Genomic DNA, 116,274 nt, shown 5'->3' on the forward strand with positions numbered 1-116,274 from the left:
GTGAATACCCATCAATCCTCTTATTATTGAGAAGAAAAAAATTACTTCATGAATATTACTAGTAACTTAGGGATCAAATTCAGATATCGATAATTTCCATGTTTTAGTCCTCTTATAAGATTATGTGAATATAATAGAAAATCAAGAAAACACTGTATTGAAAAGGACCAATAAATTTGATAAATAAATAGAGACAAAAACGATTTCTTGTTGGTCTGACTTGTTTATTAATTGACAAATATTATCATTGTGTTTGAACTTCGTCCTTGATAAGATAGAATGAACACGCTCGTAAACCATGCTATCGTAGAATAGGCGGCACGTGTAGTACCGGATGTTCATTTTCCGTAGGTTTGTAAGTCCAGAGGTTTGTAATCTGTAAAAAAAAAAAAAAAAATTGAACCCGGCCCAATCTCATTTGTTGTTTTTGATGATAATAATAGTGAGAATGATGATAGTCATGATGGTGATGATGATGATGATGATGATAATGATGATAATGATGAAGATGATGATGATGATGATGAAGATGATGATGACGATGATGATGACGATGATAATGACGGTGTTGTTGGTGATTGTAATAATGATGATGATGATGATGATGATGATGATGATAATGATAATGATGATTATGATAACGATGTTGCTGTTGGTACTTGTAATATGATGATGATGATGATGGTGGTGATAACTTTGATAATGATGATGATATTTCACTAGACAAGGACCGAGATTAAATGGTAAAATAACACCCATAGCATGCACTTCCATGCAGTATGTACATTTATCATTCATCCTTCAGATGGCAAGCATGGCCGGACCTGTTTCACGGCATAAAACTTGATATAACAATTACCAGAATAATATATGACAAAATAGCTATAAAACAATTACATGCTGCGATTTCAGGAGCTTATAATAATGATTGGCATGTTCCATGGCACGGCTTGCTAGTCTGTTATAGGAGCACGTAACGCTATTTCCTCCTTGAGAAACAAACACTGGTTTTCCCCACTTGTTTAAAGGAACATTACATACGTGATAACGAGCGATAATTCTATTGAGAATGAACATTACTAGTTTACAGTGAATTCGGGCTAGTGATTCTGGTCCAAATCTACAATGTTAAGTAAAACTTAATGTCTGACACCTTCTTAAATTTTGCGAACAGTTCTCCGCATACTTCTTCATGTATCGTTCCCATTTTATGCGTCATATCCTTTCTATCTAAGAGTTTTAAAACCCTCTTTCTCTAGGTCATGTCAAAACAAAAATCCTCCACATGAAATATTTGTCAATAACGATGTAAAAGATGAAATGGTCTCAGTGTCTTGGAAAATAAAAATGCATAAATGCAGGGGATGGTCCAGCATTGTCTGAGAGAGGGACAGATTTTGTTTTCAGACATTATTAACACGATCGCAACTACTTTCGAGAAAAAAAATCAGCTTAAGCAATCTCAATAGCCTTGTGCGTAACCTATTGAAACGTGCGAACATGAAGATGACATATTACGTAGTCGGAACCTGATTTCTATAGGACGTACAGTTGGGTATCAAAATTGCCCTTGTGATGATTTTTCGAAAATAGTTGCGATCTTTTTTTCTTTTTTTTTCTTTTTTGCACATGAAGAATAATTTAGAAATCCCATCGGACCTCTAATAAGGTTGGAGAGGGGTGGTAGAAACAAAACAAAATCTGAAAAATTTTCCCCAAACTGTTTTTTTAAACAGTTAAGACAGCAACAACCAACAACCTAGTATGGTTTAAATTCTTCACACTATTATTCTATTGTACCTAACCATAAATATGGGACAAAGTAATGACAGATAAACAATTCTCCTGAACACAATCACGTATGATCCGATCATAATTTGTGTAATTTCTTGCTTGTTGTTGTTGCTGGTGTTGTTGTTGTTTTTGTTGTTGTTGTTGATGTTATTCTTCATCTACTTGATGACACTCCATGTCCCTTTCAACTATATTTTAATTTTAAAACTGTATAATAGTCGGATCAAAATTAGTTCTTTAATTGTAAGTTGTATATGGATGCCCAAATCATATTTCATCGTGTGCATGATTTGTCAGTAGCATACCTTTAACCACGATTAATTATTGCATGCCCTGGATATGAGGAGCCTAAATATTCTTTGTTCTTGCACAATACATACATTTTCACGCGATCCGAGGTTATGGTGGTTTCGCAATACCGTTACAGACCAATTGTATCACTGTTTAAATGTCGAAAGAATTTGAGTAGACCTCTAGAATTCCCCAGTCACGTCGATAACCGATAACACATTGTCCTTAATGCGGGGGTTGTAATTGTTTGTTTGCTCTGATATCGGTCTGACATGTCTGATGTCGGCCTCATCAGTATGACTGGGGTGGGTACAAAAGAAAACTGGGGAATCCCACAGACTCTTCCATTATAACACGAGGGGATACGTCTAGCATTCTCTGAATGAGGGGTCTCTGCTAACCAAAATTACTAATGATTTGACAAAATTAATGATTTAATGGAATAAAGAAAATTTAGACAACACCTTACATTTTTCTTCTCTCTTTCTCTTTTTCACGATGAACGAGAAGGTTGTTCTTAAATTGATAATTCATAATTATATACATGAATTTAGCATTGTAAAATAAAATAAATTACCCCCAGGATTATTCAATATGAAGTTATCGATACGGCATGTGCACTCGACTAAAATTTCACCGGCAAGGCTAACGCCTCGTTCATGGATTATAAATAATGCCAGATAGTGTGAAGTTCCTCATTTCGTTACTCCTACTTCATCTGATTTGATCACTGGGCACGGAACATGCAGAAAGGGGGTCGACTTTCCACTCTCTTTTGCAAACGTGGATGCTCTGATCACAAGATGGACTCAGTATTTCCTTAGTGACCACGTGAGTTTTTTCTAGGATATCATACATGTATCTATCTCTTAATGCGTTTTCTACTTATACAAGTTAACACAAGTCCATTTTTGTTTATTAAACTTCTTTTATCACATCCAAAAGGAAAATTTAGCTACGCTTGACTAGACCAATTTGATTTTTCAAAATGACGTCATTAGATCTTTGAATTTGTTTTATCTGTCGTCTAAGCTAAGACAAGTGCTAACGTATTTAGAGTACGGCTAAGACAACTTTCTTAAAGGTAAAGACCAGTTATGGTCATGCGATTGCATTGTGAAAGAAACGTTGTGGAATCGATCAGAAAAGGTTGATCATCTAGCATCTAGCATCTGCAAGGTTCTGGAATCATCAAAATGATAAGAAATTTGGCCCATTCTTCGTAAAGTTACAGGCACTATACACAGAAAGATGTATATGGGACTACCCTATATCTCTCACAGAACATGAGAGAAATAAATTTACCAAATATATGAATTAGTAGGCGGTTTCCCGGCAAATTTTTTATCATCATGTATTAGTCAAAACATATTCTTTCACATGATTGGTAATGAGAGCTTCCATTTCATTTTTTGAAATTGGGGCGTTTCCAATACTGGTCTTTACCTTTAAACTAGACAAAATGCTGTGATATTTCTCTTAGACTAAAGAAAATGTTAGTTTATTGAATACGTGCCTAGACATCGAAAATTTTACAGGTAAATTTTCCTTTTGGATGTGATAAAAAAATCATCATCACAACCATCCTGATGAAACTCTTTCCTAAAAAGTCTATTTTCTTATTCATTTATCTTTCTTTCTCTTTCTCCGCCTCCCCCCCCCCCCCTCTCTCTCTCTCTCTCTCTCTCTCGCTCACACACACTCTTCTCTTGATCCCTCTCTCGCTCCCTCGCTCCCTTTATCTCTCTCTCTCTCTCCCTCTCTCTACATTTCCCTCTATCCCCTATCCACTCTACGTTTCTCTAAACCCTTTATCTTTCTTCAGTTGTAAATTTGGACAGCTTTTCCTCTTATTCCACTTCTTCTTGCTTTCTTACATGTCATTCTATATAGTTTTATCTCCGTTTTACGGTTTTGTTTATTCCAAACAAAGACGAGATCTTTACAACGTTGAGATTTTAGCAGGTGCTGTTACTATTTAGTAATCAGTAGATTGTATTATATCTATTTATGTTTATATTTTCTCAGTTGTTTTATAGTTAGTTTAGTTTGTAAGCATTATTCTTATCCGACGAGTTTGTACTTTTAAGACATACTTATAAGCTGCTCACGGGGGACCCTAAATCCACAAGCCTTGCTTTCTACCAAGGTCACCTCATCGTTCTATTGTAACGCCATATTCTGTTAAATTGTTATATTCATGTCAAATTTGTAATGTGTCTTTATGAAAGAAAGATAAATAAAACTTGAACTTGAACTTGATGCTGATAATGATGATTCACAGCATTTACATAGCGTCATATTTATGTTTGAAAAAAAAATCGATTGAAGGTACACATTATAAGAAATAAAGGTACAATTCTGCTACAATAGCACTCCCCTCTGCCAATAGGCCACTCTCGTAATGTAACCAAATTTATTGCATAAGTCTTTTTAAAGTGCCTCAATACAAATTATGTTATTCACCTGATAAGAATAATAGTATTTCAATAGACATAATCCGAACTGCATAAATCAGTTGTTGCCAGGTTGGACAAACATTATGGCTTGACCTACCTAGCAACACGTCATGTATGCAGTTGCATTCTGACTACTGAAATGCTATTATTCTTAACGTGTGTATGAAATAATATGTATTGAGGCACTTCACAAACACTTATGCATTAAATTTGGTTACATTACGAAAATGGCATATTATGCGTAGGAGGATGCGAATCTGCACCCCTATTGCATTCTTATTTCTTAGTGTATACAGACATGTTGAGAAAATATAAAGATATATATTAGATAAACGTAGCAGCACTTATTCATTTTGATTTTATCCCATTCATAACTAGGGTGTATAAAATAATGATGGATTTCTATTTCTTTTCCTTTTTTCACAGATCAAACCAGTCAAGAGGATATGGCGGGGAGACGAGCAGATAACAGTAAGTGTATCATTTCATTATCGACCGGCTTTTACCTTTTTATACGGGGCGTATCAATTTCTCATTCTGGTCCGTCCCTTTGGAATAAGCTGCCACTTAGTATTCGTAATTTAACTACCCTTCATGCCTTCAAAGTTGCTCTAAAAACCCATCTCTTTCTAAACAGTGTTATTTAATCATGCCAATGTAGCGTAATAATTTGTGTTGTTTTAGTTTACTTTATTTTAGTTAAGAAAGTTATATTTTTGTGATAGTAATACATGTATGTACAGCGCCATGAGCGTCAATTTTACCCAACTTTGGTAGCTCCTAATTGAACAGTCATAACCAATATGACTTTGGAATTGCTTTCATGATGAAGAGTAACTTATTTACTGTCCAATTAATAATATTTCTGCCACGGGTGAATAAGCAGCACGGTCTTTAAAAGGTTTTTTCTCAAAATCGCCTTGTTCCAAGTTTGGGCTTAAGGAATCAATGTGGATCAAGCCATATACATGTGCTTCTTAAAGGCCGTCTGTACTAGTTTGGCTTGGAGGGATTAGACCACCCAATGGTCACCGATTAGGCATTATTTTCTATATAGAGGGAGCAAGTAGCTACAAGTAGTACTGTGGTGCATTAAGTCTTAAATCCTTTTAAAAGTTCAATTGTGCCCTGTGCTTCAGTGCTTCATATTTTTTAAATGATGCAATGTATCTAGGCTTTCTCAGAACCTTGTTTCAATCGACGGGATAAACTTTAATTATTTAAGACAGCCTACTAACTTCTTTTCTCATGATATCTAAGTTCTCTCTGCTCACTTGTCCACTACAACATTTTACACACGTAAGGAGCATAAGGTGTTTATCTCGAAGGTTACTTAAACAAAATGCAAGAAAGAACATTTATAATAATAAATATCAAATAAATTGACAGAAGACTTTTATCTTAAAGAGATCATCCCAGATAAACGTTGTCCATTGTGTATCACTCAATGAGAAGGTGACCTTAAACAAGGGGTGCGAAGGAATATCATAAATTTTGCTTGCAATAAACATTTCTTTGAGTTTGAGTTGATGTTAACATTTTTTCCCCAACTGCCTAATAGTCAATGTAAATAGAAGAGCAATTGTCTCGTAATGAGAAAACACAGACATGGTGGCAGTTGAGTGTTGACCCACAGCACAAACTTGGTATACAAACGGATTTTTTGACAATACTTTTTCGAAAATCCTGCAATTCACTCATCCTTGGCAGCACAATATTGAAAATGGTATCATTAGACAGGGTATTAGTTCTCCTTTACAATAACAAAAGATTCAAGGTCACACAGGATATAACTTTTTAATTCGAAGCTACCAAAGTTGGGTAGATTTTTTTGTGATACGGACTCTATACCACATAATCTCACCTTGCGACATTGTGTCTATTATTATATTATATGGGATAAATATGTACCAAGGCTTCAAGATTATTCCATTTTTTCAATACCATATTAATATATACCAATGTTAGACTTGTAGTAATGAAGCTTGTCAAACCCGGAAATGGGTAAATGTTGCAGTTGGTAAGGAAAGCGTAATACAATGTTAGAGTTCACGTGGTTTCGAATCTCAGTATTTATTCAGTTTTGTTTGTTTTTCCTTTATACATAGTGAGGCAAAGCAATCAAAAATGAAAGTCTAATTGTTTGAGACCTCTTTCTAAGCTGCTAATGACGTGAAAGATATCAGCCAAGGTCCGGAACTCTCGTAGGGAAAAATTAACGCCGCCCACCCGCCCCCTCCCCCCCCCCCCCCCCCCTCCTCCACGAAACTCGACTGGACTTGCGATGTATTGGTTAATGATGACAACAAGTCTATGGTGAAGGTGACAATGGTGACGATGATGAATATGAAGAAGAAAAAATGATGATGATGATGATGATGATGATGATGATGATGATGATGATGATGGGTTATTACGACAGAAATATTTATACTATTTACCTTAGACAGCCGTGGATTTTATTGGCTAAAAAGATTATTATTTTTAATCTGAAATTCAATACTAGTTAATTACACTTAAGTTCTTTGCTTTGAAAGAAAAGAAATATGTGCGTGTCCGTCCCTACATGTCATTTATTTGACAATAGAGACTTCTCCAGGTAGTTTTTCTTTGGTATCATGTCAAAAACATCCATCCTTCAAGTTGAAATACGATTTCGATAGATAGGGGCGAAATGTATCAAAACTAAGATTGAAGATCCTATAGAAACTTTTTAAATTAAACGAGGGGCCAAGTATGTAGATACGCTCAAATGCATATACATTAAAGCCAGTAGACGAGAAATAGTTGTCACACACCCACGCGTTTGAGCTCAAAGGTCAATCCATGGAGCTCCAAATGTTCCCTCCAACATACGCAATGGCTTTCAACGAACACTCACGTTCACGTATCACGTGATCACGTATCACGTATCACGTATTGCGCCCTTTCGTGAAACAGGTCACCCAAATCTACGAAGTGTTGGGTTACGTGACCCAACAAATAGTTAACTTGCTATATGCAATCTACGAAAGCTCACGTAAATTGACGCTGGCGTCAATTTACGTGAGCTCTTGCCCCCCGCAAGCTCTTGCCCCCCGCCCCCCAAAAATGGGGGAAGGAAAAGAAAAGGGTGAAAAGAGGGGGAGAACAGTTGCGATTAATCCCGCCAACAACCTGTGGATCGGGGGCCGAAAGGGCCTTGCCTCCCCCTTGCAAACCTGAAACAGAGAGAAGGAAGGGAAAGGAAAGGAAAAAAAGAGAGAAATGAAAGGAAAATGGAAGATAAAGGGAAGGAAAAAAAGAGAAAGAAGAGAACAAAATAAGGGGGATATCAGTAACAAGTTTCCCGCCAACAAGTTGTAGTTCGGTGGGGGTGGGGAGGCTCTTGACTTGGGGGGGGGAGGATCCAGAGGCGGATCCAGGGGGGCCGGGGGCCCGCCAGGCCCCCCCCCCCCCGGAAAAAAAAAGAAGGGAAAAAAAGAAGGGGAAAAAAGAAAAAAGAGGGGGGGAAAAAGAAGGAAAAAAAAAGGAAGGAAAAAAGAGAGAGAGAAGGAAAGGGAAAGAGGAGAGAAAGGGAAAAGAAAAGGAGGAAGAAGAGATCGGGGGGCGTCCTAGGCTGTTGCCTCCCCCCCCCCCCCCCAAAAAAAAAAAAATAAGAGAGAAGGAAGGAAATGGAAAGAAAAAAGGAAAAGAGGAGATAAAGGGAAGGAAATCGGAGAAGAGGAAAAGAAAAGAAGGGGAAAAAGATCATTTGCGGTTAATCCCGCCAACAATGTGTGTAAAAGGTTGGGGGCCGAAAGGACCTTGCCCCCCCCCCCCTCCCCCCCCCCCTCCCCAGCAAACTTAAAAGAAAAAAGAGAAAGAAGAAAGGTAGGGAAGATCAGTTGCAATTTTCCCGCCAACAAGTTGTGGATCGGGGTGGGGTGGGGCAAAAGGACCTTGCCTCCTCCCCCTCCCCCCTCCCCACTAAACTTAAAAGAAAGAAAAGGAAAAAAATAAGAAAGAAGGAAAGAAATGGAAAGAAAAAAGGAAAAGAGGAGATAAAGGGAAGGAAATTGGAGAAGAAGAAAAAAAAGAAGGGGAAAAAGATCATTTGCGGTTAATCCCGCCAACAATGTGTGTAAAAGGTTGGGGGCCGAAAGGACCTTGCCCCCCCCCTCCCCCCTCCCCAGCAAACTTTAAAAAAAAAAGAGAAAGAAGAAAGGTAGGGAAGATCAGTTGCGATTTTTCCGCCAACAAGAGGGGGGGGGGGCTCCCCAATAAACAAAACACTAAAAAGTAACCTCTTTTGGGAGTGTATTTTAAGTGATTTCAAGGTATGGTGCCTTTTTAACTAGATTTAAACGTTATCGACACGTGCCTTCATTTAAACAAAAAAGGTACTCCTGTTCACGTTTTCATCTAACCTAAAACCACCAATTTATCACGCGACTGGAGTAACGTGATTCCACCTACCTCTGTAAATTACGTGTTTATGACCAAATAAATACTTAACCAAGCAACCAGTTTTTTGTCCGTTAACCGATGGTTGTGATAAATAAGTAATTCTGAGGTGTCTTACACACCTCTTTAAATGGTTTCAAAGTTACCATAACTTTCTTGGTTATGATCACGTAGCTAAAACTGATTACTAATCTAAGCTGTGAATCCGTGATATTTAGGTGTGAAAAATAAGTAATTATTAGGTGTCTTAAAACACCTATTTAAATGGTAGTCAAAGTTGCCAGTAGTTCCGCGGCGATGATCTCGTGACCCAAACGGATTATTAATCTAAGCTGGGCATATGTCACTCTTAGGTGTGCAAAAATTAGTAATTATTAGGTGTCTTAAAACACCTATTTAAATGGTAGTCAAAGTTGCCAGCAGTTCCGCGGTGATGATCGCGTGACTCAAACGGATTATTAATATAAGCTGGGTATTCCGTGTTTTCCATGTGTGAAAATGAGTTATTCTTGGGTGTCTTGATGGTTTCACAGTTACCATTTAAGTTCCGTGGTGATAATCCCGTGACTGTTGGCATATTTCTATGTTCACCAGTTGATAACTGACTGTTGGCATATTTTCATTGCACCAGTTAATAACTGGAGTGTGCATATTTCCAGTTGCACCAGTTGATGACTGAGCGTTGGCATATTTCGAGTTGACCCAGCTGACACCAATTCATTTGCATATTGAATATGGGGTGCGTGCAGATCTATGTTTTTTAAACAATTTATCTGAATTTACGGCATATTTCTTAATTACTGATGATTTAGTTATTTTCAATTCATTTCGAAAATACTACAAATATAAATTACCAGTTATTAGGACATTTCGCTACTTCGTATAAATTACATTTAGTTAAACATGAATAAGGGAAACATTAACTGTGAACTAAAATAATTTCAATAAAGTACAAGTAGACGAAATTGTTTCGATTAATTTAATTATGTAAGTCTACTTATTACCAATGCCCTTACATTGGAAATACAGACGTACCAGTATTGAAGTATTGTTGCTGTTCAACTGGTTGGAAGTTCTACCAAATGGTTCTAATGGCTCAGCTAGACCAGTTGAATTATAACTGGCCTGGATCAACTGGATCATTTAGCCCATTTCAATTTCCAGGGTTACCAGTTGGCATTAAATGGTTCATCAACTGGACCAGTTGCAACTAGCTTTCTTTTCTGGGATGTTAGCACCCACCCCCCCCCCCCCCCCCCCACCAACCCCTCTAATCCCAAACTGCTTCCGGCGCGCCTGGACGTAATTATGGAAGATCCAAGACACGATGTTCAGAAACGGGATGAGAAAGTCATTATTTTGGTTCATTTATTGTGTAACATTTGCGTAATTATTGGGTTGAACGCGGGTTACAGTAACATCCTTCCTCGTCGACGTAAATTTCACGTGAATGAAGAACATGATTCATCTCAAGTCAGCCTCGTAATATTCACGTGAATTTCACGCAAATATTTTGACTAAAACTATCACTAACGCTTCACGTGTTTCTGTGACGCGATAATTTCGTGTATGAAGATGTAATTTCACAACCAAACAAACACGGGAGTATTAGGTTTACAAACCATGGTCTCCAAGGTAGGGATAATCACGTTATCATAATGGTGATATTGCAGTGACAATTGCGTGATTTAGTGTACGTGTGTTTTAAGTTACCTAATGCAATAAACGTATTAACACATTTACGTAAATGTCCGGTGTTTGAAGAACGTAACTCTCCTCAAGTCGATACCTTGATATTGACGAGATTTTCACGTGATTTTGTTTATTGGGTCGGGGGAAATAAAATTTAATCGTGGTTTATTTCTAATTCCATAACGGTGGTTTACACATAATGCTGAAATGTCATAATTTTCGGAGATTTTTTCTCATTCTTTAGTAAATTATACTTTTTTATGCGTTTGTTGTAAAATGACAAATTCCTAAATTTACAGCCAGGCAAGAAATATGCCTCTTGAGATGCCTACATGTCAGGGCCCGCGGAACGGCGGGGATCGGGAGCTTCCAGCTTCCTCCCCCACCCCCGAATTTTTTGAAAAAGCATATTAAAGAGAAATAGAAAGAAAGAGAGCAAGAAAGACAGAGTAGTTAAAGTAATTAAACGCCTAAAACGGGGGCTTTGCCCCCGGGACCCAACTAAGGGCCCTAAGGTGGGCCCCTTGATACTCATCCGACCGTAATTTAGTGCCTAAAACCCTTGAGCTTGTGGGGACTCCGCCCGCTGGACCTCACGCAAATCAGTGTCTTGCCAGTGTCACAAATAAGGTATACAAATATGTTCATCTGACCGTAATCAAATGCCTAAAACCTCAGAGTTTCCGGGGTTTCCACACCCTCGACCCCACCACCGGAAATTCCAAAATTGCGCAGACCGTTTTTTCAAGGTCATATTAGAAGCACCATACCGGTACAATTATGGACATTTTCATCGGGGGGGGGGGGGGCTATAGCCTCTTGCCCGAAAAAGTAATTTTCTGGTTTCACAATTCGGCTAGTGAGCGAGCAACAAATTGACCATAATATTGTGAAAGTGTTATTTATCACCAAAATAAACGAGAAAGATATCAAAAAACTCATATTCGGGCAGCTCGCTGTCACCCCCCCTCCCAATTACGCGCGAAGCGCGGAAGCTTTGACCTTTTATTCATTATTAGAGAAAGAAGACGATTTGTTTTACCGTTCTCGACTCCTATTCCTTGTCTGAATTCAATTTTCCCCTCCCGCGCGAAGAAAGCTTTGACATTTCAATAAATTATTAGAGAAAGAAGACGATTCGTTGTACCGTTCTCGACTCTTAACCCTTGTCTGAATTGAGTTCCCCCCCCCCCTCACGCGCAAAGCGCGAAAGCTTTGACGTTTCATTAAATTATGAGGGAAAGGAGACGATTCTTTGTACCATTCTCGACTCCTTGTCTAATTCAGTTTTCCCCTGCCCGCGCATAGCGCGTAAGCTTTGACGGTTCATTAAATTATTAGAGGAAGAAGACGAATCGTTGTACCATTCACGTCTCTTAATCCTTGTTTGAATTCAGTTTTCCCCCTCCCGCGCGCGGAAACTTTGACGTTTCATTAAACTATCAGACAAAGAAGACGATTCGTTTTACCATTCTCGACTCCCAATCCTTTTCTGAATTCAGTTGCCCCCTCCCGAGCGATGCGCGGAAGCTTTGACATTTCATTAGATTATTAGAGAAAGAAGACGATTCGTTGTACCGTTCTCGACTTGTCAGAATTTTCAAAAATATTTCTTTGTCTGCTCCTTTTTCGTCCTATGTCATCTTAAAGCGAAAATGAAACAATCATGATTGTGATGGCACACAATTAGGTTAGTAGAAATGAAATGGAAAAAAGATCTATTACACCAACCATGGATAAATCACGGCCGGGAGCGTCATAGTTTTGTGTTATCGGGTGAGGGCCGCGGCCGGCCGGGGCGTAGCGACCGAGCGAGATTTTTTCAATGTTGAATGCTGAAATTATGCATTCTAGAAAATCCCTGAGCCCAATATGTACGTTCTTTTCGCTATATTTCTTTCTAGCTATATTTCTAAATTTCCTGGGGGACGTGTCCCCCTATCGGGCCCAGGATTGCCGCCCCTGTCCATGATTACTACCAACATGAGTTCAAATACAAGCACAAGCGAGTTGGTATGAGCTGAATCCAAATGAAGGGCAAAATAAGAGTTGTGAAGCGGCCCTACCGTTAATTTAGAATTTGACTGTCGAGTATAAAACTTCTATTTAAAAGACACCCAAAATATTGTGCCCTTTCAAATTTCTCACTTCAGAGTGATGACCTTTGTAGCGCAGGGGCTGTTCTTAACGTTTAACTTTGAATCCGCGGCTCGAGATTTTATGCGGCCGGCCCGGCCCCCCCCCCCCCCCCCCCCTCTATTCAATAATTTCGTTATCTTTTCTCTTTTCTTTTCTCTTCTCTTTTCTCTTCTCTTTTCTCTTCTCTTTTCTTTTTTTCTCTTCTTTTCTTCCTCTTTTTTTTCTTCCTTTTTTTTTGCGCCGCCAATAGGGGGGGGGGGGCGCGGCCATTTCGCCCCCCCCCCTCCCTGGATCCGCCACTGATATGCTGTGAAGAAATTATTTCATCTGGATTATATGTTTGTCACGAGCTGACAAAAAAAATGAGGAGGGGGGGGGACTCGATGATAATTCATCATTTGAAGGTTTACAAAAATGTCCATGGGTTATATGCACCCACTGAAGAAAATCCATGTATAGGGTTGCTTCAGGAACCCCAGCACCCACAGATCCCACGCATGATGAGACAAACTCGAGATAAAAACACATTCTTTCACATAGGCCTACTTATTAAACGCCCCCTCACCACCTGCGTTAATTACTCCCTATTCAAATCTGACAGATGCCCCTTTTACCTTTTATAAGTGCCACTGTTCCCTTTTCATAAGTGCCTCTTGTGATATCTGATAAAAGCCTTTTTTATTCTTTACTTTGTCACGCGTCCCCTTATAATTTTTAATAAGTGCCCTTTTACCTTTTGATATGTGCCCTTTTACCTTTTTAATAAGAGCCCCTTTCCTTTCTCATCAATGTCCTTATGACACATGCCTCCTTTTCCTTTCTTGTAAGTACCCTTTTCCTACTGATAGGTGCCCCTTTTCCTTTTTTAATGATTCCCCTTTTCTCTCTTTCTCTCCGAAAATTATCTTCTGCAAGGTTTGTTCCATGGACTGAACAACCTCTTGCAATTCCTTTCTGTCTCACTTTTAGTCGTACTTGTTACCACTCATTTGCATTCCCTCGTTATCAACTACGATCAACCATTCCATATTCACTCCATTACTGTCCACATTTCAATTGGATTCTCTTCACTCTACCTTTTGCAGCCTTTGCAGAAGCTTTGCTAGAAGTAGAACATTTTTAATTTAGGGTTAGAATTTTATTCAAGTTTTCTAACTTGAAAAAAGGAAAGTGAACCATTGTTTAATTTCAATATCTTGACATAATTTTTTTAAAGACAATTGAATTTAACACTAGAATTTTTAATTGGTTTGCCCCCCCCCCCCTAAAAAAACACACAACAACACCACCGAAGTGGTACCAGGGTTTTTGTTAGGAGGCCATGTCCTGTATAAATTTTATTTTTAAGAATAGTTTTCTCTTGTTTTAATTAACTTTACATTGGTATACCGTTAATTTCACTGGGAAACAACCCCCCCCCCCCCTCCCATTAACAATCAACACTGCCGTTACTTCTACCAACACTAATGCTATAATTCAAAACTGTTCACTTTCTAAGTCCTTCTAATATAAACATATAATCATATGTGTACACTATTGCAACCCGTTACATGGGCCATGTACTAACAGCACCAGGAAGAGGATAGCAAGCTCCCCCCCCCCCCCCCCCCCCCCCCGTCCATAGAGGTAAATGAATTTCAACAAGTATAATTATAATTAAAATATCATTAATTAATTCAATCTTTGATATGGACTGATAGATCTTTATCACTCAAATTTCAAAGAGAATCTTTCTGCCCAGTCCTCAGTTTCATCTTATAAGATGGTAGTTTACATTGTTAGAATTTTAATGTTTATTCATTGAGGATTAGTTATCTTTAATTATTTCTACGTTGACAAGATAATAAACTTCATTGGCTTTATTGAATGTGGTATTCTACAAACATATAATACAAATAATAAATAAATATCATGTAAATATTCCAGTTTAAACCCATCTCTATTGTACTCTTTCATAATATGAGGGTGGCATCTTTAAGACGTAGTCCCGTGTAGATGTCTTCTGCATTCATCACTAAAGTTGTAGCCTAGTTTTCAGAAGAAAGGGCTGTAGTGATAACCCAAGTCTGTTGAATGGAAAATGAAATAAGATATAATAAAATCAATGACGACTAATAACACACACCCTGATACCTGCTCAGAAAAAGGAAGGATTGAAATTCACTTGGGGTTCTATTGGGCAAACCGAAACTATTTTTCGTACAAGACTAGTTTCTGACCACATTTTAGATTATTTCTGATGATCCCATTGAGACGATAGGACTGCTGGAGTTTGGTTCAGACAAGGTATGAAATAAGTAATACAATGTACTTGTGATGTAAACTCGTGCTCATTATTGAATAATACTCGGTTAAAGATAATACAAAGTTTGACGAAATTTTGAAAATTGGGTGGATAGTGATTCTTTACAATTTTGATATATTTGAATGCCCCTGTGGATGTATTATAAGCACTAGAAAACTTAGCCTCTAAAACACTTCTGCTTTCGAGAAAAATTGAATATAAATATTTACTGGTGCTCCCGGTAAATTTTGATAAATTTCAGATGGTAGCTGCGACCATGAAAATCTCAGAATATGTAGATGTGATATATAACTTCCAAACGAGAATAGCAAATTGGTCGATTTTAGTCAAGAAAAATTTATATCTTGACCTTGAGAGGGAGCTTTACAACATAAAGAGTTTATTATTTACAATTTCATAATTTTAGACTCGATTACAACCGCAACAACGATCACTGAATATTGTAGGATCTGATATGCGTCCAATATGTTCATTTGAACCAAATTTATGACCCCATACTACAACTGTGTATTACCTTTAAGTATGGGACATAAAATGACCAAACAACTTGGACCAGAGAATATACTGGAAATAATGCTACTAAAACACACGTAACGTAGACTTATATTTCATCTATATTGACATTTAATTTTTAATCTAAATCACAATTGTGATATTCAGTCAATTATTCTTTTACAAGTCAACTGACAATGAAAAATATCTTCGTCAGATCTATAATTTTTTTCTTATGGGACATAAAATGACCAAACAACTTGGACCAGAGAATATACTGGAAATAATGCTACTAAAACACACGTAACGTAGACTTATATTTCATCTATATTGACATTTAATTTTTAATCTAAATCACAATTGTGATATTCAGTCAATTATTCTTTTACAAGTCAACTGACAATGAAAAATATCTTCGTCAGATCTATAATTTTCTGCATGACATGTGTTCCACAAAAGTTTATTGGGGTACCTGTATGTATATTAGCACACTTGCTCGTATGAAGTGTAGTAGGCCCGCATCTCTAGATATGATCCCGTCAATATCTCTTCTTTGTTCCTCTCCTGAGTTTGTAAACCAGCATGCCTTCATCACCCACTGTAGAGAAGCATCATCCTACATGACAGAAAACAAAGTAGGTACTTCAATTTAAAACTGATACTAATGGATACATATCAACCATAATACATCCTATAAACAGACTTTCATCTTATTTTGTGTTCTTCTTCATCTTCATTGCTCAAGAAGTGAAAGGAGCCCTTACAAAAAAGTAATGAGGGGTCCTGTGTATACCCTACATGTAGTGCTTTGGATGTGGATTAGATATGGCTCTTCTACACACAGGCCCGCCCCCCCCCCCCAACTCAAGTGTCGGCAGGACCGCATGCGTATTCCCAAAATGTCCAGTAAAGGGGTAGTTTTCACGAAGTCTGGCTCATAGTACACAAAAATCCGGCCCGTATCGACTTTACACACCAGACTTAGGGGGGGGGGTGTTTTCAAAAGGAGGGAACACGCATACGCATACCCCAAATAACACTGAGTGGGGGGGGGCGGGCACACAGGACCTCCTTTAAATAAGGACACATTTTCCTTTGTAAACCAAAAAAATTAAAGCAACAATATTTCTCTTTCCTTATCTTCTTCTCAACCCCACATGCAGCTCATCATTTAGTATTTTTTTCTGTACCCTCGATCTCTCACTTCTTTTTGTCATTGTCTACTCTTTGTATAATTATGTCCATGTTCTTCTATCTTTGTCGTGTAAAGTATTGTCTTGTCCCTTTCTCGTCTCTGTTGGCATCCCCATTTTTCTTTCCCCTATTTTGTAGTTCTTTTTGTCATTACAGAATAGTAAATTTAATTACTCATTATTCCTAAGTTTCATTTGAGGTGTTCACACTTGTACAAGCATTGCTTTTTAGTGGACCCCTCTGTTTCCAACATGTATTTCTTAAATTTGTTTTAAATGCTTATAATTATTTGTAATGTTTTGTTGGAAATGTGAATAAATTTGAAATTGAAATTGAAATTGTATGCTAGGTGCAGAACTAGAATAAAATATACCCTCCACTATATACGCTAATAATAATAATAATGATAAAAATGTTACTTATAAAGCGCTCACCACCGAAGTCTCTAAGCGCTATAATTGCAACGTCAACTTAGTTCCATTTATTTTTTTAGTGAATTAATACATGTAGGTGATCGTTTAATATTTGTGTGCTAAATAACCTGGTAATTTTACCTGCATGGGACTTTCTGCTTCATGTTGTTAACTTCTTTCAGCTCTTTAGTTTTAATCTGTTGGAACAAAAAGAAGGAAAACACCAATACAATAATCAAGGCATCCCTTTCTCCTTAACAATAAAATAGATCAAGCATAATAGCTATTTTTTATGTCATGGTTGGCCTTAAATTTAACATGGTGTGGAAATCAACATTCCTATTTAATGAACCACAGTACAAAGTAAAACTAATGGAATATTTAACTTGTACCTCACACAGTGCTTTCTATGGCCTATGAGCACGAAGAAGTACTAAGTAGAATTAGTTTATCATAACAAGAAGAGGTGGACTACAGATAAGGAAACATAATTGTGGACTAGGGGTCATTTCTTATACAACGTCCAACAAAAATATATTTATCAACATGAACTGCACAATTTGGAAACAAATCTTTAATGTAGACTCCTTATGAATATGAGTTATGACAACTAGACAAGCATGCTGGACCCACACAAAATCTAAACATTAAATAAACAAATCCTAGTTGTTGTTTTTTGAATATTTTTATTAATAAGTTCCAGGTTTACATCTATATCTAGGGGTCTAGGGGTAGTGAGTACCTCAACAGAGTCCACGTCTAGAAGAAGGGTCTACTAAAGATTTTAACAAGAATTAACCCACTTGGATTATTAAAGAAATCATACTTCATAGATTATTTCAAGGTGTACGTTAAATCTAGATTTAAATTCAATCAATGATTGGTGAATTAGATTCATGATGACGATCAAATTTGCAGATGAGCACCGCAATTCCACGGGGTGGGCCTGCCGGAACCCCGGGCCCTAACAGGGTGACATGACGGCAAACCGCAGTCAAACTACTTCACGACGATGAAAATCAAAGTGCAATTTGAAGAGAAATATTTCCCTAGCCTTTTCGCCAAATATCTGTTGAGAACAGTCTCAAAATGAAAAGAAATTACCGAAGATCACGAAAACTATTACAAATTTTTCAAAATTAATCACTACATTCACTAAATCTACTCATATTGCAATCAATTACTCACCCATTCTCCGACTTTGTTGTCAGCTACAACTGTAGCTAGGCGCAGGCGATACGTATACTCGTACACACAAATCATACATATTACGGTGACGTCATGACCAGTCTTAGTAACAAGCGCTTGCAATTATAAAAATATTGATTAAACACTCACGTCACGTTTTGGAAGACGTGATCATTCGTGTTTTACCGGCGTGGAAAACAACGAATGGTAGACCCTACACTTCGTAAATTAGAGTCACCTATTTTACGAAACAGTGCAAAACGTGATACGTGATACGTGATACGTGAACGTGAGTGTTCGTTGCAAGCCATGTACGCAATGGATCTATTCGAGGCTCCATGAAATTGACCTGTGAACGAGTGCGCGTGTCAGAACTATCTCTACACTTTTAGCTATGACCAACATCCTCACACCAGGCGCGGATCCAGGATTTCTTAGGGGGGGGGGGGCCCAAATTTGAAATTTTGCTAGCCAAATATTGGTACGTAATGGTGACCAACAGTGACGTAATGCGGGGGGGGGGGTCGGTGCAGGGAGGGGCGATTTTTCCCCTCCCTCCGCGAAATGCGGAAGCTTTGACGTTTCATTAAATTATTAGAGAAAAAAGACGATTCGTTGTACCGTTTTCGAAAATAATTCTCGTCTGAATTTAGTTTTCCCCCTCCCGCGCGAAGCGCGGAAAATTTTACGATTTATTAAATTATTAGAGAAAGAAGACGATTCGTTGTCGAGTTCTCGACTCTTTATCCTCGTCTGAATTTAGGTTCCCCCCTCCCGTGCGCGCGTTTCCGTTTTACACCCTGCCCTAGGCTTTTCTCCAATAAAATTTTACAAACCGACTGGTATTCGGAGTCTAGTCGTCCACATCTTGCCTCGGCGCTCTGCACACCACCAGAACTCTGAAAACGTCACGTAGCGCTAGCTAACTCTCTATACTAACTAGTTGATCTTCCTAGTCGTATCATTTATTTTTATCCATTAATACGCAATACTCTAAGAGCGTGAGGATGCGTGATCAGCTCGCAAAATTTAGCCCAGCGATAACAAAACAATAATATATCGGGAAAACCGTCTTGAACAAGAAGACCCTCGCATCCCCAATTGAAATTGTACATAAGCTTTGGCTTCGCTATTCTTGACGTCGATATAAACAAACTTAGACTTCGGATACAGCATGTTTCGTGTAATTTCTTGCCGAAAAGCCTAGGGCAGGGTGTAAAACGGAAACGCGCCTCCCGTGCGAAGCGCGGAAGCTTTTACGATTCATTAAATCATTAGAGAAAGAAGACGATTCGTTGTACCGTTTTCGACTTTTAATCCTTGTCTAAATTCAGTCTCCCCCTCCCCCTCCCGCGCAAAGCGCGGAAGCTTTTAAGTTTCACAAGATTATGAGAGAAAGAAGACGATTGGCTGTACAGTTCTCGACTCTTAATCCTCGTCTGGATTCAGGTTCCCCCTCTCGCGCGAAGCGCGGAAGCTTTTAATGTTCTTTAAATCATTAGAGAAAGAAGACGATTCGTTGTACCGTTCTTGAAAATAATCCTCATCGGAATTTAGTTTTCCCCCTCCCGCGCGAAGCGCGGAAAATTTTACGATTTATTAAATTATTAGAGAAAGGAGACGATTCGTTGTCGAGTTCTCGACTCTTAATCCTCGTCTGAATTTAGGTTCCCCCCTCCCGTGCGAAGCGCGGAAGCTTTTAAATTTCCTTAAATCATTAGAGAAAGAAGACGATTCGTTGTACCGTTTTCGAAAATAATCCTCGTCTGAATTTAGATGCTCCCCCAACCCCCTCCTCCCGCGCGAAGCGCGGACGCTTTTACGTTTCATTAAAGATTCGTATTACCGTTCTCGCCTCTGAATCCTCGTCTGAATTCAGGTTCCCCCCCCTCCCGCGCGAAGCGCGGAAGCTTTGACGTTTCATAAGATTATGAGAGAAAGAAGACGATTCGTTGTACCGTCCTCGATTCTTAATCCTTGTCTGAATTCAGTCCCCCCCCCCCCTCCCCTCCTGCGCGAAGCTTTGACGTTTCATTATATTATTAGAAAAAGAAGACGATGCGTTGTATCGTTCTCTATACTCTTAATCCTTGTCTCAATCAGGGGCCGTCTTAGGGCCCCTGGGGGGGGGGGTCAGGCGGTGGAGCCGGCCCCGGAAGCTCAGGGGTTTTAGGCGTTTAATTAAGGTCAGATGAGCATTTTTTTGTATACCTTATTATTTTGTGAGACTGGCACGTCACTATTTGGCGTGGGGTCCAGGGGGCGGAGCCCCAAAAAATCAGGGGTTTTAGGCATTAAATTACCGTCAGATGAGCATCTAAGGGCCCGCCGTAGGGCCCTAGGTGAAATCCAGGGGGCAGAGTCCCCGGAAGCTTAGGGGTTTTAGGCATTAATCACGGTCAGATGAGCATATTTTGATGCCTCATTATTTTTAAACACTGGCAGTTCTTTCTTTCAGTTTCTTTGCAGTTTCTATTCTTTCTTTCTTGCTCTCATTCTATTTTATTTCTCTTTAATATACTTTTTCAAAAAAGTAGAGGGGCTCGGGACTCCCGATCCCCGCCGTACCTCGGGCCCTGACGTGTAGGAATCTACTAAAAAGTGAGGAAAAATCTCGGAAATTATGTCATTTCAGCATTATTTGTAATCCACCGTTGTGGAATTAGAAATAAACCACGTTTGAATTTGATTTCCCCCAAGCCCCCCCCCCCCCTCCCCCTATCAGTACGCCAGTATCTCCTCTTTTCCTTTTTTCTTTCCCTTTCCTTCCTTCTCTCTTATTTTTTTGATTGGGGGGGGGGTCAACAGCCCCTTTTCTTTTCTTCTTCCTCTTCTTTCTTTCCCTTCTTTTCCTTTCTTCTCTCTTTTTTTTTTTTTTTTTTTTTTTTGCGGGGGGGGGGGCCAAGGCCCGCTCGGCCCCCCCCCCCCTGGATCCGCGCCTGCCTCACACACCCATCATAAATCCTATTACGCAGGATATATAAACGCTCTAGTACTGAATAAATACTTCAAAATGAATAAACTGTTTTATAGCTGCTTATTCCTGTAATAAACAATTGACATTACAAAATACATGTAGATAGATCTCAATATTAATAGAAATTTCCTTTATGCAATCCATGTTAGAGTCAACAAGTAATATTATTTATATTTACATGAATATATAATAGAGAATCAGTTATACATAGATATAAATCGGTTGCAATATTTGTCACTGTTTGCTCACACAACGAACCATACACTTAATACATATATTTTGTTGTGCACGGACTTGCAATGGTATGGAACATGATATTTCATTTGATGACAAAGGGAATTTACAGACTGCATAGTGTTTATCACATCACGAATTACTACTACATATTAATATTATCATTAAATTCTTCGCGTATCTCACTTCCAATATCATTATCACGTATGTGTGCACGAAAATAAACTTTATATATATAGCGACAGGTCATTAGATAAATCCGAGTAGAAAATAAGGCAATAATGCACTTTAGAAAGTAAGCATCATTTAACCATTGGGCGGGTTAAAGTGGCATATTGTTGCAGCATATCATTTGGGAAATACAAATTTGCCCTAGTGTCAGTGGCTCCACGAATAAACAACCGACAATATCGGTCTCGGACGCTGTCTAAAAAGTTAAGTAGGTTCTCGCAAGGACCTACTATCTTCGTGGTCTCTTGGACTGTCGGTCTCGTGGGCTGTCGGGTCTGTTGGGCTGTCGGTTTTCTTGGGTCAGTGTCCCGTTCGAATGATATGATATAATGATATAATCACAATTAAGTCCTATCCTTCAACTGACGTTACCAGTGATATTTCCTGGTTAATATGGGTTTTTATTCCAAGTAAACATTTTTTCATTCATACAATAAAAAAATATATCAGGAAAGCATTCTGAACTAGATGGAATTTTGACTGCGCACAGTCGAAAATGATGCCTCCGCCATAGAGCAATTTAAACAAGTTTGGAGTTTAAATCTCCAGTGGTTCTTGAGATATCATGATAACAATCTCAATGTATGGAATTTCATAAGTTGACCTCTGTGACCCTTGACCTTTGACCTACGTGCTCCAAAATCTAATCAGATTGTCTTCCTATGGTGATACACATATCATTAAGTTTGAAGTTTAAATCTCCAGTGGTTCTTGAGATATTATGATAACAATCTCAATGTATGAAATTTCATAAGTTGACCTCTGTGACCCTTGACCTTTGACCTACGTGCTCCAAAATCTAATCAGATTGTCTTCCTATGGTGATACACATATCATTAAGTTTGAAGTTTAAATCTCCAGTGGTTCTTGAGATATTATGATAACAATCTCAATGTATGGAATTTCATAAGTTGACCTCTGTGACCCTTGACCTTTGACCTACGTGTTCCAAAATATAATCAGATCGTCTTGCTATGGTGATACATACTATCCTTAAGTTTGAAGTTTTTACATCTCATGTGGTTCTTGAGATATCATGATAACAATCTCAATGTATTGAATTTCATAAGTTGACCTCTATGACCCTTGACCTTTGACCTACGTGCTCCAAAATGTAATCAGATTGTTTTCCTATAGTGATACACACTATCACTAAGTTTGAAGTTTAAATCTCCAGTGGTTCTTGAGATATCATGATAACAATCTCAATGTATGGAATTTCATAAGTTGACCTCTGTGACCCTTGACCTTTGACATACGTGCTCCAAAATCTAATCAGATCGTCTTCCTATGGTGATACATACTATCCTTAAGTTTGAAGTTCAAATCTCAAATGGTTCTTGAGATATCGCGCTAACAAACTCAATACAAGGAATTTCATAAGTTGACCTCTGTGACCTGTGACCTTTGACCTACATACTCCAAAATCTAATCAGATCGTCTTCCTATGGTGATAAATACTATTCCCGAGTCTTAAGTTTAAATCTTAAATGGTTCTTGAGATATTGTGATAACGGTCAAACGGGACGGACGTACGGACGTACAGACGGACGTACGGACGTACGGACGTACGGACGGACAACCCGAAAACATGATGCCTCCGGCACCACCTTCGGTGGCGGAGGCATAAAAATGGCAGGTGAACTTAGAATTCGTATAACAAGTAGAAAACGTTTGATGTCACAGAATAAAAATCCTACTTTACCTTTCATTTCTCTTTGACCTCCAAATTCTTTTCGGCGGTCGGTTTAGCACCAGGCGGGCTTTACAGTGAGAAACAGTACATCAGCAAACATTCATACTATGTTAAACATTTTTTGATGTAGAAAAAGTTTCTACAAAATTTCATAATAAATTCGACAATTTTGTTCGACATAACGTAAACACATATTGCCATGTGACTCTGCCACATATAGGATTCTGTTAGAAATTTCTTTACGGGAATGCAAACATCTGTACAAAGCTACATGTAATTATTGACTACAATTATGTGTAGGAGGGTTCAAGAAATACTAGTCCTAATAAAGTCATGTTTTCGCTATCAGCTCCCCCTGTGGTTTTACACATGGGCAACTCTTATGAATGTTCCATAGTCGTAATACCATCTTAGGAATGTCAGCTAACAATCATGAGAGACTTTTAAAAATCGTTATGTGATAGTTAACGCAAGGGACAATATAGCATGAACTTGTTAACTTCTCTATAATTTCAAGCCTAAATCCCTGTCAAAGCATGACATTAAGAATTGAACATGGGATACAGGGGTTACATAATCATTTCTTACACATCAGATATTCGGCAGTCCGGAAAGAAAAATTATCAACGTACTGAACTTAAATAAAGTTATTTTATATATTGCAAGCGACATATCATCTTCAAGGACATAATTGGAAGGTTGTAACTGGTAAACTGCTTTAAACGAAACCCTTATTACATCATTATCATTGTTATCATTATTATTATTATAATCATTATTATAAAACCAAAGAGTGATTATGTGGTTACGAATAGAAGGTGATTTCATGTATCTTTCCGTCGTTGGAAGCTTCTTCTCCTTCTTACCCAATGCACAATTATCTTACACTAGAATGAAACCATATTTCCCCCCTTTCGCTTGCCTTTCTTCCACAAATGAAATCTAATAAAGATTACATCTATTTCTATCATCTTAAAGTTTTTATGGCTTAGGCGTTAAGGTGCAAAGGGAAAAAATCATGAATTGCATTATTTTTGACACTCCATGAATTAAAATTGTACAATTTGTACAGTCATTTCGTGATATAATAGTCATAAACCAATTTAATTTAGCCTGTAACAGCTGAAATATTTTCTGATACAATTAGTGGGATGTCCTTTCCGTAAAATGAATGTACTTAACGGGAATCGATGAAGTGCACAAGTGTGAAAAACATTGTTTGCCAAAGCCATATAGCTTCATGCGCTTTACAATGACTCCCTCAGCAGTGATCATGCACTCATATCCACGAGAATACTTATCATAGAACGTGATCCATTAAACCATCTCTTCATAGGATTGCAGCTAGGGCCCAGGAATAATTGTATTAACACTCATGAAGCTGTCCTGGGTAAACAAGGCATAATTATTATCATTATTATTAATCGTCTTCTCACTCTCATGCATCCTTGGAGTGAGCAGCAACAGAAGATCGAATCATAAATTGTTAGAATCCATCTTCTTCTGTTATGGTAGAAAAGCTTCGAGGAACCTCTCTTCGAATACGCGATACATACACGTTCATTGTCTCACACACCCTCTGGACATACACCTTTGAATTGAAGTGCTCTTGTGAGAGGGCACGGGCTCACGAAGAGAAGGAAGATGAAGACGATGATGATGACGGCTCCGATGATGAGTGCGATAGTAGCCCAGTTCCGAGCAGACGACGAAGCCTTCCGCGCACCTTCGTAATCTCCCGCGTCAAATTTGGCGGGAACCTAAGCAAAATAATGTAAAGAGGAAAAAGAGAATAAGTTGGAGGAAGTGAAGCAATACTGAAATTTAATCTGAGCAACATGGTTTTATTTTAAGTGCCGATGGCATGACATAAATCTGGAACGAAAACAAAACTTGATGGTTGTGCCAACATACATAATGTTTTGTATCCTTTAGGATGTTAGTATAGGCTCAAATTCACAAATGTACATGAAGCGAGTTTCGTCTAAAGAAGGACCGGAACAACGTACTTTTGATCTCGATCAAACGGCAAATACCCAAACCATGAAGATGACTGGTAATACACAGGGAATGATATCATATCAAGTACATGTAGAACTGTTATCATTTCATGAAAAATGTAAAGTTGGTTAATAAGTATTAACTTTAGGGCCTATCTGCGTAGCCAAACTGTCATTTGGATACTTACAACTCAGAAATTATAGGATTTTGCATACAGAATTGTATTTCGTGGAAGGCTAGTTTTTTATTCTTTACGCTGTTTTCAAACATCACCTAATTTTATCAGAAACCTAATGTTGCCTCTGGATTTTAATATTCAGAATAATCGTTTATTCAAAAGGAACGTAGGTAACAATATATTGTCTCAATACCATCAAGAGTATTCAAGAGCATCAATAAGGCCCTCTCTCTTACCCAGTTCCAACAGTATGAAATACTTGATTTCCCACTAATTCCCAATCCATCAGTTAGAAGAGGAAATAAATAGCGCTTTTGGTTTCACTTACCTCTCTTGATCGCATCAAAGAGAAAATTCCAAAGAAGAAACAAAAGGCCATTCCCACGAAAGAATACCACAAGTAGTTATCGGGTCGAGTTGGTTTCCCGATCACCTTCTGTGTGTTTCGCGTTTCATGCTCGTCATGCTTGTATTCAATAATTCAAAGAGAGAGAAAGAGAAAGAAAAAGAAAGCTGACATTTTTATATGATCAAAGGTTGTATTAAAGATGTGTACAAAATAATAAAAGAGCATGGACCATGGCTGGCGGGCCCACTGTAAAGTTTATGATTAAAGCACAAAGTTTATTTCCATAGAAGCCTGGGCGCAAACAAATTATGAATACATATATAAATGATTATATGAACCTACATATTTTTGGTAGCATATCTTGTATAAAAATTCTTTCTACAACAATTATCATGGGTTTCTGTCGATCATTTCCTTGTATATCACCATCTTCCCGGTGACATCAAATCATTAATTGATTTAATTAATGATTTATATCAGAGAGAAGAATCAATTCCACAAAGCAAAGGGATATTTGCCCTATTTTGAAAAGTCAACATTATTCACAAAGGAGGTTTGTGGACAAACCAGGTTTGATCAGAACTAGGTTTGTACTCAAACCTGGTTTGTGAATTCGGGTCGTGTATATATCACCAAATTTAGGGTTTGGATGATATTTTTATCATTACTGTACAGTTTCATATCAGTTTGTTTGTCCTTTAGGAAATATAACATTTTCAAAAGTGGTCCTTAAAACCAACACTCAAATGCACATGTAGAAGATTATTGAGAGACAGCAATGAGCAGTTTATTTCCATAGAAGCCTGGGCGCAAACAAATCATGAATAAAAATGATTGTATGAACTTACATTTTCCTACCACATTTTGTATAAAAACTCTTCTTATAACAATTATATAAATGTAATGATTCCTATTTCAATAGTCTAAACATAGTTGTGGCTTACACCCAGTAAATAAGATCGATTGATCGATCTGTAATTGAAGAGAAAAAAAATCTTTTTTTTTCTGACTTGTTTTTCAATCTTATTTACTGGCTGTAAGCCACAAATATGTTTAAACAATTATATGTGTGTGTGTTTGTGAATGTGTAGTGCATTTACCAAGAAATGTTACATACACAAAGAATGCGAGCAGCTAATATTATTTGTAGCTAGAGTTGTGCTTGACCTCCACTTGACCCAACACGAAATGTCGATCAAGGTTAATCGGTTAAGCATAGAAGTGGCAATCCCTACCTGTACAACAACTATACTGGTGTCTCGTAAGTACGTCCTTCCGTCTGGTCCTACTCGCGTTACCATCGGTCGCATGAGGATCGGTTCGATATTAGGATCAATCGTAACAGGCTCTACAGACGCCCAGTAGTCCACGCTCTGTTGATTTTCGTACGCGTAAGTGTTTGGATCACGTTTGGACGACGATGTTGATCGGGAGGTTGATCTGGAGGTTGATTTCTTGAAGCGGTTTTTCTTCGGGGAGCCTTTCGAAGGTTCAGTTGATGGTGACGTAGGACTTTGAGGCAAGAGGGTGGTCTCGGGTTGAAGGTACTTGGGTTGTACCGTGGTGTGTGAGATGGTAGCGGGTTTGGCCGACTGGTATTCCGAGGTCGTCCCTGCATCATCGTAACCGACTTCGTCGTCGTCGGTTCTTTTCGTGTACACAATGGCCGACTGGTATTCCGAGGTCGTCCCTTCATCATCGTAACCGACTTCATCGTCGTCGGTTCTCTTCGTGTACACAATGGCCGACTGGTATTCCGAGGTCGTCCCTGCATTATCGTAACCGACTTCGTCGTCGTCGGTTCTTTTCGTGTACACAATGGCCGACTGGTATTCCGAGGTCGTCCCTTCATCATCGTAACCGACTTCGTCGTCGTCGGCTCTTTTCGTGTACACAATGGCCGACTGGTATTCCGAGGTCGTCCCTGCATCATCGTGACCGACTTCGTCGTCGTCGGTTCTTTTCCTGTACACACCCTGTCCGGGCGATGTCGGGTCGTGCTTGGGGTTTTGACCACGCTCTCTGCGAGCTAACTCTTCCATCGTCTCTTCATACGATGGTGGTACTGTAAATAGTAAAAAAAAAAAAAAAAAGCGATTTAAAAGGAAATCATGACCACTTTTTATCAGGAAAAATCTTGATAGCCCAAAATGATATACAATAGCGTATTTAGAGGTTTTTTTATGAAAAGGGGGGCGAATGGCATTATATGGGGGATATGGGCGATACAAAAATAAATACCAGACATTATCATTATGATTATCTTTTCTATTATTAATATCTAACTTCTATCATATTTCGATAATAATTCAGAAGAATGTGGAATTAAATACTCCCATGACTCTACAATGTCTAGAAAAAAGGTACCATTTAATGAGTCATGCGTTAAGAAAACGGAAGAGAATGAGGAAGAAAGGAAGGAAGGACACTTCATTGAAAACAAATATAAATTCACTGGACAGACCTTATTAAAGAGAATATAAAAACAAAGTCTTCCGCAGTGCTCTCCAAACTCGGCTATGATAAGTGCAACAATGTTGTTCAAATTATAGTAAATGGGTTGCACAATTCCATATTGCGAAATTGTTAAATTGCACAATAACTTGCGGGTACATATTAATCAATGTCAAGTGTTCATGAACACGAAGCAAATAAAGTTCGCATTCATTTAATCTTCGTAGGGATTGATGATTATAATGATGACAAGTGTAACGGTATCATAATTAATGATGGTAATGATGGTAATGATATTAATGGCGATGGTGATAATAATAATATAATGATAATATTCCAAATAGAAATACTAAAGATAATTGTACTTCTACTACCAACGATAATAATAATGATAATAATAAATATTAGTAGTAATAGTATAATTAATAGTAGAAATATTAGTAGTAGTAGTAATTGAAGTAGGATTAGTAGTAGTAACATTAGTAGTATCAGTAGTACTACTAGTATTCTTCTTCCAGTGTAAGTGCTGATTCAAGGGGATGAAGATAAATGCGATATTATATATTAGTAGTAGGAGTAGTAATAGCAATAATAATAGTAGTAGTAGACTAGTAGCAGAAGTAGTAGTAGTAGAAGTGATAGTAGTAGTAGTAGTAGTAGTAGTAGTAGTATAGTAGTAATAGTAGTAGTAGTAGACATTAATAGTATCAAGTACCAATGACGAAATACGATTACTTTAACCATGTAGGCTTAGCTAGTACTGGCTCTGGTTGCAATACAAATTACATCATCACTTCTCGGGGTCAAGTGAATCAGAACCCAACACCAACTGACCTTTTTAAAATCAAAGTTAAGATACATAGGAACCATACCCTACGACTTATTGTTACTACTACTATACTGACACCATTACTGCAATTTCATGCGCAGCAGCCAACGAAAGGTGTTTTGGGTTCTCTCCCGCTTGTTTGTTGTTTAAAGACAGTACAACATGAATAGGCTATAATACTTACATTTTTATACTAAAATCCAACAAGCTAGTTAAAATACAGTGGCACCAAGCAGCTTCAAAATGTGTGTCTTAATCAATGCAATTGCATATACCACGCTCCACTGTCACAGACCGTAGATAGAGAGCAAAATGCTTGGTATTCCCTGCCTTGTCTATATATATCTACGAATATCAATTTCGTTGGTTGGCTGCACACAGTAAATTCCAGCATTTTTAATACAATATAACTTGGCACATCAGCAAGGCCATATTATTGAGCTAGATCAAAGTGGTTTGTTTGCACAATAACAATGCAAGCAACTGAAGCATGTCGTATTATATCAATGTAATATCTGATTGAAAGTACTGGATTATCCCGTCTGAACGTCTGGCATGCATGAGGCAGAGTATGTTTAAGAGGATGAGTAAAAACAAAAACACAATTTCTGCTGCAAAGCGGATGCAAACATAACGCAACAACCGCATACGTGTTATAAATACAGGGTGACTAAGACCAGCTAAGCTATCAGAACAGTCGTGTCAAGGTTACGTTTTAATTAGTTAATGTATGCTATCATGCGCAGTATAAGGCCTAACAAAAAAGATGTTGTATTGCCAGTGTAAATGCCTAAGCATGGGTCTGTCGGTCGGAAATCTTTTCTTCTTTTTCCCCTTCTTTTTTCTTCTTTTTTGCTCCCTCTTTGGGCTGATATTTTTCATTTTTTTCTCTAAAAAAGGGGGGAAAAATAATTAAAAAGCCGACCGTAGATTTCTAGATTTTTGTATCGGTCGCAAAGGGTAATATAACATCCTTTTTAAAAGGCCTAATAACCATTGTAGTAGGGTCCACCAGAAAATATGATACCCGAACTCATACATGCTTTTGTTTTGCCCCCCCCCCCCCCCCCGTACACAAGTCTCAATTGGGGTGAGTGATATCACATTTTCTTCTTCTTCTTCTTCCTCCGCTCTATCGGAGATCAGCAGCTACCAGGGTACTGCAGTTTGTCATAGAAAGTATGATCATGGTCATAGCATTCTTTATCTCTTTATATTTGAGAGGTCATGGGGCATGGGTCATCATCACCCATCACCCAGTCCCAGCCCCCCCCCCCCCCCCCCCCGTTGAAAAAAAGATTAATGATTACATAACTGTGATAACCAATGCTCGTGGCAGTAGTTGGGGAAGGAATACCGTAGGTAATGTCGTAATGATATATAGTACAGGAGAAGTATTGTAATATCTTAGGCCATTGGTCGCCCCACACGTTATCATATGGTATGATATGTTTATATGTTTTATGATAACTATGAATATAACTCTCACAGAATTACAAGTACATTTAAAAAACTCATTGGAAATGGTGAAAACCATCAGTCATAATTTGCTATACTATTTTCCACCAATGTAATGCTGTATAGAGAACCTTTGGGCAAGAGTTCCATAAATTATTTACCTCCCACTAAAATTGAAGAAAAATATATCGATATGTTTCAGAGTGATATACCTAATAATAATATAATATATAAAAACATGGGATACTAGGGTTAAGGTTAGGGTTAGGATTTATAGGGTTAGACAATATGAGAGATAGGAACAAAGTGTAATATTATTTAGGGGGTGTACATCTGGAACTCTTGCCAAACTTTGTGCTAGAGCCCACACTAACATTTCTACGTTTGCCCAACATGCCAATTTTAATCAAATTAAAATACATACCTCTCTTTCCTGTGCCATTGGATGATGCCATACTTCAATAGGTGGCGTCCAAGATAATATGAATTATAATAAGCTTATGGATGATGATTCCAATCGGTCTGACATGCTTCCCAGTCAAATATACATCCGTTGCATGGCGGGGAGTTCATAATAGTATTATTACAGAGCTGTGTACACAGGTCCGTTGATTTTAGCTCCAGCAATCGTCTGTCACTAGCATGAAGGATTGACAGCACATAAAGTCTGTTCCTTCAGTGTTCATGAGCGTTCATAGCAACTGTCTTCAAACGGAGGTCTTTTAAATTATCATGAGGCCGGAGATACTCTTTCTAAGGAGTCAATATCATTTCTTTCTAAAGAAGCCCTTGGATATAATTAGCTTGCCAAGTAAATAAACCACCAGAATACGTACAACCGAGGGTAAAATTCTGGTCGTGAGGTAACCCACTCCTACACAATAATGTTGTACCCAAGCGCTTAACCGAATAACACGCTCACATGATGACCGTGTAAAATATCGCTAAATGCAGTAATTCATTGACGAATATATCATCAATACACTGCCAACTCTACACTGATGATCATGCGTTGCCGACTTCCCGTCTGTAGAAAGCATATCATTCCTGTTGTACAAAAAATCTCCTTGGTACAAAAGGGGTCAACAATAATAATTTAAATCTCAACAGCTCGGCACGACTACTACTATTGCTACAGCCCTGTAAAACACAATGTACACAGCACTAGGCGAGAGGGGCCAGTCAATACAATAGGTGACGCATCGTCACTCCTGACTGGAGTTTGTCAATAAAAGTGAAACGTTGACCCCGCCCACCTTTCGACGTGATCGACTCTCGTCTATTAAACATCAGGCTTGCTTGCATGAAAAGGTTTCGGTTTAGCGAGGCTCACTGAACGCGACATAGTGTTGAGGTACATGCGATATAATAGGAGTAATGTTTGTGTTTGATGTAAATATTATGAGGGAGTTATTACAATAACTATGTTGTCGCTTTTATCTGCATATCTTTTAAGCTGTCTTGACACGCACCCTTTACAAAATTAAGACATGCATAGAGTTCATGTAAGATTTCACTTTTAAATTTCTATCAAAATTTATTTTTGGAGTCACTAAATTTAGCCTAGCTTCATAATTCTGTAAGCAGAATCTATCACGTATTTACTACTAAAGACATTTGCAGCAATGGGGGAGGGGGGTACTTTAAGTAACAGCAACTGTGTTTGTTAGTCTCTTTCTTTTTGCGAAGATGAGACGATAGAAGAAAATAATCATAAGGTTTACCGGTATCTTTCTCTTACCGGTCTCTATTGAGTTATAGCAATTATTTAAACAAAATTAATCTGATATGATTAACATGTCGACTTGGAAAAAAAAATATGCTATTATGCCAATATATGTATATGCAGAATATGGGATCCTTTACAGAGGGTCATCCCCTCCCCTTCCTAAAAAAATGCGAAATTCAAGTCATTTGATATCTGCCACATGTAAACTTATCCTCATATTGACGATGTAGAGGACCTGTAGGGTAATCTTATTTTATATGAAACAGTATATAACTTTATGTTTATGGTAACTTTTGTATTGATTGAAAACATACTTATCACATGATTATTACCAAGAGAACTTTGAAATTACAATATTTCATTTTTTTCCCTTCATTTGATTGCATATAGTTCCCAGCGATTTACAACTTTGTTATCCATAAATCATTAATGATTTTTTTTTTTTCATTGCAATTTATGGATCTACAACTACCATTCTCTCATATGTCAAAGTTGTACTTCGTACCTTATTTTCAATATGTCCGTTATGCACTCTCATCCTCAGCATTGTCTAATATCTCTCTCTCTCTCTCTCTCTCTCCATTTATCTCTGTTTCTCTCTCCCTCACTCCTTCGTCTCCCTCTATCATTCTCTCTCTCGCATATATTTCGTGGATCTCCTGAGCTGTATGTATTTTCCCTCCATACCTCACTTCTTTACTTTCCTCCAGCCCTTTAATTTTGTTCTCTCTTCTCTCTTATTTCGAACGATCTTTTCATGTATGATTGTGGAATAGATTTAAACAATTCTTATTTGTTTAGCGAACTTTATTAATGTATATGTAGGTTTATAACTGATTTATTTTGAAATTTCAATCATTGTGTGTTATAAATATCTTAAAACTGAAGTTTCTTTATGTCTGTATGATAATTTATGATTTTTAAGCAATGTACACAATTTTGCAATTCAGCCATCTGTCTGAATCAATTTTCAATAAAACTATTACCATTACCATATCTCAGCTTACTCACACCCCCCCCCCCCCCGATCTGAGAAAGGGTTGAATCTCCACTTGCTAAGTGATAAATTTTTCCTGTCGATTTTTGCTGCTACTGTTGTGGTTACTGTTAGTGGTGGTGCTACTACTGTTATTGCTGCTGCTGTTAGTATCATTGTTGACTGGTGCTGATGCCGTTGTTGTTCTCGTTACTTCTGTTTTCAAAATAATTTGGTGACCACTTTGGTGACCACTCTTTAGCAAGCTCAAAAAGAAACATACCAAATAAGACACTGATAATGAAAACAAAATGATGATGTGGTGAATAATTTGGGAACCACAATACTGAGCTTGGTTAAAAGAGCATTTAATGGCAGACCTGCAGGTCCATGAGATTTCCCCTTTAGCCGTTTGTAGTATAGTGGATACGGCACTAATGTCCTATTCCACTCTCCACCCAGGTGTAGTAAATGAGTACCTGGTAGGAATGTATTCCTTTGATAATTTAGCACCTTAGTAATGATACTACTTTGTAGGCGCCTTGAGCATCCCCTGGGATGGATACGTGCAAGCGCAATATAAATATTTAGCTATTATTATTATTATCATTATTATGATTATTATTGTTTTTACTATTAAACCAACATTCTATCATGTTTTTAGAACGCCGCTTCGGCCCAACTCCACCGTCTCTCCTGGACTTCTTGAAGAAAGTCCTTAGAGAATACACAGATGGACAAATAATGAAGGTAAGCATCCAAAACAATTACGTATATTCTAACTTCCGTCCTACCTTTGGTCATTTATATTTTAGTATTAAACCGATACAGTTACAATTATAAACAACCAAAATAACATTGCGCTTAATCATATAATGTTATATTGAATATGTTGTTAGGATCGTCTCTCAATTATCCTCTTCATGATTAAAACTCTTTTCGTAATTTTAATTGTTTCAGATCAGTTACACCAAGGTGCTTATCAAACCGTTAGTCGAATGTGGCCAGGGACATGGCATGTCCCTCAGCGTAATCATTGGCTGACACTTTTCCATGTTCTTGATTAAGAAGTTACATCCATTACTATCCAATTAATTTACTTTAATGATTATACTTGTACAATATACGGTATTAATGGTATTTTTTTAGAACTATGATAGCAACATGTTATCTAGGTTTCAATTTACTATTCTTACCAAATATGTTTTCTTTCAGAGATTATTACCCAATCTTCCTAGAGCAGAAAGCACACAGTCATCAATATTGTTAAATTAATGACATCAGCTATAGACCTTTAACAAAACATTCATACAACAAATGACAGAATTGTATGACGATTTATATGAAATCATATTTAATATAAATTTAATTTTAATCACTATCATAATTGTTTTCAATAATGATATATTCTTTAAAAATAGGAAATTGTCCAGAATGCCGAGGACGCTGGTGCCAAGACGGTTCGATTTTTGTACGACTGCCGCGAACACGGAACAAGTTGCCTCCATTGGCCATCTCTCGCCCCTTATCAAGGCAGAGCTCTGTACGCTTATAACGACGCCCTCTTCAAGGAGCGAGACTGGGCTGGGATCCAGTCACCAGCCCGAAGCAACAAGGAAGATAACCCACTGAAAGTTGGACGATTCGGCATCGGATTCAGCTCCGTCTACCATCTCACCGGTAGGATATTCATTGTCTTTTTTTAGGAGGGGAGGGGCAATTATTACCCGAGTCTATTATCCAGTCGACATTCTCACCTTCGAATGAAAACAGTTTTTCACCATTCAAAATGGTTTTTGATAACCAACGATCTTGCGATGTTCATCTGGAGTCACATCACATTTGAAAAGGAATTGACATCCACTTTAGAATATCAAAATATATTGAAAATTTATGTCAGAAAAGTGGTAACATCATAGCAGGAGTCGCAATTTGTTAGAAGCGTAACGGCGAACCGAAATTATATTTGATTCGATTTGGTTTGTTTCTGTTTCATGTTGCCAAATATACACCTTCGGGAATGTGGATGTGACATTATTAAACCTTTTGACACAATAGAATATGTCAATCACATATTGAATGCATAATGAGAGTGAACGTGAGATGGTCCTGAAGCCAATTACCAATTACCATTTAGACAAACGACATGATTCGGCATTTCCAAGTTTTACAAGAAGACAATTGTGAAACAAGAAAAGATAAAAACGGCTGTAAATTAAGTCCATATTGTTGAATGGTGACGGTTCTATGATGACAGTACAATTTACTCAGCAAAAGAAAAACTAGCAATAGATTTTTAACGAATTCTTCTTTCGTTCTATCATAGATATGTAATCAACATGCATTCAGCTTCTTCCAAATAAAACCTACGAAATGTAGAAGGCGTTTAATAAATATGTAATCTTTACCATTACAAAATTATAGTGATCGACAGTATCATGATCTAATCTCTATCCATACCAACCGCGTTCTTATCACATTGAATATTCAGTGTCAATGATATATAAGAATTAAGTACCACCTACCACGTATTCCTGCCGATGATTCGTAGTGTCCTTTACATGGAAGCTCAACGCTGTCACACTTAAATCCTCTAACCAACCACACAAACTCTACAATCTTAACAATTCTGACCACAAAAGGCCTAATATGTTGTTTAGCTAGAAAATGCACTTTAGCAGTCGTTCCAGACTCAAGATTAATTCACAATCCGTAACAATGTCCTTATTTCTTACATCAATGTTCTTTCCTTTCCCCTAGATTTGCCAAGCATCCTCAGCGGAGAAACGCTTGCTTTCATTGATCCACATGAGCGTCATTTCGGACGTGGAGAAACAGGAACCCAACTGCAAGTGATCGAGGATGCCGACATCTTAAATTCACCAGAATTCGTGGATCAATTTACCCCGTACAACAACCTGTTCCCTGAAACGACTTACGCCATCGGTGATGGGCAACCCTTTGATGGAACTGTGTTTCGATTCCCTATACGGCAACAGGGCAGCGAACTCTGTGAAAATGAGTACGATGACGCCGCTATGGCACGGCTCCTGGAATCCTTCGTCGACGATGCTGACGTCGTACTGCTTTTTCTTCGATCACTGGAGACAATCGACATCAGCAGGAGGATAGATCAGGCTCAAACTCAGATCAGATCCAGAGTAGAGATATGCCCCAAATCTCTTGCGTTGATGAAGTCAGAACGAGAGAGCTTCTCCCATGCATTAGAAGAAAACAGTAAGATGAGAATCGGAGAAAGAACTCGAGCCTGTTTGACTCATCAGCTCACGTTGACTTTGCAGATCGCAGAGTCCAAACGTCGTATGGATTGGATCGTGAGTCAGATTGTGGGAGGCAGTGAGATGAACGACGATGTATTGAGTGTGGCTGACAAACACGGATACATACCTTGGGTCGGTGTTGCCATGCCTTACAAAATGCCGCGTAAAAGACGAAATGATTTCAGCGGTCGAGTGTTTTGTTTCCTCCCTTTGCCTCCCGGTGATGAGAGCTTGACAGGACTTCCAGTTCATATCCACGGTTTCTTCGGTGTTAACAGCGACAGAAGATCAATCAAGTGGCCTGGTGCTGATCGGGTGCAAGGGGATATCGATGCAAAATGGAACTTCTTACTGGTGACAAAACTCCTACCAGATTCATACATGAGCATGCTGAATTTTGCCATCAATGAGCAGAAGCTGCCTCCCGATGAAATCTACAGAGCTTGGCCAGACCCAGGTCAGGTCAGACCACAGTGGAAACTGCTTCTTAAACCAATATACCATTTGCTGAGCAAATATACAGTCATCTACACAAAGAAGGGCAATGAGATGGGTTCGTGGGTGAAGATCCAGGATGCTGTCTTCAACTTCTTGACTGATGTAGACGAGAACACAGAACGGATCATCTTGACTGTCCTCAAAGCGGCTAATGTCCCTGTAGCTGAAGTACCTCAACACATCAAGAAAATCATCCAAAGCAAAGACTACATCAACTTCAACGCCAAAGTGATCTCACCTGAAGTCATCATTGATTGCATTCACAAGAGCCAACACGGAGTCCTGGAGACCCTGAGCAGCGATGACAAACTGGTGTTACTAGAGTACATCATGACCAGGACGAAGACCCCTCGACTGATTGGTTTAAGGCTTCTGCCTTTAGCCAACGGCGACTTTGTGCCATTCGCCACAAGATCTGCCTCAACGCGGACTGTCTACATACCCACCAGGGAACTTGACCAGAGCATGTGCTACAATATGGGTAACAGTCTCATCCTGCCAAACCTCAACGCGGACTTGCTTAAACTCCTGGAAAAAGCTGGTGAGAAATTTGTGCTTATATGACTTTATTTTCATATTTCATGAGTTATGTCTCGGAATAGTCGTGCGTGAAACTCATTCAGCAGTCCATTAGCATATGTGTAATTATGCATTTGTTTACAAATACGAGGCAATGTAGATTTTCCTTTGACAGACAGAAGCATTTTTTTTTTAATAAGACAGCATTTGTTCAATAGGCTTTTTTCTTGTGAAATGATATGGACCTATAAAGTCGACTAGCAGTCTTACAAACATTCATCTGAATGCCTATTATTCGCTTTTCATAATCTTAGTTTGTAGTTTTTCTCACAACTATGTTTCTTTATCTTTTCCACTACTTTCTTTTTCTTTAAAGCTGGACATGGATCTGTCCAGTTGCAAAAGATGTCGGATAAAAATCTAGCACGGTTAATTCGGGAGACTCTTCCTAAAGAATGGTTCGCGACGGACCACGGACGTACTGTACTCTGGCATCCTGGCAAAGACAACCAGCCTCCACGAGAATGGCTAAAAGGTATTTGGAAGCTACTGAATGCATGTCAGCGTAACTCAATTGAGAAATACATAGACCTTCCTCTAATACAGGTTGAAGAGCGGCAATCTGGTGAAGTAGTCCTTGCTTTCCTTAAACGGAATTCAACATGCATCAGTCAGAGTTATGGCTCAGACAAGTTTGATCGTCAAGAAGAGGTGGTTCTTACCAAGATTGGCCTTGTCATCTGTTCTTGTCCTACATTCATAGACACTGCTCTGCTCATCGGTGGCAGTTACCTCAGAAGTCCATCGAAGAAGGGTGTAATTGGAGCACTGGCAGCAGTACCAAATCCAAAAGCGCTACAGAAGACTATCAAGGGTCTTTCCAAGAAGGAGAGACAGGTATTGGTAAGATTCTTCACCAGCTGTTCTCTCACCGATGTAGAAAGGAATTTCCTTCGTCAAATTCCCCTCTTCGATACCATTCCAAGAACTCCATCAGGCCGAGGTAGAGTTGTGTCTGCAAGTGATGTCAGTCTTGCTTTTTGTCGGACTTCTACAGACCAATTGCCGCAACATCACCTTCCGGAGTATGATATGATTTGCTGCAATGACGACGCCATTCTGAAACTCTTTTCAGATTTAGAGGTGATTGAGAAACAAAGGAAGGAGTTGTTAACAGACATTGTCAATGCTATTTGCTGTGACGTCAGTGACAAGACCGTTCTTGAGGATGTAGGAATGTGGATATTGCGTGATTTGAAATCTATCAAACGAGATATTGGCAACCATCTGTTGAAGCTGAAGACACAAGGATTCATCCTTACCGGTGCAGGTGAGCTCAAGTCCCCCGACAGTCTCTTTGACCCAGAAGACCGGTACATGCCTGCGCTCTTCAGCAAAGGTTCCTTTCCATCTGCGAGATATGCAGATGAAGGGCTCTTGGGATCATTACGAGAGCTTGGTTTGCGTCACCAAAGTGATGTCACAGCAATTGAATTAGCCAGGTTAGTTGAAGAAATAACCAGCGAGAACAACATCAAGAAAGCAGATGTCTTAATGTCATTCTTGGGAGAATATCCAAACAAGCTAAAGGAACCTTTGACCGGAGAAAGTGATCAAACCTTACAGCAGTTCTTGGCAGACAAAAGATGCATCCCATGTCTTATGAAGAGCCCGGAATTCTACCCTCAAGGCATTCCATGGCACAGGTCAGAGAGACAAATGATCAGTCCAACCGAAACTGTGAACCCTACCAAGGTTAACATACTAGCTTCTGGTGCAACCATACCCTTTCCCAAGAAAACCGTTCCACACACCCTCCTGCGTAGTTTAGGAGTTAAAGAACATCCCAACATCAAAAATACCCTTGAACAGATGGCTGTAGTTTCAAGATGTCATGGCATAGCCGGAACCTCTGATAGTTCAAGGAAACTAGAGAAGATGGTTCATGGTGTGTACAGCTTGCTTTCAGCTGCAAGAAAGGAAGATGAAGTGATACTAAAGCTGACAACACGGTTACCTGCATGTATTTGGACTGGAACAGGATTTGTGGAAATTCATCGGGCAATCCTGTCAAGCCGTGAAAATGCTTTTCACCCTTACATTTCTTCAATACCTCAAGAATTCAGTACCAAGTATGAAGACCTTTTCCTAGCTCTTGGAGTCAAGAAATGTATATCAAAAACGCAGATTCATGAGATCATCATACAGATTCAGAAGAGCGAGCCAAAGTTGGGTTCTGTGGAAAAGCGGATGGAATTCTGCAGAGAAAACAAACGTGTAGTGCAAAAGGCACTGATACTCTTAGACGAGATATGCAAAGGTGACCTTTCCCAGGAGTCCCAAAACATTCTTGTACCAACCAACGAGAGGAACTTCCTGGAATTGGTTGACCCTAAGTGCTGCGTTTTTGAAGACGTAAAGGGTCGCGGGGATTCCGATGAAGTTCAAGAGAAGCTGAAGGAAGACAACACCTTCATCGTTGATGGGACACTGCCTATTGGCATTGTTCGCGCTTTGGGGATTCTACCCCTTGGCCGGAAGATTCTTGCTGCCGAAGATTTGACTTGGATAGAACAAGCAGGTCAGTATGAACCACTTACCACAAGACTTAAGAACATCATTAAAGATAGCTACCTGGAGAGTTCAATCCCGAAAGAAATGATCCAAAATGCGGAAGACGCGGGAGCAACAAAGGTATACTTCATGTTGGACCTTCGGGAAAATTCTGAAGCACGTTCAAGCTTGTTTGACAAGGGCATGGTTGATTGTCAAGGGGCAACTCTGTGGGTGTACAATGATGCATCTTTTACACCCGAGGATTTTCAAAACATCACAAAGCTTGGCGGTGCAACGAAAGAACTTGACACGTCTAAGATTGGGCGCTTTGGGCTTGGCTTCAACTCTGTTTACCATCTGACAGATGTACCCAGCTTCCTGAGTAGAGAGTACTTGCAGGTGTTTGATCCACATGCAACTCATCTTGGATCCATGCTTAAAAGCAAAGAAAGTCCCGGTATCAGGATAAATCTGCAAGGGAAAAACAACGCCATTTCCATGTACAAAGACCAATTTTCACCATACGAAGGTGTTTTCAATTGTAGTCTGCAAGAAAGTAATGGGAATGTTGACTACGATGGCACACTATTCCGGTTGCCTCTTCGCTCTAGACATGCGGCATTGAGAGGTGAGATCTCTGACGAATATTACGATGAAGATAAGTGCAAATCACTACTCACTGATCTGTGGCGCTCTTCCGAAGATTTATTGGTATTTACCAAAAATATTCAAGAAGTCAAGGCTTTTGTGCTACTACCTAATGCCAGTCATCCATCAGAATCCAGTCAACTATTCGCAATTGAAAAGGAGTCTGAGGGCGGTCGTGATATCATGGCAGAATTCAAGCAGAGTACAGGAGATGTCAGAAAACAGAATCAAATCACGCCTTTGATCAAAAAGGAATGTGTAGTGCGAAACATAACTCCATATGGAAAGAAATATCTGAAGACTCAAGAGGAGCCGAGAAAACACGAGCTGATGTCAGTTACAAGCGTAGGAACAACGTCAGCACACAAGATGTGGCAAACTTCACAAGGACAAAAGTCGGGACTGGATCCTGTAGGCGGCGTGGCAGTAAAGTTACCGTTGTCTGGGAAAGTAGACGGTAAACTCTACAATGGGTTGCCTCTCTCAGTTCCACAAAGTCACCTACCTTGTCATTGTAATGGCTTCTTTGCCATTTCCGCAGACCGTCGACATCTCTGGAAACCCTCGAGCGACTCAGATTCAAACTACTTTACGAGATGGAATGATGCTGTTTTCGAAGATATCATATCAAAGGCCTACGTGACTCTGCTGGCAAATAAGGAATTTCAGTGTCAGGTAGCACAAATGCCGAGCGAAGTACGGATTTCTGGAGTAAATAGTTCCTCAGATAACTTCTACAGGTTGTGGCCTAATGGATCTAACATTATCCAAGGCAGTGATGGCTATGCTATGCTAAAGGGATTCTACAACATATTGGTAGCCTCTGATTCACATGATGCAAAGATATTCTGGGAAGGAGACAGGACGTGGTCATTCAAAGAGGCCATCTTTATTGACCCACTACTACTGGAATCACCACACGTTGCTTCATCAGTAAAGAAGGTCCTTCAGATGCAACACACGAAGCGAATAGTTACCGAGATGCCAAAGGAGATACGATCTACTCTAGAAATGCTGGGACTTGGGGAGCAAATGAAGAGACATACGTGTTCGAGGCATGACTTCTTTCAGAAATTTTTTCTGCCACAGATATCTGTCTTTCCATCCGAGGTACGAGATCATCTGACTCACTACTGTTTGTCGAACGTTGACCTACGGGAGACACTGAGAACCATCGCATGTATTCCAACTTCACCAGATGGTAAGAACTTGAAGAGGCCAGCGGAATTGATACACCCGACTGGAAAAGCAAAAATCCTTTTCGCAGAGGAAGATGGACGGTTTCCTTACGGCAGCTTTGCCAATTGGGACTGCTTGCATTTTCTGGTGCATTTGGGAATGGTACAAGATGACATATCTGGCACCGATTTCATCAAATGTGTACAGAAATTACAGGGTAAACTTACTGACTGTGGGCATGATCGCGTACTAGTCGAGTACCTCACTTACAGACTAAAGAAAGAGAAATCTTCATGGGCTAAGGACGAAAGCCTTCGGAATCAACTGAACAACATAGCCTTCATTCCTGTCACCTACAGGAATTCCTCTGTGAGAAAAGCTTCACGTGATACCATATATGTGTCCGAAAAACTGTCACTGGTCAGCGAGGTTGCCCCGGTTCTAGACGAAAGTAAAATGTGGATTCCCCATCAGGTTAAGAGATTTCTTGGGATTGTCCAAGATCCAGCAGTGGATGTTGTATTGCAGCAACTTCAATCCATCAGCAGTAGACCAGAAAATGTTGAAAACCTTCCACGTGTTTGCCAAGATATCTATAGATTCCTTGACTTGCGACTGAAGAAAGGTGATGGCATAGCCCAGATTCAAGAATTCTTCCACTCACCTTCAACAAAGAAGTGTCTATTGGTTGGCAAAATGTTCAGGACTGCTGATAAGCTGGCATTGGAATTTGAGGAAGAGTGTGTTGGATCTCACCTCTTTCGTGTCCCCCACAATCTCCGCGGCTTTGATGCTCTTCTATCAACCATCCACATGAAAAAACGATTTTCAACAGACGACTTCTTGTCAACTCTGAAGTGCATCCATGACTCAACTTCTGGAAAGCTGGAACAAAGTGGGTTTGAAGAAGTTATGAAACTCCTGAAATGTCTGATCAATGCTGCATCGGCAAATCCGTCGGTAATGCACGATGTGCCTCCTACCGATATCTATGTTCCCGATAGCAACAGCTACCTGAGAACCGCTAATGAGCTCTCTTTCTGCGACGTGGACTGGATTTCAGTTCCAGATGATGTCATAACAGCTCACGGTGATATCCCTCTTACTTGGGCGAAGATACTTGGTGTGCGGGATATTCGACAACACATCCTCGAAAGCTACTCCGTACCTGTCCCTGGCCTACACACACTCGAAGCACAGAATCTATTGCCTTTCGGACAGCGTGAACCCCTGACAGAGAGAATAAAAAACATACTCAAGGGCTACCCCTGCGATGATACAATACTAAAAGAACTTGTGCAGAATGCGGATGATTCCTGTGCCACGGAAGTGCACTTAGTTCTTGATGTCCGTACCCATCCAAAAGACCGCCTCTTTAAAGATGAAATGTCTCATTTGCAAGGGCCTGCTCTCTGTGTATACAACAACAAATCATTTACTGATGCTGACATAGAGGGTATCCAACGACTTGGAGTGGGTAGCAAAAGGAACTTGTCCTCAAAGGTTGGAAGATTTGGTGTAGGCTTCAACGCGGTTTATCACTTAACCGACTGCCCAAGCTTCTACACAAACGGCGATACGCTGGGAATGTTAGATCCAAATGTCAAGTATGTACCTAACGCTACTTTAGCGTGTCCAGGCTTCATGGCCAAACCAACTGGCAAATTTGAGGACGATTTCCCGAACGTTTTCAACTGCTATCTGCCTGAATTCTTCGAAGGACAGGGTTCAACTATGTTCCGATTGCCCTTACGCACAAAATCCATGGCAAAGGTATCTCACATATCTTCGGAGGCACATGATGTTAAAAGCGTAAAGGGACTGCTGCGGAAATTCAAGGAAGGTCTACCTGACCTGCTCCTTTTCTTGAACCACGTTAAAAAGGTCAGCATATCCACCATTGATGAACAGGGAAACATGAAGGATACCTCAAGCGTCCAGGCAAGCATCTCAGAATCCAACCAACTAGATTTAGATGCATTTCTTTCTTCAATATCGGCTGAAGAAACTGATCCAGTGACTGGATTCTCAAAGTTCCTTGAAGACATTCCAGTAACAGAAGTACATTACGATATGAGAGTCACTGTAACAGAACGACAAGCGAGGGGCGTGAAGACGCAATCAGACGACTGGCTTATTTATCAGCAGCATGGTTTTGCCAAACCAAACGAAGTCCCTGATACTGTGTTAGATGCATATAATAGAGGAGATCTGCATGTCTTGCCACAGGGCGGAGTCGCGCTACCTTTGGGTAAACGACTAATTTCATCAAAGGCATACAGTTTCCTTCCCCTTCCTATAGACACTGGTCTCCCTGTCCATGTCAATGGCTCTATTGAGTTAGATGAACGAAGGCGGGACATTTGGAGAGATAAAGGAGACGCCCGGGCACAGTGGAATCGTCAAATAATGAAGCAGATCGTTTCACCTGCATATGTTAAGGCGCTTTGTTGTCTTCAGGCTAAAATCATGACTCGCATCGACAAATCAAAGGACGAATCTGAATTACATGACATTGTATGGTCATATACGGCGTTTCTTCCTGTTACAGCAGAGAACACTTTCTGGAAAGAACTCATAGAAGACATCTACAGAACCATTGCCGACTCCGCCAAGCCAATGTTCCCTTCGATTAGGCGAAGTGTATCGTACAACAGAGATGGTGATGACACCAATGGGGTCAACAACATAAGAACTCTAGAATGGAGGACACCACTTGCAGAATCACAAATGCAAGGCTTCTTCGACTCTCCAATCGGAACGGATCGGAGCCTTAGGTCGGTTGTGTCAGATCTTGGATTTCCTCTGATTGAATGCTCTCAGAATGTGCAAACAATATTTTCAGACAGCTTGCAGGATTGCAGAAAGGGGGATATTCTTGAAATCACCCCTGCTCGCTTGATCAGTCATCTCTCAAGCAATGCAGTAGAAGATGTAGGATTGGCTCCAATGGAACTGCCGAAGCAACTTTCTGACACGGTCATACAGGATACAGCCACTTTGGGAGTCATTTTGAACTACTGCTCACAATGTGATATCTTCAAAGACAATGTTGAGGCTCTTCCTCTTCTAGCAACATCAGATGGAATTCTAAGAACGTTCTCAACTGAAACTCCGGTATACATTACCGAGTTTGACTACCTCTTTCCATCCAGTAGAAGCAAATTCCTGGAAACATCGATAAGGAAGTACTTCAATGAGGATTTTGATGTGATCTGCCATTTTGACATTCCATGTGTTGCTTCTTTGATGAGGGAGGAACTATGTCCTATCAAATTCGAATGCGACCAATATGTTCAGTGGGACAAGTCTGAACCGACAGAGGAGTGGATCACCGGACTATGGGAATGTCTTGCTGCATGCGGAAATTCTGATGATGAGTTATCATGTCTTTCGGAGTGGAGCATTCTTCCATGCCGCAAGAATGGAGATGTGGGTATGACCCATCACCTGGTACCATTGTCAAAATCTACTTGTGTGATGTATAAGCTAAGTGGTATGTCTCATATACTTGGGGCTTTGAGTTCACTCGGGGTTTCTGAAGTTGATCGGAGTCTAGACTTTGAGGAAGCAGAACAACTTATCACTAAGATTGTCGCCCACGAGGATCGACCTGATGCAGTGCTTGCAGTGTTCGATCACGTCATTCAAACAGACGCCGGCTTGTTCGATAGGTTGACAACCGCCCAGCGTGACCATATCCTGCAATACTTGACAACCCATATGCCAGAGAGACTGGTGGAAAATGTCGACAACAGAAGGATTATTATGAATCTCCCTTGCTATGAACAGATAGACGGGACATACGTTTCACTTTCACACACGTCCACTGTCTATGTGGTAAGAGCAGATCTACCTATCGAAGAGATGACAAAGTGGATGGCTGAATACGACTATATTTTCCTACGTGAAAATGTCGGCTTGAAAGAGCTTTTCAAGGCAATTGGGTGTGTTTTCGTATCTGAGTGCGACACCATGTCCAAGTTCATCTTTCCCAAATTTCACTTGTTGTCCTCAGAGGTACGGCTCAAACATCTTGAAACCCTCTCGAGACACAGATGCCAAATAGAAGGAGGGGTGGAGAAGTGTATGAAAGTCGGAGACTTTCCTTTACTGGAAGGCAATGACGGTGTATTGAGATTTGGCAGAGAATTCTTCGACCGAGGAAACAAAGTGTTTGCAAAATTGCTCGCAGAGAGTAAATTTCCCTCGGAAAAAATCATCAAGAAATTTCTACCTTCCTTCTTGCATAAATTTGGTGTTCAAGCAGAAGTTACAGCAGAAACGTTTCTTGAATACGCAAAAGAACTGTCGACAAATCTGACGAAGGAAAGAAAAGAAAGAAAAAAGCTAGCTGAGCAATCAAAAACACTCGTGAAAGAGCTGTTTCGGAACTGCACCCTTCACAAGAATGACTCATTTCTTAACAGTGTCAAGTCCATTGACTTCATCATCCCCGATGCCCCAGAAATCAGTCTAAAGAAACTACATCCCTATCATATGGACGTGAATATGGGAATAAGATTCGACTCATCAAGTTTGCATGTGAATGCTCATCTTGTGTGGTGTTCAATGAGGCTCCTACCGGAATACTTTTCCAGGTTGACCCGCTGCTCCCTCCATACGAAGGATACCATCCTTGTAAAGCTTGGTGTGGTGAAAAAACCAACCACTGAAAGCGTCATTGAGAATACGAGCAAGATGTGTTGCAGGGTTCATGATCAAGGGAACCAAACTGAATTTCAGGTATTGGCCAAAGTCATGGGCGCGACCTACATATTCTTGGATTCAGCCTGTGAAAGTCATAAGGTTCAGCGTTGCAGTGATCGCACGGATAGATGCAGATGTTGTCAATTGATAAGCGAAAAGCTTTCAGACGTACCTTGCGTGGTCATTCAAAGTGTTCCTCCTCTGGTCAGACCTACCCTAGTATGCCGACAGTTATGCGGGGATCTCTTCCAACCTCATCTTTACCAGCTGCCTGACGGTTTGATCCCTTTCAGCAAGTTGCTGTACAGTCTAGGATCCACTCCGACTCCATCATTTCTTCAGTTAGCCACAGTACTAAATGGACTTGCAAGTCACAGTGTGAAAGAAATGAAGAATCCCAACATGCTCAAGGCCATTACAGCTGCATCTCAGTTGTTCCTTCAGCAAATTGAGTCCTTGACATCAGCCAAACTAAATAAAGCGTCCTTGCAAGCTGATTTGGAAGGTATTCAGGTTGTGCATCTTCCTGGTTCATCAAAGGGGAAACTGTTGCCCTCGACAGATATCTTCATCAAAGATGAAACTGATCATACCAAACGCCTTGTAGAATCCAATGTACCGTTTCTGCCAGATGAAGTTACAAAGCATCTCACAAATGTCAATGCATTGGTGGACTCCATGCCAAAACATCTCAAGCCAAGATCTGTCAAGGCTTGTGTGACCGAGAGAGTCGACTCATCAGCAAGGCCGTGTCTGTATCAGCAGGTTGGTCAGTGTAAATTCGATACCAGACTAAATGGTCTTATAACTTCAAAGGAATTTGATGAAGCAATACAGCGTTTGCTTGAAGTAGGGAGTGATACTGACGTCAATGCTGATCGCCAACGTATTGATAAGCTTAAGAACCTAAGGCTACAGTGCATGGCTGAGTTACCCACCTCCTTGTTCATTGATGGTGAGAGGATTGAAGGTAGTGAAGCAAAATCCCCTTCCTGCATGAGTTATGACGACGATGATGCAGAAGAGGCATGTATAAGAGTTGTGCATACCGGGGACAATGAGCGTTCAGCATACATGGAAGTCGTAAAGGGTGTTGCCCAAGCCATATTACGACACATAGGTGGCATTGGTCAGGAGCATCTTCCTTTCCTAGTGGACATGTTGTCGGCGGATTCCTCACGTGAGATTCTCAAACTCCTGCGTAGTTACAAGCTGATGAAAACAGACGGACGAGCTGCCGCGCATGATGAAGGAATGGCTCCACCAAAGCTAGGTTCCAGAATTCCAAGTGATATCTTGCATCTGCTGGAGCAAGATCCCTACCTTGGTTTCTTCAAAGGGGAATACGTGGCGTACCAGATCAACACTGACATTGAAATACACGTTATCCCCATCCATGTCTACGCTCAAGTACTAGATGTTCCTGAAAATCTCCTTTCTCCTCTCCGCAACAAATACCTCATCGACATAGGAGAGGAAGATCCTGTGTGGGTTAGTGGATTGGACCTATTCAAATTCTTGATGCCGGAAGAGTCTGTAGATACTGGTATGGAAATAATGGTGTATTGTCATTCAGCTGATGGACAAGGACCAGAGGGCCCAGATACACCAGAGACTCCGCCTACAAGAGAAGTTCCTCCTCGAACAGAGGCGCCACCTAGACCACAGCCTTATCCCGAAAACATTGAAGAAGCCAAAGAACAGGTTACTGTTCAATTGGAAGAAATATGGGAACTTGATGAAGAGGAACGAAAGAAAGCAGTCAGACGAATGTACTTGAGATGGCACCCAGACAAACATCCTCAAGAAAGAAAACACCTTGCTACTGAAGTCTTCAAGCATTTGCAAAATGAAATTGCTCGCCTAAAAGCAGGAAGAAAACGCACTGGGCAGGCTGGAAAGAGTCAGGGATCTTCAAGTGGTCCAAGAGGTGGTGGCGATTTCTTCGACGATGATTTTGACGAATTTATGAGGAACTGGGCTAGGCAGGAAGGAAGGTGGAGAGAATCTTACCACAGGAGCTACAGAGATCGGGGATATTTTGGGAATGCAAGATCAAGGCATTGTCCTCCTTCATTTGACGATACACCCGAACCCGATATGCCAAGAGCCTCAACTTGGTTTAAACAAGCTAAATCAGACCTGTCAGCATCCTCTAATGATCTTGGAAAAGAAGCAAACGAATGGGTGTGCTTCAAGAGTTACCATGCAGCGGAGAAGGCCTTGAAAGCAGCTCAGTTTGCCTCGCGTGGGACTTCTAACCCCTCGCACAACCTGGACGTCCTCGTGACTGATTTGATGGGTCACTTCCGTGACAAGACCGTCACTGACCGCGCTCGTCAACTGAACATACTGGTCGATGTGAACGACTGTATGTATCCAGGGGCAAGTATATTTCGACACAGAGTCCCATGTGAACGGTTCTCCCAGTCCGATGCAGAGAGAGCCAGGCAATGTGCTAGTGACATCGTAGAAGAAATCCGAAAGCATTTCAAATTCTAGATCTTCAGCGACAGTGGTATTAGTCAGCGTTTATCTTATTAAATATGTTGGTGCTTGCGTTGTAGACAAAATGTGTGTACTAAACATATTCTTGGTAAGCAGAATACGATCTCGATATTCTGAGATTCCGAAGCACTTTTTGGTCATGAAGGTAATGGTCCCAATCTCAAGCACCAATTCTCATGAGAATAATGATGCATGATAAAAAGCAACTTATTGACTAATTTAGAGTACCAGAAAGGTTATTGTAAGCAAATGGTACTTGATTAAAGAGAACGAGAAAATATGGCAAATAAATGAGAGGCTCCTTTGATTATATTTGCACGATCTTTCGATATATTGCAACGATGTAGGCCTGTCTATAATAATAACGTGTGTAATTGAAATTACTCCACAAACGGGAATATTTCTTATTATATCCCACTACGTTACCTGCATTTTATATTCATTAGCTGTTCATAATCATTTACAGATCCATTGCATTGTAATAAAACAATTTTCATCAGATTACAACTCTTAGCGCATGGATACGATGTACATTTATGTAATATTCCACGGAATATTACCAATATTACTATATCTTCGAAAGTCATCAATATAATTGTTTTATCCTGCTTCAACTTGAGATCTTAAGAATATGACCTCGCTTCAATAGACTTAAATTAACCGAAATAGGATAATTGCACAACTGGTTTCTTTTATCCTCCTGATGCATACTCCCAGAAGAAGAATTCTCAAATAATGATATGATCGACCCCTGAACAAGATTGGCAGTTATTGTGATTACTATTCTTATTTGTTTTGATTTACTAATCAATGATAAACACATTGGAACCATATGTATATTTAGTCATGTTATATTTTTCAGCGCGTGTTGAAATAGTTGTGATCAACTGATAAATCAATACTTAATTTTTAATCATGTTCATTGTATTAGATGTGCTTGTTAAGAAGGTAAATTTATACGTGTATATATCAAAAACTTTGTCAATACTTCAGTTTCTTCAGTTTATACATCATAAATGGTTACAAAGCAAGTGCTTTTTCATTCATTTGAATAAATAATTATCCAGATGAATTCTATGTTCGAAGCACTATATCGTCCTACAATGAATTTATGCTTCTTAATATTTTTTAATTGTTGTATTTAGATTTCGCCTTTAATTTCATGTTGTTGTACAGCCTTTTAGTAATCCAGCCAAGTAGATGGACGGGATTTATATTTAATGTGTTTTATATAAATGAATGGATCAATTGATTAAAGAGCGAAAACGATAATGGCTTTCGTTCTAAATCTACGGATCATATAATGTTATACAATGTCATAATGTGTAATGCCAATAATATTTCGATTTCTAATTTCAAGCTTTTATTGTGACATATATTATGTTTATTGTACATTCAAAGAAATTTTTACCATGCGTTTGTTTGTAGAGGTCGCTGTGTAAATAATGAATTCCACGTGTTGAATGGCATTTATAACATTTACATAATCCACTTCATGTGGTTATGAGTAAATATGATATTACTATTCAGAATTTGCATACAATTTTCACTTATTATACCTTTCTCTTGTATCATATCCTTACAAAACTCTGAAGTAGGCTATACAATGATACAATGCCATTTCCTTGAATTCTTGTCTTTATTGTATAAAATGATGTAATCAATCTTTATTGATACATCGATGGACGTACTTTATACTGTATATAATTGAATCGTTCAGGATTCAGATTGGGGATTCTTTGTTACGTGCATTTCTTGAAAGCTTTAATTAGTCAGAATAGTTATATCAGCAAGATTTTCCACACACACACGAAAAAAAATTATATACAGATATATGTATATATACACTATTGTACTTTTCTGTCATCATGCTCTGGCAGATATGAAGAGATCACTTATACTGTGATATTGAAGTTGGAAATATTGTCAATGTAGCGCGTGCTTAAATTCTTCTTGAACTATAACGCCGTCAATAAGAACCTGATGGGTAATACTGATCGGCTTTTTTTTGTAAATATTTTCTCGGATGGCATTATGAATAAATGATTTAATGATATTATGCATTATTGACTTTCTATATTATTGACATTGGGTATGCACTGGAAGATGTAGAGATAGTTTATTATAACGTCAAACTGTAGTTAATGGAATAGTAATCTTTTTCTTGCGCTGTATTGTTCATGGTATGGTATTTTTATGTATATGTGAAAGAGACATACTAGTTTGTATGTGTATTATTAACTACTTTACAAGCCGTTCATAAAGGAAATGTTTGTAATACACATTCTAATGAAGTTTTCATTTGCAAAATAAAACTTAGACAAGAGAATACTATTCAAAACAGCATTCGATGAAACTGATCCGTATGTTTATGAGCAATACAACGGACTACAAGCTCGAGTTATATTTCCCAGTGTCGATGAATCATGATAATTACATTTGTATAAAGCTCAATTACATAGGCCAATCAAATTGATGTTGTATTTTAGAAGACTATGAATAATATTTGTATTTTTATGACGTAATTATGCCAGTAGCAACAACAATTCTGTCTGTATTACTAACTTCATCCTTATTTCAGTTACTTATACTTGTTTTCCAAGTAATGACGATGGAAAATTTTATACACATTTTACATAATTATACCCAAGTGTTTCCAGTATTTTTCATTATATATTTACAATGACATTACGTTATTACGTAACTTGTCAACGAAACATACACATTAACCAGATATGATCTCTCTCCTTTGAGAGGTAAACCACCTATTTCGTAATGCAATGCGGCAATAGGTTAGTGATATTTTTTAATGTCAATTATCACTTCAATAGGTTGTGATTTATTGTCGGTGTATTACTATACACCGTGTAATATATACAAATATGTAGTCGTTTTCATGTTTATCATTGTCTTGCTTTATTGAAATCATGTATGATCACTTCGATAGTTCAACTGCTTATCATACATCAGTTTGAGAAACTTTAATTGATGATGATTAGTAGCGATCCGTAGTGCAGGCCTATTTGTATTTGATTGTACTGGATGCATATACATGTAAATATACAGTGTCTTTGTAGTCACGATGATATAATATAATCGCATACATTTAGAGAGGCACTTTCCCTGAAGAACATTTGTAAATTCAGTTCATTATAAGAAATCTATCAAGAATGTTGTACTAAAACTGGATATGGTATTACACAAATTTACTTCTTGAAACTTTTGATGCATGATTACTAGGCATAGCGATATTTGATATTGATAGTATATTGTTATAATAAACCATGACTTCCTATATTATTATGAAAGGATATTGTTCACCATTGAAATACAAACAGAATTTGTTTGTGGTTGATGTAAATAAGAGTACTCCTTTTTCTTGTTTATCTTTATCATGTTTCATTTAGCGGCAATGTATATCTTGTACAAAAGCAAAAATATCGACGGTTTAAGCACGTACATGTATATTGGTTAATATCAATAATGTCTATGAATGTTATATCTCTTATATTATGTTTGGAATTTGATAGGTTTGTGACTTTGAATTTGCTTGTTGTATACACGTGATTGTTTACAAGCACAACATAATCTGTATTTTCATTTATTTTGGAACTATCGTATGAAATAGTGAACATAACATAACGAGTTACTTTGTTCGAATCAGGATTATGATGTACATAGTAGTATTTTCGATTTCTTTACAAATCTATAGCGCATAACAGACATATTATAAATGCAGGTTGTTTCTTCATTTTTTAAACTAATATCAATGTACAATGAACCTTTGCTTAGTGTAAATAATGTATTTGACAAGTTAAGTCTGCGCTGAGATTTGTATGTATAATGATATTGCGACATATATTTTTTTTGTCAGACAACAAATTCCTTCTGAAGTTCAAAACTCAAATGCCAAACAAAAATTGTTCGTCTTTTTGTAAAGTCTGGTTACATTCTCCGGTTATAAACAAATATTGCAAACTGTATCAATAATGTAGAGATAGTTTTAAATGATTTTTTAGAGTTGTTATGCTATTTGGAATGAATAAATTCTTCTGTGTGCATACATTAAGGAAAATACACTGTACATACGTTTTTTCCCAAAGAGCATTGGGTTAACTCTAGTTTTATGGCCAGTTGGTATTTTCTAAATGTCAAGCCTTTTCACTTTAGTCATATATTATGAGGAATGTTACTAAAGATTCAACATCATGTGAAAGTTATTCTACGGGAAATTACTTATCTGGTTTCTATCTGACATTTTGAGCAAGAAGGAGCATCTTATAACTGGTATTTCAAAGTTTGCATTGCGTTGCGTATAATGATGTCCTGTATATAACGTGTGCACTAACTGTATACTGTATATAAATTATGAAACAGTTTTCACTAAAAATAAAAATTGTTTGATGTCTTGTCACACAAGAGAACATCTTGTCTTGATATTTGCACATGAAGAAAAAATTTAATGGAGATTACAAAGCTTGCATTCCGTTTTGGTATATTAATTTTTCAATACCAAATATGTATTTTTAAAATATCGCTAAGCCATTGATACTAAATATGACATGTTTTTAAGATGTATTATTGTGATGCAAATACTACGAGGAAATGTGTGTTGTATATAGATTTGATCAATGGCATATGAACTGAGTCATTCTTTGGTTTAAGAGATTTAACTTGCTTTGAAATACAATTCGCTCTACAGGAGTACTGGTAAAAAGGGCCCATTGTGGTTTTACAATTGTGAATGACTTGCTTTGTCTGAAATGCATTTTCTTGATATGTGATATGTAAGTATATTACAAATGTTACCTTTTCACTTGCAAAATTCCATGTTCCAACCCGTGTCAGTTATGCTATTGAAACATGAAGCCGTTTCATATATTTTGAATATTATTGTGGTACATTCATATATAGCCTATATGAGCGTTATAAATGTGCATAGAATATCAGCTGTTTAGTTTGAGATATGAATAAAGATCTGCAAATTATGAAGAAGAAAAAAAACTTGCAGTTCACCATTGTATTACTGCTAAAAAAGAAAAAAAAGATAGAAGTTCTTCCCTATACTGAGAGGATGTTACGAGTCATGGTATAAATTATGTAATTATGTCTAAGATCAGTAATCTGATCATTCTGTCTTACAAATATACTTTGTAAAGTTTATCTGTTATAACTATACCTGTGGTTTGTCAATCTCTTTAAGAAGGAGAACTGGCATTGTTCATGATATAAAATGAATAATCATTTTTGATTTTATGTAGGATTTATTGATAGTTATGAATGAAGATAAAGCGTTGTCGAATAATATAGCAATATCACAATGAACATTAATGAATGTGTAAGTTGGAAAGAGAATAAATGTTGATCTTCCTTGAAAAATAATGCATATCGTGTCTAGTTTACTTTTATTCAGGGCTAGTGACTGAGGAAATGTAACTATATTTAAGAAGTAATTCAACGAAAGTGGAAAGAAATATCATATAAATAATGATATTGAAAGAGTGATCAAACGATTAACATTACAAAGAAATAATGTCAGAATGAGTGATCGATTGATTAAATTATTGATTGATTGAAAGATCGAATGAATCAATGGATGGATGGATGAATGGATGGATGAACGGCAGACAGATTGAATGAGACATTAACATAATATGATCGACTGACTAATTGGTTTAATTGAATGAATGCATGAATTAATTAATGAAATACCAGGCCAACCGGCTATTTAATTTGAATGATTGGATGAATAAATAAATTAATTAATTAATTAATTGATAAAGGACATGCATGATTTTTTTTTATTATTATGCATTACAAAAAAAAGGAACAATAAAACAAAAGTACCAGTGATGCCAGTTTGAAAGAAGAAGAGCTAATAGCTTTCATCATTCCCCTTTTTTCTATGTGCATAATGAAGAGCATTTCTTATGTTCCCTGTTTTATATTACCTGTCAACATTACATTTATCCTGCGATTGTCATTACCATCCCATTACATTTGGATCGTTAAGACGCCAACTAAAGATGGGCCTTGTTTTTCATGATATCGTTTTGGATCAACTAATGGTCTACAATTACTATGTTTCTCCACAAAGGCTAATCTCCCTTAAAATGCGATTTTGGTTTGATGTCATGTACAAACTGCGAAATAGTGAACTTATCCTCAGAAATATATAGGTGTTTATCATGAACATTTTCATGTTAATTTTGGAAACGGTCCTCAAAGAGACTTCATAAAACGCATATTTCACATTCTTACGAACTCAATTGAACTCTACATTCAACATACATTTTGATTTATAGACAGACATTATGTTAGCCATCTGTGATGATGTCGTGAATTATGTCAAACCGGGGACAATACGGCAATTTCCATGATCATTCCGAAACAAAAATCTGAATAACAACAATCATAACCTAACCAAACAAATTAGTCTCCCCCTCCCCCTCCCCTTTTTGAGAATGTTTACTCTCTAATTTTTCTTGTTAGCTGAGATGAACTGCAATTACTCATCGCTGATGGTATACACTACACCATTGGCAAGTAGCGACGTGACATCATCAGGAAACTGCGCAGTGGTGGTGGGTGAGGCTTTGTGCGCAGGGTCTAGTTCTTGATCCCGATCGTTTGTTCGCTTGAGGTTTGAACGCGTCAGTCCCTGAGTTTCATGAGAAAAGAGTGATACAAAATAAATTATATTATCAAAAAAGGAATCCGCAAAAAATGTTGGGGCGGCTACAAGCGAGACAAGTGGAATTATATTGGCACAATATTGCATTGAAATTAATTCGACAAAACTTCCTTCAATGTTAGAAAGAGTCTATGTTGAACATTGGATATTGCTGGTAAGAGGTGTTTGATATCACTATTGAAATGAGTTCAGGATTCCAGTTATTTATGAAGAGATCATGAAAAAGATGGTAAGCTTGATAGAAAACTCGAATATTACCAGCTCATCTACAAGAAGAACGTTGTGAAAACGGTGGATAAAATCAGGATCGAGTGGGGGAAGCCTATATGAAGTGTTCATTTCCCTTACACTTTTCTTTCTCTCTCTCTCTCTCTCTCTCTCTCTCTCTCTCTTTCTCTTCTCTCTGTCTCTCTCCCTTTCTCTTGTATATCCCCGGTGCTACAGCATATCTTGTAATACCTTGATCTTTTCTGCCGCTCGGTAGTTGCTCTTTGCCGTCCAGTCAACCATTATATGACCTGACAACTCTCGGTAAGCAAGAAGAGTTGGACCGTCATCCGTCAAGCCGCGAGGTCGAACCTCCACCAGTTCCCTGCTATCAGTTTGGAAATAAGGCCGACGATGAACCTTTACAACTTCAAGATTGGCGAGGAGTTCGTCTGAAAGGGGTTTGTTTCTTCTATTCTTGTCTGTTGAACTCTTCGGGGTGTTGCAGAGGCGATTTGGGTCTTTTCTGAGACGTTTAGGAGCATTACTTGCAGGTAAAGTAGGAGAAGGGAATGTTACATCCGACACATTTCGGGGTGACGAGTTTGGCACATTGTTCTGTCGCAGCGCATGCGTGTTAAAACCTGACTCAAGGCCTAGGGTACAAGGTATTTGAAGTTGTGGTTGGTAGACGCTTTCCAAATTTGATCTATTTGGGGATCCACTAATGACTTGATTATTCCTCAAGTTTGACGACTGTAAGAAGAATACAGGATTTCTACATGGAGAGATATCAAATAAAACAAAACAAAAATACATAACTTCACAAAGACTTATCATAAAATACCTAAGTTATTATTGTTTGGTGTTTTTTTTTTTGGGGGGGGGGTTGCGTTGTCATAATCAATTTGTATCTATTTTGACATTATGCTCTTCAACATTAACAAAAAAATTATACTAGGTTCTCCTTTTTCATTAATTATCAAAGAAATGTGGAAAATCACGATGCTCACCATCAATATAAGAAAACGACGATTAACATTAGCCGTTATCAATATAGTTTGATGCAAATAATAATATCAAACTTACCTTTGACTTTGTTTGGGATACCCCTGCACCATGTTGGTCTGTGTCTCACGTTTTCCTTCCGATTTATTATTTCTTGTCACTGATATATTTTGTTCATTGTCACTGCTTCTGAAAAGTTTTACAGGTATCGGATAATTTCTATCAAGTGCCAGAGTAGATGGGTCTTTGAGGTTCCCTGGTAACTCCTTGCCGTTTCTTAGGGTTTCGTCAATGTATGAAGGTCGAGGCATTATTTTTCTTAGTCCATGAATCAATGTTGGATTCGGGCTTAGCGTTAGTGGATAAGAACATTTGCGTGCCTTTCTTTGTACATTAACCAAATCCAAGTGATCATTAGACATTGATATGTCCCTTTTGGTCTGTATTATGCCTGAGCCGAAACTCCTCTCGCTTTCTGTCCTCGATGTTTCATACTGTAACGCATCAGTCTCTATAGCTAAGGGATTTTCAACAAGTGATCGAACGTTGGTTACCCTGATATCCCACAGGTTAGATGGAGTACCTACTGCGCTGTTTTTATCTGAATTGCATCCTATTATGGCGGTTTCCTTTGATGATAATCCATTGTTTTTATTACGTTCGTCTTTATTTTCCTTTCGAATTGACAAATCTAATGGCTGATCGGAATATGTTTGAAGCGACTGACCGCAAGAGAAATAGTCATCGATGTCGTTGACTTCGACAGTGCTGGTTCGTCCCTGGTCGATGACCACGAACTGCGGACTAGAAGAAGCCACAACACCAAAACCAGAATTTGAGAGAAACATGGCAAATTTGCGTAAAATATTGCCGATTTATGCAATAAATTGCAACCGGTGACTATATCCTCTGTGCTACTCTTTTTATGCAGGCTACAATTTACACGATGCAATAATATTTGCCGATGTGTTCTTAACAAGAACAACAAAATGATATGAGGTTAGGTATCTACGTAGGCCTACAAAATTCTGTGTATAAAGGGTTGTTTCTAGGTTACCACAACCTGCCACAGACACCATCCTGCGTTTAGAACCACGTCACAATATAACATATCGTCATTTGATTTGATTGGCTGTTACAGAAAATGCGCTTAGGTTACCACTGACGTCATTTTGTGTTTGATACTACGTCACAACAAAGTACACTTTCATATGATTTGATTGGCTCTCAAAGAGGATACGCGTTTTGCGCACGGGCTGGTGCGTAAAATATACTGCGCAATGTACTAAAAATGAAAGGTTGAAGAAAAATAACTCCTTTTTTTTCGGTATGGAAACCGGTGGAAAATTTAGGGCCGTATGCCCCTCCCCCTCCAAAAAACAAACACTTGTGAGTACCTCTATTTTAAGAGAGTTAAATTGCGGAAGAGTTAGGGACAGCTGTAGTCAGGGAGGTGAGAGTTAAGAAAGAAAGGGGTCTACGTAAGAGTGGTCCTTTGTACTAGAAATTGGTCTTCATGGAAATATTGGACCAAGAATAAAGTTACGATTTATAGGGTACATGAGCATTAGTACTGACGTGTGATGTGACACTTGGAGAACAGCTCTTCAAAAGCTCTTAACACGAGATTCCTATCATTATTAGTGATAATGACTTTTCAATACTTTTAACCGTCACATTCTAATGTACATTTCCACTTGAATTTTAGTTTTACTCCATAGATACATGGCATGAAGTTAATATGGCATTGTCTGTGATTGTTGGGCGTTTGTTTGTACGTGTAGCTTCTCATATTCAGTCTCTCATCTCTCTCTCCCTCTCCCCTCTATATCACACATTCTCTCTCTCTCTCTCTCTCTCTCTCTCTTTCTCTCTCGCTCTCTCTCTCTCTCTCTCTCGCTCTCTCTATTTCACTCCACTCTCACTCTCCTTTCCTCTTTTTATCTTTCCCATGTTTTCCCCGCTTTACAACCCATCTCTCTGTCTCTCTCTCTCTCTCTCTCTCCTACCCTCCTTTCCCTTTCTTTAACTGCTTCTTTCCATTCTCTAAATGTTCCTCCTTGCCAATTCCCTCTCTGCGACATGACACCACTTGTCAATAAAAAGTTGACTAACGCAAACAGAGTAAAGAACAAAAATATTTCACCAAATCCCATATGATCTTTTATTCCATAGCAATATATCTTGATAAAATTCAGTAGCAAATATAATCATATATAATTAGAACTTTGATGTACAAATTACAATGCACACTGATTTCTTCTGGTTTTAAATATCTTTGCAAATATCAATAATAGATTACTGTACCTAATCGTTTCAAACAAATCTGATATACACATTTTTGTTTGCAAAGCTCTCCAAAATACTTGGTTGCATTGAGAGGAAAATGTCGAGCTGCGGCCAAATGATTCAGGGAATAAAATCGATCGCGCAGCTTTGTAAAGGTTTGCTTTCCAATAAACAGTGAGAAATATTATAAAAGTAAAGGCTTGTGTATTTCGACAATATTTACACTTTGCTGGAAGGGGAAGTCTACCCTGATATTAGGTTGGTTTTAATAAATGCAGAAAAGGAAGGGGAACAGGTCAGTGAAAGTTTGAGCAGAAATCGATTAAACATAAGAAAGTTATTTGAATGTGTGATTAATCAAACAAAAATTATCAACTCCGTGAGGTATCTTACCAGGTCCCCTCCTACTTGCTCTGTACTAACAAAAATCGGAAATGTCTATTTTTGCTGTAAGGAAAATTCCCAATCATATATGCACCCTCAATATAAATACTGCAAATATATTTTATATTACCCCTGTATGAATCAAAATCTATTCTGTCATCAATAACTAAGAAAATTAAAGTTTGATAAAATTGAAGAAAACAAAAAAATTCCTATATAAATCGGATGATCCTCAAACTTTCACAAATTTGTTTCTCTTGTTTTTTGTTTTTATGTATTACTACCAGCTAATTATCAGGGTAGACTTCCCCTTTCAATCGATTCTTAACAAGGCAGTCTATTGGTATTAAGTTATCTTCTTTTTTCTAAAGGCTTACATGAGTTGCAAAAGGCAGTTTATAAGAGAGGTGAATAAGTAGTCACTTATCAGGTTTAAAAGGCATTAGTACAATCTAATTCCAGTAGGGTGGTGGAAATATATTGAGCATAATTAAGCTCATTCAATGTATAGCCACTCAACTAAACTTTTCAATCACTTTTAATATACATGTGTATTGATTGAAAATGATGACATATACGTGAAGAGGGGCAAAATTAAACTAACTCAAGAGTTCATTCAAAACACGAATTGTCAAATACTGTAATTATATGATAAATTCTCCTTCGCAACTTCACAAATGTCAAAAGAGAATTTAGCTATCTCAACAGAAGAAATTTGGACTGTGACTCAAACACCTTTTGATGAAAAATCATCAAAATGACAATTCTCCCATGGAAATAATTTCACACCAGTAAACAAAACTTGTATGTGACAAAAACCATACAGTAGCATCAGTAAGGTTCCTTAGAAAGAAACAAACAGGGTTGGAGGGTAGTATGCCTATTATACAACATCAAGTGTTGATAGAGTTTGTTCATATCCATGCAAATAGGATAGCACCCACATTCATTAAAACAAATCAGTTGGGATCGGAACTATTCTGTTCAATAAACAATAATAAATAGAACATTAATTCGGTTTAAAAATCATAACAAACACAAATTGCTTTACAACAGGATGCATTCTATAGAGTTTGTATTCATTTAGGCTTTTACCACTTAAGTGCAATATAACTGTTTTAACACACTGAATATTCATCACTCCATCATAACATATATAATAAAATATGAATTCATAAAGTCTGTGCCACAATAACCTATATATTGCATACTAGTTATCAATTTAAAAAAATGAAGCGATTTGCATGATTTGATCAGATACTTGATATAAAGTTGCAAAATGTGTACAAAAGTGTAAAAGTACAAAAACCAATGAGGTACTTTGCTCTACGATTATGTTCCAAATTGTGGTATTGTTCATAAAAGCCCTTCCAGCACTCAATGCTACTCTGCATAATACACTGTATCCAAAGCTGACCATTGTGACAAAAGGTAACATGTTACAAGTAGTAAATATCTGTGTTTACAAATACTATACATTCTTTGCAAGCATCCCTTTGTTACAGATTCAAACACAATTTGATAAATGGACATACTTTTTAGGGCCTATATCACCGAATATGGAGTCTATTCCATCCGTGGGATTAAACTGAAATGAAATCGATAAAAATCAAAATGCATTTATTGTTTACCAGTAATAAAAGTCATCAATGCCGGGGGTGATAGTGAGCACTGAGAAATTTAAAAAATTAAAATTTGGTTCCTTTTCTCCATGAACCATCAGTATGGAGGTGAAAATTGCCCCAGTGAATATATCAAGATTAGTATAAATATACAAAACATTCCACTGTCTCTACTACATGCAATGGGACATGATACATTGATGAGGCAAGTATTTGATATTGTGTCTGTTTGGAGCCAGAAGGGCATTACCTCTATGTGAGATTATATCTGGCTCCTAACAGAGAATTATTAATAAACATTCTCTTAATCTACATGTAATTTACATTCATACATATGTACACCAACAACATATAAACAAACTGTCTGTGAAAACTGCTTTAGCTTGCATAGTGAGAATATATAATATATAGTGATTGTATATTTGCCATACAGTACAACCATCAACAATTACAGAATATAATATTGAAACACATGCTCATTGAGTGACCATGTCATTGAGTGACCATGTCATTGAGTGACCATGTCATTGAGTGACCATGCTCATTGAGTGACCATGTCATTGAGTGACCATTTCCCATTGACGCTAATGCCTTTACCCCATAACAAGAGAGAGTATGAATTCTGCTGAGAGGAAGAAGGACATTATCATGAAATGTAAAATGATGTTAGTTAACGTCCCTCTGGCTCTCAGCAGAGGGATGTAGTCCCATGTATTAGTTTCTGAGCCTTTAAAATGCTGGCGCAATTGGATATGACATATCCCTGTAGTCACATCTAATGGAGGAATCAACTTTACTTTCTTTGATAAACAAGAAACGATTCATGAATTTAAAATAAATTGCAAAATAATCAAATGTTGAAATCTAAGATGATTGATCTGTGAATTGATGAAACACAATGACACCTATCTGAGGGTTGAAGAGGAATATAAACAATCAACTCTACAGAGGGCATCGTGGAAACTTAGGTACAAACAATATCGAAATGAAGAATTATTAACAAGCAACAATATATATATATGTCTTTGTTTCTTTGCATAATTGGAAAAGTGGAGCACCACTGCCAAATGTAATACACAAGATATGAAAAAGTTCAATGGATAAATCAGAAAACCAATTTGATGGCTCCGAAACATGATGTCTCTGGTTACAAGTTGATGAGAAATTAAATACAACATACAAATACCAGTTAGAATTACACCTTTACTGAAAACTGCACTCACAATTTCTGCTTGTAAACTTCACAAGAATCTACATGTATCTAACTGAAGCACAATTCAGAAATTGTTTGTAATCAATTTTCAAATGGTGCAAAATGACCACAGAATTTACTGACAATTTCATTCTGTGAAATAGAGGTGGACGCATAGAATGATTCAAACAGCTGCTAAAAAAATGCCTATTCAGACATAGGCGGCACACCATTTCGAAAAGAATGCCAATTTGAACAAGATAAGTGCAGTGTGGTTCATATTTCTGTATCTTATAACACACATGTTAATGAGTATAGATTGGGTTTGTTGTTGCACTAGCCAACAATGCCAACAAGGCATAGAATGATTTGCACCATAGTTATATAGTCATTAATAAAAAAAAAAATGTTTAAATGGTTCGAAGTAGCAATATCAAAATACCAAGCAACATTGTTCAATTTCAAGCCAATAGAGTCAGTTGCAAAAAACATACCAGAGCACCATAAAAGCCATTTACTTGATCAGTTATCCAAAGGATATTAAACATTTAAGAACACAAGAAACTTGCAATAATGTATTCCATAATATTAATTTCAAGTTTTTGATCATCGTATGGCTAGTCTAGAAGTCAAATATGTTATTATAGTAGAAATTATCACAGCACTAAAATCAGTATCACATCAAAACACTGAATGATTTTCTATTTGTGTGAAGATGAAATCAAATTAGTTAATTCACGTTTGGTGCTGTTTTATTCTATATAATTGGCAATGGAAACAGATGTTGTGTACAACCCCTTTTGTCCAACATATTGACCAGGCACAAAGAATGGAAGCAAACAGGCTGCAGCATCAAATACTGGTGGATTACAAACAAAAACTGATCCTCACATACATAAATGAACAACTGCAAAGATGTCATGTTTCTTTAACTTACATTTACCAGAGGGCAATACTGCTGATACAAAACAGGGTCATAAACGACAATTAAATGGAAAATATTTTGCAAAAGTATTCTTTTATGCAAGTCAATAAGTTTGTCATGTGAAATTTTTCATATATGCAACTACCACTGCAATATCAGGCGAGCTTACGCAAGTTTTATTCTCATCGAAGTGGCATGAAATTGTAGTCTCCACAAGATGAGAAAGAAAGAAAATAAAATATGTGATGTCACTGATTAAAATTTGAAAAGGCATTTGAGGGATTTCTTGGTTAGATAAAATGGAGTTTTATTACGTGATGTAGCAATGATGAATATCATCTGTTTGAAGACAGAAGGGCATTAACGCTGTGTAGAATGATAGGGTGAACCCTTCTGGCCCCAAATAGAAGATATGTAGGATTTCGAGTTACTCTGAAAGGAACCTATACTGAGGTTGAACTGTCAGTCGTGCAAAGAACAATTTGGTTTTCTTGTGTTTGGTAATGTTTAATGGACTAACACTCGATATATACTATGCTTAAGCACTCATTACAGAAGGACCGATAGTTCACAATATATATCATTAGAAGGATGAGCGGATGGTTAGAGTAATATTGACTTGCAGGCACTTCTACTGATGCGATATGGTGACAACAAATATGACATATTCAATGATACGGTCAATGGTGTAGCTACAGGTTTTGTAGTCCTATGTTGACGGCATCTATCACGATGGCAACAGTCTATGCGATGGACAAGGATTTAGTTGAAGACATTATGACTTACATTCATCAATGAAGACATCAATGACACAGCATTAAGCTTGGATGGAGTCCTGTGTTGGATACATCTATCACAATGTTACATAATAACAGTCCAAGGAACGAGTGTTAAAGACTGGTCTCTGAAGCTTCGCTCTCTGACCTCCCTGTGCCTAGTTTCACATTGTCCTTGGTCCTACTGACCACCACATCCCCATCCTCGGACTTAGCAAAGGCAGAGTCACCATCATCGCATACTGGCCCCGGGTCTGTCTTCCTTGTTGCATCCGCATCCAATCTCTCCGGTGAAAGATGCGTAGAACCACTCAAATCTGTTGATTTCAGAGTATCTTCTCCCTCCTCCTCACCGATAGCCGATGCAGTGTCACTCATGGGTGTCTGGACATCGCACCCTGATGTCGTCCCGTCGCTGACCGTTGTCATGTCTTCCCCAAGGAATGTGGTACGATCATGAGTGGACGTCGTGGTGGAGTTGGTGTTTATAGATGACATGGATGACGATAGCGCCATGTCTGTAGTGCTACAGAAAAAAATTCACAAAATAAAATGATAGTTGCATTTGTAAAGCGCTCAATACTACATGTACATTCCTAAGGGCTTCACATTCTCATTATTATTATCCAGGTCATTGGATTCAAATGCTAATTCGCACATGATAGAGCACACACTCTGCTCCCCAGGGAGTATTCCAGCACACAAGCTAATCCAACCACACCAACGGTAGCATCCAACCAGGTATACATTTAACACCAGGGTGGACAGTGGCAAATGAACATTAATGTATTGCCACAGGACATTAGTGTGGCGATGGGACTTGAACCCCAAACCATATGATCCACAGTCCAGTCACATATTCACTAGACCTTGACACCTCTACATAATTACATAATAGTTAAGAAAATTAAGTTAAGAAAACAGTTAAAGAAAGTTTTAAAATATTGCCATAAGGGTATAGAAACATTGCATGGGTGTTACATTTATGACTTTGCCATTTCCTTTACATACCTTATGAAGAATACTAAGGGACAAGTTCTGAATGTTTCTTAAATGGCAAGAATCTCTCAATGTTTTGTATTTTCCTCAAATTTCTGAACTGTCCATCACACTTCTAATCCTTTTTGTTGTTGATACATACATACATTTCATTTCATAAATGTCCTGATAGATTAATAGAGTATTTCATGCTGTGGTACATTTGCCACGATATTCTTGAAACCCCAATAATCAATGATACATGTACATACAGGTGAGCATTAAGTAGTCCAAAATATTAAAGGTATAACCAGTTCTGGTCATGCGATTGCATTGTAAAAAAAAAAACGTTGTGTAATCGATCAGAAAAGGTTGATCATCTAGCATATAAGTATTGGTGTGTACTGCAAGGTTCTGGAATCATCGAAATGATAAGAAATTTGGCTGAGTCTTGGTAAAGTTACAACCACTGTACACAGAAATATATGGGACTACACTATATCTATCCAGCCCGGATAGATATAATAATTTACCAAATATATCAATTAGTAGGCAGTTTCCCGGCAGAATTTGTATCATCACGTATTAGTCAAAACATATTCTTTCACATGATTGGTAATAAGAGCTTCCATTTCATTTTTTGAGAGGGGGGCGTTTCCAAAACTGGTCTATACCTTTAACATGTTAAATGTTAAGCGGGAGGATTTGTTGGTCTTACCTATCAGGATCTGAATCACTACTAACGTGGTCTTTGTTTTGTCCGTCTAACGACTTCAAGATATCATCATGCTGTTCTCTCCACTCAGTCAAAACAGTAGCTGATACCACCTGGTTGCCTAGGAGACGATCAACACTCTCTAGCTCTGCTTGCTTTGCCTGGTGGAATGTTCAAAAAATTACTAGTTCAAGTTCAGGTTTAAGTTCAAGTTTATTTGTCTTTCTTCCAACATGAATATAATACAATATTAACAATTTTATAACATGTAGAGTATATAAAAGAAACACTTATAAGGAACAAGTTCATATAATGCATTTAAGTGGAGGGGAAAAAAAGACAAGGAGACCTTAAGTTAAAAAATACTATGAATCATCAGACTGATTAACTATTGAGTATGGCATTTAATGTTTCAGAGTTTTAAACTCTATCCTAAGCCTGATATTAAAACAGAATTTAACCTGATGATGCAACATTCATTGTGTGTAGCCAGAGATATATAAGATTGAATTCTGTTGTAAATTTCAGGCAGAGGGTTGAGTCTGAAACTCTGAAACATGTCTGACATACCCAATTAATGACATTCCCAATTATTATGAATATAAAAACAACCCATTTAAATTCTAGAATTTTTAAAAATGAAAAGGAAGTCTGCAGAGTGGCAAATCATTTACATATACATTTTTTTTTTAATTGTTATTCCATAAAATTTGTCTATTCATTAAAGTTTAATTTTGACCTACTTTCATTGAAGGATGTCATTCCAAAAACATGCTTTGATTTCATAGGGATAGTGTGACATGAAGGAAAAAATAGTCAGTGTTGCCAATTTGAACCTTGATTTCATCTATCGATTATAAACCTTACCTTCAATTTTCTCTCAAGCATTCTCCTCTGGTATACTTTCTTATCCTTGTCACTCATCTCTGGCTTGGGCACTCTAAGGGCTGGTCTCTCTTTCTTCTTTGCTCTGAAGCTGGTAACTCTATCAAAACCCTTGATCGTCACACCATCTATCTCCTTCCATGCCTCAACAAGCTCATCTTTATTTGATTGCTCTATATCAGCAATAGGATGGAAGTCAGAGAGGGTTGTTATATTACCATCAAATTTCAACATCACAATCGACCACATCAACATTATCGTCACTATCATCATCTCACTCTTTATCAACAACATCATCAAAAACATTGATGACATCAAAATCATCATCAACATTATTATCGTTGAGAACATCAATATCATCATTGACATCCCCAATGACAAATTTGTTGTCATTCTCATTATCATCATCATCAACTTCACCATCATCAACAACAGGATTACATATATCTGAAATCATAAGATGGTACATAACCCTTAAAAGAAGGTTTGTTTAGAGTAATCAACCAACTTTTAGGACAATGCAACTTGCCATCAAACATGGCTAACACATTGCTAACTCAATTGCATCTCTTTTAGCGTGATCTCACGGTTGAAACTTTCTCATCACAACTTAACTTGGGTCTAACATACATGCTAAATCATGACATGTAGTAGCTGTTTGTTTAAATTCTTGGTTGTTTGACACAACTCAATCCACTGCTGCTCATTAAAGGGATCCGGTAACTTTGTCTCAGATTCTGAAACAAAATCCTTGATTTAGCTCATGCTGCAATGATAATTATAAACTTTAGGTCAGTCAGGAACCCCATGACTTTTACAAGTCGATCGGCTGTCTGATATCATAAGAAATCAAAACCAAATTTTGCGTTTTCCTAACGGTTTTCCTATTGGGGAAAACAAGTATGGTAAAACCAGTCACTCAAAGATTTTTACTTTTTTGAGGCACTTCTTGATCATTTTGAAGCGCAAATTTTTTAGGGCTTCAATATACCATATCACAGACACTGATAAAACGTAGGACTGTGCACCTTAGATTTAACATTGTTAAATGATTCCTTTAATGAGAGGGGAAAAAACTGCAAAATCGTTGGCAACAAGGAGAATCCGATACAAGAGGTTGACTGAGGCTTACCTTCCATTGAGCAAAATTTTCATTCTGTCTTGAGAGCTTTATGGAAATAAATACAATCTACATAAAACAAAACATTCACGGTCAAAGAGAACTATAAAGAATGGTGGCTTGTTTTAATAAATCAGACCTCATCCATGGAGCTTATGATGATATACAGGCAGGCAGGCAGGCAAATGACAGCGGGCGTAATGGCATGCTGAAGAGTTATGGACTTGGTGATACTAATTTATAAAATCCTTCTCAAAAAACAAAATCATATTCATTGGTAAATTGGGGACAGGGATGAGAGATAGACAAAATGAATAGCAATTTACTATCAAGGAATTAGTGAAATGCTGTTTCAACAGATTATTCCCTCTTTTCTACATGCATTTAATTTTGCTATTGACAGAAAACAAAATTAAAAACTGACCATGCTTGGAAATCTGTAAGATTGGTTTTCTCATCACTACACTTGATTATGCAGTATATCATCACATCAAATATTTCTTTCCTGGAGTGATGACATTTTTCTGACTAATTGAAAGTCTTCCTAAATCACACCATCAGGCTGTAGATATCATGGGATATATGCTACAGCGCATTTATAATCATGCAATATTCATTGCATGGGAGCTGCATGTACAACCTTCAAGCACATCGCTCTTTTGTAGTTTCCTTTTTATTTGTCACTTTAAATTTGACTTTTGTTTGTCTTTTTAATGTAGTTTGTATATGATGATGAAATTAATGAAAATGAAATGAAATAAACTGAAGTTGAAGATTAAGTAGAAGGGAACGAATGAATAGACCCCTGAATCCACATGAAATTACCCTCATACATAAAGCAAGCTAAAACAATAAAAACTTCAAATCATAATAAACACTCACAAAAACAAAGTATCAAATGTCACAGCTATAAACATGCAAGGCTAGACCATTTTACAGGTAGCTCCTTTCCATTTCCAATCAGAATAAGCTCTGTCTGACTCTTACATGTACTGTATAAGCAATTATTTTTTGCAAATCATTAATTGATCGCGAATTCAACAACAGTGGTGAGAGCAACCAGTGACATAACAGTCTGACATAGTTCAAGTCCAACTTTAGTCGATCTTAGTCTTTGTGAAACACCCCCTGATATGCTTGAGCACTAGATACTTTGGTGACCATGACTCAAAATGGCACGAGTGTCAAAGCATGACATACCAGCAAGTTATATAAGAAAACATTATTTTTAATTTGTAGAGGAAGATGGGCACTAGATCAGTAAATAGATTTACATGTAGTAATATTTGATTGCTATGAATTTATGTTCATTCTAGGTCACTCAACCTAAACTATATGCAAATCATGTGTTTAGGAAAAAAATAGTAAGAGAGATTTTGTTTTAAATAAATATACACCACATCTGATAATTTGGTCTCAGATAGGGGCAATCTAGCTGAAGATTGAAGTGGCACAATGCATACATGTACATTCATACAGACATCCTTTTCATGCTCTTTCTACAATCCACATTCATCATCAAACAGTGAAATTCCAACATGTGTCTGGCAGCAGGGCAGAAATAGATGCAAAATAGGCATGTCAAAACATGGAAATTGTTGCAATTTCTTTATTATTTTGTACAGCATTGTCTATTTCAATATTTTGGTGAAAGAAATTTTTGCATTATTCTAGTCGTCCTTTTACATATTCAAAACCTGTTGGGTAATAAAAAAAGCAGGGACAAAAACTTGCTAACAGCGACTTTCAAATTTTGAGTAATCTTTAATGTGATAACATTTTCTTTTTCTTCTTTTTATTGTTGTAGGTTGTTTTGTTTATTGCTTTATAAATATTCTGCTCCTCATGACACACTATACTCACCTTGTATCATTTCATTTCCATTGGTCAAAATCAAATCAAATCAAATATCATTGCATGCTAGGGAAAGCCTTTTCCCCCTCGTATTCAATATCTAATACATGATCAACAATACACACATGCAAATAGACAGGCACAAGAATGCATGGAATGAATGAAATGTTCTTTATAATCGGTCTGATATTGGAGCTTGGAAATAGAAATGGATTTCAATTTTCAATACAAACTGGTCACGACGTACATGTTGGCAGGGCTCCATTACTAACTTTTTTTGGAAGGGGATCGGAATTGGACTTTTACAGTCTGTTTGCGTGAGCACTATGTAAAATTGTTAATACTTTGCGGTTCTAGACTTCAATTTCGGGGCGCCCATGTGTCCCCCGTACATGTTAGTGTCCAGCCTTGATGTAGGTTATATTTCAGTCTGATTATAATATATCCAATACATTCCAAACTTGGGATATCAAGTAGTGGAATCCTCACGAATAGATAGGATTTTGAAAATGGGAAACTATGAACATTTTGGATTATTCCTTTTTAAAATCTTTTTATCTCCAATAATGTAAAGGGATCCAATACAGTGATGTCTTTCATTAGACTCATAACAGGGACCTAGACACTTGTACATCATTGGTTTTATTTCCATGAACATAAGCCAAACTTCTTGCTTAGTATTTCCATTTAAAAACTTGAGCATTATTAGAATCTTAGATAAAAGAAATCCATTTCTACCTCCAAGCTTGAAGAGGTAGTTTTGATTATCACTGAAATACAGATTTACAACAGACTAAGGCCTAATCAAACATTTTAAACAGGTATGTAATTTACAAAATTAGTAACATCGTTCTCATCCTTACATCACATCGTTTTAGAAGATGATGCCTGATAGTATTTAATGCTTTAAAACAAATTACAACATTTTCTTCTTTTTTTGTCAAACAAGAACAAGGTCTTGTATTTTTATCTGTTTTTCTGAGCAATTTTGCAAACTGTCAGGATAATCAGAACTCCTCTTCCTTTCAAAACATAACTTTTTACCATAAAAACCAGGATGAAAGAAATACAGAGTAGAAAAAAAAATCTTGATCATCTTTTCATTTGCCATCACATGTGGGTGATATTTTGTCAGTACCATATTTGAAAACAAGAACAAAATATTGGTAAGATAATAGTGATAGCAGTCTGATTGTTTGTAGCACATATCACATCAGAACCAGAGTCTCAATACTGTGAAGATTTGAAGAGTATGACCCTGTCTACAGTAATAATATATCTGTTTTCTTCATCCTGGTTCTTTGATAAAAGTTTCTATTAAGCCACCATTCCTTACCGCTTTGTTTTGCCCGTTTTTCATCCTTTGCCGTCTTTGTTTTGCTTCTGTCAACCTCAGTGAAACCAGGAATGTCCCCTTGCCCTGCCTCCGCAGTAGATAGATCATACTGCCCCTGCATTCCTCTCTGCGCTTTGGGAGACTTGGATAAGAATTTGGGCACACATCCCACGCGCTGCATCTGAGGACTCGACGACGGAGTGGAATCTCCTGAGGATGGGGGGCTCTCAGGGAGGAAAAGCTGTCCCTTGGGACGACTGCTCTTCTCCCTGGCCCCGGTAGGATACGTGGTGCTGTCATACTGGAGCATGCTGATGGATAATGATGGCTCACCTTTGAGGGTCGCTATGGCTTCAGCAGCTCCTGGAGTCATAGAGTTGATGGTTCCTGGCTGGCTGTTGGTACCTACTGATGTAGCATCTGAAGAGTCACCAGAGTCCTGGGTGGTGACTTCGTAGCTTCCCTTGCGATTGTCCTCGTCTGTACTTTCACTGCTGTGGTAACCACCTGTGTCATTTGGAATGAGAGAAATATAAAGTAGTTTAATCATAGTGGCCCAATTGGAACACCGTAACTTTCACTGTGTGATACATGTAGCTACCTTTGACACTGGAAATGAGAAGGACTTTTTTTTTAACATACTGATTAACTCATTAAAGGTAATACAAAGTTTGGGAATTATTTCAACAGGATTGGATTATGAAATTCAAAATTTGAATTACCACTGTGAAACCTAGAGTGAGAATAAACAACTTTGAAAAAATTGGGGTCTAAAACGCTAAGGATGTCGAGAAATTAAACTATCAAATTTATCGGCGCTCCCGATAAATTTCGGCCATACAATAGGTAGTTGCGAACATGCAAATCTCGGAAGTTCTGATATATAATTTCCAAACAGGAAAATAAGGTCGGTCAATATTAGACAAGAAACATTGTTTTGAAGCTAAAGTAATATCAATCTTGAGAGGTTGCTATACAACATAAAGAGAATATTATTCACAATTTCATCACTTAGACTCGAATTCAACCGCGACAACGATCATTGAATATTGTGGGATCGCATATGCCTCCAATATGTTCATTTGAACTAAATTCATGACCCAATACCAAAACTTTTGATTACCTTTAACAGTCACAGAGATCTAAGGGTAATGGCTAGATAGCGCTTAGAGACTTCGGTGATAAGCGCTTTATAAGTAACGTTTTTATTATTATTATTATTATTATTATTTTGTTGGTTGCGCTGTAATCAATTTGTTTCAAAGTTTCAAATCAAATTTCATTTCGATTGAAAACATGTAAGAAAAAGAATCTTAACTCTACATGTATGTACAAAAGATTAGCGTATGACATGAAGAGTTATGATAAGAATGGTTCATTATTTCTGAAATTGTAGACTCATCAAAACGAATGAATGCTGCTTAAATGAATACAACTATGCTGAATGGAAACTACGTTTGAGAGCTTTGAATAAGGAAGAACAGGAAGAGAATAAATCCCATGAATTTGTATCCTGGAAAAAGTGCACAAAACTCTGCTGTAATGTAATCAAACTTACAACAAGAAAAATGACATGAGACAAGAAAAGACATCATACTCTCACAAACACCTACACAATCAAACAAATTTTAAATTCATGGTTCATGTGCAATAACAATCATATCTTACTGTGCTCAGAAGCATCCTCATTTCTCTCTTTTTTCTTGTGAAAAAATGAGAAACCAATCCTTCCTCGACTCCCCATTCTATCACTCCAGCAGTGGCTGCTTCTCTTGTATAATATTTAATGTATGAATGATGAGGTACCAGGACAGGATGTACAATGACACACAGAGAGTTTCTATCCTACATGCACACGTACACGTAGTTAGTCACACATGTACCCGGGACGGGGGGACGGGGGGAGTAAGGGTTTTTCCTCCTCATTTTCATAGTAAAGGCTTTTGACTGCTATGTCAATGAAAAGTGAACAGCGTCTGGTGACGTCATTCTAACAATCTGTGTATGTGCCACATTGTCTACTCTGTTCACTACCTGAATCAAGAACTTTAATATGGTTTTGACGGTCACCTCAATGTATGTACTCTGCTTGCATGATTTCATACTGTATGAAACACCTCCCCACCCCTCCCCCTTCAAATAGAATAAACCGGAACACGCCCCTACCATTGCTTTATGTTTCATTCCAATCAATATGCTGGTATCTTGCAAGGAATCCTTTTATTATAAACCCAATAGTACGACCACACTCCACACAATCTTATAATGGTTATGCGATAATGGAATTGTAGCCACAGAATGATTAATAGTGAGATTCCTGATGAAAAAATGACCTGGTATAAAAAAATTATAAAACCAAGAACAATGTATAGTGAATCAAAGATGATATGTAATTTTTTTGATTAACAAGAATTCATGCACTATATTTGTAGTGTCAACAGTGTTCATGTGTACAAGTAATATGATACTAATGACCTGGAGGATATTTCCTCTTCTTGTTTATTGGCAAAATAGCCTTCATTTGGTCGCATTGTGTTCATCAGAATTCATAAATAATTATGTTACGTACAGTGTTGTATGTATAGATATCTTCATATTATGCTAACAAGAGATATGATGCCATCTGAATATATATTTATTTTAATCACAGCCAGAAAACTAACATAAGTTCAATGAGAAATCAAATTTTGGATCCTAACATGGTGATCTTAATACTTTCAGACAGCTACATATGACAGAGAACATCATACTAGGATGCTATAATTATTTTAATACCAACCACATCACAATTATCCAAATACCAAAATGCAAATGATTCCATTTAGCTTATAAAAGTTTAATGTAATTTTTCAATGATAATAACTTTGATGAGACAAAGCCCTACTGTCACCATCACTAATCATGTTATTATTATTCTTCAAGCATCATGATTAGTATCACCACTGCTACCCCCAATACCATCATCAATGTCTTTGTCGTCGTCGTCATCATCATCATCATCATCATCATCATCATCATCATCATCATCATCATCATCACGACTATCACAACCATCATAATCACTATCATGATCATCACCACCACCATCATTACCACTATCATCACCATCATCATCACCACCACCACCATCATCATCACCACTACCACCATCATCATCACCACCATCATCATCACTATCATCATCATCACCACCACCCTCATTACCACTACCACCATCATCATCATCATCACCACCACCATCATCATCATCACCACCATCATCGTCATCGTCATCATCATCATCATCATCACCACCACCACCATCATCATCACCACCATCGTCGTCATCATCATCATCATCATCACCACCACCACCATTACCACTACCACTACCATCATCAACATCATCATCATCATCACCACCACTATTATTACCACTACCACTACCATCACCATGATCATCACCACAATCATCACCATCATCATCACCACCAAATACCACCAGCACCTCCTCACCCATCTTACCTAACAGCGTAGGATCCAATCTCTTGAGGATGCTCTCTGTGATGATTGTTGACTGCCTCACACGTGATTCATCTTGCAGCATAATGGTGGCTAGCTGCAACTTCTCCATCCAATTCTTTAGATCTTTTGGATTATTGGCTGCTAGTAAGATGTCTTTGATAACTCCCGCATGTTTTAATTTGAAGGCACTATCAAACAGAGATTAGACAAAATAAATTCCATCACTGCTTTGCAAATAAGCATGTTTTCTACTTTTAAATGCAGCATGGAAATACAGATACATACCTATGAGTACGCTAAACATAATACGGTATGCTAACTAGGATAAACAAACTATATCTTTGATTTGTTAGATATGACAATATCCATCAATATTTGGAGTGTTTAAACAAGGATGATAACCTTGACATGAAATTTTGATCTCTCAATTTTGTTTTGCACAAACCACAAAGAAACACAAACAAAAATATGGATGTTCTAGTATGCATTTGGCTTTCCTGTCCTGTTCAATATATCTTAACTTTATAGTGAAGCGCCCAAACCACTCAAAAATATTACAAATTGTGTCAATGTACATTTAGTCATTACATGTACAAATAGGAGGACTTTACATAGGTGTTGGTATTGAGCAGGTTTTACTGTACACAAAGTGATGTCATACTTACTGAGATCTTTTATTCTCCGGTGAGAGGCTGACTTGAAATCCTGGCAGACAGATCACCCCTTTAGCCTTATCCGACTGTAAGATAGCATGAAAAATCACTTTCTATTAAGACTTTAACAAGTTAAATAGAAGATCACATGTATTTCATGAATAGGGCTGAATAACCTTGATTCACAACAGACATGTAAAATTGACGCCCTACATAAGATTTATTACACAAGACAAATTAATTTGCTTTGGCTGCCCCCATCACCCCTCCCATAAGAAAAAGATTGCTTCACTGATGACATCAAATGGAAATGGAAGAAAAAAAATTCACCTCATACCTACACTATATTATATTGATGTAAACTTGCATTTTTAGTCCTTGGACTTTTTGACAAGTCATGAATAAAACCTTATTTGAATCTTGAATCTTGAATCTAAAAGAATTCATACATAAAGTCCATTCTTCTCCAATGGTTCAAGAGTGAATAAATTTTATTGTACACTATTTCAGTAAGATATATTAAGATTGTTAAAGCATATGTAAAAAAAAAAAAATCTTGTTTTTAATCTCTCACTAGGGGTTTTATTTTGTGTTTATTTTTAAAGCTTGCAAACAATTATGCATTGCATCATTGTACAACTTTCTACAAAATCTCACCTTCTGATCTTTGTAGTAATAGAGAACAAACTCTTTGAGAACAAACCACATCTGGATCCATTTTGTGCCAAGCTTCTCAGCTTTCTTGATCCAGAGATGACCGTCACACTCTCCCGGTCCTAGATCTGCACAGGAGATACCTCTCTTGAAGCGGCCTTTCTTGGGGTGTTTCCTAAGCCGTACCTATTATGTAATAATAATAATGTATTTATATAGCACATTTTCCATATACATGTTCAAATGTACTTTTCAGTTGTATTGTTAAAAGAAAAGGAGAGTTTTGAGATAATTTTTGAAGGTATTGAGAGATTGTTGGTTACAAGTGAGCAAAGAGGGATTTAGCTCTAGCGGTAGGAAGGGGGGCAGGAAGAAATATTGAAACTTGCTCCAAGGAAATCTAACAACAAGGTTTTCTTTGTTTTTACATGTATATTTCTAAGCTCCAATAGTGGTACTTTCTCTACTCCAGGTATTTGCAACTTGAGAATGTCACAGGGAAAAAAATACACTGGGGCTCGGGCGAATTAGCCTCCAAAATGCCAAAAAGAGCCCCTGAAAGTCATAAAAGAGCCCTCCCCCCCCCCCCCCATTTTCCCCTGGAATATCACTCACCGAGTCTGTAGAATCAATGGTAGATGTTGAGTCACTTCTCTTTGTTGGTTTTAATAATCTTCCCGGTCTGGAGAAGAGAAAGGGAAACAAGATAATGGTAAATAAATCGGATTGAATTTCAACTTAAGCCAGGTTTTGGTTTTGCACTTTAACAGATCACTTTTAATTACACAATTCACATATACATGTAGACAATCACTTAAATTTACATAGAATCAGTAAGGGCTGAATCGGTATATCTTACAAGTGAAACTAGCAAATGTAAACAACTATCTACTTAGAAGATGAAGAAAAAACATTAGGAAGAATTTGCAGTAGTATCATTCTCATTTACAAAATTGAAAATGCTGTTTAACTTTAGTCAGCAATGACCAACTTGAGGAAAACAAGAATGAATATGGCTGGATAACTTTTAATAAACTTAGATTTATCAACGAATTATAGGAAGATGCAGAGAGGGAAAGAGTGAGGGGTGGGAGGGAAAGAGACAGAGAGGAGACAGAGAGGAAGAGACAAGCAGATAGAGAGACAGACAGAGAGGGAGAGACAGACATACAGACAGACAGACAAGATGGAGAGTATAATTAAAGAGAGATAGAGAGAAAGAAAGACAGACAGACAGACTGATCAACAAAGAGACAGAGGTACGTGTACATGTACAATGTATGTAAATGCATGGAGAAATGAAAGATGACTTACCCATCGGTATGATCAGCACTAGGTGGTATATCAACCATCACAAATTCATCAGCACCTGATTCCTCCACCACTTCAATCAGTTCTTTAAGTTCACTGGGAATCTGAGTATCCTCATTATTATTCGTGTTCACAACACCTTCACTGTCCTTTGACCCCTGACCTTCGACTTCACTATCTTGCCTACAAGCACCATCAACCTTGTCATTGCTATGGTGGTCTGATGCCTTCTCAGGACTCACAACATCCTCCTTGAACGTTACGCTGACTCCTTTTGCAGTGGGCTTCCGGCTGACCTGGGGTGCGGCTGTTGCCTCCGATGCCACGATGGAGGCGCTATCTTCCAGTCCTGGCTCATCTTCCTTATCACTGTGAGGGAAGAGGCTCTTTGTTTCTGGCATGGGCTCTGTATCACACATGCTTCCATTGACCTTCCTGGTCGGGATGCGGAAGTCCGCTGGCAGAGGCTTGATCTTCTCAGGAGTTCGGTCATTTTTCCCTGACGATGATTTGTTCAGTTCTTAGGAGTAAAGCAAAAAGATAGAAAACAGCTGAAAGTGAACTGCAATCTTTAATAAAGCCCTATAAAGAATTTATGAAGATGGCCTCATGTATTTGTTCATACAAGACCATTACAAAAATTGACACAAACAATATACTACGCGTTACATAACAACACTAGTAATATTTATAAGCCATAAACTCATCTAGTACTGCAGATTCGTTTCATATAAAATTACCTTTATTTCTTGTGCCTAATATGATCATACATGGCTTTTTAATTGTAAACATATTGATGGATAAAGACTCTCAGTTTTACCTTTTCTAAGCTCTTCTAGATCAGAGGGTAGCGAGCGTGGTCTGTCCTGCCTGACCTTTCCCTTCCGTCTAGCATGGGCCATACCAGGTACCATCGTAGGGCGTCGCCCTAGGGGGAATCCCCTGGGTAGTAAGTAGTTCGTATCAGCTAGAGGTGAGTCTAGAGGTGAATCAAGAATCCCAGATGGGGTATCTGGTGGTCTGTACAAGAAATGAATGGAAAAATGGTTAGATACATGTAGGACATCAACTAAAGGGGAATCCCCTCTATACTGTTAATCTCCATTAAAGAGTGAAAAATTTGCACTTTACCAACATTTTAGTCCTCAGGTTATTTAGGCAAACAAATAAAATAAATCAAACAAATGCATCACTTTCATAAATAGTTGGCTGAAAAAATGATATGATTCAATCACAAACATAGCAAATTTGTTCAATATTATATTTATGGTGCTACCAATATTTTCAATTATGAATTGTGCCAAATATTAATTGAAATAATAGGAAGAAGTTGAGGCTTTCAAGAAATTATCAAGAGTGACATTTTGACAAAACTTTCTAGACAGATTCCTACATACAAGAGGGACAAGCACCTCTTGCAAAACTAGCAGAAAGACATCTTCAAACTGTAGGCTAAATACAGTAGTTCTACAAATGGCTGACAAAGACTGAAAGAAAAATGATGTCATTTCATTTCCAAAGTTTAAGAGGTGAATAAAGCTGAAATCAAAATCACTTTAATAAGTTTTCTATTTGGAACAGGGAATGTCCTAATCATGAATATTATCATGAATACCCAGATTTTTAACACAAGTTATGAAGAGATGTCAAAAATAGAATACAAATCTGGTTACACAATGAAGAAAAGAAAGCACTGTTATTAATACAGAAACTGCAAGCTTGCTGCAAAATGGAATAGTATTATTCATGGAATAATGAAGAGGAAAAGATGTAAACAGGGGATAAGGCATGGGGCCATGCATATAACACGACGTCCATGCAACTTGCCTTGACAACAAAACAAAACAACAACGGTTCAAAGATTTCAAGTTTCATATCAAAGTCTGTTCGCTGTTAAAATCATATTCCCACACTCAATCAACAATCTTGGAAGAAAGAGGAGGTAGAAAGAAAGGATCCACTCTGAAAAATGGAAATATAGAGCATCTATACCTAAACTGCTTTAAGGATAGTTTCCTCTTGGGAACCGTGAAAGTGATGCCAATCCTAAAAGCCAAAAAATACATTTATTTCATCGCGTTTAACGTCATAGCACTCTTTTATCTTATTTTACAATCAACACAGATTTGAACAGAAGCTGCCAACTGTTTTGACAAAATGTCAACACAGGGAACTATTTCACCAAGACTGATCTATGACAGTTCTGTAAAAAATTATTGAAACACATTAAATTAATTTTGACAAGCTGATCACTTGATCACCTTAAAATTGAAACAACATTTTCAAACCAACTTTTCTTACAGGAGTCTCTGAATATTCTAAGCTCTGAATGAGAGAGTTATGAATTATAAATGACCTTCTAATCCACTGTACAAGGAATATACTTTGAATTCTATATGAAGGCAGATCATGGTTCAAAGTTTGTCAATTCAAACCAACTATGCCTCATGAAAAGCTGAGCAATAATATAATGAGTTCGGAGTTGAGACCCAAGTCAAGGTATACATGTACATACCCAAGTTACTACACACATCCCCAAGACCTGACCTTCAGATCTCCATAGTGACCATGACAATGGCCTTGGTTATGACCTTGCCAATGACCTTCACCAGGTCAAGGGCATTTACATTGATTTCATAGGGAAGAATAGGAACATGAAAATGATAAAAGAATACTCTTTTTCCCTCTACATACCTCTCTTCTTCTTCTTCTTCCTCCTCCTCCTCTTCCCGCTTCTCATCCTGTCTCTGAGGCAGGTACATGTCGTCCTTGACAACCACCCTCTTCCGTCCAGCTGAGGGTCGTCGGTATGGCAACGAGCTGATACCCAGGTTGTTTGGATGAAGGAAAGGGTTTTGTTTCGGTCTCTGGATCTGACCTGGTTGACTAAGATGTCTTGGACGTTTCTTGAGCGTGAATGTGATATCGCCAACGTTGCTCTTCAAAGCTTCAATAACCTTGCTGTGATGCCAACCAACCTAGGAGAATATGAACATAGCAGAGGTAAATTAGTTGATATCACTAAATCTTTATCAATTTGTCACTTCATCATCAGTGCCCACATGACAAACAGTGTGTGTGTGTAATTGGGTTTTTACAGACGAGTATCAATCAGATATGATTATTTACGTCCGGGGATCAACCTTTAACGTCACCATCCGAAAGACGCGACTCAGTTTCGAACCGGGGTCGTCTGAGCCAGTTTGTAGGCGAAGACAGAGAGCTGACCAAGTGAACGTGCCGCTAAACCAACTCACACCTCCCTGCCAGATCGTGATGAATCAAAAGTCTGCTAATCAACTGCAATCTCCTATTTCTTCAGTACAAAGATTCCAATGATGTCAAGTTGTGATTGTGATCACTGTTTATAAACTGGTCACAACTTCTAGTTCTTAATGACATTTTTTCCAACACCAAAACTGTCATCATTACCTTCTCCAGTCTACCTTTCCTCTTCATTTTATCTTCTCAGTCGGTAGAGCAGTGGTCTCATAATCCGGTGACCCGCGTTCGAAACCAAAGCGATGCGCTAGTGCCCTTTGGTAAGGCATTAATCCTCATTACCAGGTCCCTCAGAGAGGACCTAAAGCCCTCGACGGTCTGGTTGCTTACTTACAAGCATTTATGCTTTCTTAGCAGTCAGGTAAAATAACCACCACCACCACATTCATTTTAATCAATCTATCATTATTGTGATTATAACCCTGCTCTTACCACTGTCTGATAGTTGACCTGTAGGATCTCATCTCCGATATGAACTCTGTCTGTTGAACCTGAGGCACTCTGCAAAAAGAAACACATATAAAAGAAGTCAGCATGTATGTCTAGTCATAATGGCAATGCTCACATTTCACATTAAAGAACAGAATGACTTCACATAAATATAGCTAAGGTGTAGAAAACCACTTTCTAAAAGACTAGAACACCACAGATGTTCAGGAAGCTCCGAATTCTTCAGTAATACTTTGCAGAAGTATAGCTACAAGTGGTAAAGTAATATTACAAGGACCTAGTACACACAGGACCAGGTCTAGGTTTAAGAACTCTGTAGGGAGAGGGTGGGGTGCAAAGAGAGCCCAGTCTAAAGTTAGCTGAAAGGATAAGTACAGAGAGGGCCAGACACAAAGACTGCCAGAACTGTAAGTAGTTTAAAGGACCCAATACAAATAGGATAAATAACAAAGAGGACCAGGTATAAAGGTAGATGAAAGAATGAGATATGGAATGTGTAAGGTACAAGATTTTCGAAGTCTGCACATAGTGAAAAGGAGAACAAATTATGGAATCAACCAAGTACAGAGATGGCCATGTCTATAAGCAGTAGATAGAAAGAGGTCCGATGTAAAAAGGGAGCAATATGTACATGTATGAGGATCAGGTCCCGTTGCACAAACTTATCATTGACGGTAACTTTGCCATCATTGGTAACTACCATGGAAACCTTGATTTTGATTGGCTGTTGAGCATGTTACCATGGTAGTTGCCATTGATGACAAAGTCACCATTGATGGTAAGTTTTATGTAAGGGGCCCAGGTATGGAATCATCAAGGTACATGTTCAGAGGGCCAGGTCTAGGAACAGGAACAGGTAGACAATGAACCAGGAACAAAGGGACCATACCGAGGGTTCAGTGACCCAAAAACGTAACTCCATATTTTTCCAAGATGAGTATTTGATATCAAAATGTTCAGAAAAATGTGGGCTTTCCAGGAAACACAAAGACTTAACTCCACCCAACACCCCATTGAAGTCAATGGCTAGTTAAACATAGACTTAACTCCTTCAGGCCCAAGTGCTCAGTGACACTCAAAATGGCCAAAATGGAGTTACTTCTTTGTGTCACTGACCCCTCGATACTTACATTTGGTTTGACCAGTGTGATGAGATGCGTCCCGTCGATAGCAGACGTCCTAATCTCCAGTCCAAGCTCCTCTTCTGATCTCTTCTTCTTGATTGACACAAAGTCAATGGTAGAGGTCTGGATGATGAGAGGATCTGAGGCCTTCTTCACCAGGTTATCACTGAAGTCACCAAGCTCTTGACTCTGCAAGGACAAAAGTTGAAAGGGACAAGAAATGTTTAACAAAAAATCACTGGTGACAAGTATTAAGTTTAACACACGTTTCAATAGGATGTCGGTAAACTTGTACTTATGATGGTTTCATGAAAACGCTGCCCAGGCGACTACTGAAGTCAGTTAACTCTAGAATGGTTATTGGTATAAAGTACATAGAAGGTTTTAAGCTTTGTTCACCTAGTTGCTCGGAAGTGATAAGGGAATAAAGCTACATGTATTGGTGCTCAGAGGTAAAGAAAGGGTTTGTAGCCCGTTTGACAAAGCCTTTTTTCAATGAAAAATGAAAAATATCAGTGACAAATCTACTGATAACCAATCAGAAGCAAGTATTTCAGTAACAAAAACTGTCATTTGTCACTGGTGACAAGTTTTGTGAAATGCCCCCCCCCCCCTGATCAATGCTTTCTGTGCACGATCGTCACTAAATTCACACAGCTCTTGATTCTGAAAAGGCAAAAGATTTGGGAATTGATGCTGAAAGGTAGTGCTTATTTAGTGCTTTATATTAGAGGTAAAGGGAAGGTGTGATGTCACATACATGATATGGCTCTTTATTCTCATTCTCTCTCTCTCTCTCTCTCTCTACCACTTCCTCTCTCCCCTCCCCCCCCCCCTTCTCTGTCTCTGTCTGTCTGTCTCTCTCTCTCTATCTCTCTCTCTCTCTCTCTTTCATGGATATTGATTTCTATACTAGTTCTATCAAAGAGAATGAATGAATGACCTTTGGAAGAGCAATAGGGTCATTTTCAGAGTAAACAGTGGAATGAACAATAAAAAAAGAAGAAAAGGAACAGCTGACCCAGAATGAAATACAAACAGGGAAAACCCCAATATTTGGACATTAAGAAGCAAACTTACTTCATACAAATCCATAAAACATAAATATGTTGATATTGTTAACTACATGTATTGTACATGTACATCTATGTGGTCATAAAGTCATCACAAATCATGCCCAATACCACAAATTACGTAATCAATTGTAAATCTCCATTCTTTCTTCGTCTTTAATTGCATGATATTTCATTTTTAATGGTTTACAACTGGTCTTTACAATCAAAACTACAAGTACAACTTAAACAACTAATGTTATATGAGCACAGCAAACACTTAATAAATTGTAAAAAAAGAAACAGAAATTACAAGAGGGGTACTACATGTACATGTTCATAGGTGATTTTTATAATGCCATGATAAACAACAATTATATATATATATTCATGAAGAGAACAGAATAATTGCCATGAGTGGAGTAGGAAGTGGGTGTTAAAGAAATGGGAACAGTACTCTCATTGTTAATATAGCTAAAGAGATTGTTTGCAGACAGCTAAATTCAAACATAGAATTTGAAATACCCTTCTCACAATATATTTGCCCAACCACTCCACATTACTAGAGAAATATTAATTTAGTCTAGTCTAAGCAAACTAAAAGTGAAGCAATTCCATAGCAACTGGTATTCTGGGCCCCGTCTTACAAAGAGTTGATATCAGTCGCACGTTCGCAACTATACATAAGAGATAGGAGACTACAAACTTGCGATTGATTAATTGCAGGACTTGCGATTGATTTGGATCAATCGTAACTCTTTGTAAGACGGGGCCCAGGTTTCTATTGAGAAATATCAAATACTTTATTAGGAAATGCCATTTCTTAAAATGACCCTAGCTACATGTAGCGGAGTGCAAAGTGACAATTAAATTTCCACCATATCAACTATTAAACATTCACAGAAGTATGCTATATGATGGACAAGAGCATACTTCCAGATCCATTTTTGTCACATCCATGTACATGTACTGGAATATCTGTCACTGTGGAAAGAGTTTGCACTGTTTAAACATCAAATATTTTTCTAGTTTTTCTACCATAAAAGAAAGGAGAATGCATTGGAGCAGTCAGGGAAGAATCAGAAGAATCTAGATTGGGAAAGTATAATGACAGCCTTGGATAACTAAAAAAAACTAAAGAAAGACAAACAAGTTTTTTATTACAAAAAAAAGTCTAACATTTAAGTACCGGTAAATGCAAAAGCTCCCATAAACACAAACAACAACAAAATTGAACTTCTTCTTTTTATTTTCCTTTTTCTTTCTGGTCCCCATGCAAGTGCAGCTGAAAATGGGCTATCAATGAAGCCGTTTGTTTCTCTGGTTTTTGTTTATTTCGTAGTACAGTCTTTTGTTCTTAATGTCATTTGGTTTTTATTTTTAGGGGGGGGGGTTCTCAATTTGATGCTTAAATGTTAACTGTTTAATATGTATAAATATACACATTTCTTTATTTATACATGTATTTTGTTACTTAAGTTCTTCTCAATGTTTATTCTTTTCATGACAGGAATGAAAACAAACATACAAACAATCTATCTGTCGAGTTGAGACACAAGTTTTCATAGATTTGCTTCAGGATTTTCAAAAAGTTTAGTTCACAAATGTCACACGCTACCTTTCAGAAATTAGAGCTTGATTAGTCTTGACAGTTCATGTAACCTGACATCCCGCCCAGACGCAAAGACCTAATGGAACAAAGTAAGCCCTTCAACAACTTCTACACCACTATAGTACTGAGTTACTGTTACTACTACTATAATTAAAGGCGAACATTTCATACATACATGTATTTAATCAACATACCAATAGCTAAAAAAGCCTGAAATGCCTACACTTATATAATATGGACTGGCCTTGAGGGAGATATACCACATAATATTTCCCAAACTAGACTCATATTGCCCCGAGTCAAAGACGAGGGCAATATGGGTCTTGTGAGGGAAATATATGTGGTATCTCCCGAAAGTTAAGCCAGTCAATATTGTTATTATTATCTATAAATCAGACATCTAGAGCAAATAATACATGACAATCTCATAGAACTGAACAAACTTTGTCAAACCAGCACTGTGCATCCAGCCGCTTGACAAATTTTTTGATACACTGCAAACAGTGTACCCAATTTGGTGTGATTATTACATCACAATAGAGTGCGCGCAAAGTGCGCGCAAAGTGCACAGGTTCTCGTACACATAATAGATGCGCAATGAAAATGACAAAATACGGCGCGGTGAATATGGTCTTATATTTCATGTTTTTCTAACACATAAAGTCCATAGGCTTTTTCATGAAAGGTAAATATGGTGTCATATTCCCCGATTAGCCCTTTTAGGATAACAAACGAGTGTAATATGATTTTGTAAAAACCACTGCTCAGATGTCTGATACGGGTAATAATACGTAATAATTGACGAATGACGATACAACTATTACTACACCACTACTAAATTACTATTACTACTACATGTAGGTGAACATTTCATACATAAGTAATCAACATACCGATAGCTGAAATGAGTGTACATTACGTAAATATTGACGATAATCATAACTTACCAACTGATGCACATCTTCACATAATACTGAGCTTTGTTAACATACACCCATACATGTACAAATCTCAAATCATTCCATGATCAACACAAAAACAGCAGGCGACTCCTGATCAAGCCACTGACTTTCACGCAATGTAACACATTGGATCCAAAGTACAAAACCTCTATAGCATTCACATGACACACTTCCTTTCATTCCTGTTCCAAGCTCCGTAAGAAAAACATTACGAGTTAAACGACTCTCATTAGAACTCAGCAATTATCCACACGCCTACCTGAAATCATAACGACCCAACACGAAGCACAAGATCAAGCAACTTCAACTAGAGTGTAAGGTTGTGAAAACAAGTCTGTCCTCACAGTAGGAAGTCCAACTTAAACATCCCGCAGGAAAGAGAGAGAGAGACAGAAAGAGAGAGAGAGAGAGAGAGAGAGAGAAGTAGGAAGCTCTATCCTTTATTTCCCAACCCATCAGCCTGTACATACAGTACATGTAAGTAACCCAGGGTCCATATGAAGGTTCATATGTCTCTCCTATTGTCATTGCTTCTCCAATGGAGCGAGTTTACAATCACTTATATTGGTCTCCTTTGTTGATTGCTTGGATAGTTGAGGTTACATGATTCTAAAGTTATCCTGCACCCCCTGATATGGATGGGTGGTTTCATTGAAAGACTTGGAAGGGAAAATCTGGACCTCTCAAAAGAATGTCAACAGGAAGAGGTTGGATTTAAAAAAAATGTATTTTGGTCAGGACCAGAGGAATTTACATTCTATGGAAAAAAATAGTCAAACACAAAATCAAATCCCAGCCTATTTGAGGATCATGATTTACAAAATAAAACTTCTGACTTCTTGTCCCGGGGGACGTTCTCAGATTTGGTTTGGACAGGGGTGGCACACTCAAGCCAAGCCTCGAGACCCCTTCCCATTTAAGGGTCATTTGGGGGGATTTTTCTCGAAATAAAGACTTATTTTTCACAATTTTCAAAAACACAGACCCATGTTTAGGGATTTTGTGTGAAAAAGTGACCCATTAGAGCCACACACCCATGTAGTCTTAATATATGAGTACCCCCCCCCCCCCCCCCCCCCCCCGGGCTTCTTGTAGATGGACCTGGCTTCTAAGATGTACATGTAATATGCTGGCCTAGTGCAAGGGAAGATTTCCAATCCTGTATGTGCCACTGAGAATTATTTCACTCAATTCATGATTGACATGTACTAGCACCATTAAAAGAAATCTATCTTGCATCACTTTTTACATAACCTTCCAAACAAATATTGATGTGAAGCGATAAGTTGATTATTTGAATTGCACCCTTTTAAGTACTGATACAGGTCAATATTTGAGGGAGGGAGGAAGGCACAGAAGGACCAAGGGAGTTTGGACAAGCAAGGACATAAAGTTTGACAATTTTGTCCAGCATTTTGGCAAAATGATGCTATTACAAAGTTTTCAGTACACCTCATAAAGCTATATATAAGCACCTAACATGAGTAAGAAAGTGAGAGGGCGATGCCTACAGTGTGTATGTAGCAGACTAAACTATGCACATGGCAACCACAGAATTCTTCTGAAAAATATTGGATGGAGATATGAGGAGTACTTGTAATTTGTTTCTTCCTTGCTTGTACGGCAACAATCTTACATCACACAAAGGATGGGAAATTAATATAGATTAACCTGAACATTTAAAGTTCACACTTCTTGCTTTTTAAAGTAAGACGATTCTTCGTCTGAACTGAAAAGTGCCACAAATGCATGTAATGTAACTAATGATTGTTAACAGATGAAGTGAATCTGCAAAATGTATATTGTTTTACCGTATTCCTGTTCACCAAATGACCATACTTCACAAGTAACCTGTACCAACTCATTCACACTTCATCATACTACTCATGTAGAAAGAAAGAAAGATAGAGAGAGGGGAGAGGGGGAAAAAAGATAAAGAGACAGAGAGAGATAGACAGACAGAGAGAGAGATAGACAGACAGGGAGAGAGACTGACACACAGAGAGACAGAGAGAGAGATACATAGAAAAGGGGAGTTTTCGGCGTTAAATGTTCACTAACTCTCAGAGTCTGTCTCATGCACATGCATGTCTCCATTACATCACTCAGTAATTAATCTCTTTAATTTGGCAATGATAGATCTATGATGAGAAGCATTGAGTTTCAAGGAAACAGAGGAGTAGACGTCCTTACACACGAAGGTTGCCAAGCTTAAATGAATGATTTCCATTTTATATATAAAACAATGATTCATTACAATGTACTGACATACATGTGAATTGTGCAACATACTCGTAGGATGAAACTGCACATGGGGTTGAAAGGGAGAGAGGAAGAGAGACAGAGAGACAAGACAGAGAGAGGGGGAAGAGGGGAGACAGATAGAGAGAGAGGGGGAAGGGGGAAAGAGAAAGAGGGAAAGAGAGAGAGGGGAAGAGGGGGAAGGGGGAGACAGATAGAGAGAGAGGGGAAAGGGGGAGAGAGAGAGGGAAGGGGGAGAGAGTGACACATAGAGAGACACACAACGTGAGACAGAGAGAGACAGAGAGGAAGAGAGACAGAGAGAGAGGGGAAGGGGAGAGAGAGAGAGAGGGAGAGAAAGAGAGAGAGAAAGAAAAAGACGAGATATTAGTGGGGAGAAGTGGAGAGAGAAATGCAATGTTTCTTTACTATCATTTATTGTTTTGTAGCAGTATTTCCTTCAGAAAATACTGCAACAGTACAATTAATAATAATTCCCCACAGAATTTGTTAACAAAGCTTTATATAAATGAAATACTCACAATGTCCATTAGTCTTTCTTCTATCTGTGAAAGAGATCCTGTCTGTTGACCAACTTGTGTAAGATCTAAGGCAGATTTTAAGATGTCTTCTCGGAACATTTTGAAGAAGTGATCCCCGGTCACAAATGGAGGTCTAAATAAATGAAAAAGAAAAAGAAATTGATTGAACCAGATGCACAACAGAGCTCCATGTGCTTCTTCATATGTTGTTCCCTTCCTATTCCTCATATTTTTATGTTTGTTGGGGGGAAAATGAACCTTTTATTAAGCCCTGCATTTCAACTTATCAAAATGATTAAAAGATTACAATTCCAATATAAAAAATTATATAATAAATAAAAACAGAAAGAAATTTGTTATTTTGAGCACTTCAATGAAATTGGATCTGCACAAATCTACCATCTGTCATTTAGAAGCCATAAAGAGGGTAATTACTTCATCTGTATCTAGTTCATGGGCATCGATCAACACCTATAAGCCGAGGAGGAGAAGTCAATTAACAGCCTTATAGAATGTATCAATTGAATGCAGCTAAATAGGGAATTACCCCCCTCCCACCTGTTCATGGCATACTCCCAAACCCTGGCCTAGAATGATATGTCCTTATTCTTACATCAAGTTTTACCTAATCTCCCATCAGAATTAAAAATACTACTCTGCTTTAAGTTTAAATGAGATAATCTGAAGAGGTGGATTTAATCTCCTGGCACACAGAGCTGTTTAGAGGTTTGATTAGTCACATCTAGAAAGGAACGTTTCATCTCAAGATTACGCTTGGAATGGGTAATCGCAATCCACCTACATCACTTAGGGTCCATTCTCACAAGAAGAAACACTGTATAAATGCTATATAGACAAAAAAACTTTAAAAATGACTGTACACCATATATCAAAAGGAACAGTCACACCTGATGAACATTGTTCAGGTCACATTAAGAATAATTGCTGTGGTTGTGAACAGATATCTTATCACATACAAAACAACACTTTAAATGTTAATTTCACAATAAAATGTCTTGTTAAACAAGATTTTAATACCGGTACTTTTCACATGGCCAATAAAATAAGTCATTTTATGGCTACAGAATAATTGTACAAAATTGTTTTAGTGCTGTATAGATATATCCCTGTATTATCAGAAATAATAGCAAGGAAATGCACTATGAAAATGACCCCATTTTTACAGGCTCTGATAAGAATGTGTGCTCCTCTGAGAAGTGTCTCCCTCTGAGTCAGAAGGGCGTTCACTCTGTGTTATAGTATATGAGTTAACGTCCTTCTGGTTCCAAACAGATGATAAGGTTTGATACCATTTTGCATGATTGATAGGTTAAGCTTAAAAGCCATCATTAACCAGATGGGAATGATATCATCTCCTTAAAAAACAAATTACAAATTAGTTTGAAGCCTGGTACGCTAGATCTTAGGATCTATCTATAACACAGTCGTAAAATCATTTGACAGTATAATATCTATGATAAAATAAAATAAGAGTATGCAGAGCGGTTTAACGATCATAAATATTGGGATATTTGCTCCAAATGAACTCTAGAAAACATTAAAAAAGAGCTGGTATGTAAAGAAATACTTAACATACATACATACATGTAATCAAGCAGTTGCACAGAATAGATGTCCCTTTTACAGAGGCAAATCTCATCAAACAAATGAGCAAAACATTGATTTTGACACTCATGATGTCTGCCTATTGACAAGGTTATTAACTGTTGATGTATTTTCATGGACTAGAAAGAGTTTCAGGCCCAATCAATTCTTTATTCAACTACAAACACTTTGAAAATTTCTAGATTCACACACAAGTTTCAAACCTTAAAAAGACCTGAATAATTATATAACATCCTTGAATTGTTGCTATTTTTCAAAACTTTTTTTGCAATAGTATGGTTTCACATTACACAGAAATAACTGTTTAGTCACCAACCTGTCAAGCCAAGATATGACCGTCTTTGCTGCTGTTACAATCTCAGCTATGAGGACCAGGACTGAGGCAGGAACACTCTGAGGTACATTGGTTCCGTTGCGCCCTGGATGATGACCACCATTCCTACTACATCTCTGAAGATACTTGGTGAGGCAGTTGGTTCTGGTGTTTAGATTGAGTGTGACAGACTGCAGGTCCTCCACACTCTGACGGTAGTGCTAAAGACAGATGGAAAAGAGATCAAACAAATGACAAGATGAAGACCAGTCATCAGGGGCGTCTTCATCATCTCAAGATTGCCAAATATCCCGCTATTTCAACTATCCCGATCGCAAATTATCCAGTTAATTTGAGTCTTCATCCATCAGAAGTTTAAGGTTGTAAGGTTTTTGGTTGAGATAATCATCCCTAGATATCTGCGGCTAGTTTGCAAAATATCTTGCTATTTATCCGGTGCGTCTTCACCAGCCCGAAGCCCGCGAACGCTGAGCAAAATATCTCAAGCTTATTATCAAGCTCAAGTTTGAAGTTTCGAGGTCAAGTCTTGAGCTGATGAAGACGCGTTTTGTAACTACAGGATTATTTCCCAAATCAGAAATAGCAGGCTATTTGGCAATCTCGAGCTGATGAAGACCAGTCAAGGGAGATGTGCTGCATCCACCGAACCGTCGACCGGAAGGAAGATATTCCGTGGGACAATAAGGTGCTGGTATACCAATTTATTATCTCATCAATGAGTCAGACTGAGTTTCTCTGAAAATGAAACCTCTAATAGTAAATGAAGCAAACTCATTGTAGGTCCACTATTTTAGGGGCTCATGGCACAAAATCTATCGACTGTAATAGATATTAAAATAACTGAGAGGGAGAGGAAAACTGATGTTTCAACATAGATTTACTCATAAAGATCCAGTCTACATACAGTACATGAATATTTGGAATCACATTACTATTCTCGTCCCTCTAATGCATGAAACTGTCAAATGATAAAGCGTAAGCTAAAAATATGGAAACATGAAGTCACTTCTAAAACAACAAAAATAAAAAGGGACATATTCATTTGATTACAAAACTGGAATTATAATGGATCTTAATTACAATCTTCTACGTACTTGAAAAATAAAAAATAAATGACTTGCAATTGAGATTTTAGAGATGTACATATCCAAACACAAAGTACTACCTTGAAAATATGTTATACAAGAAGGAAATATCTATACCATTGAAGTTATTAATTTGGCTGCAGTCCATCACTATCATTGGTCTCGGTCTTGCTCTCTCTCTCTCTCTCTCTCTCTCTCTCTCTCTTTCTCTCTTTTTTTTCTCTCTTTCTCTTTCTCTTTCTCTTCCTATTTCTAATTCCTATTTCTCTTTCTCTCTCTTCCTCTCTCTCTATCTTTCTCTATCTTCCTTTCTTTCCCTTTAACTCTCTCTCTTTCTCTCTTCTTCTATCTCTCTCTTTCTCTATCTCACCCTCTCTTTCTCTCTCTCTCTTTTCCTCTATCTCTCTCCCTCTATCTCTCTCTCTCTCACTCTCTCTCTCTCTCTCTCTTTCTCTCCCTAATTCTGACATCTGCATTAGCATGCAAAAATTTCACAGGAAGTTAATTGTTATATCAAGTGCAAACCCCATTAACAATTGTTCTTGACTTGGTTAAGTAGCACATGATGTCTGTAACACCTGGAATGGTTGCCAATTTAGACAGGGAGTGATTGATCACATGTATTCAGCATGGATGAAGTAAATTAAGACATCAATAGCATTGGATTTGTTTTTATATCAATCCATACCTGTATAACAAGGTTGGGTATAATCACTGGAGATCCACTTTCACGTACAAGGCCTGGCCTTCCTGCCTTGTATGTATCTCCCAATATCTTCATTGATAATTTGATATGGTGAATTTATGTTTTCTTCTTCTCCTTATCTCCTCCAATACATTAAGATATCTGTTTTTAACTTTTAAATGTTGTTTACCTATGTATATTATAATGAAAGTATTAATAAAAATGAACTAAAAGAACTAAAAAAAGAAAAGGAAAACTCTTTAAGATGCATGACTTCAGCATTTAGACCTTTCACATCTGTACTGCCCTTTTACAAAGTCACTCCAAGATAGGGTGCTTTGAATTAATTATTTAACTTATTCCCTGTATAGGGGAACCATTTGGCTCCTGTATAAGAATTATAAAAGCAAAAAAAATACAAGAATTCAGTTGTCATTTTGCCAATGGGTTAAAAGATTTGAATCTGTACAATTTCCGTCATCAATTCAAAACTGGCTCCTCTAGATATGTTCTCCTCAAAATAAAATCAATTTAGATTTCAAATGGCATTTTTTTTAATTCATTGTAGCTAAATCAATACAAGTTTAAGCCATTCATAGCAGAGGAACAGGATATAAGATTGCATTGAGTATATCATCCAACACAAGAGGGAGGTATAACTGTTTAACACAAAGAGAATCATACATTTCCAGTGTTTGATTGTAAAGGTTCCACCCATCCAAGTAGGATTGCATGAAATGGAATTGGCATTCTTAATCTTGATTGAAATTAATGCCTCCACCCTCCAGCGCCACCTTTGCTGGCAGAGGAATAGAAATTCAGAAAGCAGATAGTTATAGAATTACTAACATTACAAATTGATTGAAACTCAAGATCCCTTAAATGTAAACACAGAAATAAATACACCCATGACTTTAGAATCAATTCATTTAAAGGACAAGCTTTGATCAAATTTGTACAGGTTTACATACAGCTGTATAAGATCCAGACAGCAATGATTACTGGTGGATTAAATTTCTAGAAGGGGGATATTTCTCACTTATAAAAACAACAACAAAGACAAATTCTGGATCAAACAGAATTGTCAGTGTAAAAGGAGCACTTTGAAACATAGAAGAGATATCCCTGATACATCCTGAATAAAGCTTTCTGTGTGAACAGGGTATTGGTCAAGTATTGGTCAAGTATTGGTCAAGTATTATGACTATGACATAGCAAAGTAGACTTCCTCTGATTCTGATATGGTTTGATTGTCTATGGGTCGTAGGAAGGTGTAGAGGATAGGAAAGGTGAGGATAGAGGAATTATGACCAAAAATATCACCCCAAAAATCTTGGCTCTGAATATGAGAGAGAGGAAAAGAAACTTCTCAAACCAATGAAGATTATAGAGGAATTATGACCGAAAATATCACCTTAAAAATCTTTGCTCTGAATATAAGAGGGAAAAAGACCTCTAAAACTAATGAAAATTATCAGTGTTTTTTAAAAAAGGATATATTAAGACCCAGTTTCAATTTAAGCTCTCTCCTAAAGTCAAAATTATCATAACAAGTGATGCAAATTCAAAAGAATTCCCTACGAATGTCCACTGATTCTGTCACGATGTGGAATTAATTTCAACTTCATTTTCAGTTTCAGTTTCAATACTTTACCTCCAATTTCACCTTTCGCTTATCTCTTATTTTGTTTTCACATCAACCAATCTTTATATTGCATCATCAAATACACCTAGTCATACCTATAACCTAGTAGGTTAAATAGATCCGTTGTCGTCGGAATTCTCCCACGAATCACATGATCAACGCTGATAGTTTTAATCATAAGAGAATGCTCTTAACCCATTGGACATGATTTCATTTTCATATCATGCCTTTTCCATTGGCCCAATTCCAAGATACCTTGCGTTTGGTATTCAAAGGCTTAATATAATTCTCATAAGGGAACTAACAATCATCCTGTGTGGTGAACCAATAAAGGCAGGAAGTATGAACGCTACTCATTAAGTATTGGTGTTTGAATTACATAACATATAGAAGAGTACTCTCAAAGGGCAATGAAATTGAAATTAGAAATATTCTTGAAATTTTCAAGTTAATAATTTTTCATATTAAATGTAAAATTCCCAAAGCATGTCAGTCACCTACTTAAAAATTCAAATACTGACTGTTATCCCAAAGTGTTTCAATCTTTTAAAAGTTATAATGATCATAAATCAGCTAGATGCCTCTCCTGTACAGTGCACAGTAAAAACATATATGGATAAGACCCAACAGTTCTTGTTAATATACTGTCAAGGATATATAAACTAAGACACCTAGATACACAGATCAAAATAATGAACGCTTTAAAGGTACTATGTCCCATTTGCAGGCCAAAAAAATGAAAAAGTTAAATTCCAACCGCATTTGAAAGATAATAGGGCACTTTATTAACGAGAAGGTACGCACAGGAGACGGAGTGTTTAACCAACTGTGACGGGTCTCGCACTCTTGTTACCGTCATGATATTTAAGCGCTTTCGCTGTCTGCTAAAGGCGACGGGGACGCAAAGCCGCGCTGAACTGCACACCTGCTGCCTTTTGGTGCAGGTGATCTTGGGCCTCGAGGCTTGGCTGGAGCGCCGGGGCAATAGACCCGGCGGTGGGCTGTAGTGCATAGCGTGCAGGCACGTCATGCATAACGATGAAAAAGGGCCCCCAAAGTAGGCCTAAACGGCCAAACCATCAATTTATTGTAGATTGAGGTATAGATACAGAACAGACATTGGAAACACTAGTAGATTTCCTGTTTTTATCTTCAGTAGGGCCCTGCATTGTTAGATCTAGATACAAATTATTTGTCAGCTCTCTCTCTTACGTCGTGTTTAGGGAACGAACGCTATGTTGGCCGAGTACCGTTCCGAAAATTGACGGGACGGAGAGAATTCAGAATCGCGCATGCGCAGTTTGTTTTTTTCGCTCGCGTTACCGTCTCCTGTGCGTACCTTCTCGTTACTAAAGCGCCCTAATACTAATTTAGAACTTCCCTAAAAAAGGTGGGGCTTGAAAATGCCTTCAAGTGGGAAAATAACGACTATTAGTTGTCAAATCGACTTTAGGGCTATAGAGCCCAAAAGTAATAGTCTTGATTTTCAGACAATTGTACCGAATGGTCATACGTTTTATGCTCCGCAAAGATTCAATCAGTTTAATCTTGGCCATCACAAGAAGTGGGTTATTGATGTAGACAAATGCTCATATACCCTTTAAAACTCTTTTCATGTATGCTATTACCAAAGAAGAAAAAAAAGCCAGTCAGTCACTCAATAGTGTCTGACAGTGAAGTCTAGCAAGTAAACGGGTTTCCTTGTATAATTTGAATATGAGGACACTGCTAACGTTTAAATTTCACAGATAGGACATACATGATATATTCATAATTCCTGCAAAGTTCTACAGAATTTGAGGTTGGCTGCAAAAGGGACATAGTACCTTTAAATGAATTCAAATTACAGACCTACTTTATCATATGTATGATACAAATATATTTTCATAAGTATATTTTGAGTGTTAATTCAAGGAACTTGAAGATTAAACTTCCACATCCTCATATGAGTAATAACTGAAATGATATTCTCACAATAAAAGATTATGTTTATATCAGAAATGATGACAATTGTTATAAATAAGCTTCTTGTCGTTTCCAGGCCCGACTCAAATCATCATGAGTGCATGCTTCCTTCCTACATGTATTCCCCTTTTCCTCCTTCTCAGGTAATTAATAAAATATCAAATGACAGCTAGCAGCCAAATGCATCTTGTAGACATTCATTATACATGTATCATAATGTTGAATGGAAAATGAAAGAGATGAAGACATTGTCTCAAAACTTCAAATGATTGGCACCATACTGACAGATTTCAAACATGGAAGAAATTTGGCAGCTCTAGGAGGGGAAGGAAAGAAGACATTAGCAGCCAGGCTGACGATACTTGGAAACTCAAGAGGTAACTATTAATATCCTCTAATTAAATAGTACTAACATAAGCATACAATGTATATCAGACAGGTTATGTAATACAGTGTTGCAATGTGTCAAATTACAGGCAAGTATCACTTTTAATTTATAAAAGATAGTTTCTATGTAATTGTACCGAGTGTATAAGGGCTATTTTTCAATGTCTTAACTGCATTGGATAAGATTGATATTATGAAGTTTGTTGAAGTATACAACTCATCTTTATATTTCTACTTTAATCGTACCATAATAGGCTAATACCTGATTCCACTTAAGGTATTGTGTTTGCCTAGCTTTGATAGTACAGTATGCAGTAGTTTTCTCTTCCAATTTTTTCTTCATATTTACAGGTTTTTTTAATTGTGCGTAATGTCATATACATGTAACTTCTAAATACGTTTTACAAACATTATTTCAAAGATTTCTACGCTTACCAGATTGCATAGTAGACTGATGGCGTCCAGCATGATTTCCTGATGACCAACTTTGAGAACTCCAAGGTCTTCTAAGTCTTGTGATGTGGTCATTAATAGCAGACGATCACCGGTCACTTTCTTGGTCAGTATGGTGTTTATGTACGGTTGCAGCACAAAATCCAAACCTGTAGAATGAGTAATGATAAAAGAATAATATGTTTATTAAATTACTAATTTCCATTTAAAAAATAATAATGGTGACTAGGAAAAGGGGAGAAAAAAAGGAGAAAAGGGGAGGAAAAAAAGGGGAAAGGGGGATAGGGAGAATGAAAAAATAAGATGAAAGTAGAGAAGGAGGAGAAGAAGAAGGAATCACAGAAAAAGAAGTCATTTGAAAAAAATGAGAAAAGAAATAGCTAGTAAAATATGTGTAAAAATGTAGGAATCACCCATTATTATAATGGACAGAACCGCAGAAATAAATATTAGCATCACAGTATTTGTTTCTGACAAAGAACTGACTTGATCCTGATTTCTTGCTGACCATGAACCAAGCCATGCCACAGCGACACTCTCATCCTCCATATGTCAAATTCATTTTCATAGATGGGTTAGAAATCTAGACCCCATTCACACAAACATGAGATTTAAATTGCAAAATGAATTCCTTTCACACAAGGGAATAATAAAAATAAACAATCTTATCCTGCTTCCACTGTATTTGGTTGTAACATAGAGCACACACCAAATATTCAAGTTCAAGTTCAAGTTTATTTGTCTTTCTTCCAACATGAAATTGAATGTAGTACAATCTAACAATTTTATAAAAATGTAGAGTACATGTATACAGGAACACTTATAAGGAACAAGTTCATATAATGCATTTAAGTGAAGAAAAAAGAAAGAAAGATGAGGAAATATTCTTGTTATTCACAAGAAAAAAATGCACTATTATTAGTAAGTCTTTCTGGTTTATGTGCAGAAAAAGGGTTTTGTGCAGAAAAGGGTGATTCCAATTAAGATTAACAAAAACTCAACTTTTTAATCACTATTTTGTCTGATGTGTGAATGGGCCTAATATGGAAAAGTACTCCACATGGTCACGCCACTAATCATCCAACCTCTCAATCCCACTAATGACTTGAAAGTGAGATAATGCGATGTTGAATCAGGAGAGATGGATGAAATCTCAAAGGAATGAAACGATGGAATACCACCATGAACCTCATCAAATTCTAAACATTTCATGCTTGCAGCAACTATCCAATTTGAGAGGAACCATCTAAAAGTCTTGTTGGTCATTTTAAAGATAAAAGACTCATTCATAATTCTTCTGTTTGATTGAGTTACGAAGATAATTTTGTAGGTATATTGCTAAAATTCTATAACTTCTAAATTCATTTACACATACATTCACGTGTATGTTCATACCTCATGTACTGGTAATCAACTAAAATTTAACGTGGCATCAGCTTAAAATCACTTATTGATTACAAAATTCATTCTCTAGCGTTACTAATGGATCATAGATTAATTTAGTTTAATAAGTAACTCTGGGTTATTATCAAATCTACAAATCTACTTGAGGAAGCAATTAATGCAATCAATGCTTTTAAATAACAATTTGAATATCTTGTCTCTCAAATAAAGTACACAATGACAGTAAACAAAGGTGATATCAACTCCCCCTAAATCTGAGCAATACTTTGATGACGAAATCTTGACAATCAATGCCACATCTAAACAATATTCTCAATAATTTTAAGGGGCAATGTCACTATAATTTAGCAGTATGTCAATCAGTTCTCTAATCATAATTCACTGTGAGATCTTTCAAGTAGACACATTAATGACAAAAGTTGGCAGAAACCTTGTGAATAAAGCCCTAAGGTATATCAATCAGTATGTATCAATCTAACAATAAATCAATCAATTTTTAATTTACAAGTCAATCAAGCAGTATGAGCTAAATGAGCTTACTGCATACATGGTATGTAACTGAAATCGACACCTTCCCCCCCCCCCCACCCTTTTACCCATTATCTCTCTCTCTCTCTCTCTCTCTCTCTCTCTCTCTCTCTCTCTCTCTCCCTTTCTCTCTACTCTTCTGTTGTATCATTTCAAGGTACACGTATGCATTTCCAAAGTTGATGTTTCATGCCAGAAACCTGAACAAGTCCTTCTCATCCTGGCAGACTGGCCAGGATCACAAACACAATGTATGAACCAACAGAAGGACTGCCCTTCACAAACTTCCTAAAAATAGTCCAAACCACTCATAAAACTTGGTGACATATGTTCCGGGTATGGGGATAATGACGTAAATGGCTGGAAAACTGCCTTTCAATCGTGTCTGATGGCTATCTTTAGGTGCGTCTTCATCATCTTGAGATTGCCAAATAGCCCACTATTTCTGATTTGGGAAATAATCCTGAAGTTACAAATCACGTCTTTATCAGCTCCAGATTCGACCTCAAAACTTGAAACTCGACCTTGAGAAATTAGCTCGAGATATTTTGCTCAGCGTTCGCGCATAGTGCGAGTCTTCGGGTTGGTGAGGATGCACAAAAAGCGGGATATTTTGCAAACTATCCCAAGATATCTTGGGATTACAATCCCGACCAAATATCCTGCTAATTGCAACTTCGGGCTGATGAAGACGCAAATTAGCTGGATAGTTTGCGATCGGGATAGTTCAAATAGCGGGATATTTGGTAATCTCGAGCAAGTGAAGACAGGCCTATTGATTCATCTTTCCTAGAAGAAGCCATAGATTTTTAATGTCAAACCCACATCCTGACGTGCTTAAAGGTAATTAATTTTTTTGTTACAAAATGGTCTCCTGTACCTGAATTGAAAATTATTAATTGAAAACTTTGGACTTGATACACAATTCTTCGAGAAAACCAGGAAAGGATTATGTTTTGTTTCCATTCTTATACTTGTTTCTTTGGATAGCAACAAAGACAGTTACTGAAGCTTGCACTCATCAGAGTAAACCACAAGAATGAACATAGGTATACATATCTTCACAACTAATATGTTTGTATATACAAATATTCAAAATTTGTTAAATTCTCATGCACTTGTGATTGTATACAATACAAGGAGTTTGTGATGTAATTCAGAATTCCAAAGACTCTCTCTGTGTCATTCAAATACTAAACTCCAGCTCTATGATGGGGTCATAATGTAATTCAGACATGTATAGAAGCTTTATGTATCATTTAAAGGATCCTTCATAACATAGCTTTTGACAGGCCCTTTAAGACGTCTTGGCCGGCTCTTGTGGGTAGGTGACCTATCAAGCACTGAAGCCAAACTCTATCAATCCCTGCACTATTAATCACTAGATGACACGCGAAGGTAGGCAAAGTCGTCATTATTATCACTGCCATGCAACAACATGCCTCAGCAGCAAGCAGGCGCAGACAAGTAACAATCTGTAGGGCTGAGACTTGATCGAAAGGTGATTACCCAACGATGCTGCTTTCATACTTGAGGCCAAAATGGTTAAATGGGGACCCCAAAAAAATTCCTCATGATTCCAAATGACCCTAAACTGTGGGCATTTTTAAGTAAAGCTACCGGTATTACCAGTATCCATTTATTTGTATTTACCACACAACATTACCCTAACAACAATCTATTTGCCATGTTCTTTTGTTTTACTCTGAATGTGGTTATTCAGATATATTTCATCTACAACAAGCTACTTACAGCTACAGATTCACTTAAAATTTCAATGTTTTGAGGAGTGCAGAGTGAATGATGAGCAGGTGTGCAGTAAGCATGGAGTAAGTATAGAGTAAGTATAGAGTGGAGTAAGTTCAAAGTAAGTGCAGAGTAAGTGCGGAGTAATTATAGAGTAAGTACAGAGTAAGTATAGAGTAAGTACAGAGTAAGTTCAAAGTAAGTGTGGAGTAGGTGTGGAGCAAGTGCGGAGTGCCGACTAAGTGTAGAGTGTAAAAGTAGAGAGAAAAGAATGTGGATACACTTCATATTTAAAACTTTCAGGTGTGGATTAATCCAGGGTCAACCCATGCAAACCTTGTGTATGAACAAGGTTAAAGCCAGCTAATGAAAGACAGAGCAATTGTATGAAGTGAGAAGATACTACATGTAACTCTAATCACAGCTAAATGTCACAAGCTAATGAGATGGAAAGAGACCTCTCTATGAAGGTGATTTAGATAGAGACACAGTCATGAGTGTGATGAGGAAAGAACTTCTTTGCAGCCAACACCAATCTATTTCTAACTATTCACCTTTTGGATGCCATATGATTGTATATTCTGTACACAACAGTAGGATTCAATATTTACAGGTATCTCCTGAAAGCTAGAAAATGTTTCTTCAACATATTTTATTTCAGAAAGAGGTACAGTAATGTCCTTTTTTGCTCTGAACAGGCAATCAGTCAAAGGTAGCAAAATATCCAAACAGAATTTTGAAATAAATGCCTCAAAACATAAAATGATAAATATTTCCCTGAGTTTAATGAAGACTTTTCCACAGAAATAAGGAAAAATTTGAATTTCATGAAGTGATGTGATACAAATAATTAATCAATTGTTACATTCCCATTTTTTTTTCTTCCAATATCAATAATGATTGAGCCAGTTATGGCAGAGCAGAATACTTCACAAATAATAAAATACTTTGCAACATGGAGGTACATAATGATAATAACAATAATAGTATTATCAATAATAACAATAATAGTATTATTAATAATAACAATAATAGTATTATCAATAATAACAATAATAGTATTATCAATAATAACAATAATAGTATTATCAATAATAATAATAATAGTATTATCAATAATAACAATAATAGTATTATCAATAATAACAATAATAGTATTATCAATAATAACAATAATAGTATTATCAATAATAACAATAATAGTATTATCAATAATAAGAATAATAATATCCAGGTAATACAAGGCCCCTAGTCTATCAAGAAGTTGAGAAGAATTGTAGAAGTATGTTTTGAGACATTTTAAGATTATAGATTTTAACCAACCAAGATATTAAATGTGACAATAAAAAACATGCCCAGGCATGTAAGGGCAGGTAATTAGAATAGAGAAAGAGAGAAGACAAAGTGAAGTGACAAAACATAATGGTCCCTCTTCCAAAGCCTCTTCCTCATGAAATATTCATCTTGATGGTTAATTCATCTGGGATCATCACATTGTTTCTCATAGGGCCCCATTTACACCGGAGGACAATTATACATAGAATCATAAAGTATAAAAAACATTTACCTTGAGCAGTATATCATAAAAATATATAAAAAACAGTGTTGAGAGGGAATTGTGTTGGTACCCTCAAAATATGATGATCATTCTGCAAGCTGTCTTTCAGTATTCCTACTTCAATTCTTTATCAAGTTTCTTAAACAAAGCAAGCCCAATACCATTTTCGATATAGTAACATTCACACCAAAAAAAAAACTTCTGGTATAGTTGCTGATGTTTTTTGTAGTAAACACCAAGTTATTCTCTATGTCTGACACTTTGAACAGTTATTATTCATGTATGTGTTTTTATTTATGTACATTGAATGAAGTGAAGTAACAGACGCAAGTAATCTCATTGAATATGGAACAACTGTGCACCAAAATTCTTCAGATGGACATTGTCTGAATTAGTGCTGTAGTCAAACGTTTAACCGTCCGGTATCCGACCGCCCATGGCGGATTCCGTTTTCAATTGGACGGTTTCGTTTTCCCGTTTTTTTTTTTTTTTTAATTTATTTTTTTTTATAATTTTCTTTTTTTTTTTAATATTTTTTTTTTTTTTTTTAAAGTTTCGATTTATGCCCCTCCACCTGGCACTATGCCTGGCAATGTCTCCCAGCTCAGTAATCGGTGTGATGACTTACCACTTGGAAACTAGAACAACACTCCAATTTGTCTGTCATCTTGGTTTGAAAGTAATCTTTGTAATAGATCTCAATATATATTCATCCAAGTTTAACACATGGTGTACCACAAGGTTTTATCCTAGGTCCTCTACTGTTTTTAATTTACTTTAATGATCTTACACATTATTCTAAAACGACATTGTTACTATTATTTGTGACTAGTTCACAAGCACAAATCGGCGCCTTTAGTTAAATCACCTTCCTGCTTTTTCACACGGCAAAAAAAAAAAAAAAAAAAAAAAAAAAAAACGATTTTTTATTTTTTTTTTATTTTTTATTTATTTTTTTTAATTTTTTTTTTTAATAAATCGTTTAACCGAAAACCGTCCGGTTTTGACAGGCGGTTAAACGGAATTGGAGATATCCGTGATGTTACAGCACTAGTCTGAATGTTCTGAGAGCACTGTTGTTTAAATCAAGATTTGTCTCCATACTCTTTCTCTAATGAATTATGTAAAGGAAATACTGTAAAAACTGACAACTCACTCCACCTGCTGAAGTATACTGATCTCATTATAGAGAGCCTTGTGAGGACCTACCTGAGACACATCCTGAGAGGGTCCACAATTAGTGGATTTTATCTTGATCAACATTTTGGCTCGTATGCTCGTATGCTATTATCATGTACAATGGAGGGAATGTGCAAGGTACAAAGTAGTAACTGAAATTGAATTATACCTACACTAAGTTTTCACAATTGAAGCCTGTTTGCAATATTATTCAGGGGACAAGACTTTTGAATGTTAAGGTATTCTTCTGATTTAGAGTTTGGGGAATTGATTGATGGAAAATTTATCATCACATAGTTTGTTTTTTAAAGTATGCATAACAAGGCCACAGAATGTATTATAAATCAAGCTATAATAAATCAAAATTTCTACAAAAAATTCAAAGAATAAAAAGTTGTTTTTAATCATGTTACGGTATGTAAACTGAGAAACGCTATTTCTGAACAATCCTGCAGTATGAATGAAGTACAAAAATAAAAGCAATAAATGTAAAAGTAACTATTTTTAAGGTGTAAAAAACACTCACCCATGTTGACTTGATTATTTAGTGGAAGTATATCCACTCCAATTACACCTGTATTTCCAAAAACAGCTGAAGCAGCTTGGACATTATTTAATACTATAGAACACAGCACCTTAGAGGGCTATAAAGCCTTATACAGCACACAATCCTCTTATCAACATGCTACCGCAGCAAACAAAGTTTAAATATAACGGTGGTCTGCAAACTTTCAAGTGTGCGTTGATTGGATTAAATAATAACGAATAATCTATGCATGACTCAGTCTTCACTCTAGACCTCGATACTCTTTCTCCCAAGGTCTACAAGCATTCATGGTCCGAGGTTACTAATTCACTGACAAGGAATTGAACATGGAGTCTAACTTGTCAATTTCCCCTATAGAGTCCTATGGAGGGTTTCAATTAGAGGCCTTCCCCTATACAAATTTAAGTTCGTCGCGAACTCGTATTATGCTCGTGGTAAGCTTAATAAGATCGTTTTTTAGGCTTTAAGCTCGTAACACGCTCCCAGGACGCTTGTAACGATCTTACAAAATCTTGGCGAGCTCGTGCACGAGTTCGCCACGAGCTCGTGGCGAACTCGCGGGTAAACTGGGGAGCTCGTGGCGAGCTCGTGGATAAAAGAGGGAGCTCGTGGCGAGCTCGTTGGTAAAAGGGGGAGCTCGTGGCGAGCTCGTGGGTAAAAGGGGGAGCTCGTGGCGAGCTCGGGCGTAAACTGGGGAGCTCGTGGGCGAGCTCGGGGGTAAACTGGGGAGCTCGTGGCGAGCTCGTGGGTAAAAGGGGGAGTTCGTGGCGAGCTCGGGGTTAAACTGGGGAGCTCGTGGCGAGCTCGGGGGTAAACTCGGGAGCTCGTGGGGAGCTCGTGGGTAAAAGGGGGAGCTCGTGGCGAGCTCGTGGGTAAAAGGGGGAGTTCGTGGCGAGCTCGGGGTTAAACTTGGGAGCTCGTGGCGAGCTCGGGGGTAAACTCGGGAGCTCGTGGGGAGCTTCGTGGGTAAAAGGGGGAGCTCGTGGGTAAAAGGGGGAGTTCGTGGTGAGCTCGGGGTTAAACTGAGGAGCTCCCCAGAGCTCCCCAGAGCTCGCCACGATCTCGCTGGTAAACAGGTGATCCAGCTCCCAGGAAAACAGTTAGGTATACAGTGTGAGTCCCAAAAAAATTTACACCTAGAAAATTGCTAATTATTTTAAAAATTATCTGTGAACAGTAAATTATTATACATTCTATGAAAGAGTGTTTTATCTTGAATCATTGAATCATTTAGTATCATTTTTGTGTGGTATGTTTGGATGAACAGGAGGCATTGTATGCGAGAGTGCAAAAATCGACTTGCGCCAAAGTTGCTAATGTGATGTTTGAATAAAACAATTGCGATATGGGTATTATTTCAGTCATTACAGATCAACATAACATCCCAAACAAAATTAATCATGCCACACATATCAAAAATTGAATATAAAATATCAACGAACATTGTTAGTGTGTTTGCTTGTGACTTTGCTTCTGCAAAAAACATATGCAATGCATTTCATTTGATACATTCAATTCATTCTCTCACTCCGCTGATCCCAACATAATACATACTGTAGGCATCACTTTGGCGCAAGTCAATTTTTGCACTTTTACAAACAATGCCTCCTGTTCATCCAAGCGTGAACACATACCACACAAAAGTGATACGAAACGATTTGGAATAAAACACTCTTTCTTTTTGTATAATAATTTACTGTTCATAGATGATTTTTAGAATAATTAGCATTTTTCTAGTTGTAAACTTTTTTTTGACTCACACGGTATACATGTATATGTATTTTAAAGTTCCCTTCAGGATGCCAATTTCTTTTATTTATTCTATTAATATATGTACATGTATTTTTAAAATGTCTTGGGCCAAGGAAAATGAGTTCCTACTTCCTAGTTTCTTGTCTCCACCAGCATCCTTTTTATGTAATTTTTTTTAAATAAAAAATATTGATCTGAAGATATCTCTCACCTGAAATAATTAAGGTAAACAAATGCACACTTTATTATTTTGATACATTTTTGAGCCTCTTTGTCAGAACATAAAGTGTACATGCAATTACATTGAAAGTTCAGAAAATTTGTGTTGAAATTGAAACAATAGCTTTTTCATGCTGAAGTAACCTGTCAAATTACTTGTAAATTTAATTAAATTCTTTTGAAACTTTGAAACATTTATTTGCAGCATACCAGATTGGGAAGGGGGGGAGGTTGCCATTTATTCTGACTGTATCATATATTTAACACCTTGAAATGTCACTATCAGGTATTACATAAGAGCACACACCCAGACCTTGATTCGAGGTCAACTCCCTGTTTCTAACTTGCTCTCTCCTTATGTACATAGGATTCCCCACTGCTAAGACACAAATCTCTATTCCTCTCTTTTCCCCACTCTCACTTTCTTGTTTACTCTCTCTTGTGGAATTACCACTGGTAGCATTCCTGATAAGAATGAATTGATGTGTTATAGGCCACTTTGGGCAAGTCTTTCTCCATCTTGCTTTTGTAGAGAGCAGACATGGGTTTTGAATGGTATTGCAGCTCCTTTGTTTTAGGTAAGAGAAAAACTAATTCCTCACACCTTATAACTAAATGTTCTACTTGTGTATTTATAGGCCAACAGTTAGGCCTACCTCTCTTATACATTTATGAAAGAGAAGTGTAGAGTAATGATTAATGAGATAAAGTATTTATTCTCTTTCTAGTGAGATATCTTTTCATATATTGGGAAGTTTGTTTCTCTATCTATATAGCACATAGTATATTCACTTCATTAAAGTAACATTAGATATAATCTATGTGATAAGGTTATATTCATGTAAATATTCCTGTATCTTGACTGACAAACCCTATCATTTAGGCAACATGAGAGCACATTAATGCATTTTGTCTGAATACTGAAAACTAGTTTGCTAGCGGATATAAAGAAGGGATTGTTCTAGAGATCCTATAGTATATGTACATGTATCATTACTTGGTACCCTGGGTTGGTGAATACACTGACAAGAAGGGGGATGCTATAGTTATTGTATGAATACCGCTTTATTAGTTTGGATCTTTGTAATATTATGAGTGATTAGAATGATGGAATAATTACCAAAATGGATAATAATATTTCTTCAAAGGCAGAGTATTATACAGTGTAATTACTCACATATTTAATTTCATTATACAGTGTAATTATATAATTTGGAAATCATTTATTCATTCATATCGTTGTGTGAAGTTGTGAACCCTGCATACAGGTAACATGTATTTTACAGGGTTTGTATTGACTCTAATAAAAAGATACTTGTTTTAAGTTATATTTATGTTATATCTTTTCTTTCTGTACTTTGATATATTAGTGTTTCCATTGATTGATATCCCAGAAGTAATGAGCTTTTAACTTTCCCTTATTCTAAAGAGGATCACTGTATTCTTCACCAGCTTGCCAACTGAATTGTCCCTGCACAGCCAGCCTGCAGATGTTAACAGGATATTGGAAGGTTGATAAGTTAGATAAATATATATGCATGCCAATAGCTCAACAGGATCATCAAGTTCACCTCTATATGTAGACACAAATTAGTTCTCAATAGGGACTTTTAGATTTGCACGAAGACAATGTGGATTGCTACGGTCGACGTCCTTTTTATGCACTGCCTTCAATGGACGTCACAGGTTTCAGTCCACGCAAATCTAAAAGTCCCTAATGCCAACATGCTGTTGAGCACGCCATTAAGCTCGCAGCCATTTTTTTTCCACAAGATTGTCGACGAACTCGTACGAACTCGTTGACGAACTCGTACGAACTCGTTGACGAGCTTGTCGACGAACTCGTACGAACTCGTACGAACTCGCCAAGGAGCATGCCAACGAGCTCGCCAACGAGCTTATCGGCCAGTGACGAGCTGCATATTTGGAGCACGCCAACGAGCTCGCCAACGAGCTCGTCAACGAGCTCGCGTGCATGCTCGTAGCTAATTTGCATATTTGGAACGAAACGAGTTCGTCTGCGAGTTCGTCTGCGAGTTCGTCGACGAACTCGTGGGCGAGCACGCTGACGAGCTCGCGTGTTAGCGTACTGAAATTTGTATAGGGGTTAGTCATGTTCTTAGTGTGTGGTTACGTTAGAATAACTTGGTATTCATTCAATTTCACTTCCAGCTTCATGCCCATTCATCCTTACCCCACCCCTATCTCTCTTTCATAAAAGTTACCACTCTTTTTACTAGTTATGAATTATAGGGGTTCACAGGTATTTGCTTATGGTGAAAATCTCCAAACTTGTAAAAGGGCCAATATGTCGTTTTAAAAAAAATTATGATTTAAAACTTTTCTAAAAGTAGGGTGGCAAAATATTCATTATTTGCTAGATTACGGTCATTTTTCTTTTCAAATTTGAATGAAATGGTCATGCCAAAACAAACAAGTACACTTCATATAGTTTTATCATTTCCACACAGGAATTCTGAAACATCCAGGTTGTTTACGCGTCTGTTTGAAGCCAGAAGAGCGTTAAACCATGAAATTTTACACAAAGCTAGCGATTTCCAGCTCTAGACAGACAAATTCATTTTGGTCACTTGAAAAAGAGAATAAAAAACTAAATAAAACTGAGCTTAACAATTGATTTATATGAAAAATTAATTGATTTCCTTGTAATGTTTACATTTCTTTCCACTACCATAGTTAATTGTCCAAACTTTTTATTTCCTCTTTGAGGTGTAGGATGTATGAACCACACCACTAGCCCCATTCTTATGACCAGCCATAAATAGACTCGGTAGGTATGGAACTGTTAAGTCACCCTCATATATTTATTCTCATAACATCGTTTGGTTTACCATACGCTATAAGGTAGAGTCATCCTAATTGGTGAGAATGATGTGTGAGTCGGCCCCTCCCACTGAGTAACAGGTGACACACTTACCAGACCTCATGCAAGGCCATATCCTGCTTCTACATAGGTGGACCATGACTATTAAACACATCATGGACAGGGGCGTTATCTTACAGTATACAGCATTCAGATGTTCTTCTTCAAATTGGCAAAACACGGTTTAAACTTTATTTTACTAATATATAGCTCTACAGAGGCTTAATTTTACAGTACATGCCATTCAGATTTATTATTCCAATTTGCAACGCTACTACAAATATGGTTCAATATCACTCAAATACAAGTAGCTTTGCCTGAATAAAAACTGGGCCAAGACGTTGTACCTCAAAAGGAATCTGTTCTTATTCTACATTCATATCTTCATGAGATGAAAATGATAAACTTGACTGTTCAATCTATTACTGGTCATTTCTACTTGTACCTGTGCCTGCACATATATAAAAATAGAACTAAATAGAAATAGAAGAACAAGGAAATATACATGAATGGGTACATGCACATGTAATGATTATTGCACAAGAAACCATGGGATTCTTTTAAGGTAACAACCATACATGTACATGTATATGTAAGGCGCATGGATATCAAGACTATCAACAAAATAATAATTTACATAGTAAGTACTCTAATTCAAATCATTAAATCAATATTAGCTATGGAGTATTTCAAATTTCAATCTCTGCCTGTCATCTTTTCATATAGTATCTTGAATCAATCTTCATTTAAATAGAAATCAAAGGTCATCTTTTGACTTATTAATCTCCTTTAATCTTCTTCACTCCAGCGCACTGCCAAAACTTCAAACCTGAAGATGTACATGTAGAGCTCAGCGAAGGGGTTACTGATGGTTATGATTGATTTATATCTGTCACCATTGAAAGAAAGCCAAGATGTGACTAGTCTTGATCAGTCATTTCCATTAGAGTAATTTCCGACTCTATCCAATAATTTGATTTGATTTGATTTGATTTGATTTATTGGTTTCTGCATCTTTTTTTTTTTTCATCGTACATTTTCATGAACATAATATGGCTTGATACAATATTTCAAGTGTATATAAATTTGTACAGATAATATACAAAATTAAAAAAATATATTGAATGCATAATTAACATACATGTACATTAGATGCAGGAGGGCTACAGAATAAGCAAAGTAGCTTGACGTGCCTGCAGCCCTTAACTTACTGTAGATACAATGTCACATGATAAAACATGTGAGGTACATGTATGTTAACAAGTAGAATTTGATTCCAATTCAAAAGGTACCATTTCTTAGTTTATGCCATCTATTCATACAGAGCATATTTATGTTTGGGCCTGATAGTGACTTTCGCATATTAATGACTCATCTGACCTTGATCAACCTTGCACAGAGCTGATATTGTATCCCTGTCCTCTCCATACATATTGTGCGGACAGCAAATACGAGGTGTAATGTACATCAATCTATAAGTGTTCATAATGCTAATAGATGTATTACTGCACAAGGTGTTGCAGGGATTTGCACAGTGAAAATCTCTAAACTTGTAAAAGGGCCACAATGGTGTAAAATCAATAATTGATAATTTTCTCTTCACTCATAATGTGTGGACCAATTGCTCCTACAGTACATAATAAATTAGATGAGTACAGAGCGAGTCCTGGGCCCGTCTTATAAAGAGTTGATATAAATTGTAACTATGTACAGTACAAAAGAGATTGGAAACTGCAAACTTGCGATTGATTGGAGGACTCACGATTGACCGTAACTCTTTATAAGACGGGGCCATGCAGGGTGTACAGTACATAAATTTAGATGTACAGTACATGTATTGATCGAGTACAGCAATTTGAGGTTCACATTATGCATGGATTACCTGGTTCCTCTCACTTCCAACAAGCCCCTGGGGTATGAAATGATATCATTCTTTAGATGTAAGAATCTCCATGATGGAAACATACTGAAAAAAGGGGTTTCCCCTAGTGCTTCAAGAGCTTCTCAGCTGTCTACAAACCACACTAACATTATACTCCCCTGAGGGTGCTAACTCATCTCAAATACAAGGTTCAGATTATTAAAAAAGAGATCAGTATTATTTGTACACCTGCCAGGATTTACAATTTCGTCAAGAGGTTTTGGTGAGGATTTGGTTTTTGCATTGATATTTTATTCTGGAAACTGTACAAGTTTCTTCTACTGTAATTTATTCAAAATCTTTATTTTTTTTAAATTCCATTTTAATACTGTGGCATCATCTCTGTCAGGAGGGTCCATTTGGATCCAGATGAATCTGAGTATTAAGATAAGAAAAGTTATTCCCTTCTGGCACCAAACAGATGTGGAGTATCATAAATTTTTCTTCAAAATCAACAAACAACTAAACAGCCATCATCTCTCTGTATCTTATACAGTCAAGTATGTTTATAATCATTTTAACATCGATTGTTATGGGAGACGAAACTCTTGAGGTTGTTCTATAAACATAACCTTCCATTAAATACATTATGTAGCATGTGGGAATGAGACTGAGACTGAGAGGGATATCACTATCCTTCCACAGAGAATAACATTATCTTAATGACTTGCAAATGCATTTGTCGTACGAGTTTGGCCTTCTAATCTCTACACATTTTCCATGATTTATGTCTTCCTTTTAAGGCTCATTAAGACATGGCGCGGTAAAATGCCGCCAAAACACCTGCTTTTTCCATGTTAAATGAATGGCAACATGTCACAGCAAAGGAGTTGGACGAATTTGCTGAGCTCTATGTTATAAGCTACAAAAATTAAGAAGCGTATTATATTTTATGTTATCATAAAAAATGCAGCATTTTTACAGAGGCGGATCTGAATGAGCCTCAATCTGCATATTAAATGTTTTTTTAAAAGTTCATGTTAACACTGTAGAGGTGCAGCAATATGATTCCATGGGGCCAATATGTATGGAGGTGGACATTGAAATAATAGAGACTATGAACAAACAGTGTACCTGAGTGCCAAGTACAGTAAAATCATTAAGCATTAGGCCTTCTCAGTTTAAGAAATTTGGCCTCATTAAATGCATTTTTAGATGAAGTACTAGAAACAGTGACATATTGGAGAAGAAAGAAAAACCTGTGATCGTACATCAAGATCTGGGAAGTCATGTTTCGTACGATAAATGTTGCCTACATGAACATGCAATGACTCTGTAATGCTCAGCTTTTCATTTCAAGTATACCACTCTCTATTCAACAAGAGTCATCCATAATTTATTACAGCTAACATTAGAAGAATACGTCCTTCAAATCTCTCTCCATCACCATTCTAATCACATTACTGCATTGGTTTCAGCCCATTACACTTCAAATTTACATACGATGTATCTCTTTCAACCTCCCTCTCTTTCTCTCTCTACTTCTCTCCTCCCTGCATGCAGAGAATGAACTCCAGTTCGCATGTTCGATCCCCAAGAGCACAAAACATAAAATTTTCATATCCAATTGTTCTGTCTTCACTGCTGTGAAGTAATGAGATACGAAACGAAACTCAAGGAATTTCGGCGCTCGACTTTACACCTCCCTACAGGCATCTAACAATTTAATTTCTACTCATCGTTGAAATCCTGCATTCAATGGCCATGTCCTCACCTCGGCAATGTTCTCGAAAACAAACTTCACGATGTTAGTTGTCTAGAAGTTATGTGCAAGTTAAGTTCATGTACAAATGTAAAATGATGAAAGTAAGCTTGAGACAATTCAGGATGAAACCCACCCACTAGAAATGTTGCCTCCCGTGAAAGTAAAATCTCCCATGAAATCATGATAATCCCAATTAATGTTCCAGATATTATACTTCATATTAGAGGAGACTTCCCAGGTTTGTTCTCGAGTCAAGTGTGATACAAACGCCCTATAAAACTCTACGAAAAATATGTAACCCGACTGCTGCAGACCAAACTCAAGCGACACATCAATGTATCACGATATTCAATATTAGGGGCATTTACACTATAAGCAAAAAACATGGGTTTTTCTTACATTCGGGAGATTCATAGCAAGTTGCTAGGCAACTGCCCACAAACACAATAAAAAAACCCACTTCTGAAGCGTGGTTTTATGAAACTCCGGACGACTCTCCTCACCATCCATAGAAATCTATGCAGCAATTGCAGGAGCAGCATGAGCACTACTCATCAAAAAACCTGAATGTTTCAATATCAAGCAACAGTTTTATAAAGGGTTTCTGGTAGTGTAAATGATATTTCTAATGGTGTAAAAGGTTTTCAAATTGAACTTTTTTTTTGGAGTGTAATTGAACCTCATGAAGAATCTACTATAAATCTCCCTTCTGGCAGTCAGATAAGTTGAAGCATGTGGCTGCATCTCCTAGTCAGTCTCTTGTGCTTTGCCCGGTATTCCTCTCGCCTCTTGTGCCTTGCCTGGTATTCCTCTCACCTCTTTCAAGTTTATTACCAAGTCCCTGGGATGTATATGGTCTTTTGTCCCAGACCTTTTCATTGCTTTCTCCTCGGGAGACGCTGCATATCAATCTCTTTTCAAAGCGCACTCCCTCCATCAACAGTTATACAGACACTCAATCAGCCATTCAAATTGTTTCAATGATGTTGGAATATTTCTTCTCCGAGTATATTAAAGGGGTGTTAACGCAATTTGAGAGGTACCGGTAGTGAGAATGGGAGATGATATTCATTAATATGATTAGACAGATCTTACTACTGGTATGCTCCTTTGATTATCATAAGCCTATACTTGAACGTGAAATGTAAAAAGGGATCCAACAGCTTTCTTGTTTCATTTTCAGAGACACAGGTGTAAAATGAGGTAAGATTTTGTAGAAAGGTGCATAAATTACCTAAGAAACTACGTTCTTTATGATTCTACTATGACACAAATGGAGAGTTTTTCCTTACAGAAGAACTCAAGATAAAACATACGGTATCATGCTTTATTGTACAATCCCCCTATGCAAGTTGCTATGGTGACTGTAAGCTTCATTAAATGCACTGTAGTCCCATGCGATTGACAGAAAGATGAATTTCTTCAGAACATTAACTCTTTTTCTCTATTGTGCAGGCATGTGTGCACTGTACCTATGAAACTCTTAGAAGTACGATAAAACATGGCTGCTAACTTCTGTAAACTGAGCATTGGTCAGGTTTAATGCCCACCGTGCATATTCCATGTACTACTGGTGCGTTTTTTTAAATCAATTAAGAGGTGTCGTGGTCTAGCGGATATGTCACCGGACTGTGGATCAGACAGTTTACGGTTCGAGTCCCAAGGCAGCACTAATGTTCTCTGGCAAGATTTTAAAGGAAACCAAAACCTTCATTCTAAGTTACTTTTATTGTAAAGTTTAAGATATTTGAATAAAATCATTGAAAATTTGAACAAAATCGGGCAAGGAATAAGGAAGTTAAAGCTTTTTTAAATGACTAGTCATTAGAGGGCGATATTCAATTCGATGCGTCATTTGTGGACCACTCTCCATGCCTTTTGTTCTTCAAATTTCATGTTTTTCCTTCTTTCTTGTGATTGAGATAATCTACTCCCCCGAAAGCAAGGTATAGATTGCAAAATGATATTCTACTTCACATGTTAAGAAGTCGGATCAAGAACACAAATAAATACAAAGAAAACGAAAGAATTGTAAAACTTGAAGTACAAAAGGCATGGAGAGTTGTCCACAAATGACGCATCAAATTGAATATCGCCCTCTAGTGACTAGTCATTTAAAAAAGCTTTAACTTCATTATTCCTTGCCTGATTTTGTTCAAATGTTCACAGATTTTATTGAAATATCTTAAACTTTACAATAAAAGTAACTTAGCATGAAGGTTTTGGTTCCCTTTAATCTACATTTGCTGCTCTCAACCCAGGTGTTAAATGGATAAGTAGGATGTCAACATTAATGATGATTGACCCTAAAGAAGAAGAAGCAGATTAGCAATTGAATCCAATGACGGGGTATGATTACAATGAGAATTTCTTAGAAACATAGCATCAAGCGCTACACAAAATGTGACTAATATTATTATCCCATCAAATCCATTGATGAGATACAGAAATGGCATTGCTATCTCTACAATCTTTAATACAACCCATCAATCTTTTGCAATACAGTTGACAAGGAGTGAAGCCATCTCTAATTAGGCTTGGTTACCATGGTTTTCTATAAGTCTCTGGAGCATAAAAAAATCTCCAGCCCCACACAATTTGTCTGGATCGAGGTAGGTACGTGTAGAAATACTTGAGTAATTTTGAGAAGACAATCGTACATATTGTACACCTGGTCATTCATACAATGCACAAGTACAAACATTGCATTGTGATTGTATCCACAGACAGCTGAAATAGGTGTACATGTACATTTTCATTTGGGAAAGAAAAGACATGTCTTAAAGCGGCAATGCAAGCATATCATCATAATACAATTCTAAATCTAGTCTTACCCCATGTCTCAGTAGTTAGGATATGTATTACATGGCAATAGGGAATAGGCTTCTATCGAGGAAATGTGCTTTAGCATTTTACCTTTAAAAAAATGATATTGAATATACAGTGTAGTAGAGGCCTACAGTCTTTTTCTTTATCCATATTTCATCTGGTCAATTGGTTCATGTGGGTATACAACCAGCGCATTACAATCCATTTGGCAAAAAGATCTCCCGTAACCAAACATTCTCCGTCTTGCCTAAATGAGATTAAGAAATCTATACAAATCTTGTTAGTGGATGCACAATGAGGAGTTGAATTATGGTCTAAGTGCATGCATCCATCGTGGGACTGTCTTATGCCTTGAATGCATCCATGTGAATCGGATGACCTTCGATACAGAGCTCAAGATAAAACTATAACCAAATCAGTGGAAAATACAGATTGGGTGGTTAACCGTGGAGAGCTTAACAATTGCTCTGGAAAATTGAGTAATATCATTTAATCTGATCCAGCGAAATTTCATGTTCATCTGATCCAGAGAAAATCTTATGTCCATCTGATCCAGAGAAAATCTCATGTCCATCTGATCCAGAGAAAATCTCATGTTCATCTCTAGAAACAACAAATAAATCTCTACAGCTATTAAGAAGGGGGTTCATAATGTTCAATTGTACTCTGCTTTGGAATCACACTCAGACAGATGTGAAATATATGAAAAAAAGAAGACTAAATTATTGATATTATCATATTACCCCTAAGTATGTACACTGTACATGACCATGCACGCATGTTAAATTCTGATTGAATGAAGTATCCCTCAGATCCAGGGTGATATTCACACAAGCAGCTTTAGCTGACCTACTTACAAGAAAGCCCTATCCTCATGGATACACACCCACCCGTTTCCAGACAATCATTAATTCAACTTTAGTCAGAGATTTTATCTTTCAAATAGAATTCACCCTCCTACATGTCCTTAAAGGGAGGTCTACTCTGATATCAATTTGGGTTTAATATAAGCAGACAAAATGGAGGAACAATTCATGGAAAATTTGT

At 37.6% G+C, this 116,274-nt stretch overlaps 3 protein-coding genes and 1 long non-coding RNA gene across 6 annotated transcripts; 1 reads left to right on the plus strand and 3 right to left on the minus strand.

The window, feature by feature from the left end:
• Positions 1 to 16,039: 16,039 nt before the first annotated feature.
• LOC105446337 lies at positions 16,040 to 18,427 on the minus strand. The gene is made up of 3 exons (XR_004065946.1): positions 18,393 to 18,427; positions 17,346 to 17,401; positions 16,040 to 16,213 (listed from the first exon to the last, which is right to left on the minus strand). It is a non-coding gene; the product is annotated as an uncharacterized LOC105446337 (long non-coding RNA).
• A 5,511-nt stretch (positions 18,428 to 23,938) lies between these two features.
• LOC581836 lies at positions 23,939 to 32,024 on the minus strand. Of its 2 annotated transcripts, XM_011667984.2 has the most exons (5): positions 31,224 to 32,022; positions 28,002 to 28,123; positions 27,294 to 27,845; positions 26,038 to 26,175; positions 23,939 to 25,290 (listed from the first exon to the last, which is right to left on the minus strand). In XM_011667984.2, the coding sequence occupies exons 1-5, from the start codon at positions 31,252 to 31,254 to the stop codon at positions 25,099 to 25,101; spliced, it is 1,035 nt and encodes a 344-aa protein (XP_011666286.1). In that variant the 5' UTR covers positions 31,255 to 32,022; the 3' UTR covers positions 23,939 to 25,098. The 2 variants fall into 2 exon arrangements, with proteins under 2 accessions (XP_011666286.1, XP_003729979.2); XM_003729931.3 differs by having other exon boundaries at positions 27,294 to 28,123; positions 31,224 to 32,024.
• A 2,134-nt stretch (positions 32,025 to 34,158) lies between these two features.
• On the plus strand, positions 34,159 to 54,785 carry LOC105439231 (sacsin-like). Its single transcript, XM_030995090.1, has 5 exons — positions 34,159 to 34,254; positions 34,465 to 34,533; positions 34,926 to 35,184; positions 36,265 to 37,824; positions 38,179 to 54,785. Exons 1-5 carry the CDS (start codon positions 34,159 to 34,161, stop codon positions 49,395 to 49,397), a joined length of 13,203 nt encoding a protein of 4,400 aa, XP_030850950.1. The 3' UTR covers positions 49,398 to 54,785.
• A 4,667-nt stretch (positions 54,786 to 59,452) lies between these two features.
• Positions 59,453 to 97,126, minus strand: LOC580608 (CNK3/IPCEF1 fusion protein). Of its 2 annotated transcripts, none has more exons than XM_030995164.1 (16): positions 96,938 to 97,126; positions 90,718 to 90,935; positions 88,776 to 88,908; positions 82,373 to 82,555; positions 81,225 to 81,293; positions 80,205 to 80,488; positions 78,331 to 78,530; positions 77,514 to 78,030; positions 76,815 to 76,881; positions 76,203 to 76,385; positions 75,558 to 75,631; positions 74,893 to 75,080; positions 71,722 to 71,895; positions 67,061 to 67,251; positions 66,197 to 66,354; positions 59,453 to 65,026 (listed from the first exon to the last, which is right to left on the minus strand). In XM_030995164.1, exons 1-16 carry the CDS (start codon positions 97,028 to 97,030, stop codon positions 64,615 to 64,617), a joined length of 3,144 nt encoding a protein of 1,047 aa, XP_030851024.1. In that variant the 5' UTR covers positions 97,031 to 97,126; the 3' UTR covers positions 59,453 to 64,614. The 2 variants fall into 2 exon arrangements, with proteins under 2 accessions (XP_030851024.1, XP_030851023.1); XM_030995163.1 differs by having other exon boundaries at positions 71,389 to 71,895.
• Positions 97,127 to 116,274: the final 19,148 nt, after the last annotated feature.

The sequence above is a fragment of the Strongylocentrotus purpuratus genome, unplaced genomic scaffold (assembly GCF_000002235.5).
Source record: "Strongylocentrotus purpuratus isolate Spur 01 unplaced genomic scaffold, Spur_5.0 spur5_scaffold_21, whole genome shotgun sequence".
NCBI classification, from domain to species: domain Eukaryota; kingdom Metazoa; phylum Echinodermata; class Echinoidea; order Camarodonta; family Strongylocentrotidae; genus Strongylocentrotus; species Strongylocentrotus purpuratus.

Coding starts and splice junctions, on each gene's coding strand:
- LOC580608 (XM_030995163.1), bottom strand. CDS start 97,030: ATGACCACATCACAAGACTTAGAAGACCTTGGAGTTCTCAAAGTTGGT. Junction 78,531..80,204: donor GAAGAAGAAGAAGAAGAGAG/GTATGTAGAGGG, acceptor TTTCTTGTACAG/ACCACCAGATACCCCATCTG. Junction 76,386..76,814: donor CCATTGATTCTACAGACTCG/GTGAGTGATATT, acceptor ATTACATAATAG/GTACGGCTTAGGAAACACCC.
- LOC105439231 (XM_030995090.1), top strand. CDS start 34,159: ATGTTTTTAGAACGCCGCTTCGGCCCAACTCCACCGTCTCTCCTGGAC. Junction 34,534..34,925: donor GACATGGCATGTCCCTCAGC/GTAATCATTGGC, acceptor CTTTAAAAATAG/GAAATTGTCCAGAATGCCGA. Junction 37,825..38,178: donor TAAACTCCTGGAAAAAGCTG/GTGAGAAATTTG, acceptor TTTTCTTTAAAG/CTGGACATGGATCTGTCCAG.
- LOC581836 (XM_003729931.3), bottom strand. CDS start 31,254: ATGGCATCATCCAATGGCACAGGAAAGAGAG. Junction 28,124..31,223: donor CAATGGCACAGGAAAGAGAG/GTATGTATTTTA, acceptor TACTATTTACAG/TACCACCATCGTATGAAGAG. Junction 25,291..26,037: donor CTTTGATGCGATCAAGAGAG/GTAAGTGAAACC, acceptor TATTTTGCTTAG/GTTCCCGCCAAATTTGACGC.